The sequence below is a fragment of the Embiotoca jacksoni genome, unplaced genomic scaffold, assembly GCF_022577435.1.
Source record: "Embiotoca jacksoni isolate LCO1_2020_lvr unplaced genomic scaffold, fEmbJac1.0.p SCAF_14, whole genome shotgun sequence".
Classification (NCBI taxonomy): domain Eukaryota; kingdom Metazoa; phylum Chordata; class Actinopteri; family Embiotocidae; genus Embiotoca; species Embiotoca jacksoni.
Genome location: NW_027185274.1, coordinates 16,410,059 through 16,545,265, shown reverse-complemented (window position 1 = coordinate 16,545,265; position 135,207 = coordinate 16,410,059). Strand labels below are relative to the sequence as shown.

The window sequence follows — 135,207 nt, the reverse complement described above, 5'->3', positions numbered from 1 at the left end:
ATATAAATGAAACTCAGTTGAATATGAAAAACTGTGATTTTAAATGTAACTTGTAACTAAAGCTGTCAGGCAAATGCAGTGGAGTAAAAAGAACGATATTTACCTGAGGTGTGGTCAAGTATAGGTATGTAGTAGTAGTTGCACAAAATGGCAATAACCACGTACAAGTACCTTAAATTTGTACTTAAAGATTAAAGTATTCATATAAAATATGACATGACCAGTCCTGTACTTAAAATTTACTTAAGTAAAATTAAATTAGCTTATAGTTAAGAAAAAAAGGAAAATTCCTCCACCACCTCCTTTCTGTACTAAATTCACTATGAACCAATATTATAGTTAACTTTATTCTCTGAAATTTACAGGTAGTTTGGATTTGTTTGATTGAGATAAGCTAATTTGTTGGAGGCCTCCAAGTGCGGTAGGGGGCGGTATGTTCAGCTTTCATTGTGACTGGTTCTGATTATCCAACGAAGAAGAACAACTTCCGTCAAAATGCCCCGAATACAGGAAATAAACAAATCCAGAGAAGCCCAGAGGAGGGAAAAGAGAGCATTAACCCAGACCTGCTGCTCCAAGGGGCCCCAATATCTGTAAGACATTTTTTTTTTTTTTTTTACAAAACCTTTCAAGTGTTACAAAAACATTTAAAACTTCTCAGTTAAAGTGTCAAACGATTTCTCACGTTTGGAAAAAGAGTTCAAACCTGTCGCAGGTGCAGCGGGAGCTCGACTGTTAGCCGAAACGACAACTTTTGCATAAAGACTTTCTAAAACAAGAGATAATCTGCAGTCTGCTACTCACAGTATTCGTTAACTTGTAAGAAGACTGACATTTAAAAATAAATAAATAAATGCTTTCATGTTACTTTTATCTACAAAGCAGACAGCAGCCGACCTCGTTTTGAAGAGGAACTAACTCGGTGTCTCTCTTGATTGTGAGAAGGGAGCTCCCGGTTCAGTCTCTTTTGTTGAAAGGTTTTCCTCCCGTGTTGGTCAGGGACTGATATATCAGGCCTCCACCATGATGACGACGAAGAGACTGGACAACCTGGAGGTGGTGTGCGAGTGGGCTTCATGCGGCTTCAGGGGCCGCAGCATGGAGGAGCTGAGCGACCACATGTCGCTGCATCTGAAGGATTACCTGGGAGACAGAGACGCCCTGGAGGAGCTGGGTGAGTGAGGAGGACACCCGAGGACACGGTGTCCAAAAATGAAACGCACTCAACGGAGAGCTTATTTGGTAACTAAGACAACAAGCCAGTCATCCGGTGTTACATTATTGGTAAAAGGTGTATTCCGTGTGTATGACTTTGTGTGCACACATGTTTTTTTTGTTGTTGTTGGTGAAAAACTAAATGTAAAGTTAGTACAACTTCTGTAGATCTTATCAAACGTGAGAAAGAGCACCATTTCTCAGCCACGCCGACGGTGTGAAGCATGCTGGCTTCTTGACTTTCCTCTTTGAAAGAAGGCTCAGTTGTGTTTATGAGGCTGCACAGGCCGAGTTGCGTGATCATAATTGTGCAGGAGGTTTTAGCAGTGAAATATTTTTGCAATCTGTGAGATTGCAAATGGAATAGGAATAAAATACTGTGTCTGTTTCTCGTCTGCTCAGCACACAGCCGCAGCTTGTTTTTCTGTTCATTATAGGTCACCGAGTTTCAGCTTTTTAGTCGGTGAAAATCAGGGAAGTTGATGTTTGTCTTGGAGAGGAAACCCTGTGGTTTAAGTCCTCCCTGACTGATTTCATTTCTTACTCTTAGCTTTTGCTTCCATTTTCTATCAAGCCTTCATCTCCACTGTTGTTTCCTCGCTCCTGTTGCTGTGGATCTTCTCTCTATTTGTGACACGCAAACGTTGTCGTCAACCGCCAGCTCAGGATCAGGTTCTGGGTTCTCTGTGGTCAAGTAGGCCTGCTGTTACTCTTCTTTTGGACTGTCGTTGTTCTTTGTCTGTCAGAATTTCCATGATCTTTTTTCAGTGGTAGAGTGGGAGCGCTTGTTTCGATGCAGCTGACTTGTCGAGTGAAAATGCGGCAGAGTCGTAGGCAGAAATGAGATCGTTTGGGAGGCAGGAATTGAGATTCAGATTTTGTTACGAATAATTCAGTCTGAAGGCATTTACTGAACCGACATCCCTTTTTCATGAGGATGAATGAACATTCATGTCCATTTTTTAGCCATAAGCGGTCTGATATCAAAGTCCTCCGTGTACATTTAGTAATAACATGTCCTTATCTGCTGGTTCACTCTCTTTGTTCAGATGAATATGCTTGTCTCTGGAATGGATGTGAGTTTCTGTCCATGGGGATCCCTGCAGAGCTGGAGGTCCACGCTTACTTCCACAACTACCACGGGAAACTCAAGTTTGTCGGGTCCCAGCTGCTCAAGTCCCGTCCCGACCTGCCCAGCTGCAACCAAGGCGTGCACAGCAACAATCTGGTTCCGGAGGGATCCGATGGGTACAGCTGCCAGTGGGAGCAGTGCGATGTAGGTATTTTTTATTTTAAGTCATCCGTTGGGTCACTTAGAGCTCGATAACACCGCTACTAATATGATATTTATGCTTTTTTATATTCATACAGAGTACATTCAACAATCCTGAGTGGTTCTACCGACACGTGGACAATCACGTAGAAAGTGCCGAGCCACAGTCTCTGTCACAACAACAGCAGGCGCTCTTCTGCCACTGGGCAGGTACGACCGGGTCGGAGGAGGTTAGAGAGAAGTTCGTGTTCCTTCACCTGCTCTGTGTGATGTCTCACGTTTCTGTTACAGGCTGCGAAGCCTTCTTTAAGATCCGGTACCGTTTGAGGGAGCACATGCGGAGCCACACTCAGGAGAGACTGGTGGCCTGTCCGACATGCGGCAGCATGTTCTCCAGCAACACCAAGCTGTTCGACCACCTCCACCGGCAGGCCGAGCCCGTAGGTGAGACGGAAACCCAAGCCTGAAAAACATTCAGAAGATGGAGGTGGTTCTGCATGTTTTAATGTCTCGCTGTACTCATTCTGACAGAGTCGCTGGTTTGTGAACATTGTGGCAAAGCCTTTTCCAGCGAGAGGCTTCTGAGAGACCACATCCGTCAGCACGGTAACGACCGCCTTCAGTTTTAATACAGAAGAGATCGGATCAGGAATGATAAAGGGGCAGTTCCCTACTGTGTGTCAGTGGGATGATGAGGCAATTGGTTTTTGAAATGTTGTCTTATCCATGTGTTTCACCTCGGCCATTTGAACATTTAGCATGGTAACATCGATGGAAACCAGTGAAATGATCAGAATTTATGATTTCAGTTTTCATCAAATTGTTTTTGTTTTAATTTTTTTTTAAATTTTGAAGACGATTTAGTTTCAAAGTGCAAACAGCAGTTGACAAATCTTCTCGCCTCATTTTATATCACTTCACCTGACTTTCATCTGCAAATAGATTATCATTTATTATGGATTAGCACGCATTTTAATTGATTTATTTTTCAACAAACATCTTCAGAATCTTTCTAACATGCTAGTTCTTATGAGTCCCTCAATGAAAATGATGAGTGTAAGTGTCTGAAGTAAAAAAAAAAAAAAAAAAAAAAAAAAAAGGTTCATCACTGATGGACCAGATGGTTGACCAGTTGTCAGTCAACCATTCCTTCTTCTTCCCGTTTTACTCCCAGTGAATCAAGTCAAGTGTCCTTTCTGTGACATGACCTGCACCACTCTGGCAGCTCTGAAGATCCACATCAGGTTCCGTCACTGTGACGAGAGGCCGTTCCCGTGTGACTTCTGCGACAAAAGGTAAAGCTCGAAAGCAGCTGACCAGAGGGGTGAATTACGAAGAGAGATTAGTGGGTTAGCGAGGTATGTTGAGACTAAAGCCAGGGTTGTCAGTGTCACAGTGTCTTTTAAACTGGCTAGATCACCATGGTAACTGATGCTGCAAACCTAACCTGATCCGGAGCAGGTTATGTTGGCGATATCGGATCAAACGTAAGAAAGTACCGTTTACTGACCAATCAGATCTCTCGGAAAATTGTCATCACCGATCGGAGAAAATTCAGTGGAGCTCAGACAGTCCTCTGAGGAGTGAGATGGTCAGACAGACCTCTGAGGAGTGAGACGGTCAGACAGACCTCTGAGGAGTGAGACGGTCAGACAGTCCTCTGAGGAGTGAGACGGTCAGACAGTCCTCTGAGAGGAGTGAGACGGTCAGACAGACCTCTGAGGAGTGAGACAGTCAGACAGACCTCTGAGAGGAGTGAGACGGTCAGACAGACCTCTGAGGAGTGAGACAGTCAGAGCACTACACACACACACACACACACACACACACACACACACACACACACACACACACACACACACACACACACGGAGAAGACTCAGGTAAAGTGAGTGACTTGACAAAAACTTGTTACATTACTTCTTTTTCATTCATTCATTTGTTTATTTATGTATTTGTTTTTTATCTATCTATCTATCTATCTATCTATCTATCTATCTATCTATCTATCACAGATTTAAGAACGCGCGTGATCTCCAAAAGCACACCGAGGTGCACAACGAGGGGACGGTGTACCGCTGCACGGTGGAGGGCTGTGATTATTCCTGCCACACATTCCAGACCATGAGCGCCCACTTCAAGAGGCTGCACGAGGTCGGTCAGCAGCACGTCACCGCTTCAGATCAACATCAGCACCTGCTGTCATAACGAAGCTTCTTTAATTCACATCTTCTCATGATATTTACCAACAGGTTGGGGGGATGTCCAAATACAAGTGCCATATCTGTGATAAGGTCTTCTCTTGGTGTTACACTCTCACTCTTCACCTCCGTAACAAGCACGAGTTGAAGTGGCCGTCTGGACATTCCCGCTTCAGGTGAGTCGCTTGTTGAAGCTGCGAACAGGTTCTGTGCACGGCAGAGTCGGACGTGTCTCTCATACAAATCTCCGGTTGTTTATGAACTTCCTCGGATCGTGGTTTAGTGGGAAAGATGCTCATATTGTAGTTTTAAAAGAACGACCGTGAATTCACCCCCCAGGGTCAGACTGTGACCAGCGAGTTCTACTGGGACCTTCTGAAACACACACACACACACACACACACACACTGGTGTATGTTGACAGTTTCATCAAACCTTGTCTGAAGTTTGCTGTGGTGTGTTTCCGTGCACGTCCTAGTTGAATTCTGCTCATCGCCGGTCATTCATTTGAGCAGGTAAACAAACGTGTGACCTGGAAGAAGTTAAGAAGTAAACCTGGAAGTCTCTATGAAAAATAAACACGTTTTAGATCCACTCTGCTTCTCATCTCCTGGGGTGCACCAAATGTACTTCAAGTCAGTTTAAGATAAAGAGATGTTTATTGAGGCTGTCTGCCGTCTCTCCTCACAGGTACAGGAAGGACGTGGACGGCTTCCTCAAAGTGAACATGGTCCGGTTCGAGACCGTAGAAGTGACGAAGGAGATCATGAAGAACATGGCCAAGAAGCCGCAGAGCCTTCGGAAGAGTCAGAGAAGCAGCAGCCGGACGAAGGGGGCGGCCGTCGCGCCGGAGAGCGGCCGCAGCTCTCCGGCAGGATCCTCCTCGCCGTCCTCCAGCTCCTCCTCCTCGTTCTCCTCCGAGCTGTCCGGAGCCGAGGACGTGTCGCCTCAGGGCAGCCCCAGAGGCAGCGACTCCCCTGTCTACTGCGTGATGAGCACCATCCCTCACATCGAGGACGAGCCCGGAGGACTGCCGCAGGAGGACTGTGAAGGCAGCGGGACCTCTGGGGCGGTCCAGGCTCTGACGGAGGTTGCCAGGGGACTCGGCATGGACGTGGTTTGACCGTCCACTCCGCCCGGTGGTCAGGACATGGACATCCGGAGCAGGCGCTCACGTAGCTCTTATGCAATTTGTCTGTTTTAGTATATTGTGCTTTGAAGCTCTCGGTGGAGACTTCGTTGACTCTTCCTCCCGTGTTTGTACGTTACATCCAGATGTTGACCGTACACCGGTCGTAAAGACCCCAGCTCCTGTTGATGCCGCAGCGTAGCTTTCTAACGTCTGTGTCTATGACACTGCCTTTGAAACATAAATTAATATTTACAGCAGAGATTACATGAATGGAAGGATTTTAAAAGCACTAATTAACGGGTTCAAATGAAATGTTGTTCTCTGCACACCGTACGCAGTTTGACTGACTTGTTCAGCAGATGATTTCAGTGGACATTTGTTTTTGTTGGCGCCTTTGAATGTTGCTTAATGTTAACGTTTTAAATACATTTTTGATACAAAAGTAAGATTTTCAAGTTTTTTTTATGTCTTTTTCTTTTCATGTTGCAGCTCGACTGGAGGGTCCCAGTGTTTTTGGTCCATATTGAAATATCTAATCAATTAAAGGGCAGATTATTCTAATCTTTTATCTCGTGCCATTATCTGGTCAAGATTTGAACTTGTCCGGTACTTTATTTTATGACCTGTCGGCCTAAAATGGTGAACAGAGCGAACATTTTACCTGTTGAACATCAGCTTTGTTGTTGTTAGCATGTTAGCATTCAGCTTAAACTACAACCTCGCAGAGAGACGAGCATTAGCATGGCTGTAGACTAAAGGTCTTTCCAAAAGAAAATAAAGTGCCATTTTTCAGCCCGCAATCAAAGTACTCGTGACAAAAACAACAGTTTGAAAAAAATACACTGACATGAATTAATGAAAAAAAACACCTTCACAGTGTTAGCAAGGAAGGTAGCAATGACTTCATTAATTAATTTTAACTTGGCTGCATTTCATTGTAGGTGTGCAGATTACCACCTTTTTTTTTTTTTTTTTCTCACTCCAAACATGAGCTTTGGTACCAGCGGTGACGTTGCCCGTTGGTTTGTGAACGTTATGAAGCCTTAAGTTCGGATTTTGTTGGTCGCCATCTTGCTGGTTCGGAGCGGTTTGGTACCACCTGACCAGTTCGTATAACACACACACTGAACCCAACTTTAAAAAGGAGCACTGGTTCGACAGTGTTGGAGCGTCGCTGAGATGATGCAGAAACCACAATTTGATTGTTGTTGCAGACGTGTGAGAGCCTGGAGCCTCAGGGTGGGATGAGGTGGTAGGAGGCCGCCAGGAGGCCGGGACAGAGAGTGGACATCTGCAGAGGTGAGGACGCTTCTCTTAATGTGAGTGTTTCCCTCCGTCGGAGGTAAACACAGTCTTGCTGACTCACATCCACAGGGCAGTAAAGAGGGGGTGAATAGAAACCGTGAAAAGCATCTTTCTGCCTCTCTGCTATGACGGGTATCCTGACGGCTCTGCAGGTGTCCACTGAATAGTCTTTGAGGACATTCTGTCCAAAGTGAAGATCCGTTTTCTTCTGCGTGTCCCACATCGGCTCCCACAAAGCGGTTCGGTGGGGAAGCGCTTCATCACCCGGGCAAGAGACGGTACATCTGCTGCTGTCGGGATACAGAACGGATAAATCGCTCGTGTTCATGTGGTGCACTCGGACGTTGCGTGATGGATGCGCACGAGCTGAGACGAAGGGACCGAAGTGGCTGTCCACAACGTCCCGCTTCATCCTCTTCACTTCGACGAAGCTGTCGGACTCCAGCTGCCGTTTCCTGCCGAGGATCACCTTCGGGTACCGGGATTGGTCCGCAGCAGGTAAATCCTTCGTCGTGTCAGTTTGGTAGCTCCCGTGTTTCTCATCGAGTTTCTCTTCCCAGTGCCGGTCCGACGGCCGGTCCGGCTTCTCCCTCCTGGTGGCTCGCCGGTGGAAAGATGCCGGTGAAGGTGTGTGAAGGTAACTGCTGCTGTGGCTGATATCTGCAGGTATTTCCCCAGTTTCACTCCTGTCACCAGAGGTTCCATATACAGAGAGTCCGCGTGGAAAGTCTATGTAGAGAGAAGCAGATTGGCTTTATAATGTGACACGTGTGGTGCTGTTGTCTGAAGGAATTTCTTCTACCGATGGCCTCAAACTCACCTAAATATGGGTAAATGTAGGAGTGCTGGTGTTGTTCCTGATGTTGTACGGAGTCCGACAGACCGGCAGCAGGATGCTCGGGTGTCATCTCGCAATGAAGACCGTCGAGGTTCTGCTGCACTTTCTGTAAAATCAAGCATCAAATACAGATTTTAAAGCACAGCTTACTTTACACTTGGAACTCGGAGTAACATTACCATTACATTAGTTTTCTTCTGAATCAAGTAAATTACACTAAACTTTTATAGTGAAAATTCAAAGCAGTCCTATTCAGACATTACCTCACTGTATTAAATCATATGAATAAACTCTTCATTTAGTTTTTACCTTGAGTTGTTTGTGGTAGTAAATCTTCCATGCTATACAGACATGCATTGCCCCCCATCTTCCTCGAATCTGGGAACAAACGAGACAGTCGTTTTTCACCTTATTCTACACAGTTCTATCAATGATAGCTGCGATTTTACTTTTAAAAAGGTAGCAAAAGCAAAAGTAACCTTTATTATTTAAATCACCGTATTAACAAGTTGGTTTTGACTCACTGTTGATCTGAAGGACTTGGTTGTTGCTCTGTTAAAGGCAGTGACGGGAGTGAAAGAGGACCCCAGTGTTCCTCTGGCAAAGTGTGTGTTTAACTGTAGCAAGAGGTAAAAATGGGTGAAACATCTCAAAGGGTAAAATGACCAGGAAGAAATAACATTCAGCATCTGATGGGAATTAGTACGGGGCTTTACACAATGACCATTAAGTAAATGTTAACAATACAATGAAAACAAATCTCCTTACATCTCTGTCCTGAGCTCCCATCATGGTTGCAGGACGGCCGAGGACAGGTGCAGGACAGGAGTGGACTGCAGGCATACAAACAAGTGAGGTTTCAGGATGACAATGGACTTTAGAGCAGGAGATTTCAAAGTCCTTTCATCAAAATCCAGAAAACTATTTATTTACATTTTGGCAAATTGGCATCATTAAATGTTTGCTGAATTAGCTTTTAGCATTTCCTGTCTTCACTGTATTCAAAGACACTTTTCAGGTTAAAACGATCAAAGCAACACAAAAAAAGTATAAATCACGCAACAATCACCTTAAAATCTGCTAATAACAGTAAAAACAAAATGAGTTAAACATTAAAAACAGCTCTAAAACGGAGGGTTTTCATTTGTGATTTCAATGAATAAAAGTCAAATAGTTCCCAGCAAAAAGACCATCACATAATTTATGGCCATTTATTTTTTTCATTCATGAAACTCTTGTTGCATCTCTGCCTCACACTCTCCTCTTCAACTTTACCTGAAGTTTAAAAAACAGTTAAAAAATGTCTACTCTCAGGGAAACTAGTAATAGCAGGAACTTTACTAGACAATTTGTCTCACAAATCTCATGTAAATGACATCATCCTGTTAAATTGCATTACAGATGGTAATCCAATTTTCAGTGTGCCAATCCATTTAATTAACTTAGAACCCATCCGTTCCAAGGACACATGATTAGTAATGCTGTTTGTGATGCAAAGTGAAAAGTGATATGCAGCATATCTAAGAGAGAAGAGACGAAAACGCTCGAGGGTTATGAATTTACCATGTTGCAGTGTCATTTTGTGAGTCTAATGCAGAGAAAACAGGGATCTGTCTATCTGTCTATCTATCTATCTATCTATCTATCTATCTATCTATCTATCCATCTATCTATCCATCTATCTATCTATCTATCTATCTATCTATCTATCTATCTATCTATCTATCTATCTATCTATCTATCTATCTATCTATCTATCTATCTATCTGTCTATCTATCTGTCTGTCTGTCTGTCTATTGTGTACTTTTGCCTACAATCTGTTAACTGACATAATTAATCAGCAACTATTAATCAATTAGTAAAAGTTATTTCCAGCTTCTTATATGTGAATATATGCTGTTTTTCTTTCTTTCTTGTCACTGTAAATTTAATTCATTTGAGTTGGGGACCGTTTATTGGACAAAAACATTTTACGATGTCCCCCGCCCTGGACTTTTGTTTTAAACTATTTTCTGACATTAAAGGGAAATAATCAGCAGATGATCTACGGCCGGTTGCAGCTATAATCAATGTTTTTAAGCATAATTGACAGCTTGTGGCCGTACAGTATAAAACAACCCCTTAAAAATAAAACTCAGGGGAAACTTTTGTCAAAGAGTCGGAATTCTCTTAAAAATTAGTATTTAATGAAAATTTCTTGGCTTGTTTTTCATTGTACAGTGATGTCTTTGCTCCTGGAAATCACAGTGTCCTCGCCTGCGTTAAAACCTCTGAACATATAATTGTCGTACGATGAATGCCCGTTGAACCTCTCGGCTGCAGCGAGCCAACAGCCTTATCCCTCCTTTCTCACAAAGACAAGATTAGCTGGAGGTTACACAGCCTATGTTCTTTAAATTGTGTCCCTGTCAGCGGGCCGCAGAAATCTCTTAATCTCATTAAGGGAACTGTTTGGGAGCACAAACAGTGAATGAGGCATCAGCGACGGCTCGCGGTGTCACCCGAGGCCACGCGGAGCTGCGCTGCTCGTCTCCGGGATCAGAGGACTTTATTTATTATTTATTCAACCCATGTAAAGCCATATTTAATACATTTTAAATCTAAAATCAAATTTCAGAATAAACAAAACACTAGTTTTTAATCAGTTTAAGTGTAATTTTATTATTTTGGCGAAATTATTGTTACATATCCTTTTTTTTTTTTTTTTAATTTTATATATATATATTTTTGGGGAGAATAAGTTCTACCATGGCAGGCCAAAATAAAAAAAATAAAAAGTGAGGCATCTCTGGTGTCGAGTTAACTGATTCTGAAAATAATCGTTGCTTGCAGCCCTGAAACAACTGCACAACCCTAAATTAATAAATCATGATTAACTTAATGTCAGGAAGAAAAAGATCACATATGTTCTGCTTTTCTATAGTTTTTGTCAGAATTTAGTTGAATACAGATAAAACTTCTGTCATGGTTATTGTCCTGTATTTTCTCCACCGGCCAAAAACAAAATATGTTTGCTTTATAAAAATGTTTCTTACCTGTGGTGGGGGAAAAAATGAATTCGCTTAATATCCAGAGGGTTGAAGTTTTTTTTTTTTTTTTTTGTCCCGTCAGTTTATCAGCTAACAAAGACAATAAGAACATCCGTCGGCTCTTGAGTTCAGGGAAGTGAACTCCGCCCGGTGTCCTTCTGCTACTTCAGCGAGGCGGGGACCACCTGTCGCCGTGAGCCGGTGTCACCTGTCTGCAGCCCCTTCACTCAATTAGTCGGTGTTACTTTTCAACACCAGGAAAGAACATTAATTACTCGTAAAGGCTTAAAGTAATCCCCTCAGTCCCATAAACCTCTCTGAGTCAGTTTAGAGAAAGACAGCTTACGTACACAAAGACAGACTAGAAAACAGTCACTGGCTGCAGTCCATATATGTGGTATAATAAGTGGTAGTCCGCTGCAAATTGCTTCAAAACCAACGCGGCTCTGCCTCTCCAGGAAGCGTGTTGTTTTCTACACAATATATCTAACACACTGTATGTATAAACTGCAAACTAGAGGTGGAGTTCTTTGGACAACCTTTATTTATTTTGGTCCCATTGTCAATATCAGTACAGTTTTTACAGCTAATGCACGGTAAACATTTGTTGTGATTTGTGAGGTGAATGCATCATGAAGAGACCAATGTAGTATATGATCCTCAATCAGTGATCATTTTTGAAGGTGTGAGCAAACTTTAAAAGACATAATTAAAGTTTAAAAAAACATTCTTATTCTTTTATCTTGAAGGTCTGAAGAAACGGTAGATTATTCTTTCATCACATTTCTCTATAAAGTCCTGATAGTAATGTCAGATTTTAAAAAAATGCACACTGAGATCTTATTTCTCTACATTCAGTAAATATATGTACAATAGAAAGTCTTGAATTTAAAATGCCTTCATATAAGCTCTATGAAAGGCTCCAGTGTGTCTGACTGGAGAACTGATAAGAGAGTCCAGAGTGACCTGCACGGTTTGTTTCACCTTATTGAAATTCCCCAGAGAAAGTAATTAAATAAATACAGGATAATCTAGAATTAAACACCATGAGGTGTGGATTTCTTAGGTATAAAAAGGGGAGTGTTGGGTAATCTCATCAGAGACACTTTCCATGGAAACCAGCTCTCACGTTTAGCTGACTCGGTAAAAGTATTCTCTTCATCTCGTTTTGTCTTTGTTTGTCAGGAAACTTTTCTATCTGCTGAATGATCGACTTTTGAGGAATCTGAAGACACCAGGCCCAGTTGGACTTTCTTTGACACGACACCACTCTTCTGTGTTGAATATCTAAACACATGCATGCAGAAACCACAACAGTTTTTAATGGTAAATAACAAATGTTCCTCCAGTGAATTTCTCTGAACTAACAACGGCAACGATGCGAATGTCACCGCATCAAGACGAGTGCTCATGTCTTCTAACATGTGATGCATCAGTTGTCTTGTATGGATCCTATTGACTCTGGTTTCAACAACTGAAACAAGATTTCGTATGAATGTTATTGATAGTTTGGGGATTAATCCACCCACACTCTTTGCAAACCCTTTCTACCTTTAAAATAGATTGTTTTCAGCTTGTCTTTTCTATTTATGCTCATATAATCCTGTGTTATTGGGTGACCCTTCGTTCTTCATCAAACATTGATAGTTATTATTTAAAAGTGAATTGAACACCCTGATTTTCTTTTTATTAATATTTTCATTTTAAAGAATCTGAGATTACAGAATCAAAATTTTAAAAAATGAATATCCTTTGCGCATTTAAATTCTACCAATATATTATACTGGTATAATACAATAAGTACGAATGACAACGATAAAATAATAAGTAGAATATTACCTTTAATCAGACAGCAGCTCATTGCTGTCATTAATGGAACTTCATTTTCATCACTCAGCTCTTTTGGTTAAATTATTACAATAATTAATCAGTTGCACCGGTCGCTGGGTGCATGTAAGGTCACCGTGAGGCTCAAAGTGGAGACGCAGTTGGTGCTGGACATAATCAGTGCAAGAACATCTCCAAAATGTTTTCATCATCAGTATCGTCATCTTCATCGTCATCATCGTCAACTCACAAAATATCTTCATCGGTTTGGTTTTCCACATGAAACAAAAGCACTAAACACTGATTGTCTGATTGCTGCGATCTGGCTCTTTGTCTTGTCCTCAATTCTCCAAGCACACTTGGCCACCCTTCAATGGGATCTCATTACGCGGAACATAAGACGCTGATTGGATGAGACTTTAGGATGACATGTTCTCCTTGATTAGCTAATTCCTTTCCCACTACCCACCCAAATCCTGTTAGTGTTGGCACGGCGGTGTCTTCTCCGCCAGCTCTGTTGTTCATCTTCGGACCAAACACTCACCGTTTGTGACCCACAGCTCACCCGTGTGCCAAGACTCATCCCACGACTTAGAGCAGCTTCTTCAGAAATGAGCCACAAGGAAAATCTCTGCTTATTGTTACATTATTAAATCCAGTAAAGGCACTTTTGGACCAGGTGTTTTTGGATGTGTGTGATAACTGTGCAGGATTCTCTCTAGTTGCACTTGTCACAGCAGAATGATTCACACTTTTTTGTAACTTCCACCTGCCCCTTCGTATGTTTGGATTCAGTATAATTAGCAGCATTAGCCCACCCCAACGTCAGTCTGAACACCAATCAGTAAGGTTTATTAGAAACACCTCTGAGCGTCTTCGATGTCTACCACTGGCCGCCTTTCAGATTGGTTGAGTAAACCTTGATGCAAACAGGGTTTTCAGACTGTAATAACAGCAAAGCGATTGTTGGGCAGAGCCAAGCTGGTTGTAATTAACAACTTAGTAAATATAAACACCTTTAATAAGTGATTCTGGAGCATTGACTGGATGTAAAAGTGTTCGTAGCTTCCGGGTCTGAAAAATGAGGCAGATGCAGAAATGTCTTCAGCTGCGATACCAAAGAGTGCCACTAGAGGTTGGCTCCAAAAATCCTCCAGCTCCATAGACTCCCATTCAACTAGTCTCATAAAGTTCTAAGTCTATACATTTTGTCCTCGAGTTATTTTGGTGTTGCTAACTAAAGTCACTCATTAATTAGAAAACTGCTCGCTCCCCACCAACTCGTCCAAATATGGTCACTTCCTGTTTCAAACCGTTGTCGCTGGTTCAGGACACATTAATTAACTTAATTTTATTAATTGTTTGTTAATGGTTATAACTGCATTTCGGACACCAATAGCGCCTTCTTAAACTAATAAATAATGTATTTAATAATTAAAAACATAGTTAACATGAACATAAATTATCATATACACAGTAGTTGAAGATATCATGTTCATGTCAGTGTGTCCAATTGCGGTCAGTGACCCTGACCTTTGACCTTTACTCCCCAAAATGTTGGTACCAAGTGAATCTTTTTGCCAAGTTTGAAGAAATTCCCGCGAGGTGTTCGCAAGAACGTTACGGACGGACAACCTGAAAGTTCAAAGCCTTCCGACTACCGCTGGTGCTGAGGATTGAAAACAGTGGACCTACTGTGAAGCTCAGGGTTTGGTTCTCCAGTCTGGCGCTGTTCACCCGAACTGAGCGGGTTAAACTACCTGCTGACAGGTGCAGAAGTCTCACTGAAAGCAGCAGAAATCACTTGTTTGCAGTGATGATCTGAAAAGGTTGTGCAAGAATTTTTTTTTTTTTTTGTCGATGCTATTTATCATTTAGTAATCTGACTTTTATTCATTATTAAATAAACAACCAATTACTTTTATTAGTTTCAAGTTATTTCAGAATTTTTTTGGGGTTCTTACTTTTGGTTGGCAGAGTACTAACCTGTGTGTCGGCCCTGAAAAAGGTCTGCTGTCTACTAACTGCTGTCAGGCAAACAACAGCCCTGCTCTCTGGAGAAAGGGTGGAGCGTGACCACGGTAACGAACACCAGCACCAGGTGGGCGTTGGACATCCTTTTTTGTAATTCGACACCTGTACAGCTGTAGCTCAGAAAATTGACGAGCTTCGTGCGGGGACAGCTTCTGGTCGTAGACCTGATTATTAACAACAAGTAAGATGGAAAACAGCCAACCGCCGGACCAAGAGGAGCCTAACAAAAGCAGGGAAGGGCAGGAGAACAGCCTGGATTGGCTGCTCAGGAAAGACAGCGCAGAGATAAGTCCTGTGCCGATGGACACCAACGTCTCAATATCGAGGTAACTTTTCCTCCTGGGGAGAAGCTGGTGTTTGATTTCCTTCTCGCAGGTTACAAACACGACCTTGTTATTATTTAATGATATACGTACCATAAGACGTAAGTCAGGGTGGATCTTTTTGGTTCACTAAAGGTGTTTTTTTTTAGCCTCCACTGGCTGCTGAGTGTCAGGTGACACGGTGGCACCCTTCAGGTAAACAGGTGTCAGCTTGTTTAAAGCCGCCATGCTTCTCAAGCTGCTCTGCACTGGTCTGGATCCACCTCACAATACCATAAACAAACACTGAGTGAACAAAGACATCTGTGTACGTTGCATAAACAGATTACTGATCTTGTGATGCTGAGAGTTTACATCTTTTTTTTTCTTTTTTTTTATAATTGAGCTGCATAGTTTGTTATGACTTGCATGTTTTTCTACATTTCAGTCAGAGTGGTGTGAGTGCCGACAACATCTGCAATAATGCGTTCACCAGGGAGAGAGTGTTTGCTGCAGCATCCCAGGGAGACACAACACAACTTGATGGGCTGCTTTCATACCTGAGAGTTAATGATAAGAGACTGACGAGCGCAGAATTCACAGGCAAGTAGGGAAGAGGCTGTTTTATTTATCTATTTCATAACCAGAAATGTCCTGCTAGTTTAAGAGCAAGATTGTTTGTTGATGGCTGAAAAAGTTTGCACTCCAGAAGAAGGGAGGTCTGAATCCGTGGATACCGAGAATTCAATTTAATGACATATGTTCACCAGCTTTAATTTTTAGAAAAAAAAATTGGAAACTAAAAGACCCCTTGAAACTTACTTTCATATCTGATAAAGAATAATTTGAGTGGTGAGACTTTATTAGAGTTATTCTAGCACTAATAGTCGTTTCATAATCAGAAAATATCTTTACAATTATGCAAATAATGTAATAAGATGCATGTACTTTGTGCTTGTAGATGACATGAACGGAAAAACGGCGCTCCTGAAGGCTTTGCTGAACCTGAAAGATGGCAGAAATGACACCATCAAAATCCTCCTTGACATCGCGGAGAAAACTGCAGATTTAGAAACTTTGATCAACGCATCTTACAGTGATCCTTGTTACAAAGGTGGGTCAAACAAAAGTCAGTCATGAGTAAAGCAAAGATTCTTCAGGATGGACGATGTGATGTCATATGTTGTCCCGTAAAACCCCTTCGAGGCAAATTGTGATTTTTCTTTGGGGGGGCTGTGTAAACTGACCTTACTTTGACTTGAAGCTCAAGTTTGTTGTGAGGAAACATTAACATCCTATTTCCCGTATCAACAAAACGACATGCCCTCAGGTCAGACAGCTTTGCATGTCGCCATCGAGAGAAGGAGCTTCGACCATGTGAAGCTGTTGGTGCAGAAAGGAGCGGATGTGCAAGCCAAAGCCAATGGGAGGTTTTTCCAGCGTAATGCAGGACTGGGCTTTTATTTTGGTGGGTAATTTTATACTAAAAAGAACCACACGCTTTATTTTCTGCCCAGATCTCATCTCAAAGCTCCTCTGTTTGTTTCCAACAGGGGAGCTCCCTCTGTCTCTGGCCGCCTGCACCAACCAGCCTGACATCGTGTCCTTTCTCATGGACAACCCTTACAGAAGGTCCGACCTGACGGACAGAGACTCGCAGGGAAACACTGTGTTGCACGCGCTGGTGGTCATAGCAGACAACACGACAGAGAACACAGACATGGTTGCAAAGATGTATGACGAAATCCTCGTTCGGCAGCACAAGCTTGAGAAAAAAGTCCAGTTGGAAGCGATTGAAAATAATCAAGGACTGACGCCTTTGAAATTAGCAGCTAAACTTGGCAAGATCGGGGTACGTTTGTTTTCAGATACACTTGGAGGAACAATTTTCTTCTTTTAATTAAGTCAAAGTTGGTGCAGTGCTTTATAACATTTACATCAAAGTTGTTGTGTCTGTCCTCCATAGATTAACACTACGTGACCTACCTGAGAAAAAGATGTGTTTCGTCCCTCAGATTAATTTTCTCCTTTCTCCCGTCTCATTGGCCAGCTGTTCAGACACATGTTACAGCGGGAATTTGCGGATGAGGAGACGAGGCCACTGTCCAGGAAGTTTACAGAGTGGGTCTACGGACCCGTTCACTCCTCCCTTTATGACATAAACTCGATCGACACCAACGAAGACAACTCTGCGTTGGAGATAATCATCTTCGGGAGTGAAATTCCGGTTAGAAATTTGTATTTTGACCTCATTGTAACTCGTAATGATCTGCAGAATTATAACCCCTGTGGTGCAGACGTCACCAAACGTTTCAGACCTCTATGTACCAAACCAAATGTCCCATGCTCCACTTCCCACTGCAAATGCCGTCCCATAAAGTTCATTGACTGAACCATGTAATCCAAAAATAACAACATAGGGCTGCGCTTTCAAAATCAAATTTAAAAAAAAAAAAAAAAGTGCCGTTAGAGGCTTGCTGTCATGTTGGAGATCCCTGTTGCCATGGCGCCACAGTTCATGTGGTCTGCAGCGAATGTTTTCCCTCAGACGCCTCAGAAGGTCCCAGTAGAACTCGGTGTTGACAGTCTGACTCTGAGGGGACGAATTCATGGTGCACAATGTCAAAGAAAACCCACCTGGTGTCTCCTGACCTGACGAACCTTCTTGGGTCTTGGACAGTGAAGCTCCGCCCCTCTTGAAACGTTGAACGTCACTCAGAACACCTCGCCCGGCTCATCGCTTCATCGCCGTAGACTTTCTAAAGCATTTCAAGGTTTTCTGTTGTCAACTTCCAGAGTTTGACACAAACTCCGAAACTCTGGCGAAACTGCTGTGCTCCGGGACCACCGCACACAAAACGAGCGTAACTCAGGTGCTGATGTTGATCTAGATACGCAACTTGGAATACTTACTCAGGAAAGTTACTGCTTCCTCCTGCTCTGTGCATGTCATGGTGCTACTTATCGTTCACGTGCAACAAGAGCAGTCTCAGAAATCTCGTAGTGTGGTGCAGGATTTGGTCAACAAGTATGAAATATATGATGCAAAAATACAGAATATTTGGAAATTACTCCAAACATATTCAGGATAAAGGAAGAATGTCGGCAGCAATACAGTTGGCATGAGTGATACTCTGCTGAATTCACAGCATACAATAACCAACTCTTCAAAAACACCAAAAAGGTCTCAACTTTTTGACGGCAGTTTACTAATTATTGTTCTAACCTTCACTGACTTCACCAGACCCGGATAAAAATCCTTTGTAGAGCCGCTGTGACCATTTAAACAGGGATTTAAATTGCTGTTTTTGTGGATACTGACTTGTGAACTTTGCCTCAGAATCGTCCTGAGATGCTCCAGGTCGAACCTCTTCGCAGCCTTCTTGAGGACAAGTGGAAGAGGTTTGCGTCCAAATTATTCTTGATGAATTTCATGGTTTATCTGATATACTTGGTCATCTTCACCACTGTGGCCTTTTACAGAAAGGAGGGACAGGTAAGACAGAAATCTTTAACTCAAACTATGTTTTACCACTTTTAAAAGCCTAAACAAAGACTGCCAACGTTTTGACCCACAGCCGCCGTTTCCCATCGAAAACGTCCCACTTGACTACCTCCGTTCCTTCGGTGAGCTCATCAGCGTCCTGGGAGCAGCCTGGTTTCTCTATAAATCGGTAAGAAAGTCGAATCTGGTCCAGTAATTCACATGAATCAAATTGAATTAATATATCTGACCTCCTGAATCTTCAGATAACTATTTTCCGGAGAAACCCCCCGACCTTCAAGGCTCTGTTCACGGATGGATTCAGTGACATTCTGTTGTAAGTATCCCCACGAGATTTTTCTGTGCCTAAACCATTTTTGAAAGACTCCTTTGATATCCCTGCTGTCTTACCTCTCCGCTCGGTTTGCAGTTTCCTGCAGGCAGCGTTCCTTCTGATCTGCACGGTTCTGTACGCCTGCGGACGGAGAGAATACGTGGGACTCCTGGTGCTCTCGCTGGCTCTCGCCTGGATGAACGTCCTTCACTACTCGAGAGGCTCGAAGCAAATGGGAATGTACAATGTCATGATGCAAAGGGTAAAAGTTTAATAAACCAAAAGTCTCAGGACAGGCTCTGGTAAGAAATGTATTGACTTGTTTCGGTCCGTGTCTCTTCAGATGATCCTGGGTGACCTGTTGCACTTTTTATGCGTCTATGGTGTCTTGCTGTTCGGATTTTCTGCTGGTACGTCTTTAATGGATTAAATATGTGTCTGTTTTGTGTTTTCCAAGGTTCAGACCTCTGATTTAAATTTTCTTAACATCCATAGCTATCGTCGCTCTCATAGATGACTCCACACCAGCTCTTAAAAAACTGACGAACGACACACGGGCGCAAGGACGGAGTTTCGGTCTGGAGCCGTTCAAGTGCCAGAAGCCGAGTTACAACGACATCCGATTCACGACGTTGGAGCTGTTCAAGTTCACAATCGGGATGGGAGATCTGGAGTTCACGGACCACGTTCAGTACAAGGAAGTCTTCTACATCTTGCTCATCTGCTACATCGTTCTCACGTACATCCTGCTGCTCAACATGCTCATCGCTCTGATGGGCAACACGGTCGAAAGAATCGCCACACAAAGTGAATCCATCTGGAAGCTGCAGGTGGGCAGCTGGTGCAGCCTACAAACATGCTCTCAATTCACTTGTATTCACAGGATTAGGTTGATCTCGCAAATCCAGAAAGTTCTGCTGGATATAAGTAGAGCCACCACAGGTTATATTTGCCAGATAACAACCTAATCCATGCCAAGAAACAGTGAATAATTCATATATTTACATTTCTGAAGGAGCGCTTCGAAATATGACTCCTTCAAATCACAGCAAGTATTTCTAGACTGACGAAATGAAACCTGTCCCACATCCCCAGAGGGCCGTTACCATTCTGGACATGGAGAGGACTCTGCCGCGGTGTCTGAGGAGTAAGCTGCACTCCAGAGTGCCCAAGATGGTGTGCTTCCGAAACGAGCAGGACGAGTGTCGACGATGTTTCCGGTAAACCGTCACTGGATGCGTTCAGGTGTAAATCTGCACTGGTTTGGAAAATAATTTTGGAAAGGTGTTCAATAGGTCCGAACTGCTCTGACACGGTGTGACTGCAGGCCTTTGTCGGTGACAATACAGATGTGGCCAAAGGCTGAGGTGCCCTTAAAAATCATTGAAGCAAAGCTTTTTGCGTCCTTAACGGCTCAGTTCATCCAAATGACAAAGAAACATTTTCTATGTATCCTTCAGTGTTTGTGTAACAATGCAGATGGTTTCAGTTTTACATGCTGCGGTGTTTAGAGTAGAGTTCACGCTCCTCTGCAGAAAGATTGCCCTGTTCAATCAAGACAATTCACAGATTTGTTGTGAGTAATTTTACATTTCGAGCATTCATTTGGAGGAAAGTATTTCCAGTTCAATAGTCCTTAAAATGACAAAGAAGTGAAAAGATTACGATTATTATTGTTCTAAACAGAAACTCTTCTGCTGTGTCACTGCCGTATTTACTCAAACAAAACTCCCCCTCCCAAATTATGTTGTGCGCACCGTGAACAACCAAAACCCGTCCGTAATTTAAATCTGGCCGCCGTATCCTTTAAAGTGGTCCGCTTGTGCAGCGATGTACCGCTCCCATAGCTGCTGCCACACTCCTGCTCTGCAAGTGTGCTGAGCACCATCTGTGACTGCAGCTGGATCTCTTCTGAACGGTCAAGTTCAAGCTGAAGGGTCAAACAAAGTTCTTCAGCAGCAGGGAGCCAAATCCAACATGGAGGGCTGGTGGGGGAGGGGGGGCAACGATGGTATTTGTTGCAGGTTAACGTTTTGATCCAACAACGATACCTCTCGTTAGTAATTGGGGGAAAATGTTCCGTGTATGACTTTTCTAACGAAACATAATCTTATGAGGATGTAGTCATGTCGTGATCACGGTGTGTTCTCCGGCTTCAGGGTGGAGGAAATTAACTGGAAACAGTGGAGGTCAGATCTCGGTGGAATCAGGGAGGAAGACCCTGGAGATCAGATGATGAAGATGCAGCCCGATGACAAGACCCCCGGTAGGAGAACAGACACACACACACACACACGACTTTTACTCAGTTTACTGCGGTGAGGTCGCTAATACAAGCTGTGGTTTGATCCTTCAGGGTCTCCGTGGAACCTAAATCTGCTCCGGCGCAGGATTTATTCCAGACAGCACCAACCACGGCAGTCCAACATCCCTTAGACTACCCGCAATCACAAAATCCCAAATATTTTAAATGCAATTTAAAATCTGAATTATTTTTTTTTGTTGATATGGCAGCAACTTTTTATATTGTTAATTCCAAAACAATATGTACTTTGTGTGATGTATGTATATCATTAAGTGGGGATGTTACAGTAATTATCAGTAAGATGTACTAGTTCTAGTAGTTAAGTTTATTGAAAGCAGTCTGCCCAGACAGGTAGCTGCACAAATTAGTGCACTTAAAGTTAAACAGATAAAAACAAGATAAACCGAAATAACAATACATCACATCCCAAAGAATAAAAGTGCAGTACATGCCGTGCAACGAACATCATCCGTCCAAACATCTACACCCCGGCGACTCCATCTCCTGGTCTTTGAAAGTAGATTTAAAAGCATCCAATGAAATATTTTAAATCCGTTATATTTGATTATAAGAACGTATTATTAAAATCATTAGTTTCCTTAACAAGCAACCTCATATCAATCTCAAATTCTTTAGATGAAGACAGCAGGACGTTTTGTACCTGAAAGAATTCCCACTCCGCTGTGTTGTGATCAAGATGACGGTCAATAAACTGAACGTTTGCAAGTTTGGGACTATAAAGACTTGTTTTGGATTCATTTTAAACCAGATTAAAAAAAAAAAAAAAATCCAGACTCTTAATGACTAACATTCCTGATTCCTTTTTAAAATGAAATATACCTTACTACGTGGAAAATGCCCTCGAAACACGTTGACGATCCGTGTATGAACAAAGACGAGGCACTCGTAACAGCTTTGTGTTTGCAAACTTTATTTTGGTTAGGGGGGAATGTTTGTGCAAGACATTTTTTTATTCCTGAAGGTTAGGCAAAACTGGATTATCACATTTTCACAAAGTAGAGAAAGTGATCCCCGCTCCACCACCGATCACAACACGACCGTCTCCGACCATCTAAAGACGGTCATATTGATCAGAGCAAAAAATAAATCTAGAGCGAGTCGTTCCACACCTGCGCCCCGATGAATATTGCCACCCGAGTCTGCTGACGTGACGAGCTACAATGTGCTAACGGTGCATGCCGACATGTACTGTGAGTGACCTACGCTTTAGAACAACACCGTGAAACGGAACCACGAAACAAAGTTCTCGGTAGAACCACAACATCAGGGTCTGACTGGGCCGGAACCGTGCAGACTGGAACCGCTCGCTCTAGATTCATTTTGACGCTCGCTTCACATCTTTACATTTTCACTTGGATAGCCGTCTGGATGAGGGCAGCAGCTCGGCTTTACGTCGCCCGGCGGTCAGTTCCTGATCCGAGCTCGCCCGAGCCGTTGGGTCGGGGTGGTGAGAGAGGGACGCTTGGCCACTTTGGTCAGTGAGTCAGCAGCAAACAGTTCACACTTCCCGACCGTGTCGAGGAATCGTGGCACACTTCAGGACTCCAGTCCATGACACAGTATCAGTAGTTACAGTAAGTAGCTTGGTCCCCCGTCAGAGATTAACTTCGTGCACGTTTGTCGGCGCGCACAACCTGTGTGCAAGTACCCAAGCTTAGCATACACACACACACACACACGCACACGCACACACACGTAAGCACCCATTCACACACTTCTCCATACTAAAGCCCAGTGGAGGCACTTCATATGAAACTGTAGAACCTGACAGCGTCGGGCCGTGGCGAGGCAGTTCAACATCAACAGGACATCCCCGTCGCGTCGTTCAGTGTTTTTCTATGCGGGGATTTGAACCGCGAGATCGCCGACGTGCTCGGAGGGCGTCGAGGCCGCAGACGTCCTAGAAAATCACCCACCCTGCCACGTCGAATACCGGTCTGTTGTTATGCATCTCCAACAATCTCCGAATACAGCTGCTAGGACAAACAAACAGCCAAATTTACCAGCATCTGACCGGTGGCGATCTGCGCCCTCCGTCCATCAAATAAATAGAAAGTCATTTCACTGACACAAGCCCATACATCATCACTATTTATACACACGCAAACACAAATCAGACCCGTGTGTGTCAAGATTAAAGTCAATAGCAGCTTCGAGGGGCAGGCACGTCAAAAATGAGAGCCAGGAAAGAAATAAAATTCAAAAAACTGCCATCAAGTATGAAGACCAAACTCCAGAAAGCTACGGCTCACATCTCAGCTGTGTCTCTCCGAACGTCCCGTCCTCGCCCTGCGGCTCTTCCTCCCTTTTCACCTGCGCTGCGTTCTTAAGGAAAACAGCTCGCCGTCGTCAGAGACGTCAGATTAAAGCGCGGATGCAAACCTCCTATTCGTGCAGATAATCCGGTCACGCGGTCTGCGCCCGTGTGTGTGTGTCACCTATGGCACCTAATGTGAAAAACACTTATGGCTTCAGGATGCAGTGGTCCAAAAAGAAAGAAAGAAAAAAAAAAAAAAAAAAACATAAATTAAGAAACTATATCAGGATATTTATTAAGTACAACAACTAGAACAGTTCAAATACCTTAAAATAACTGCTACAGCCCTGGTCTAAATACCTACTCATTCTGCTAAAAACTATTCATATTTAAATGTTTTAAATCATCGACAGACAGGCAACATTTGAGACCGTAGGATGTGCGACTTATTGACAGGCGTGAGTAGCGTTATTACCTTAACATAATTCCACGTAAGGCGTTAGCATCCATCCCCCTCTGCCCGCTACACCGCCCGAGGATCTGACAGTACAGTTTAAAACAGGTTTCAAACAAACCGAAGCTCAAGAAGAAGAAGAAAAAAAAAAAAGAAGAACTCTCTCACAATGAAGCCGTACTTAAGTTGGGATTCTGGGTAAAGTCAGTCTGAATTAGAATATTACTAGTGTGGTGTTTAAGGCTTGTTGCAGACGGCTTGAGGAGAGTAGAGCGACGACGACAACAATAACAACAATAACAACAACAACAACAACAACAAGAACAACAACAAAAAAGGAAATGCGTCTGGAGAGTCACGCTGAATAAATTCAGCTAAATATCACCTGCATGTCACGATCTTAGTTTATAGGTAGCAGAAATACAATGCGGGATAAGGCCAGCGATCAGTAGATGAACAGCCCACATCGCATCGGTTCACTTGCAGTACAGTAGTAAAGTGGTGATTCAATGTGTTCGAGGGGAAAACGAAGCATGTTCCCCGCTTGCATCATTTAAAGTACTCTGTTTCACATTAGCTGCAGACAAACGGGGTTGGGGGGGGGGCTAATGGAGTTTCTGCTCCTTCTGCTGAACGTTAAGCTTGACATTTAAAAAGTCTACAGTTCAAGTAGGACAATCTACAGAAACACAACAACAACAAAATAAAATAACTACTTAAAAAGCAACTCTTTAAATATTACACACAAAGAGGGCCGTTTAAAAACTACACGAATCTCAGAAACGGAGCCCGGTGCTGTTTTTGCAAGTGCTGGCTTTTCCTTATTTCCAACAAGAAATCTGCTCCGACGTTTAGAGAGCGACGCGCTCGGAGCGCCGACGGTGCAGCACAGACGCCATGTTTGTATTCCTGATAAGACGGTTCACACTTGGGCCCGTTTAACATGTGTACATCTGAAAGAGCTCCTGGGACGGACCCCGTATCAACAGTCTTATTAATTGCATATACATGTAACCTTCTCATTCAAATGGATTCAGAGGATAAATAATTGCAAACTAAAAACACGAGACGAGGACAATCCTAAGTGTTGCCTTTGGGCAGTTGTAAGGCCACAAATGCTGATAAATGTTGAGTTGCCCCATGTCAACCCGGGACAAGCACTGTGACGATCATAAGGCAAGCACACGCTCGGCTGCAAAGGAAAATCTGGAGAACACATGAACAAAGAGCAGCACATCCATGCCAGTGATGAAAAGAAGTGGACAACAATCTCAAAAACCCTTCATCTGCAACAAAGGTACGACATGGCTTAAGACCTGAGGAATACTTTGAAACATCACAACCTGGTGGGTCTCCGAAGCGGTAGAATCGAAATGCAAGATCGTAAAGAATGAAAACACGGATGCTCAAAGTAGCTGTGGAGAAAACTCAAAAATACACCGAGTGGGGGTCCGTGCTCGCTAGCGGTAGCCTGGGTGATGAGTGTGGACACCTCTGCTGCTGCTGCTGCTGCTGCTGCTGCTGCTGGGCTCCTGAACCTGACCCATGACGGACCTGTGCATCTTCTCCATCACATCCATGTTCTGCTCCTGAAAGCGAGGCATCTGGAAGTCCCCTCCTAAGAAATCCACGTTCTGCATCATCTTCGACTGGCCGGGAGGGCCCTCTTTCCCCGGCCGATACTTCGCCCCCGGGACGCGGTCTGTGGCGGCGGCAGCAGCAGCCTGCCCTCTGTGGAAAGCCACTGGGAGGTCCTGAGGGCCGGATCCGTTGTTGCCTGCTGTGGTTGGGATGCCGCTCCACGGCGGCTGCATGTAGTGGCCGTTCATGTAAGGGTTAGAAACTGCCGGGCAGTTGATGGGGGACGAAGGTCCTGGCTTTTCTGCAGGGTGTTTGAGAGGAAAGCTCTGTGCAGTGTTGGGCAGCTTGTGGGGGTAGTTGAGGTTTCGAGAGGGGAACGCACACTCAGCTGGAGGCTCCATTCTCGGGTTCTTGCAGGGATGGGCCCCCTCGGGCAGCTGCTGCATGTGGGCCAGTTGATGCTGAGCCCAGGAGCGCTGCTGATGCTGCTGATGCTGCAGCTGCTGCAGCTGTTGTAAATGCTGCTGCTGCTGCTGCTGCTGTAACTGCTGCTGTTTCTGCTGATGCAAACGGTGCTGAAGCTGCTGCTGCTGCTGCAGTTGTACCTTTTCAGGGTCTGTGTGAAAGGCAGATATACTATTAGTGGCAGCTAAACTGGGCTGTGAGTGGAGAGCAGCGTTGGGAGTCAGAGCCGGAGCTTTGTCTGGGGGTCCCACCATGAGGCAGCCGGGCACGTTGCCCATAGCTGGATGGTGAGAGGAGACCCGCGAGCTGGCGTTGATCAGCAGGTTGCGGCTGATGGGGCTAGGGTTTGCGATCTGACCCTCGCACACTGAGGTGGTGCCCATGCCGGCCCGAGCCTGGCACAGCTGGTTGATTTGGTGCACGATGCTGCTCAGGTCGCTGGGCCGGTTCTGATGCAGGCTGGCCGCCATGGACAGTGGGATGGTGGAGGTAGATACAGTTACATTTGGTGGGGCGTCTGCGTCGGGGAGCTTCCGCGGTCCGTATGGTCCCGGCGGGGGTTGCTGGAGGCTGTTGGGCATGCTGGGAGGTCCCGCAGCCACAGCCTGGGAGAGGGCCTGCGAGCCGACCAGCCCCTGGGTGTGCTGCAGGCTCGGAAGCGGAGCTCCATCGGATATGTGGCGCAGATCCTGAGTCACTCCTTGTTGTGTGAGTGAAGCTTGTGGAGGAGCCGTCTGATGCTTTAGTGTCTGCAGATGAGGAAGATGCTGCTGTGGGATGACCGGTGGACATGACTGGCCCTGCTGCTGCTGCTGCTGCTGCTGCTGCTGCTGCAGCACCTGGCTGTGAGGCAGACTCTGCTGCCTCTGTATTCCTTGTGGATGAGCCAATCTCTGCTGCTGTGAAGCCGGAACCTGGGTCAAGCTCTGCTGCCGCTGTAGTGCTTGTGAATGAGCCATGTTCCTCTGCTGTAAAGCCTGTGGGTGAGACTGCTGTAAAGCCATGGGGTGAGTCATAGTTTGCTGCTGCTGCTGCTGCTGCTGCTGCAGCGCCTGTGGGTGAACCATGCCCTGCTTCTGGGCTGCGGGCAGAGACGGGCCCTGTAGGTGAGGAGCGGGCTGAGGAAGATTTAAAGTGCTTTGAGTGGGGTACGGCCCACTGTGAGGGTTCATGACTGCCTTGTGTAGTTGTCGGGCGCGGCTACCGTCTGAATCTTTGATGACGCCTTTGGCGGGCGGCCGGAGGACAGCTAGCAAGCCCCTGCTGGTGCTGACCTGAGAAGGGTAGGGACTGTGGCGCTGGCTGGATGAGGATGTGTCGAGCCCGTTGACTGTGCGGCGGATGTGCTTCCTTTGAGGTACTTTGATACTGTTGGGGAAGATCTGGATGGTCAAAGGGTTGTTGGCAACTTTCTTAGCATAGGCATCCAACTCTGCTGGGGTTGGATAGCTGGCAGATCTCATCTTCTGTGTAGTTTCCCCTGCAACATGGACAAAGTCAACCAACCAGAACTTCCACATAGATGCACACTGACAGGGGTTTGACACCACAGCAAAATATACTGAAATGTGCTGTAACACGACACTGCATGACAATTAGCAACGTGGGAATAAATGCTCTGCAGTGTGAGCTAGATTATATTTTTGGGTGCTTCAGTTGCCTCCCGGCAACAAAACCTCACTTTGCCTCCATTGTGTAAAAGCCTCTAAAAGCAGGTTGCAACAAAATAATACTCAACTGAAGTGTTCATCTTATGGCTGCACGGTTCTGGATAAAATGAGAATCCTGATATCTTTGCTAAGAATTAAGGTCAGGATATCTTTTCAATATAAATGTTTATTACTTGCATGATGGTGCCTGATATAAAAGGATACAAGATATTCTAGTAAATATATTGATAATGATATAAAAAGATGAATCAAGGAAATCTTGTAAATTTCAGATCCATCATATCAATGAAATGCTGCTACTGAGTCCAACAAGGTGATCTGATGATTCAAAATGTTCAAAAACTACAGACTTCAGATTATTTCTCATCATTCATGAACCTGATAGAGGTTAGAATCATTTGTTTTGATGTTGCTAATGTCTCCAAAGAAAATGCGTCAGAATTGTTTCATTTAAAAACGAGATCATGAGAGGCTTGAATCGAGATCGGGACTTTATTACAATTAATTGCGCAGCCTTAGTTCAACTCCAAGTAGCATGATCACTGTTCAGCTCTAATTCAACCCATCTTCTAGATACAGTGGTGTGAAAAAGTGTTTGCCCCTTCCTGATTTCCAATTTTTTTTGCATGTCTGTCACACTTAAATGTTTCAGATCATCAAACAAATTTAAATATTAGTCAAAGATAACACAAGTAAACACAAAATGCAGTTTTTAAATGAAGGTTTTTATTATTAAGGGAGAAAAAAAAATCCAAACCCACATGGACCTGTGTGAAAAGGTGTTTCCCTCCTGTTAAAACTTAACTTAACTGTGGTTTATCACACCTGAGTTCAACTTCTCTAGCCACACCCAGACCTGATTACTGTCACACCTGTTCTCAATCAAGAAATCACTTAAATAGGACCTGCCTGACAAAGTGAAGTAGACCAAAAGATCCTCGAAAGCTAGACATCATGCCGAGATCCAAAGAAATTCAGGAACAAATGAGAAGGAAAGTAATTGAGATCTATCAGTCTGGAAAAGGTTCTAAAGCCATTTCTAAAGCTTTGGGACTCCAGAGAACCACAGTGTGAGAGCCATTATCCACAAATGGAGAAAACATGGAACAGTGGTGAACCTTCCCAGGAGTGGACGGCCGACCACAATTACCCCAAGAGCGCAGCGACGACTCATCCGAGAGGTCACAAAAGACCCCACAACAACATCCAAAGAACTGCAGGCCTCACTTGCCTCAGTTGAGGTCAGTGTTCATGACTCCACCATAAGAAAGAGACTGGGCAAAAATGACCTGCATGGCAGAGTTCCAAGACGAAATCCACCGCTGAGCAAAAAGAACATTAAGGCTCATCTCATTTTTGCCAGAAAACATCTTGATGATCCCCAAGACTTTTGGGAAAATACTCTGTGGACTGACGAGACAAAAGTTGAACTTTTTGGAAGGTGTGTGTCCCATTACATCTGGCGTAAAAGTAACACCGCATTTCAGAAAAAGAACATCATACCAACAGTAAAATATGGTGGTGGTAGTGTGATGGTCTGGGGCTGTTTTGCTGCTTCAGGACCTGGAAGACTTGCTGTGATAAATGGAACCATGAATTCTACTGTCTACCAAAAAATCCTGAAGGAGAATGTCCGGCCATCTGTTGGTGACCTCAAGCTGAAGCCAACTTGGGTTCTGCAGCAGGACAATGATCCAAAACACACCAGCAAGTCCACCTCTGAATGGCTGAAGAAAAACAAAATGAAGACTTTGGAGTGGCCTAGTCAAAGTCCTGACCTGAATCCTATTGAGATGCTGTGGCATGACCTTAAAAAGGAGGTTGGTGCTGGAAAACCCTCCAATGTGGCTGAATTATAACAACTCTGTAAAGATGAGTGAGCCAACATCCCTCCACAGCACTGTAAAAGACTCATTGCAAGTTATCGCAAACGCTTTATTGCAGTTGTTGCTGCTAAGGGTGGCCCAACCAGTTATTAGGTTTAGAGGGCAAACACCTTTTCACACCGGGCCATGTGGGTTTGGATTGTTTTCTCCCTTAATAATAAAAACCTTCATTTAAAAACTGCATTTTGTGTTTACTTGTTATCTTTGACTAATATTTAAATTTGTTTGATGATCTGAAACATTTAAGTGTGACAAACATGCAAAAAAATAAGAAATCAGGAAGGGGGCAAACACTTTTTCACACCACTGTATTTCTTCATCATAATTTATGTTGTCAACACTTACTGAAGATGTCTGTTCAGACAATCAGTCTCACGTTGTTCTTTATTGACATTTTGTTGCACAATCACACTTTTTGGTCGTCACAATCTTTGCAAATCACAGATAAATGATATTAATCCCTGAAGCTCCCCAATGAGGAAACCTATCAAAGGGAATACGACCACAACACGGTGGAAGAAACTTACATTTCTGAAGTCCAGTGTTCATCTGCGTGCGGGAAAGAAGTCTGATGGTATGGTCACCTGATGCCGGCAGACAGGCCAGCATATCACTCTTCCACTAATGCAGCATGGGACACCTTCTCCTCACCATACTGGGGGGCAAACAGAGCAGGTGCGAGTCAGTCACTGACACACACTTGCGTTGGTGTGAAATGACTTCGCCATCACACATTTTCACATCAAGTTCAGTTTGACCTTCTGCAAATGGCAGCTTGTAATAAAAGTGACATCATGGCTGTGTAAAAGCTCGCTGTATACACGACCAAGAGCTCAGATGGAGCCGAACAAAGTGGCACACAGACGTGCCGTGACGGCGGGCCAACCAGCTGTCTTCTTCAAACTCGAGGAGGCCGAGACAAAATGTTTCAGCAGGTCAAGAGAAGCTACATCCGTAATAAAACTGGACCAATGTGCACGGTCATGTAGAAACGCTTGTTGAATACCTGCTTACATTAATACACAATGACAAAAATAATATGTATAATAACAACAAATACGTTTAGTAAAACAAACTATATTATCATTACTATAAAGATTGTATCACTATAGCAACTCAGTGGTTCTGATTCACTGATGAATCATTCAGTCTGAAAATCTCGGACGAATCTTCGAAACAATGGGCGAGTAAGCCTTAACAACAGGTAATTAAAGCTCAGACTGGGTGTATGACGGGGACAATGCCACCGTCTGCGCTGAATGGATGTGTTTGTATTTTTCAAATGATCCATAAAATGTGATAAAATAGTGATAAGGACCTTTTTTTTGGTCCAACTAACAGGTAAAAACCCAAAGACATTCAACTTACTATAACGTAATGTTATCATAACTGAGAGGCTGAAATGAGGGAATGTTATTAAACAATTCTTAAAAATCCATTTTTATAATTAAGTAACTGACTGATTTATCTCTTGTGAAATGGCATCACCCTATGATGTAAACATGCACGTCTCCAGTGGACAATCCCGATGTGGATCCACATCGATGCACACTGTTTCAGTGGACTTATGGTAGCTTATATGAAAGTGCGCAATGAGTTATGTGCAGGAAAGTAAATCGATTTTTAAGTATATAAAACAATCAGTTTACAAAGTGAATAGTTGTCAGATTAATGGATGATGAAAACAATCATTGCTCTCAGCCCTAATGTACATTTTCTTCCACATTTCCTCCATTGAAGGAACTCTGGGAAGTGATCTGTTCAGTAATTGCAGATTCATCATCCATTTGCAGACGGTCTGTGATTCATCACCGGCTCACTTCCACTGGGCCAGACTCGTTATGGAGGAGGAACCTTCAAGGCACGAGGTCTTAAAGGGTTTTTGGGATGAAACCTATTGCTGATATTAAGTGTTTGTGGAAGCACAGAGCATGTTTAATAAGATTCCCAGCTTTTTACAAAGATGGATCGAGCCACTTTATCGATACCACGAGGGAAATGATTGTGTTGCAGCAGCATGACAGATCGAGAAGAAGAATATAAATCAAAAGCAGGATTGCAGGTCAGTGGAAGAAGAACATTTCCTAGTTGATCTTGATTAACATGCACTTGGCATCGAGACTCTGTTGCCTGGCTACGTGTCCATCCTCCGTATCCCACAAGAGAGCGCAGAGTGAAAGGAAAAAGGGGCTCCTCGTTAAAGCAAGACTCAATAACGGGACATGTCAAAAGCAGGCCTCGCTCACTGCGGCTTCGTCCTCCGCCAGAGCTCAGGTCAACATTTTAAACACGTTAAATCAGATTTTTTTTTTTTTTTTTTTTTTTTTAAATGCGGTCTCATAGCCAGCGAGGTTGAACTTCCAAGACAGCCCGGCTGGAGCTAAGTAACGTTAGCGTCCAGCCTCAAACCTGCTGGGAGGCCAGCGACAGGCAAGCGGTCAATTCCCGGCGGCCGAACACAACCGGAGCCGCCTGCGGGACAACGAGACATCAAACACGGTGTGATGACATCGTTCAGACGGGTTAGCTCGAGCCGAGCAGCTCAATAAATAGGAGCTTCTTTGTGCTTATTGTGACCAGGCCAGCTGGGGAGCAAACTTTAAGCTTTTCATTGATGGAAAAAAAAAAAAAAAAAAAAACGCCCAGGCGACGTGTATTAAAGGGGATGATACTTACCCCTCATGAATCTATGAGTAGGGAAGCTTCATTTTGTGGAGACGCGATATTGATATCGACAAAAAAAATGAAGCGACCATCCCCGGAGTGTCAAGTCTCCGTGCTGCTGTCGGCTACGGCAGCAACATTTATTGGGCATGCGCAAAAAAAAAAAAATTAAAAAAAATGGACCCCGGTTACGTAGTTGGGCATCGACGGTGAACGCCTGTCGAATAATTACCACAGATGGGAATTTATTAAGTCTCATGGACGTAATTTCCCCACGAGAACATACGTGTTAAAGCCAGAAACGCACATTAATTATTTACAAAACAAAATGTCCCTCTTAGTCTTCTTGTAGCCCTCCTTTCTGCACAGAGTTATTGATATGTCATAAAAATAATATATTATGCCATATTTCTGAAAAATATATGAATCCATCAGTGACTTCAGGAGTAATTCTGACACTTTTACGTTGAGTCAGTACCTGTTTCTATATTCAAGCTCCTTTCATATGTACTTTTTTTAATTATTATAAATCAATAATTTTTTATACATTTACTCTTACACAACAACCGAATTTCCTCGCTGGAGGTCAATGAAGGTTGATCTTATATTTACACTATAAAATTAACAACATTTCTTAAATTACTTTGCACCACCTGCAAGAAGTTGGATTTCAGAGATGGAAGCAACAATCAGGTCAGAGTTTTAGTATTTCTTAGAAGTAACCGCAATTTATTTACATTAGTTAATGCTGCAAATGACACATGCTCATGAAATTGGTATTTTCTGCCTTCCATAAAATGTGTAAAAATGAAAATTGCCTCAAAAACTGATAAAAAATAAATTAAAAAACGGACACTGGGATCTACTGAATGAAAACAAGAGCTGGGAGGTTATCTGTTAGGTTAAATCAGCTTCATGATCTCTAAGTCATGGTTGTCCATCCCTCCCTTGTGACATTTTTAACCCAGATTAAGAAGGAAAAATTCCGAGTTTAAAATGTGCACAATAGAGATTATATAAAATGAAACAACACATTATGGCAGATCAATTTATTAGAATGACAGTTAGTTCAAAGTGAGCAGAGTCTTCTGCATACAGATGGATGACATGCAGCAAGAGCATATAGGAGCTCATGGCCATTTGGGACATCGAGTGTTCGTAGGAATTGAGGATGATTTATCGACACACAAAAACATTAACAGCGATAATAACAGTCTTCTGTAAATTCTGTCGGCAAACGAGACCGACGTGTTTCATCAGCCGAACACAAAACTACCACAATGTTTGTTGTTTCATCTGCGTGAGCGATGACACACAAACTGGGCATCACTGACGGGTTAGTTCAGGTTTATGAGTGCAGCTCTGTACAGAGTCATTTCTTCTGGAAGCCTGAAGGTGGATGAAATATATTTGATGGGAGGAGTCAACTTGTTATTAATATTCGTTACCTGCCAACCTGCCCCTTGTCGTTTGCCACTATCAGACGATCCTGTGTACTGCATAACAAAGCATGGTGACAATAACAAACAGCAATATCGCTGTTTAAACAGAAAAAAGAAACATAGTTTGATAGGTTAAAGTACTCTGCTAAAACGTCAGTCTAAATGATGTCACAGTGAATAAAACGAACCAGTGCAGATTGGTACGAACGTGTGTTTCTCTAAAACGTGTAAAAGTTTGGTTTATTGACGCACTCTGTTGAACATGGCTTAGCATCTACAGATCAGTGGTGTAAGAACTGAAACATTGATGTCAGATATACTACGTGGTGTCCCATGTCCCTCCTTCTGATACAGTAAAAATTAACAGACCGTCTGCTCTATTTGGCATCGCTGGTTGGCCTTTCATTTTCAAAATCTATTAAATCTGTTCACATTAAGTTGTTTTTCCACAATATAAACATATTTCTTACAACTCTAAGCCTGTCAAGTTTTTTTTTTCTCTTTTTAAAGAACAACTTTTTTTTTTTCACTCTTAAGGCCAAAACTAGCAATATTTTACATGAAAACCCCACAGTAAATAGTAAAGGACCACATTACGATCTAACCACATCAGCACAAGATCAGAATATGCTACCCGTTTTCCTGTCAGTATATAAATAAATATAAACTGTATCATGCTTGATATCGACAGTTTGCAGAGAGGAAGAGACAAACTTTGCAGATGGGGGGAGGTTTTCACAATGAAAGGAGCTTCTTTTCAGCTTGAGAGCACCGTAGTTACATTAAAAATCAACTACTGACACATGAACCGTTTGATTGTTATAAATTACAACACATAAAACACAAAAAAGCTTCTAGTCAACACGAAAAGATTCAGATTATCTGGGGAATGCAGATGTGTCCAACAACACAGAGGTATGTAAAAAAAAAAAAAAAAAAAAAAAAAAAAAAAAAAGGCCTGCAACATACAGAGTGTAGAAAGTGACAACAGCGGCCCCGTTGTATGAGAAAGCAGGGCGCCAGTGTATAAATATCAAACATGTCTTGTCACGTTATTTAATAAAATAAATAGAACCTGGTTGACAGTCAGTAGGGAGTCAACATTTCATACAAACAGGCCACATAAAGACATTTAAAATGCAACAAAAAAATAATAAAACACAAAATATTCCCATGTAAAAAAAAAAAAAAAAAAATCAAAAATCAAAAACCTCTTTGAATGAGCAGCAGTGCATGCAGATTTTCTGGTCCTGTATAAAGTAAGGCACCAGAGGTTTCCAAGATTCACTTGGTATACAGAGTATACGTATAAAACAACAAAAATCTTCAAGTGTATTAAAGGCAGTCTATGAGAGTGCATACAGAGACTGGAGTCATGTTGAGTCTTCGGCTTTCACACTTAGGAACTGGTCATCTTCTGCAGCAAAGGGATCTGTCGGGAAAAAAAAGCACCGATTATTCAACCACCCATTCAAACTCTGAAGTTCTCATAGCTGCGATGGAACGCTTCCATGACCTACATTTGTTATTCACTGGGGGGGAAATCTCTCTCGAAGGCTAAACTGCTGGTTTCAGCTTCTTATAGGCTGCACGCCTGAAGTCCAGCACGGCACCAGCTCTCACCATTTAATGTGTTTAGATTACATTACATTTAAAGATCAGTTTACTAGTCATGAGGATTCATATGCTGGGATCAGAATACACAAAATATTTGTCTTTAATGATGGTAACGATGTCAGACTAGTCAGTCAAAGTGTCATAAATTCTTGCTGTTTCTGGCAATGCTACAAGTACGACCTGAACTAATCATTGCTTACGTTTCTGCGTGAGTTCCTGTGTTGTCTGTAGGAGGTTCAGGATGTTGTCAATCATAGCTATTATTCACCAGGTTGATAGAGTGCCTTCACTGTTTTCTCACTAACATTTATCTGTTTTTATTCAGTCATGTACTCTCTTGATGATGGCAGGGGTATTGTTGCCCACCTGCAGCGTCCCACTTTCACTTTCTCATGTTTTACAAATGCACAGCAGAGAGCACTCTGTCTTCCTGCAAGTCGACGTCGAGGAGCACGTCATAGGATGTGTCGACACCGGCAGGGAAAAATAAAAAGATTCTGACACGTTAGACTTTTTGCTGAAGCATCGTTGTTCTTCATTTATGTCACACTACGAGAACCGCTTGTTGTTTTTAACATTCATATTTGGGCCTGACACTGAAAATTTGTTGTCAATGACTAAACTGTCAAAATCAGGTTGAAGTCGTGGAGTCTGATCCCGACATTACTCACATTTTTGACAGAAAAGTCGGAGAGTTTCTACTCGAGACCAAAACCCACAATATCTCGGCCTGTGTTTCTTGTATTTTGTCTAAATACATTTCTCAACTTAATCGAAGTGCCTTTGATTTAGTACTAAACTGAAAATTGTTTACATTCCTGTACAAAAGTTTGTTTTATATTAACACACATCTAAAAATATCTGTCCAGTAATGGATCTAGTAATCGTGGACAAACAGTACATTTCCATTGTTATAAATTGACGTTATAAAGAAGCTTACCTTCGACAAATCCACTCCGGTGAGAGCGTTGACAGACACAGGAAGTTCGGCCAACAGGCGGTTCACCTCGCCTGTCAAACGGCTGTTCTCCCCGGTCAGGATCACAATCTCATTGGTCTTGGCTAACGGCGCTGCCACCTTGGAAGCAAGCTGCAAACAAATGACAAGTTGCAGCTGATCCAAAATGCTGCAGCAAGAGTACTGACGGGATTTAGCAAGAGGGATCATATTTCTCCAGTTTTAGCTTCTCTTCACTGGCTTCCTGTGAAATCAAGAATAGAATTTAAAATTCTCTTGATGACTTACAAAGCCCTACATGACCAGGCTCCATCATATCTTAGAGATCTTATAGAACCATATAATCCTAGCAGAGCACTTCGCTCTCAGTACGCTGGTATACTTGTGGTTCCTAGAGTTTACAGAAGTAGAACGGGAGGCAGAGCCTTCAGTTTTCAGGCTCCTCTCCTGTGGAACCAGCTCCCAGTTTGTGTTCAAGGGGCAGAAACCCTCTCTAGCTTTAAGATTAGACTCAAAACGTTCCTTTTTGATAAAGCCTATAGTTAGGGCTGGCTCAGGTAGACCTGAACCAACCCTTAGTTATGCTGTTATAGGCCGAGGCTGCTGGGGGACCTCGTTACACGCTGAGCTTCTTTTCTTTCCTTCTACTCTTTAACTGACTCATACCTCACCATCCTTTTCTCTCCCATAGTTTCTTCTTATTGTCTGTTGTCTCCATTCAGTTCCCTCGCTCGCGTAGTTTCTGTTCTTTCTTTTGCAGATGTCCCGCCATGGAGCTGCATGTCTCTGTCCTGCGCTTGTCGTCTCCACCAACAGTTCTTCTTTTCTATCTCTATGCTGTCCTTTTCTCTCTATGCTCTCCTCTCACCCCAACCGGTCGAGGCAGATGGCTCCGCCCACCCCTGAGCCTGGTTCTGTTGGAGGTTTCTTCCTGTTAAGAGGGAGTTTTTCCTTCCCTCTGTTGGAGGTTTTTCTCCCTTAAAAAGGAGTTTTTTTCCCCTCCTAGCTTATGTGGGAATTGTTGAATTGAACTCGGTGACCTTGACCTTTGACCTCGAAAATTTAAACAGTTCTTTGCTGAACCGAGGAAAACATTTTTAACAAATTTGAAGAAATTCCATCCAGGCGTTCTTTAAAAATTGCACTCACAGTCATGGGTTAATGTGAGGTGACAGTGACTTTGACCTTTGAACTGTGCCCCCCAAAATCTAATCAGTTCATCCTTGGTATCAAGTGAATGTTTTTGCCAAGTTTAACCCAATTCCCTCAAGGTGTTCTTGACATATGCATTCACAAGAACGGGGTGGCCAACCTGAAAACAGAATGCTTCCGGCTGTGGCTATCGTCTGTGCGGAGCGTTTTGCATGAACACAACAGTGAAGACAGCGAACTAGTGGTTTCAAGCTGGATACCGTGGGCAGGGCCTCCAGGACCAGGGCGATCTTGGCCGCCTCTCCGTAGTGCTGGTAGGCCTCAGCCTTCAGCCTCATCTTCTCAGCCTCCGCCTTTCCCACAGCTTCGATCGAGCACGCCTCCGCCTTGCCGATCGTCCTGATCTTCTCCGCCTCGGCCTGGGCGATCAGCACCGTCTTCGTCCTGACGCGGGGAAACACGCGGTCGTTCAGGTAACTGATCTCTCCCTGTCAACCAAGTGCAACTGTTTTCTAACAACATGCTACTACATCACATCAAATGAGGCAACATTTTAAATCGTGTTTCTGCGATGAATTTTCTGGTTAATTTACTTCATGTTTTACACAGAAATCTGTAAAACTCAAAACTGGGTGGTATGTCCCAAAGTGCAACAAAACATTGTGTTTAGCGGTGTTTAGAAGTGTGAGTGCTCTGTTGGAGTGTGAAAGCTGATGCATGCGTGAGTTTTCTCAGTGATCTTGAGATTTCCTCTGATGACTTGTTTGAAATAAATCTGATGAATGCGCCTTTAACCGACGGGTTCCTCACTCACTTGTGCCCCTCGGCCAGCTGCAGCATCTTGAAGGCCTCGGCCTCCGCGGGCCTCTTGACGGTGGCGATGAGCTCCTTCTCCATGCGGTCGATCTCCCGCTCCTCGATGGTGATCTCCTTCTTCCTCTGCACCACCTGGATCTCGATCTCCTCCAGCCGGATCTTCTGCTGCTCCTTGGCCGCCTGCAGCTCGTACGCCAGCTGGGCCTGTGCTTTCTGTAAGCATCCGCACACAGAAGGTCACCTCCCTGAAGCACACGCATCTGAGGTAACTCTCAGTTTCTGTTTGTTTTGTGCTCCCCTTGTGTTCTCTGTCTCTTTACAGGTGTTTCTGACCTCAGGGAGGTTGGAAATCTCTCTCTTCCCAATGAATCAGCCCGCGACACACTTGTTTCTGTTGTTCTGTAGAGGATGGAGGTCTGGCCGTTCTGTGTTTATTTTTTTGGTTTGTAAGTTTAGTTTCCCTGCCTCAGTTAGTTTCAGAGGAGAATCTCTGGGTTCTGTGGTCCGATGTGCGGCTGTCCCAGACTCTCCCTTCTTTTGGTTTATTTTTGGCGAGCCTCCAACTCAGCTTTATTCATAAAACCTTTCATACAAGCCTGCAGTCCAAAGTGCTTCACATCCGAGTAACATGCACACAAACAAAAGCAAAGAACCAAAAAGATCAGCGGGCATACAAACAGAACAATAAGATTAAAAATAAGGTAAAACTAGTAAAAATGTAGGTTAAATAAAATGAAGAATTTAAAATTGCGACAATAAAACAACGTTATAAGAATCAATAAATCAAATTCAGAAAAGTAAAGAAACAAAAGACTCTTTTAGTTAAGTTTTAGTTTTGTGTTAAAACAATTATTTTTGGTCTTTTTGAAACTCTATAAGTTGAGCCAAATATTTTTCTAATTTACCAGTTCGAGACAGAGTTTCAGCGTAGGTGAGCTAAAGTATTACGTAGTTTTGAGGTTCTTAAAATCATCTTTTCTGAGTCCTATCAGTTATTTTATATCTTTTGGTTTGAGCTCTTTATTGACTCCATTGACACCATGTGGTTTTGTAAAGGCTACACCGTACCATCAAATGAAAATACTTTAGAATCTTTAAGATTATATATTACATATTTCTCAGCATTCACATTAGGTGTGTCACGGTTAACAGGTATTTCAAATAACTGTGATATTTAGAAAGTTAAATATTGATATCATGTTAATATTACACATGATAACTACTCCAGCCCCAGTATCTAGCTGGTTCACCCTCCAACACAGTAGGTGGTAGTATTGCTCCTTAACGCTTGTGGGCAGCTGCCATAAAAACATAAAAGAAGAAAAAAAAAAATGCAGAAACTACAATCTATTAATGAAACAGGTTTAACTAAAAGAATCTAGTTGGTTTTTTTCCCCCCTGCCAATCGTTTGCTCCACACTCCAGTCCAGCAGGTGCACCTTTAAGTTGGTCTGCCAACCGCCAAAAATCCTTATAGAAGAAGAAGAGGAACAAGCAGCAGTAACTAGTTTGCTAGCAGCTACCACATAGTGTGCTGTGTGGCGACTACTGCTGCAAGAAGTCATGTCGGACGAGATGAGAGATGGACTAGAGAAAAGACGGAGTGTAATAGAGCCCAGTCTCCAGGAAATACTGATCAACAGAGGACAACACCACCAACCTGTTCACCCACCTTCACCGCCATCATCCTGCAGGTTTCATCCTCACAGACACAGGAAGTTGCAGCTAGTCTGCCGGGCCTGAGATGGTAAATGTTCCACTAATGTCTTCGTTGGACTTGTCAGTGTTTTCTCTCTGCTGATCTCTTGTTTTTTTAGTTCATCTGGTTGTCTTTTCACGATCCATTAAATTGTGTGACTGTGCTTTTTGGTTATGGTTGAAGACTCTCCACTCAATAAACTCATATCTGAGAGGAACTCATTTGCCAAAAAAAAAGATAGTAAACACAATAAACAAATGTAAAGAATTTGACTGATGCATTAATATTATTATGTTGTTCAAATGTTTGGCAGATATTGCAATCATATTTTTGTGATTAATTATTTTGGTCACAATAATCATGCAGTGTGACAGCCTTAAGATTCACATCACGTCTCTGGAAATGTTAAACAAAGTGCTGTGTGTCTGAACAATGTTTGTTTATAATGACTGGCCTATTGTTGAGCCTCTGCTCAGAAACGGTCAAAAACAAACTAACATCTAAATAACAGTTCTGCAAATAAGTGAAACTTCAAACCTTAGTGTTGATTTCTTGGTTGAAGGATGCTTTCTGCAGATCCAGCTCTCGTCTGGAGTTGGCCATCTTGGTGTCGGCCTGGAATTTGACGTCCATCATCTCCCTCTTACATTCTGCTTCCTAGGAGACGACAAACCAGAACCAGAAACAGAGCTGTGAGCAGACAGTCGCTGTACACAACAGAATCCACCTCAAACTTGCCAGAGTCTCCTTACCCGTATCCCAGCATCCCTCTCTGCCTCGGCCACGCCGATGTCCGCATCCCTCTGGACGGCTGCGATCTGGGTCTTCCCCAGGGAGCTCAGGTAATCCAGTTTGTCATAGACGTCCTGTGAACAGACAGACAGACGTCATGTCAACACTGAACCACAGACTGAGACTGAAGAGCAGCTGACAAAGTGTTTGTAAAATCATGTGAAACCATCTTTAGATTAAAACACATCAGTGCCCAAACCAGACACATTAAATTGTTTTTGTTCAAATCTAATGTAAATCTGCTGTAGGTCTTTCCCAGTTCATGAAGACAAAAATCTAAAACAATCTTATCAATAACTGTCTCTTTATAAAAGGCTGGACTGAAGAAAACTGCTGACTCATTAGTGACAAGGTCTCAGCTGCAATCTACATCTGTATCATAACAGAAAAACAAGAATTAGTATAGTTTTTACACATGATATCAAAATGAGAGACAAAAGATTTTGATGTTCGGAATCAGTAAGACGTCTGATGTCACCGCTAACAAGCTAACTGGAAACCATTTTGACTAATAGCTGTGACAGAAATGGACTGTGAGGCACCGTGGTCAGCCGCTGTATCTGCACCACATTTCAATTAGTCCTAATCAACAACAGTGAACTGTGCAGGGGGGACTCTCCTGCCAGGCACTTATCAGAACCATGAAACCCAGGAGAGATCGCTTCTATAATGATCAGCAGCACCAACAAAAACAGCCGTTGTTCTATGTGGTTTCTTACTTTGGTGTATGAACACTGCATGAATAGTGTTAATACAGAATCCTGTCAATTAGTGAGACGTTTGGCAGATAGTAAAATGAGTCAGTCGACCCTTGCAGTGTCATTTTGCATTATTTCGGAACTTTGTGGGTACTTAAAAATAAAACTTGATCATGCAGAATAATCACGTATACTTATTTTCTCTTTGATATAGACTGCAGATCAATTTCAATATATGTATTTTGTATTAAAGAGAAAGTCTCTCCATGCTGAGTGTATTATGAAGACCTTTCTTTGCTCAGTGGCCATATTAGCATGCTCCTCTTGTATTTTTATTTTACAGTTCCCAGCCGCTGGTACCGATGCCGTATCCTCTCCTTCAACCCACCTTAATGGTGAAGCTCAGGACCTCGATGCCCATCCGGCCCACGTCAGGAGCTGCTACGTCCCTCACCAGTTTAGCAAACTGGTCCCTGTCCCGGTAGATCTGCTCCACGGTCAAGGTACCTGCAAAACAGAGACCCCATCACTATCTCAATACCACTTTAGACTTTTCACAAACTGTCAGCAGCCTCATTTTCACCATCTGCGATGTCCACTTTTACTTTTGATCAAGGTTTCTTTGGCTTATGTAAAACAGAAGCAGGATTTTCTTAACCATTTGAATGAGTGAGTGATCATTTAACTAGTGACGTGAATGTGACAAGAGTCTTTTAATAACAATATGCATGTCAGAAAACAAACTAAACTACAGCGGAGGTGATTAGTTGTTTAGAACAATCTGCAATTAATTTCATTGTTATTTTTAAGTAATAATGCCACAGATTTCAGCCTCCACGTTGTCTTTTCTCTGTCTGTGAATAGAAAAATCGTTTGGTTTTGACCCGTCAGTCAGACACAAAAATAAATTTTAATAAGTTACCATGGACTCACAAACTTAAAGAGTAAACAATAAATCAAGAAAATAATTAGCAGACTGACTGAGAGTGAAAATAAGTGTCAGTTAGGGGTTGATGTGAGATGTCCGTACCTAGAATGGAGCGCAGATGTCCCTCCAAAGTTTGCAAGAGCACAGATTTGATTTCTATCACTGTTTTCCCAAGAAACTGCTCACAAGCTACAGGCATCAGGTCCTGGTCTGTCATGACTTTCACCTGCAGGAGACACGATGGCAGAGTGATGTTATCCGTAGGCAGACTGCCAACATGTGGCAGCAGATGGCAGCATGTGGCCTCTACTTTATTTTCAGATGACACATTTCAGTAACGGTAGAATACATCAGTAAAAGGGGCAGTTTGTGACATCTAATTATAGATAATGCAGACATATTTCCATGTGTAATATTCTGAATTTGAAGGTAAGAAAAAGCTCGAAGACTAAACAGATGTGAATTGTGTAGGAAGTCTTGCCACCAGCTTTCAGAAAATGTCCCTAATTGTTGTTAATTGCTGCCATATGTCAGTGGAAAACTAAGAAGCAGGTTTCTCATAAAACTGGGTTTTATTTTGTAAAAAAAAAAAAAAAAACTGTATATGAGCCTCATTTAATTATTAGGTTCCTTCTACAAAGTGACTTTTTTATTGAACAAAAATGTGAAAAGCTCTTAATTGTTAAACATGTTGACACAAGTATCCATTCTACATCTTTGAGTCTAAACATGGCGAGGTTTTATTTCAACGTGGTCTTACCTGAGCCACCCCGGTGACAGTGATGGCTACACCCTCTGCTGTCTCCACATCTTCACATTGAGGCTGCAGGGTCATGATCTCTAGGCTTAACCTACAGCAAGGAGCCAAAGCACATGTATCAGGCCACGAAGAGAGGAGCATGCAGTGATGAGAGGAAGCTGTGTAGATGTTAAAACTGTATATTGTGGTCAAAGTCTCATCATTATACATACTACTACTCCTGCTGTTGGTTGTTCATATAAGCGTTTTCATATTCTATTATCTCAAAACTCTAAATTTAAGTTGATTTAATTAGTATTTTATATACTTTATATATATATATATATATATATATATATATATTTCTATCAGTCTGAGGTTGGATGAGAAAACATGTTTTAGTCTGTCAAGGTTTAGAAATACCAAAAGCATACAACAAAATGTTAATAGTTTGGTTAAAGGAGATAAAAATCCTGCCATTATTTTATTAAGTGATTCTGTGAAAAAGAAAAAAAGAAAAAGCTTCAGAGAAGTTTTCAAACATAAGTGGCATCACAAAATGTGATTTTTATTCTATTATCAAATAATAACATGGCCCACTTCTTTAATATCAATACTGTTTATAGCTTTTTCTTGATAAAGGCAGCAATTAAAACTTAAAACTTAACTGCATTAATCAAAGACTGCTTCTGAAGATTTTTTAATTGCAACAAAATAATTTGCCAAAGATGAGATGTTTCTCTCTACTATTCTGTTATTCATGTGTGTTTAAACACAACACAGTTCATATTAATTACCAAAGAAAGAAACTCCTCTGGACTGATTTACATTAGAAATACGTGGTGTGTAACACGAGACAGATTATAGTTGGAACAGCTCTCATCCTCTGATTGCTCTCTGACTGCCTGCAGATAATAGGGCTGACTTCTCTGTGGAGACTCACCACAATAAAAGCCCATTTTAATTGTGGTCTGTTTAAAAACATCAGTCTCTTCTTCCAAATGCTATAATCCACTCATCTGTAATGAGTAGCACCTGCTGGTCATCAGTGCTTCTACTGTGTTGTCACCTTTGGGCGTCCGAGATGAGCCACCAAGCCCAGGACCAGCCTCCCACAATGTAGGTCTTCATATCAGAGCCACAGCAACCACCTGAGGAAAGACAGCAGCTACATTAATCAGAGAAGGCTTCATGCTCAGTATTTATTCTACTTTTGTTCTCTCCAAGGCTTGTTAAAAACCTGTCGGTTAAAAGCAGCTGTATAAATAAAAAACACAATGTGTGTAAAAGTACAGATTTAAAGAAATTCTCTGGAAGTGTTCCTGAGTTAATACGATCACGTGAATCGGACTAATGGAATGGCACAGTGACCGTTGACCACTAAAATTGAATCAGTTCATCCTTGGGACGAGCATCCATCAGAACGGGACAGACAGACCGAAAACCGTATCCCTCTGGGTGTGGCGATTGGCAGCACAGAGAAATAAGAAATCAGGGAATCACCCCAGTCATTTTGCTTAAGCAGCTGTGAACTATGAATCTATGTAAAAAATGTCATGGCGATCCATCCTGTACTTGTTTAAATATTTCAGTCTGGAACAAAGTCACCATCCACAGAGCCACACTGCTAACGTGGCTAAAAACCAAACCACTAGCCTCAATAATGAAAATGGTTTGGAGTTTGTAGCAAATGAATAAAAGCAGAAAGTGAAGGCCATCTGATGTAGAAAATGATTTTATAAGACAGCTGTCGGGGAAATATGAGAGGAAAGTTATCAAAAACCATTGAGGCTAATGTGTCCTCAAACACGGATAACGAAGATTTTTTTTTTTGCAGGTAAATGCGTGTGTGTGTGTGTCTGATAAGAAATCATGTGTTTATGTCTGAGATTGAGAGATAAGTATGTGCGTGTAAGGGTTTTTCTTTAAATATTAAATATGATCAAATCAGATATAAAGATTATGAATTAAACACGATTCTTGGAAACCAGCGTACAGAACATTTATACTTCTCTGAAATTGTTGATTAATAGTGACACAAGGGTTTCTCTGAAATGTTTTTAACTCTAAGAAATCAAACTACAGATTATCTTTGAAGAATTTTCTTTAATGAACACTCAACTTTACCCCCGGCAGTCCCTCCTCTCTACACTACTGCTGCACGTTACTGTCTGTTATACTTTTACTGTCCCCGTGAAAACAATGACAGGTAGGAGCCAAAATTACAATCAAATTATGAGGTTATAAATAACCAAATTAATTGTTGTACATATATAGAATAAATAAATAAATGCATACACTCGGCTGTAGGTACTGGGCAGGAATTCTTACAATCCTACTTCCCAAAAAGTCAGGACATTGTGTAAAATGTAAATAAAAACAAAATGCAATGATTTGCAAATTATGTAAACCGATATTTAATTGAAAATGGACTAAAGATAACAAATACAATTTTTAAACTGATCAATTTTCATTGTTTTATGAAAAATATATGCTCATTTTGAATTTGATGGCAGCAACACGTTTCAAAGAAGTTGGGACGCTGTGTAAAATGTAAATAAAAACAAAATGACATGATTTGCAAATAATGAACGATAAGAAACAGGGTTTGTCCTAAATTTGTGGAAAACTTAGTTGCGTGTATTTGGTGGCAGGTTTCGGGTGCTCCCCCCAATTTTTTTTTAAATGTTTTTGAATTAAAAATATGCAGTTTCACATACTATTTGGCCATTATGACACCCCTGAATGGATCAATATACTCACTGAAAATTCAGGCCCTCCGCAACAACAGTGAGTTAGTGTTGTTGTTGCATCCTGTGGTGTTTGTGTCTTCTGTGGGACTCATGTTTTTGTTTGGTGTAAACAGGAAATCGCTCGGTGTTTTCCCAGATCCATATTGTTCATGCATGTTTACATTGCATGAACTAAATATTGTCTCAATGTTTTAGTATGCAAATTTTAATATTTTTTTAGTGACTCTTCTGCAAAGATCCGATTAAAAAAAAATATATATATCTATTTAAAGGGGTCTTTTTTCCCATGGGACCTTTTCATTGTTGTTCAGTTTTTCACGTTACGTTTTTCTTCATCCAAATCCAGGCTGTGAATTTGTCAGGTACTGTATATATGGTATGCTGCTCAGGTTGTGAGGCCCTGTTGTAAAGTGCTCTTTTAAAAGTTGTATTTTTCATCTTTTAACCTTTTTTTTTTTTTTTTTTTTTCCCCCAATAAACTGAAGCTTACTATTCATATGACCATATTGACGCTTAAACGTACCGTCGCTGCTTTGCTTGGCCAACGACGTTGGCGTTGTTAAGTAAGCTGTAATTAAACGTTACTAACACCCATTTGGTAACTTTACACCGTAGCTATCGGATTATAAAACCCTGCACGGAAATCTTAAAGGTTAAAAATAGCAAGGTAAAACGCGTCCCGGTCGCTCGTTTGCCACGCAGCTACCGAGCATCGTCACGTCAGCCCCCCCCCCCCCCCCCCCGTCACCATGGCAGCTTAGCTGGCTCCGTTAGCACAGTAAGAAGAGGAACACCTACCGGAGACCACCAGCGCTTCGTTTGGCCCAACAGTTAAGCAGCTTCCCATGGTGACAGCTGAGGACAGAAGGAAAAGACGAGCAGACACTGGGGAGACACTCTCCCTCTACGGAGATGATGTATCGGCGTTATCCGACGTTTAATATCCAAGTGTGATAGGTTTGATTACAGAGTCCTCACGTCCAGCAGCACGGCAGCAATAACAAGAACCCCGGCCCGCCCCAGCGACGCCGCACTGACGTCACGCTGGCTTCGAGGGGAGGGGGAGGGAGGGAGGGAGGGGGGGGGGGGGAGATACAATATATAAATACAAATTAAGAAAACAAAACTATAATGCTGCAGGTTAAACAATAGAATAAAAATGGAAGTAAATATAAAATAAATACACACATTATAATACAACCTCAAGGATAAATTAAAATAAAAGATAAAACAAAAATAGAAAAAAAACAAATTGATTGAAAAATTATGTTACCTCTCAATAAATATATGACAATAAAATCGTCACGGTTAAGAAATAAAGGAGTAAGTAAATAACAAATAGAAAAAAAAAAACGTTTTACTAAAAATAGATTAAATCTTAAAATGTATTTTGGTCCTCTGTCATCAGTGAGAAAGCTGCAGTGAAAAAAAAAATGCTTTAAATCCTTCATTAGTAATTAATTTGACATAAAATCTATCTGTAAGAGAAGTTTTACAAAGATTTGTGCTGAAAAATAGGACAAATATTTTTCATCTGTTTTTTTGTGTTTGCAAATTCTAAATGTTATAAATAGAAAATTGAGTACTAAAGTGAGAAAGTATCTGACATTATGTTGTATCTTGTCATCAATTGGATGGAACATAATGTCAAGATAATATTCAGCTGTTATTGATTATTGATGGGTTTCACATCCACAAATCTAAATCTGTTTGTTTAAATACCTAACCTTACCCGAAGTCCCTCTGCCTTTAATCCTTCATCCTGCTGGATGTGCTCATCAGGATGACAGAATAAGGCGACCTGTAATGACCTTTTCACTCCAACCCTCCAGAGTTTGATTAACATTCCTTGGTTGTGTTGAATGTCTCTACTCATAGCAGGCTTTGGATCCCTTTGTTAATTACCTTTTAAGACAATCAAAACATCAAGATAGTGGATGCACTAATGAAGTGCGTCATGTAATGCCAACTCCTTAACTATAGTTTTATCACTGCTTTAATTCGTTTCTGTTACTGATTTCCTTTCATGTTGCATTGGTTTGTCACTATATTTTGAAAGGTTGTATCAGGAGTCGCAGTGTAATTTCCCGTCTACACGACGGCTCTCAAGTATAATGTTTTGCAGTTCCTCACTATGACCAGTAGAGGGGAGTAAACACCAAGACAGAAAGGCCGTCTCGGTTAGTTTGTCTGGAACATTCCTTTTGCTAAAATAAGAAAGCAAAACAATAGAATTAACTTTATTTTCCATCAGTTGTCACATTTATAGCCAATTAGAAATAATGTTTTTTAGGAAGCTGATTAAGAATGAGGCATAAAATCAGTTTGTTTTTAGATATTAAATGAAGCACTCCAACTCACTTGGAAGTCTAATACTACACATATAAACACACAAAAACATAGGAAAGAAAAAAACAAATGTTAACTAGCGTAAAATACGCAAATAAAAATAACTATAGTAAGGGGAGCATATCACAACTTTTTGCTTCTGTATCCTACAAATATTCATGTAGATATGTTTATTTAATCCTTCATTGCTCTCCAGGCAATAGACCCATCCAACCCCCTAGCTCTATTCAGAATATTCCATAAAATTGTAAGTGTTTGTTTCTCAAAGGGTGTCATTAGGGATCAGACATGTTTTGAATCTAATACACATAATAAAAAGGCTTTCATGAGCTGTCCATACTTGTTAAATACACTGAGAGCAAAATAAGACAATATTTGTAAAAGATGCATGTGTGTAAAGAAGTTATATATTTAAGTTTTTATCGGTTGAAATAAGTCATCTGTAAAAGTTTTTACAAGAAAATTAGGATTTTCAAATCTTAAACTGCTTTCACTAACAAGCGCTTCAATTTTGCAAGATAATCTAATTGCACAATGTTTATACCCTCATAGAACAATAGATAATAGTGGTAATATATATTTATATAAAGTCGTGAATTTACTGGCAAATAAAATCTTAATTGTAACATTTCATAACTCATAAAATATTCCTAAACCAGCAATATACTTTTAATTAAAGCTAATAAAAAAGTCTCAGCTGCTTTGAACTATTTCAAACACACATAACTCCTATTTTTGTCTTCTTTCACTGAATGCCAGTCAGATTTTAGGGCGGATTTTAAGATTGCAACAAGATCGGCTTATCTGTGCTACTTTAGCTCTACTTATCCTCTGCATCTCATTACAGTTAATTCATTACGTTCTTCAGGTGAATCAATCAGATTTTGCCACAACATTTGTCTCTGAGTCAATAATTGTTCATATTTGCTGCTGTCAAATTTCAAAACTTTTCCTTTCTCTGCTGCTGTCTGCTCTCATTTCAGTGTCTGATCGACGCAACCTTCCTCCACTTCCAACGTCAATGGGTCCTTCAACTGAGCTCATATCCTCTTCCAGATCTTTGATGTTGCTCTTCATCCTTGCACCACCACCACCACCTATGTCATTTGCTTCGTGCTGTATTTTTGAGACATAACAAGGTGAAAAAGAATGTGTTTTCACCAGCTTCACCCATTTATTAGTCTTTGTTATAGCTGCATTTCCTTTTCTCTGTGGTGGTTTCCTTCATATTCTGCTGAAATCTGCAGAGCTCATGACTTTGTGGTAACTTGCGATTTTCCCCTTTTGGACGTAACGCTGGCAGCGAATACAGTGGCAGATTAACCTGCACATGTCCTGCACAGTTTGTTCTGCACATCACACACAGCTCAATGATTAATGCCCTCACCGGGGTTCTTCACAACCTTTGGAAAAAAGGATAGATTTTAGAAAAGCATCTGTCCTGCAGGGACGACTTCTAAAAACTAAAGATAATTAAATCGTGGGACATGGTCTCATTATGTGGGATGCGGGACAAGGGATAAAAATGCTGCGCAGTCCCACATAAAGTGAGACACCTGGTCACCCTAACATCACAAGCACCAGAGTCATCAGGAAAATATTCCTTGAACCACCCCTTTTAAATGATTACTTTCTCATTTAAGTCCGTCTGAAATATTTTCCATGTCTACTTTAGTGCATACAATATTCTGGGTTGTTGTTGCATTGGCATGCATGTAGAATCTGCAGAGGAGTTTTTTTCTGCCTGCATGTGTCTGCTCTGTCTTGGACCTCTGTCAGCCCCCTTTGTGCATGTTATCTGTGTCTAATTACAGCCTCCTCTATACCAAACCACGTCACCCCCCTCAAACTCTCTCTCTCTCTGCAACAGGGATCAGTGGCAGTGAATGAGCAGCTTGCCGTGTCACTGTTAATACCAACAAGAAAGAGAGAAGGAGGGAGGGAGGCAGCAAAGGGAAGAGGATGAGGAGGAGGAGAGTGTCATTCACTCCTTGTACCTCTGTATAACTTCACATGAAGGAGGGCAAGAGAAAAAAGACAAGAACAGAAGGAAATGAGTCGTTTCTGAGAATTTAACACTAGAAGTAAAGGGAAAGAGGGTTTACTGTCAAGAAAGAGGGAAAAAGAAGAAAGAAGACAGGACAGAAAAAGTAGAAGGAGAGATTAACAAACAGGAGAAAAGGTCTGGAAAGGATGAAAATGAGGGTGCCACTCTGTGGGATTTACAGGTTTCGTTACAGCTCCTGAAGAAAGACCCCCACTGTGTTGCTCTCTTCTCCTGTTCCTTGTCCCTCTATCAGGACGTCTGAAGGCACGACCGACGCTGGAACGAAGGAGGGACGGCGAGTGAAGCAGAAGAACCGGCCGGCGAGAAGAGTTCAGATCAGGAAAAAAAGGGTGAGAACACACAGTCAGGCAGGAGGCATACAGAGGCATGTAGTCTTGAAACAATAATCTCCTTACTGTGTGTGAGTGTGTGTGTTTGTGTGCTTTAAAGGGTCATGTTGTGTTTTTTCACTGTGGTCCATGAATTTCCTAAAATAGGAACAGTAATAGTCAGAAATATGTCAACAAAAGATTAATTTTGAAGAGTAGATTTTGCATTGTAATCCTATTCTACAATAGTAATAATTCATGAGAACAACTCCAACCGTTATGACTAATAATAAGGTACACTAAAGTACAACCCAGTATCACCGTAAAGTGTGAAATAGACACGGCGGTCCACTATAGCGAAACGTGAGATAGCCACGCTTTGGGCTGTCTCGGTGTGCAAGTTACACGTTTTGAAAACTTGAAACTTACACGCACCTGAGGCGAGATCATGTGACTAAGGTCCCAAAACAGAGGTTTTGAGTACAAGTACAAATTCAATTTTTGGCCATATTAGGAGGCAGGAGAGGTGGCCTGGTGGCACCAGTCAGGCTGCCATGCGGGACGATAGAATCCAGGAGGTGAAAACGTGTTTCTTGAGTTATTTTTTTTTTTTTGTCACTATCCCAAAACATGTGTTTTTACACAAAGTTTATTTTCCTGTAAATCCCATGGCTCAAACCATACAGTATAGGTTTCATTTTCGTCCACTACAGGAAAACGTGTAACTTTCACACCCACACATCCCAAAGCGTTGATACAGGGATGAAAAGTATATAGAACATAGTCATTGTGAATTGGAAATCAGTTTGAATCAGTGGAAAGTTTCAACAACAAAATCACGTGACAGGTGGTTTCAGTGTAGAAATTTGCCAACTATTATTGTGTCACAAACATGATGGAAACCTGTGAGGCTGAATTTAACAAAACATGATGTTATAATAAGCATCAAAGAGCTGGAGACTGAAAATATTTACACCCGTAGTTGAGTGGTTTTACTAAAAGGAGATATACTGTGTAAAGATTTGAAATATATCTGCATTCGTTATAGAGGACAATTCATAATTTATTTTTCGATTGATGAAGTCCTTTGAATCGTGATAAAACACAACACAAGCATTTTTTTTATGTGATGCCACTGTAGACAGGACACAAATGGAATATTATTAAATAGATATTATTTTTCTGACGTGATTAAAGTTTGTCGAGGTTTCAGACTTGTTTGGGGTTCAGGAAACATCATGTTTGAATTCAAATGAGCACTTTAAGGTTGGTAAGCGGGTTCTGTCAGTGGATGCCTAATCCTCCTGGTTTTCTTAGAAGAACAGTCTTCATGAAAACTATTCTGTGTTTCTGTGCTTCATAATCTTTACCGTTTATTGTCCCTGTTCTCTTTTTGATGTTCTTCTCTTTGTGAATATCCAATGATTTTCCAACAGGCCACAAAACATTTCCCTCATCTTTAAAAAAAAATATGATTTGCTTCTCCAAAAGTTAAATTACAGAGCAGAAGATTGATTTTGACTCCCGGTTCCTCCCTGAGTACAAAGCCATTATACTCTTATCTTGATAGCATGTTAAAATATTTTCCTAACTGTGTGCCAAAAAGCTCATTCATATCTCAACGCAGTCCTGTGACATGAGTAAATTATGGCTGAGAGCAATTCAGGCTGAATTATTTGACTTTTTGTGGCCAATGGGTGACATTAGATTATGGATCCCCCGTGCACAATGTAGACAGGTTTCCCTTTGTTTTTTGGAGCTCATGGCTTTTGTGTGACTGTATCTTTCCAAGAACAAGCCTTTGCCTGGAGTATTCTTCTCTCGTGCTCTTTTGCACTGCTCGGGAATTTTAAAAAAACGACTGTTAGGAGCTCCCATCTTCATTTTTCATAAGATGATGTCTCTGCAGGTCCCAGCACAGCAGCAGTTCACCATGTTTATACACTGGAAGTGAATAAAGAGGGATATTTTGGAGTGATAAGCCCCGGATCGTTAAATCTCCACAGGGATAGCTGGTTTGTTTGTAGCGCCCCCCCCCCCAGACAGCCGTATGTGTAGGCCAACTCATTAGAGGCTGAAAACACATCTGACACTGTCACTTTAAGAAGGTGTGCACACAGCTGCCTGTTTATACATTCTAAAGGGATGGAAGAAGAATTAGTTTGGATTTGTGTCCAATTTAAGCTCTGTATTGATCTTCATTGATTAAAATAATTGGCTCTTCTGCCACTAATAACACAAAATCTCATGAGAAGAGACTAAAGGGAAGAAGCTAAGGTCACTCGTCATGCAGTCAGAAGAGAGTTTAGCATTGCACGTGTATAACATAATGTGTCATTTTAATTGAACTTTATTTTGTATGTATTGCATATATTTGTATACAAATGACTACGGCAAAATAGATTTTTAAATAAGCACCAATTCAAATTTAGTTTGTTCTTACATCACCCAGGATGCAGATGGACAGTTCAGCCCGGAGCCGAGAGCCTCAAGCAGAGACGAGGCTGCAGGCTGCAGAGGTCCGGCGAGTCTTAAGTTACATCACCTGAGACGTGTTTTCAGACTTTGCACGGCTCCATCTGGAGACACAGATGACTTTATAACCAGCAACATTTTATTCACATACACAGCCAAGACTTGTGAACACACTTTAATGTGTGATATTGACTGGTAGAAGTTCATTGTTCAAACTGAAATGAATGCCGTTGTGATTTCAGAAGCTTCTTTTTATTTTCCATTATTACAAAAAAAAAAAAGAGACAAATTTCATCTTTCAGTGGAAGTTTAATGTTTCCAAACCTCCTTTTCACTGTAAAATCTCTTCACCTCTCATGGTGCATTTGGGCCACCCCAGACAGTTCAAACTGATTGCCCTTTTGGATCGTTATGAGTCCACAGCTGTTTCATTAAAGGGTTTAACTCAGGCCAGTGTGCCTCGCTCAGCGGGGGGTTGGTGGCGTCTCCCTCAGGCCTATCAGTTGGCAGTGAAGCAGCTGACAGGAATTAGATTTAGGTTCACAGATTGCCCTTGGTTGCTCTGTTTGTTTAGGCTGCTCTCTCAGGAAACATCCTGGTATTTCTGCAGCTTTCTGAAGCCCCCAAAATCCAACTTTTACAATCCTTTCAGGAAGCTTTGTGGAGGAGAAGAGCACACATGTTTTAACTTCTCTCAGGATTTTCATTCAACTATTTCTGTCACCTAAGATGTGTACAACACCATTAAAAGCATAGTCTGAAGTTTGCTGCTCTTTTTGGCTTCATGTAGCATTATAGTTTGCGCCTTATTTTTTAGCTGTCCAGCTACAATTGTACTGGTTTGGTTCATTTCTATCACTCATAGAATTGTTATTGGCAGGTTGTTTTTTTTTCAGAATAAAAACTTTAAAACCTGCTGTATGCGACTTGCTCTGTGCCAAACAGCTAACACACCGTTAGTGACTAGTTGGTAAATATTTAGTAGAACATTTAGCCTGACATTTTCCTCTGTAGTGAGTTGGTTGAGACCAAAAACGGAGCCAAAGGCAGAAAGTCACCACAGTCTGTTGTGGTGGTAAAACTGTTAAAAACTAGCAGTGAAAAAAGCTGTCAAACTGAACAAGAACATCTCAAGACAGGAGTCAACACAAACAAATTATTTGTACAATCTTGTCAACAGGAAAAAGTGCTTGTAGCTCTACCAAACGGCCACATGTAAAGGTGGGCTGACAGAAAGGAGCAAGCCGTGAGGAAGCATGTAAATATGGAGATAGCCCTGTACCCTTTGAGACAGCCTTTCCTCTGAGCCATTCAGAGTGTTGCACCCAGCTGTTTACCAAAATACCTAAAGATTGTTTCACAAAAAATGACAACAGAAAGACTTGGTTAGATGTTCTTTGCGTCATTCCTGTCATTTTTTTTACACCCTTACTCTCCATGTTGTCCGTCTTCCTGTTTTAACTTTTTTAACCTCTTATTTCCTTCATTTCTCTTTTTTTCCCTCTCCTCAATATCCTTCTTGCTTTTCTTCTGTTTTCCATTTCCCCCTCTTTCCTCTCCTTTAATTTTTAATTCTCTAAATATCGAGCCTCTTCGGCAGGACTCCCACGCTCTTTTTTTTTTTTTTTTGCGAACGCGTCATAATCTGCAGGTATAAAATCTGATATGTAGGGCATGGCTGCACGCAACCTTTGTCCCAGAACTCTGCTGGGGTAATTAGATGCTAAAATATTGATGGGGAGTGTGTGTGTGTGTGTGTGTGTGTGTGTGTGTGTGTGTGTGTGTGTGTGTGTGTGTGTGTGTGTGTGTGTGTGTGTGTGTGTGAGAGAGAGAGAGAGAGGGGGGACATTTCATGTGTCTGCATCGTGTGTGTATTTGTGTGCCTGTGTGATGGTGATTATTTCGTTGCTGGAGGATTTTAATGACCTTTCCTTCATTGGAGAGTCAACAAAAGTCAGTCAGGTAGAGACAGAAACAGAGGTGAGGTCTGAAGCTGAAGTTAAATTCTCCTCTTGATTTACACTTTGTTTGTGGGCTGTGATCTATGATGGTGGTGGAAACAACTTAATGAAACGTTCCACTTTTACTCAGCTACATTTTCAACTTCTTTCATCACATTTATTTATTTTATTTTTATTTAAATCTGAGGAAATCAGACTGGGTTTATGAACATATGATTAGGTGATAGGATTTGGGGTTATTTGTGTGCATTTGTTATTTGAATTATAATTAAATCAAACTTTTAGATTTATTAAAATCTACTTTCAGCTCAGGAAGTGACAGGATGAAGCTTTTACAATGGTTTGCCACCAATATTCACAAAAAAGAAGTAAATGTTGCACCTCTGCTAGCTTTTCTTCAAATGTTTGAGAAATGCCCTTTTTTTCTTCTAAACTATCTTGTAAATAGGAAGTGAATCAATCACACTAAATCTTCCAGTCTCATTATCCAGCTTCATTTTGATCATTTGACCTTAGACACCTGGCAGCGGTGACAGCTGCCTTTTTAAAAAGGAGAACGGACACTTTGAAAGTAAAACTTGAAACAGCTAACACCCTCAGGAGGTTTCACCTCTCTGGAAGCCTTTTTAAAAGGCTTCTTATAAAGACAGCCATAATAACTTTCCCTCACAACACAACCACCAGCGGCAGCATTCATATTAAACTGTCAGGTGATATTAAAATGACCCCAAAAACTCTATTTTGCAACATAAGTTTTCCACAACCTGCGCAGCTGATGAAGCGAGGTACAAATGAACCAAATAATTGGACTCAGTCCTTGTAGAAATGTTAAATCTGGTAAATCTAGAACTAATCTTCTCCCTCAATTACTTCTCTCACTCACTGAACACCTGATGCGTTACAGAACATCACAGATGAAATATAAGAGGGAAGTTTTTATGTTTAAACCCGGACTCTGTTTTTGTACTTCAGGTGTAACTGAAGCCGATTCACTTTTCAAAGAGAAGCCAGAACAACATGTCTAATAAGGTCGAGGTGTCACAGCTGCCGTGCGTCAAAAAGTCAAAGGATCAAACTGGAGGTTCATTAACGGGGCTGAATAATTTACAAGGGCTAATGCGCACACACAGAGACAATTACCTCTTTTTACTATCGTAGTATATTGCAGTGCGTATGCGTGTGCGCGTGTGTATGTGTGTGTGTGTCACAGTGTTTTGCTCCCAGTATGCACCAGTGACACTGATCTACACTCACACTTGTTTTTAATGCCCTTATCATTGTCTGTGGGTTTGCAGGGTCTACAGGTGACTGCCGATGTCCAGTCACAAGGAGAGAAACCAGAACCATGGTCATTTTACAGCAGGTAGACACACACACACACACACACACACACACACACACACACACACACACACACACACTAGGGTGACCAGGTGTCTTACTTTATGTGGAACTGACCAGCATTTAATCTCTTGTCCTGTGTCCCATATTGAGTTGATGTCCCGCATTTTGATTGGCTCTAGTTTTTAAAAGTCAAACACTACGAGGCAGACACTTTTCCAGAAGTCTTTCCTGATGCATTACCTTGGAACTTCAGCTACCTTTGTGGGAATTCAAAAAAATGTGCATTCAAATAAAATACATTTGTTTAATTCTTCACATGCTAAAACCCTAACTAATGCTCTAAATTGTATAGAAATATAAACATTTTACACTACACTGTAAAAAACCTACTGTGAAATTCACAGTAATTAACTGGCAGCCATTGACAAGTAACTTACTGTAAAAAGTGATTTACATGTCAATTGCTGCCAATTAGTTACTGTAATAAAAATCACAATGTTAACTAACTTTAAAACAGAAATTTCTAAGGATACCTCTTAACATTGGTAGGTGTCCCACATTGCCCCACACAAACATAATCTGTTCCCTACACACACACACACACACACACACACACACACACACACACACACACACTCTTTGTGTGTGTGTGTGAGCATGCAATGGCCTCTCTGTCGGCCTCTCTGATTCTCAGTTAATGCGCTGCTGAACTCATCTGCCTTTCTGATCGACTAATGAACTCTGACAGCGTTCCCCCAACGTGGAGGCACAAACTAGGGCGAGCCAATAGGGCAAGCAAACACACACAGATCAGCCCTCACCAATCACTGCAGTAGATGTTTATTCATCAAACACACTCTAAACCTCCATCCAAACTGCGCAGGTGTGTTTGGACTGAACCGGACAGGAAGTGGGCGCAAGTTGAAACGCTGCTTCACCTCGATCATCGAGAAAAGAGACGACTGCGGATGATATCTGATCAATAGCAGAGCCTATCTACTGCCTGTGTCGACAAAAGTTGTGGATGTAACTGCTGAATGTGGAAGGAGGAATGAAGTTTTTGTTTTTACCTGAAAAACAAACATGATTTTTCTTCTTTTTTTTTGATGACAGATTTGTGTCTCATTTGGAATTTGGCTTGAAAAACATTTTTTACAACATGGAAGATTCTCTGTAAATGCTTTTAAACTCTGGATGCTGTGCAGATGTTAATGTGGTAACCATGACGATGAAAATGAACGGGAAGACTTCTGATTGGCCACCGGAAGACTCTGATGCAAATGTACAGTGCCTCACCTACAGGTGCACCACCCTCATCAAGGTAAACTCTGGCTTCAGTCAGGGACGGTTTGGATGGCTTCGGTCTGTAAACATAAAGTTTAATACTAGTTTAATATTTGCTGAAGTGTGGGAGAATAATTGGATGCATAGATGTAGTTTTTCAGCATTTAGTGGTGATTAAGGGTTAATGAGTCTGATGTCAGACCAGGAAAATTTAATGACAACATTTTACCATGTTTCTTAAAGGTCACATTAGGGTTGGCAGTTTAAGTTTACGGGGGCATTAAATCAATGGATCCCTTGTTACAAAGCAGCAGTCTCTAGTTGTGAGTCTTTGTTGTGTTTTAGATGTGTGTAGGTGCATGAATGGCTAAACCAGAGATATTTCCCCTCTAAGCTTTTCTTTTACAGTAGTTTCAGGCTTGAGATGATCCCATATAGTGTAAAACAAAATAAAGACGTGAGCAGCTATAAAAGTAAAATGCTCACATTTTGTTGATATGTACCTTTACATAAGTCCAATTTTGAATACAGACTTCAACTTGTAATGGAGGTTTTTTTACATTGTTGTTTTAGTATTGTTCTTCCACAACTGTCTGTTTCTGGAAGTGTCTCGTCCACAAAGTTACTGAAAGTCTGTTTGTTTCTTGTTTATCTTCCTCAGTGATGGAGCGCTGGCATTCATTCATTCAGCAGCTCTGACTCATTTACTGGTCGCCCACAATGGGAACAGGACAGGGGTTTTGTTGGTGTGTGTGTGTGTGTGTGTAGAACAAACACAGTTGCTTCTTTCACTGGTTCTGTTTGCAGAGAAGGACAGCAGCCAAATTGATATCAATAACTGAGTCGCTGTAGCGTCCAGCCTCAGTTCAGTGTTACATTCAAAACTGTGACCCGTCAGATTTTGTGACCGACAGCGTTGGTCTGGTTGGTTATGTCTGGACATGAGAAGTGGGGCGAAGAATATCAGGGCAGTTTCAAAGAATCTGTTGGGGGAAAGCCTTTGTTGTATTTGAAATTGTATTCATAGAGTAAAATCCTTAGAATTCCCTTCCTCTGATGTTTTCTGAGCTCAGAGTTTACACTACACTGACTCACTGTATTACAAGGCAAGCAGGGCTGCCGCTAGCTTGTTAGCATGCTTACTTTAGTAGATATCACTGCAACACAATTCTCAGACGTCTCAGTCGGCTATTTCTACACATACTGTAATGTTTAGTCCATTTTCCAAAGTTTTAAACCAAAAATCTTACAGATTACCTGTCTAAACACCTGTACTGTTTCTGTGTTTCCAACTGGTTATAAAAAGTGTCAGAAACACCAGCAGAGGGCAGAGCCTTTTATACCTGAAGCAGCCAGAAAGAACCTGTGCAGTCTGTAGTTGTGATCTGATACCTACAAACTCTTGACAGAGGTTGTGTAACTTGTAGTGAAGCTTTAAAGGAACAAGATACTTCACAGCTGCAGTTATAACTTGGATTGAACTTTTAAGACTGAGGAAAATGACAGAAACTTAACATGAATTTCTGTGGACATTAAATCAAACCAATCCTGAGAAATAATAATAATGTGCACACATAATATAATAACATATATATGTAGAGTCGCCTACTTGTATTTTGCTCAAGTATTTCTATTTTCTGCCTCTTTATACTTATAAATGTTGTAATACTAATTCAGTTACGTTTATATGACCCCTGTATTTACTTCAAAGATTCACATTTTACACGCAGAACATATCTGCTTTTATAATGTGTCAATTTGAACTCCACTTTAGTTGCCTCGGTAAACCAGTTTTCTTTGTGGAGGCAGACGGCGAATAACTGTTTATGTAAATTGTTCACTGAAATAGAAAGAAGAGCCGGTCTGTCTGTTTTTATGGTTGAGTTTGTTCATACCAGCACAATTAGCTCGTCGCTATATTTCTTACCCTGTGACCTTTGATTTGTCCATCTATTTAAATGCAAATGAGGTGAGATGGAGGTACGTATATTACTTATATGGCCCTTTTAATAGCTGTCATGTCCCAGCTTGCCTCAAGTATCAGGATTAATGTGAGTTTCAGGATCCTGTGATCGTCTAAATGTTCCTTCGGAGGCAGATTTAATTCTCAGAGACAAACGTTGCTTTAAAATGTAAAGTTTATCCAGAGAGAAGTGTTTTCTAACTGGTAATAAAAAGTTGTATAAAACACCAGCAGAGGGCAGAGCTTCACCTGAAGATGTCCTCTGAGCTTCAGACACACAGTGTGCAGTCTGTAGTGGTGATCTGATACCTGCAGACCCTGGACAGAGTGTAGTGAGGTGAACCTTTGAGGCCAACAAGACACTTCACAGCTGCAGCTTTTGCTTGGCCTGAGCCTTTAGATTGAAAATCTAACAACATGACAATTAACACATTCAAAAAATATGAAACAATATTATCCGTCTTTTAGTTGTGAGTTGTGTTATCGCTCCATTTAGCTGTGTTTTTGTCTCCACCAACTCCAAATGATGCAATGAAAGTGTGTTTTATGACATGGAGCTGAATCTCTGTTAAAATTATTATGGCATAAAGTCACCTTTCCAAACAAAATTCACTTTATTAACAAAAATAACTCCTCATTTACAATCAGCAAGGCTCTGCTCTCTCACACCATCAAAACAAACTACTGCTAGCCAACTGGGACAACAGGAAGTGACAGGGTTTGTGGGAAATGTGGTTTTATCATTGAAATGAGAAACCTGTTAAATTAGTTTTATACACACTTCCAGCTGGAAGAGACTGCACTTTGTTTCTGTTCATACAGTGTGTTGAATTATTATTATTATTTATAAAGCATTTAAAGCTCCTTTTTTGACAGCAGATGTCGCCTTTGTATTCTATATTACAGTCACAGACTCTCTATTCTGTAAAGCTGCATCACTTTTAGAAATTATTTGTAACTTTGTGTTAAAAAAAAGGGATAAAAAAAATATTGTAACTAAATCATTTCTGTGATGTGCACCATAATTATTATCACAGGAAGTAATTGCATGTTACTCTTTATTAGCTTGTTGTTTAAATTTTTTTACTTTTCCTCCCTTCAGCTTGTAATTTTTGATATTCTGCAGTTTTACCATAAAAAACTCACTTAAAACTTCACAAATTACATCACAGTTTTTGAGAAAAGTCACCACAAACAATCAAACATTTTTGATCACAACAATCACAAAATAAATGCTGGAGGGGCTGGTGATTTGACACTTTTTTTGTAAAATATTATCCGTTGCTGCTTTTTTACAGAATAAATTATGTCAGGCTTGTGTTCCTGCTGTTCCCAAGTGCTCAAACAAAAGTTTAAGAATGTTTTCAGAAGTGTCTGTGTTTATGACTCAATGTTGAGTTTCTACAGATTATTAAATACTCATTACACATTTCCATTCACTGTTCACGGGTCCCAACATTTATTTAGATGTAGGCTTAATGCTGCTTTAAACCAGGACTCTTTTCACGAAAAAGTAATCGGAGTATTTATGAAGAAGAGCCTGGACAAATAACTAAAACGCTAAACCATTAAAATAAGAACGAGAATGTTTTTTCACAGATGATCATTTTAAATACGAGTAACGTGAAGTAGTAACTGGGGATATCGTGGTTCATGATTCCTAGCCGTAAACCGAGGCTCTCTTTCTGCCCGTCCTCTGTGCTGTTTGTTACCTCTCCACATAGGAGTGACATTAACAGCTGCAAGTGAATACCTGGCTCATGTCAGGCCTGAATTATTTACCTGAAGAAAGAGATAATGAGAACACTCGCCCAGGCAGGCAGTGTGGACATTACATCACTGCTTAACTATACACCAACACTGTGGCTGGTCTCAGTCACATTTGTCCAAAGCGTAGTCTGTGTGATCTCAGTAGGAGCTGGTCGTTTTCCCTAAATGCACACCGTGATGTGTCCAGAGTTGGAGGAAGATACAATCCTGACGAGTAAGTGGTACAAATTTCGTCGCAAGCAGAAATCATCAAACCTGCATGCTGATAATAAAACACAGTTTGAGGTTCTGTGCTGATCCGTGGGTTATGGGTTTGTCTCCATCTGCTGCGGTGTCTGATTAGTTGACCCGAGGGCCTTCATTGATCTGTAAATGACTTCTATAAAAAGCCTCTACAGGGCTGTGAAATGCTGCGTTTGTCGATGAGAGTCTGATTGTAATGCTGTCATCAAAGACACGCAGCTAAATGTTTCAATCAAACTCAGGCCAGGCAGTTACTATCAGTTGTACAGTAACAGTGTCTAGTTAGCACTTTTGAAAAGTTAATTTGTCATTTGTAATAATATAGCAGATTTTATTTTTGTTTGGACTTCAAATTTGATTTCTGGTTAGGTAACCAACTCATCAACTGGAGAGCACATTGACTTCAGTGTTGTTATCATAATCTGATCAGTTACTGTGAACACCTGAATTATAGCCATCTACATATCAGTACTGTAAGAAACACGTGTCTGCAGAAATAAGAACACTAAGAGAGATGAATGAATGATGGAAGAACGAGATATAAAGAAGAAACAGAAAATAAATATAAAAGAGGAGACACAGAGAGACACCAAACAGAATCTCCGTGTTTAATAATTCAACAAGTGGTTTCTGATAGTTTGCCATTAGCCCTGCTCGCTCCTGTTTACTCTGTAAGTGTGTGTGTGTGTGTGTGTGTGTGTGAGAGAGAGAGAGAGAGAGAGAGAGAGAGACAGGTGCTTGGTGGTGTAATGTTCAGGTGGCTCAGTTTGCCAGACGGAGTATTTACTTAATTAAACTGACATATATGTAACACACACTCAAACAACTATTCATCACACACACACACACACACACACACACACACACACACACACACACACACACACACACACACACACACACACACACACACACACACAAAAACTCAGACTCACCAGCTCACATCTCTACACACAGCAGGCATGTTTCCCATCTTACTCTCTTCTTACAGAAGGACATCAGGAGGCAAAGAAACATATTGCGCCTCTGAATGGCTGTCGTCAGATTATAAATGCTAACATTAGTGTGCTAACGAAATTCCACCGCTGATGGTAGAGAGGGTGTTTTTATATGAAACCAAAATGTTTTTTCTGTACCAAAATTTGCGCAGATTCATTCAGTAGATATTGAGATATTTTGCAGTGAATGAGGGGTCAGGGGATCATCATGGCCTCCGGGATAAGTCTGGTCCTTTGGTCCAGACTAAAATATCTCAACAACTGTTGGATGGATTACCATGAAACTTTCTACTGATATTCTTCTTCTTTTTTTCTTTTTTTTGTGAGCACCACAGTCAAGTAAAGATTATCATTGTCCAGTACTTTTGGTCATCCTTCACCAACTCCTCTGTAATTTGTGTTGAGGAAGTAAATGTTCGCATGCTAATGCTCTAAAGGTGTAAACATTGCAGCATGTTATTATTATTATTATATCTTTAAATGTTATGGATAATTAATAGGCTATTAAAGCCTTGTCCACACATATAATAAATCATAATAATAATAATAATAATAATAAAAATAATAAACATATTTCATCATCCACACGCAAAGAACATTTTACGCAGACTTTTTACAAACTGTGTTTTGTGAACATGTTTAACGGAGCATTTGGGAAAAGATGATGTGAGGCCTCAAAGTGCTCATGTCCACTGTTGCTTTGTGGATTGTACATGTGTCTGAAAACAAAAACAACAACAATGTTGGATATATATACTGGTTTCTTTATGTTTGTTTGGCGTCAGCTAAGTTTGAAATGTATACATTTTACTATTAATGAATGAATAACTAGGTAGCCTATTACTAATGCTTTTTTCTTTAAGTTGCTGCCGCGAAATGCACTATGCCTACTCAGAATTTTCTTCTCTGGTATTTCACACATCGTTGATATGGACTTTAGGGCCACCTACTGGACCGGCATGCTTGTTTGAGCGCTTGTTTTTGCATCCCTGTTGGCATGGACATATCTTGTGAACAAATGTCGTTTGGACACAAAAAATGTTTTAAAACATTGAGGACATTTTAGAAAATATCCTCATTAGCGTGGAAAAAAATATAAGTAATGAATTATTGTGTCATTACCTGTTTGTGCCTCTCAGTAGACTGAGGAGTAACTCATGAACAAAATGTCGGTGATTATGATTCACAGATACATTTAAATGCACTATATTGTGAAGTTATTATCATTACTGATATTGTCCTTACTCAGGCAGGAAACACATTGTTTATCCTGCATTACTTGTAGAATTGACAACGCAATAAGAGCCTGTAGTGTATTTATCTATCCAGAAATCCAACACCATATGACACACCTGAGGAGGAAGTGACATCTTGTTGCCATGGGCAACAGGGGAGGTTGTTGGGGGGGGGGGGGGGGGGGGGGGCTGGGTGAACAAAGTGTGAGTGTGACAGAGAGAGAGATGGACAGAGAGCAGCAGGAGGACTGTCCCAAAATGTTCCTGCAGAGGAAACTTCAAAATGATCTGAAAATTAGCAGAATACTGGAGATATTTTCGAACTGCTTTCTTTAGAGACATTTTTAGAAAATTGAAGGTCACAAACCAGGATGTTCCTTTTGTTTGTGACCCTGTTAGACCACCGGATGTCGGATATTGGACCTTGTTTTCTTGATATATTTTTTTTCCATCACTTGAAGGGCATTTAATGAAGTGTCCTTTTTAAAGGAACTCAGCAAAGAGAAGCAGAGGTGACATGTGACTGTGATCTGCTGGAGTTTAACGTGGAATAATGAAACCATGGAGATTTTAAACATTTCAGAGTTCGTATGACAGCTTTAATCAGTCCAAACTGTCTATCTGTGTGTGTATTTACAAAGCACAGAGAAAACTGAAACTATACAAACCTCAGAACAGCTTACACACCTGTCCACCTGTATGTAAGTGTACGTAAGTGTGTACTGAGCACGTGAAGATGTACAAACGTCGGGACTACCTAGAGCTCTATGAGAAGGATCTGGCTAAATGGGCGCTGCTACGCAACGTCAACACTGTGATGAAACAAAGTACACTGATGCCGGTATGCTGTAACTCTGTGTGTGTGTGTGTGTGTGTGGGAAAGAGTCTTAAGTCTCATGAGTCATAATTGTGTGTCTCTTCTCTGTGGGATTTGCACTACGTAACATGTGAGTGTGTACTTGTTTCATGCATAATTGTGGCTTTTTTGTAACACCCATTAATGTGTGTGTGTGAAAGAGAGAGAGGAAAGTGTGTGCTAAAATAATTATACATTGGAGTCTGTTTTGAGTCATGAATCATAACTGCACATTTAAAAACTGTTTAAGTTTTTAATGTACATTTGTGTGTGTGTGTGTGTGTGTGTGTGTGTGTGTGTGTGTGTGTGTATTGCTCATGTCATGCTCATCAGTGGAGACCTGCCTCCTTTTTTTGGGACAAAATTCAAGTCTCCATAAGTATAAATTAAATATTAACATATGAGGACTTGGTTTAAGGTTACGGTTGGTTGGTTGGGTTTAGGCAAGTATAGGTTATAGTTACAGTTAACATAAGCGTCCATGAAATTAATGCAAGTCAATGTGATGTCCTCAAAAGCGATAAAAATGTGTCTGTGAGTAAAGAAAAAAATTATTTGATAGAGAACTTAGTAGCAGCGCTTTAACTTCAGTCTTCTGCATCATGAAACATTGATTGACTTTACCTTTTAAGAATGACTTGGACATTTTGACATGATTGACATCCTTCTCATATCTGTCTGTTAAACTGGAGGCTGTAACCTGTAGCTGCTTAGCTTAGCTTAGCACAAAGACAGGAAACAGAGGGAAAGAGCTAGCATGAGTCTTTGCAAAGGGAGCAAAAGTCTCTGAGATAAAGAACAGAAAAGTGCAAACAGACACGTAAAAAGAGAGGCCAAAGGTCCTTTCAGCCTTCATCTACTTCCTGTAAGTGTAAGCTTTGTCAAACAGATGTTTTAAACTTCAACCTGAAGCTAGACGGTGTCAGCCTCCTGAACCCTGCAGGCTGTGAGTTGCAACAAATTCCTGCTACACATTTTGTGTTTTCTCCTTTCCAGAAGCTTCCGGTCAAGGTCGGACTGTCTGACTGGATCAGGTTCACTTTACCCTTCTCAGACTGCACCATTTGTTTCAGTGCTTGACTTACTTGACTTGTATTGCTGATTCTCAAAGAAACGACTGCCATAAATGTAGTAATGTCGTGTTGATGAAGATGAGAGGAGGCCTGATTTAAGCCATAGTCTGACTTTAAAAGGTTCACACATCTCGAAAGCCTGAAAATGTAAAACTTTCCAGTCACATTCATGGAGAGGTGGTCGATGGTTCCCTTCTGCTTCCGACTCTGACTTCTCATCTGATCGTGCCTTTTGCAGTACTTCTGACCCTGATTTAAAACATTCATTCTTCCTTGCAGGGTGACTACGTCTGGCTGGACTTGAAGACCGGTCGGGAATTTGAGGTGCCGGTTGGCGCCGTAGTCAAACTCTGTGATTCGGGACAGATCCAGGTGTTGGATGATGAAGGAAATGTAAGAGTTGCAACACTTATTTAAATCGAAAAGACTTCCTTTATGTTGTGGGGAGCAAAATGAGGCAAAGTTACCAAAATCTCACCTTACTGTAGTAAAACAGGGTGCAATGATGTGATTTTAGACCCAGCAGTATACACTGCACATTGTTCGGTCATGATGTTATGTCGATGTTAAGATGTTATAAAAAGCTTTACATTTCTTTAACACAGTAAAAGTAATGAAGAAAAGCTCAATTGAAACGTTTTCTTGAGCTTTTGCAGCCTGTTACTGACAAAAAGAAAAGCAATATTAGTAAGTCATACATTTAAGCTGTGGTGGAGCTTAAAAGCCTTTTGAATGTTGGAATAATAAATATTTCATATGACTTTGGATCAGGAGCGTCCTGAAATTCCTTCTGTTTTCCTATACAAACCTCCATGATTTTCCCTCCCGCTCCAGGAGCACTGGATATCCCCCCAGAACGCCACCAACATCAAGCCGATGCATCCGACCTCCATCCACGGCGTGGAGGACATGATCCGCCTGGGAGACCTGAACGAAGCCGGCATCCTCCGCAACCTGCTCATCAGATACAGAGAGAAACTGATATACGTGAGTGTCGCTGTGACACTGTTTTTATTTTCCTCTTTGTTGGCTTGTTTATGTTCACTCAGCTCCGTTTTTTCTGTCATGATATGAAGGCAGCACAAGATGACGACATTCTTTTCATGATTATTTGGCTGATAAATATGATGAGTTACAGTTGAAAAACTGCTAGATGTCTTACTTTACTTCATTCATACTGACAACCAGACAGATGCTGCTGCTGCATTGTTCTTTTGCCTCTTTATGGAGCTTTTTTCACCTTTATCCAAAGCTTGAACGTTCTTTTCCGACTCTTTCTCACATATTCAACCTCAGACTTCTGCTGTTGGCTGTTTTTTTGCTCTCATCTCACTGTGTTGCTTCTTTATTCTCTCTTTTGTCCTGTTTGTTATCCTTCTTCCTCTTTCCTGTTTCCTGTGAAGACAAATTGTGGTGGCAGGGTAAGTCAGCTCCTAGAGGTCGAGCATGGCTGCAAAAGAGGAAGCAGAAACACGCACAAGTGCCTGCAATTAATGCATGTATAAATGCACACTTTTAGTGCAACACCTCCATGTCCTCAAAAACAGCAACGTGCAGTATATTTGTTATTCATATATATATAAACTGCATGTATATTGCATGTTCTGAATGCTACATGTTAGCATCTCAAACCTGACACTGAAGCAGTTGTGGGTTTGGTGGAGTAGCTTAAACATCGTATCTCCAGAGGTGTCATGTTCCTGCAGGAATGAGCCCTGCAGCCGGGATGCATGCTGATTTGTTTCCAACATGGCCGTCTGTTCTCCAGTGGCGAACACTGATACGTTCTCATTGTCATCCTTCAACATCTGAGCTACAAGACCTGCATCAGCTCCTCAAGTTTTCTGCCCACCAACAGAGTCTGATGTGTTTAACACACGTTTGATTTTTATATTTGATTCATAAAATCGTCTAAAAGCTGCACACAACATTGAAGGTGGCTGACTGATCGCACACGAATCTCAAGAAGAGTTTGATCTGCAATACGTCTATAATTTCCTGAATTATTTTACTTATTTTTTACTTTATATAGAAAGATGTAAAAAATTGCTATGGATGATGATTTTGAACCTATTTACTCAAGCAGGATTTTAAATTCAGGTCAAACCAACTGAAAACAAATGAATAAAGCAGATTCAGGCTAAAAACAATTAAGTAGAATAAATCCATCCGTCCACCAGACCATATCGTGTCACGTTTTCAGGTGACTCTTTGTGCTTCATCACATGACCTCCCTCTTCGACCCTGGTCATACATGCGTCTACTTTTCACGCTCTGCCGAGGCAAAACGTGACACTGACACGGTGTCTCTACTGTACTGACGGGTGGAGCGATGCCGAGCCCGGATGATGGCTAAGGACCAACTAAGAGTCAGTAAAGCAGGCTCTACACCGGAACATTTTGCTTAAGAGGAGCTGAGCCAGAAGGCGAAGGTTTCATGTTGCCCGTCAGTCTACGTTCGGACCCTGACCGATGGTCACGAGCTCTCAGTGGTGACTGAAAGAATGACATCGCGGACACAAGTGGCTGAAAGGAGTTTCCTCTGCAGGCTGGCCGGGCTGAGAAGAATTAATTCACAACCAATTTTGAACTTTTTCTTTAAACTGAAAACATGGTTAACCTGAAAACCGCATCAAACTGCTTACCTCCCTTGACTCCAACAGAAAACCTCCTCCTCCTTGAAGAATTTTAAAGTTACAAGGAAACTTTTATGGGAAAATTCAGCAAAGGATGTAACAATATAAAGAATCAAAAAACTTAAAAAAAAAAAAAAAACCTTCCCTTATCATTTTTCGCTCGACAACCAGCCCCTGAACACCTCCAGCATGTGGAACAGATTACTGGCATGAAACTGGCTCCAGATTTTCAGTCAGAACAATCAGCATCACGTCGGCCTCAGAAAACTACCGTCCATTGATTCTCTTCTTCTGTGCTCAGACGTATACAGGCTCCATCTTGGTGGCCGTCAACCCGTACCAGCTGCTGCCCATCTACACGGCCGACCAGATCCGCCTCTACACCAACAAGAAGATCGGTGAAATGCCGCCTCACATCTTTGCCATCGCGGACAACTGTTACTTCAACATGCAGAGGAACAACCGCGACCAGTGTTGCATCATCAGGTAGGAAGGAGTCCAGGGACCAGCCGGTACGTCGGCCCTAAGATGATCCCGACAAAAGTACGGGTACAAATTGATAATGAGCTCCTGTAAAATCTTTGCTCTCTCCTCTCCCTGCTTCATCACAAACTGTGTGACTTCACAGTGGGGAGTCTGGAGCAGGAAAAACCGAAAGCACCAAACTGATCCTTCAGTTCCTGGCGGCCATCAGCGGCCAACACTCGTGGATCGAACAGCAGGTCCTGGAGGCCAATCCCATACTGGAAGGTAGGAACACATAGAGTACATAGGCTTCAGTATATACACAAATAGGAATTTTTATTTCCATAATTATGCTGAAAAAAGACTTTACTTCTACATTTCTTGTCAAATATTTGGCTTTTTGTAATTAAAGTCACATTATTTACAAAAATTTCGATTGAGAAACGTAAATCCTTTGTTAGCAAGTGAGTCAGAAAACGGCTTAATCTGGTTTAATTCTGAATGAAACGTCGTCGACACTCCCTCGTGCATGCAGTTTATTTTCAGCAGGTGATAGCAGCATGCCATCTGTCATTAATTAATTAAGTACCATTTCAAATATCACATAAGTAACTTAACGTACGTTCATCCATCTGTTATCAATACCGATAATGAAGCATAATGAACACATTTACACACACAAGTCAGAAAGGATGGACAGCAGCTACACAAGAAGTCATCAATAAACTCCCGAGCAGGGTATTAAACCTCGACTGTGATGTGTTTTGTTTCAGTATTTTACTGTATTTAACATAAAGCCGGGTTCACGTGCACTTCATTCGTACGACGTCATTTTCTCCATCGTTTGTTTGTTTGTTTGTTTGTTTGTTTGTTTGTTTGTTTGTTTGTTTATCTCTCCTTCAGCCTTCGGCAACGCGAAAACAATCCGCAACGACAACTCGTCTCGTTTCGGGAAATACATCGACATCCACTTCAACAAGAGAGGAGCCATAGAGGGAGCCAAGATCGAGCAATACCTGCTGGAGAAGTCCCGGGTCTGTCGACAGGTAGAGCACACACTGATCACACCTGTCCACCTGTCAGAGCTCACGCTGACTCAGCTCTTCCCGCTTCTCTCCTCCTCTTCTCCATTTCTACCGACTTCTTCTTCCCACCCGTCCCTTCCTCCGGCACCTTTTTTAAATTCCTTTCCATCCTTTGAAGTCAAACTATTTTTTAACCTCTAGTCAGTGCTCGAAGTGGGAAAAATAAGTGACAGTTCTCCCTGTATTTATTTATTTTTATGTTTATTTATTATTTATTTATAGGAGTGTGTATTAGAAAATGAATAAGGATTACATGTGAAAAGAGGGCTTTTATTTTGAAAATAATTAGGGAAAAGCGTTATTAGCTGCTCTGACTTGTGAATTAACCCCCCGAGGATCAATCGTTTCTTACCTTAATGTTTTATATGATGTAATGATGCCACATTTATTTCTTCCTCTTCTCTGTTCAGGCCCACGACGAGAGAAACTACCACATCTTCTACTGCATGCTGAAGGGCATGACTCCGGATGAGAAGCAGAAACTGGGACTGAGCAAAGCCACCAACTTCACCTACCTGACCATGGTGAGGCCTGCTTCGCCCTCACGTATCAGACCGATCAGTCACGTCATGATCGATCAACAGGCTGATAACGATGCAGCAGCTTTGACTTCGAGCCTGTTTTCTGTCCAATCATTCAAAGACTCCCTGTCAGTCTTTCTAACAGCGTTCATTCGTTCTCTCCGTCGCTCCTCAACAGCTGCTGCAGAACCTCCTGCATCCACAAATTGTTCTCTTCCTTCGTATCGTGTCCCTTCATTCACATGTTGTGACTCTCAGGCTGTGCCGGGGTTGTGTGATCTCAGGAAGAAGATGCTTGATCAGATTGTTCCAGAGCATCACATGAGTACCATCAAACACAAGCTGTCTTTCTGTGAGAAGAGGTTCAGGGTCCTGACTGAGTTAGTTGTTGGACAGTCTCCTCTTCAGGACTTCCTTCCAGTCAGTCAACATGTAAATGTTTTACTGGAAACTTCACGTCAGAGGGTCATATGACAACAACTCTTTTTGACGATATTTCCAGAGTCACTAAAAAACGTTTCTCAGTCGGTATCCGTTGTAACGCTGCAGGACGGGTATGATGTGGTGTTGTCTCTTAGAGTTTGTCAGACATGTGACGACGGCAGCTTACCTTTAGCTGAGTCCTGAATACAGGCAATTATTAATAATCCAGACATGATGAGTTAAAAGCGTGGATCACTGAAATATAAAAGGACATAATTCTCCTGTGTTTTTTTAATTCTTTGAACTATTACTATATTTCCCATCTGTCAGGGTAACTGCACGGTGTGTGACGGCCGAGACGACTTGAAGGAGTACTCCAACATCCGCTCTGCAATGAAGGTACGGACGAGTGTGTCTCACTTTACAACTCATCAAGTAGTAAAAGTTTATCCTCTGTTATTCTCCATGTGGTCCTCTGTTCGGTTTGCTCAGGTGCTGATGTTCACTGACAAGGAGAACGGGGAGATTTCTAAACTTCTGGCTGCCATTTTACACATGGGGAATCTGAGATATGAAGGTGACAGCAAAAATATTCAGACGCTTTTAAATACATTTATTTATTTCATGATGTTCGTCGACACTCTGCTTCTTAGTTCAGAAATTAATTCCCTGCAGCCACGCTTGTCGAGTTAAGACTGATTTCATCAAAATGTTCCAACAAACTATCTTTTTTGGATTTTAGTTGTATTTTTATTTCTGTGTTTCAATTTTCTTCCTATTTGTGTCCAAAAAATAAAAACACGCCGTTGACCTTTGACCTTGCAGCTCGCACCTACGACAACCTGGACGCCTGCGAGGTTGTCCGCAGCGCTCATCTCGCTACTGCTGCTACTCTGCTGGAGGTGACACACACACGCACGCACGCACACACACACACACACACACACACGTTAATCCGTTTCACTAAAGGCAGGTTCATTTTGCTGGTGAGGTATCACTCTGTTGTCTAAAACTGAACCTAAACTTCGGTACCTTCTTCACGCTGGAAGTGATGTTTTTTAAATCCTGCTCACCCTAAAAACACAATATTCTCACTTTTCTCTGAGAACTTCTTCGCTTTCTAAGTCTGGTGTGTGTGTGTGTGTGTGTGTGTGTGTGTGTGTGTGTGTGTGTGTTCAGGTGGACGGTAAGGATCTGATGAACTGTCTGACCAGCCGAACGCTGATCACCAGAGGGGAGACGGTCTCCACTCCACTCAGCATGGAGCAGGCTCTCGATGTTCGTGACGCGTTCGTGAAGGTAAAACACCCAATCGATGAAAACCTTCTTATTTATCTTAATTCATCAACTCATGAGTGAAAAGTCTGGAGCGTCGTCTGTCAGAGAAACTCACCACATGATGGCGTGAGGCCTGAAAGAGGAGAGATATATACATTATCGGAGAATACAAGGAGATCCGTGATATTCTCCATCGTAGTCACTCATATCAGACTTTTAAATGGATTTCTTTCCTCACAAAACATTTGCAAAGCAACATTAAACATATTATTCCTGCTGTGTTTACGTCCATGGCTGTGTTCCTAAGTACAGAAACATGCAGTACACTACAAGTACCAGGATGATGCACTCAAAACAGTCCAAAAAAAAAAACATAGGACACTTTCCACCCTAAATGGTTGCCATCTTGGCTCCGTAGAGGAAGGGGCGGGGCCACAGACGTAAAGAATTTTCAAATTAAAAGCATCTGAGGAAGCTGCAGCTGTTCCTGAACACAAAGTGTTTCCCTTCCACTGCTGCTGCTGGACAGAAGAATACATGTGTTTATTGAGTGTTGAGCAGAGGACACAAAAGCACGTTGAATTCTGGTTAAAATAATTAAAGCTGCAGATATTTTGGAGGGTGATGTGGTCACATGATGAGGTCATTTCCTGTCAGTGCAGAACAGCAGTGTGCAGTTTGAAACAACACTACACAATAAAAGTCCTGACATGTAGGAGCACTAATTGTTAGTGTACTGAGAGAAGGATGTCATACAAAAAAAAAAAACACAATACAAGTCTTCACTCCTCTGTGTGTGTGTGTGTGTGTGTGTGTGTGTGTGTGTGTGTGTGTGTGTGTGTGTGTGTGTGTGTGTGTGTAGGGAATCTACGGGCGTTTGTTTGTGTGGATCGTGGAGAAGATCAATGCAGCGATTTACAAGCCTCCGTCGTCACAGCCCAAAGCTCTCAGACGCTCCATCGGACTGCTGGACATCTTCGGCTTCGAGAACTTCACCGTCAACAGGTACACACACACACACACACACACACACACACACACACACACACACACACACACACACACACACACGCTTACTCCTTGTTCCTTCCTATTTGCAGCTTTATCATATTCAAAAACTCATGAAAGTGGATACACGTTTCCCAGCGAAAAATTTAATATTCTAGTGGAGTTGCGAGTGGGCGTGGCCAAATGGCTCGAGTCATACTAAAGTATGTTTTTTTTCGGCAAAAAAAATTAAAAATACTTAAGACTTTAGTATGTCGTATAAAATATGAAGAATAAGTCATACCATAGTATGTCGTCCAAACCGTCATACTATTGTGTGACTTTTTCATGGACCCAAAAATAACCAAAAAGTCATACTGCATAGGTACATACGTCATGACGGGTTTTTTTTTTTCGGCCCAAAATTTTTTAAATACTTAATACTTTAGTATGTTGTCTAAAATATGAAGGAAAAAGTCAAGCCGTAGTGTTTCGTCCACAACGTCATAATATAGTATCACTTTTTCTTCGTCCCAAAAAAAAATCACAAAAAAGTTATACTAAAAAGTTATATTAAAAATTTTTTAAATACGTAAGACTTTAGTATGTCGTATAAAATATGAAGAATAAGTCATACCATCGTATGACTTTTTTTTCATATTTTAAACGACATGCTATAGTATGACTTTTAATGATAATTTGGACGACATGCAATATTAGTGACTTTTACGTAACATTACATTACATTACTTTGGATTTGTTTTTATCCAAAGCGACTTACAATAAGTGCATTTGAACCATGAGGGTACAAAACCCAGAACAACAGGAATCAAGAAAGTACAATTTCTTCAAGAAAGCCAAACTACAAAGTGCTATCATTAAGTGACATTTTAAGTGCTACTAAAGTGCTACCTATTCAAGGTATAGTCGGAAGAGGTGTGTTTTTAGTTTGCGGCGGAAGATGTTCAGAGTTTCCGCTGTCCTGATGTCGGTGAGGAGCTCATTCCACCATTTAGGAGCCAGTTACTTTAAGTAAGTACTTTAAGTAGTAATAGATGTTTTCTCAGCAAACAGATCAAATCAAATAGAAAACAGTTTGTCCTCCATTTTCCAAAGGATTAGTGTGTCACAGAAATATATTTACACAACTGCAACATTAATGAAACAATAAAAGGGGCAAATCAGGTACAAACATTGTTTTTCCAAATTAAGAGCACAGGACGTAAAGGAACACAGGAAGTCAGTTAAAATCCTTCCTGTAATGCTGCAGGTAGATTTTCAGGTGGATTATGGGTTAAATGATGACAGTCAGCACCAGAGGTCACAGTTCAAACTAAGGTGTATAAAACCAGGAGTGTGATGAGCTCTCAGTGTAGAAATATAAAACGTGATATTCAGCTTCAAAACACACCTGCACAGGTAACACAAAGGAACGTCCGAGGTTTTTTTTTATTTTTTTTATTTTTATTTTTTAAAGGCAGGAACTTTTGAGCGCCGTTGTCACGGCACTTTTCGTTACTTTTCGTTACTTTACTTTTCGTTACTCGTTACCTTTCGTTACTTTCCGTTACTCGTTACTCTTCGTTGCTTTGCGTTACGCGTTACTTTGCGTTACTTTGCGTTACGCGTTACTTTGCGTTACTTTGCGTTACTCACGAAACGTGTCACATACTTCCGGCGTAGTGAGACAATACATCTGATATGTGTTTTGCGAGTGGGCTCGGAGACAGGAAACGAGACAAAAATAGCAACTTTAAGCGGCGGCCCGTACATCACTGCTTGCAGTTTTAATTATGCAAATGTCTCTGTCCTCCGTCCTGCAGCTTCGAGCAGCTCTGCATCAACTTCGCCAACGAGAACCTGCAGCAGTTCTTCGTGCGTCACGTGTTCAAGCTGGAACAGGAGGAGTACAACCTGGAGCACATCAACTGGCAGCACATCGAGTTCACCGACAACCAGGACGCCCTGGACATGATCGCCATCAAACCCATGAACATCATCTCGCTCATCGACGAGGAGAGCAAGTTCCCCAAGGTACTCTGACTCCAGACCGCCTCCGCTGTGGACGCGCTCAAAGATACTGAAGTTAAAAAACAAACAAAACTAAAAAAAAAAACCTGTATTTGGTTTCAACACAAAATTGTTTATCTGTTCGATCGTTTAAAAAAACACTGACGATGACAGACTGGAACGTTTTTCTTAGTTTTATATAAGTTGTCTTCTTTTGTTTCTAAAGCTTAAAACGAACAGGATGGTTTATTTGCTTAGAATTATTTCAAATTGATGTTGCCACTGTTGTTCTGGTTTCTTTTTTTTTCCTGAAATAGTGATGTTTTATAAGGCTGCGTGGGCTGGAAATATTCTTTTGTGCATGACACAATAATAAAATCAATCATACATTCGACAGCTGGAAAGAAACACGACTGCAGATGAATGACAGTTTAACTCTTTAACTGCTGGAGGTCTCGATAAACAACAAGTTCAAGATATAAGGTGAAAAGTTGAAGGTCTGTCAGTGTTGTGTTCATGTTTAATATGTGAACTACTGTTTTCCCGGTGTGTGTGTGTGTGTGTGTGTGTGTGTGTGTGTGTGTGTGTGTGTGTGTGTGTGTGCGCGCGCGTCTCCTGTAGGGCACCGACACCACGATGCTCAACAAGCTGAACTTCCAGCACAAACTCAACACATACTACATCCCTCCAAAGAACAACTACGAAACTCAGTTCGGCATCCAACACTTCGCCGGAGGGGTTTACTACGAGACGAGAGGTCAGAGTCACGTCACACACTGAAGTGTGCAAATAAAGTTTACTACCTGCTGAAGACAATATATTCAAACCTAAATTTGACAAAGTAACAAGTAACTACAACTAAAAAATGAATACACAGTGAAAGTACAACATTTGTGACAAAAATACTCAACTAAATACAAGTAGCCTACTTTAAAGCTGTACTCTACTTGAGTAAATTTACTTGGTTACTTATAACAGTGTGTGTGTGTGTGTGTGTGTGTGTGTGTGTGTGTGTGTGTGTGTGTGTGTGTGTGTGTGTCCTGTAGGTTTCCTGGAGAAGAACAGGGACACTTTATACGGCGACATCATCCAGCTGGTTCACTCCTCCAAAAACAAATTCATCAAACAAATCTTCCAGGCTGATGTTGCTATGGTAACGGACACATGCAGACCATAGACTGTATGCACACACACACACACACACACACACACACACACACACACACACACTCACAGTATATGCACCATGCCCCCTAGTAGCGGTCAAACATGGACGTCTGAAAGAGAACTAAATCTGTCTTTCAAAACAGACACATCACATGAACAAATCTTGATGTGGTTTGACAAAACAAATTTTTACATCATATGTATATGTAATATATATGTTTTTTTTTAAAGTATGTCATTTATTCAACATTTACACGCTTTCTTCATTTATTATCATGTTTCTAAAAGGTAAAAATCCTATACTAAATAAAACTCTGATATGTAGTGCCCTCTAGTGGTCATTTGAAGAAACTACATCACAGTGACACATCAAGTTTTACACAGAAAGGCAAATTGATAATAGTGATTGTAACTGATCAAATCAGTTTGTTTGTTTTTACAAATTAATATAGTGTTTTTATAATTTTGTATGCGTTTTACCTCACATGGAGCTGACAATTAACTTAATACGGCACATACGGGTTTGATCGTACTTTTAACTTGAAAGCATCCACCGGAAGTGTCTTCGTTGTGATTATGTCTAACTTGATGAATCGCTGTAGTTCCTACAGTCGCCACTGGAGGGAAGCAAATACATAAGATCCAGTATCACATCCGCCAACTTTTTATAAATGTATCTTTTTATTTTTACTGGCGTTTTTTAAAAAAAATAATTACACTGATAACGACTCGTGCACTGTGATATCAGGACAGATTATTGTTACGCTGTTTAAAAGATCGTGTAAAGTAAAAATTTATTCATGTATTTATTATTTCGAATTTATTGGTGTTGCAATACCTAACTGTGACCACTGGAGGGCAGTACAGATATGCGTTTAGCGCATTGACCGTATATAATAGTGTAAAGCTCAAAGTTATTTCATTAACACTGTTCCGGTAAAAAACAACAACAACAAAAAAACTTCAACGTAAAACAACCAACAAAGCCACCGATAAGGTTCATTTCAGGAGTTTGTACCGTAAAAATATATCGGTTAACCGTCAGTTTAAATCAGTCAGCCGAAGCCTCACCTCGAGGTTCAGTTCTTGTGATGTGGTGGTTGGACAAATGTCTGGTTTTCTAACTGCTTTTCTAACGGGCCGGTCCCCGTCTAATTCCTGGTCAGATAAATACCTTTTCAGAAACGTAACTGCATGTCAGTAAAGTAATTAAAGTTTTATTATGTGATATAAATCCTAAACCTTCTTTGCATTACTGTGATGCGGACTGTTACTTTAATATAAAATGGATATCTCCAGAATCGGTATCGAGCCCATTTATTTTTGATGGATTAATCAATTATTTTGACCATAAAACGCCTGCAAACTGTAGCAGATCTTTTAAATGCACAGCTCAAGAAATTCCTTTAAATCTCCAATATTCAAGTTGCACTCTCAAGTCCAAAAATATATTTAGTTTATCATGACTTAAAGAAAAAACGTTTGTCTTCATTGCTCTAAAAACGTACTTTACTAATCGATCAATTAATTGATTTTTTTTTTTTTTTTTTTTTTTTTTTTTTTTTTTATCTCCAGCTGTTTCACGTAGCTGCTTTGATTGTTGACAAGTTTTAAGCTGACAAACACTTTTATATTTAGAGACAGAATAGGAGGCTAAAGGTCAGAGCTCAGGAAGAACAAACCCCTGACACTTTCATTGTGTGTGTGTATGTGTGTGTGTGTTTTGTGTTGTGTGTGTGTGTGTGTGTGTGTGTGTGTGTGTGTGTGTGTGTGTGTGTGTGTGTGTGTTCAGGGGGCAGAGACCAGGAAGCGTTCGCCCACTCTGAGCAGTCAGTTTAAGAGATCTCTGGAGCTGCTGATGAGGACTCTGAGCGTCTGTCAGCCGTTCTTCGTCCGCTGCATCAAACCCAACGAGTACAAGAAGCCGATGGTGAGTCTCCAAACTCTTGTCTGCTGCTACACATCTAGTCGAAGCGGTGCCATAGAGGGTGAAAACAAAACAGTTCTCCTCTTGAGTTTACTTCATAACTCCGTTCAAGTGAATTATGAGTCACGTGAACACATCTGAAAACGATCTAATTTTGAAGTAACTGAATGTCAACTCTGCCACAGAAAAGGATCTTATTAATTAGGAAGGAGTCAGATGTCTCGGATATTTTTTCATATGTGAAGACAACCAGCTGCAAAGTCAGGACAACACAAATGCAATCAATAAGAAGTCATTAATTGTCCCTAGCTTGCAGATACATTCACAGTATTTAAGTGTTGAAATAATATTCATGTTTTCTTTTTCATTCTCATGGTAAAGATGTTTTTCATTTGTTTTCCACATCCTGTACATCTTTGTTATTTTGTCCAATCCTGCAGATAAATGACAAAATGCTGATCTGTTTTGAATCCACAAAAAGGGATATATTTGATAGAAAGTGCAATTATTTTTGTAACATGTCAAAGTTTAATTAACCTGTAACAGAAATCATTTCAGTGGTCATCAGTGATTATAACTTTGTTGATTAACCAATATGAGTTTGTAGAAAAATAATAAATCCACATGCAGTTTAACATGATGTTTACTGTAACCGTTATCCTCCATGAAAAATAAAAGCGCTATTAGAATAAATAAATTACGTTTTCAATGTATTTTTCAGACTTTTCTGTTTGATTAATCAGATAAATGAAGACAGATGGACCACAAACAGGTTTTATTTTCAGTAATACAGAATAAGAATACAAATTCTACATGTCTTCATCAAAACAAGTGAATTTGTTCCAAGAAACAATAAAAAATAAATAAAAATAAAAGCAGTAGACGTGATGAATCAGATAAATAAAGAGAACTTTAAACCTCTAAGACCTGATGACCTTTAACAGCTGCTTCTGTGTCATTTAAAAAAAAAAAAAAAAAAAGTTTCTGAATCTTAAAATCCATCTTGAGATGATTTGAGGTTTTTATCCGGCGGTCGGTGACACTTTGACTCTCAGCCCTGGTGTTTGTCTGTGCAGCTGTTCGACCGCGAGCTGTGTGTGCGTCAGCTCAGGTACTCGGGTATGATGGAGACCATCCGGATCCGCCGCGCCGGTTACCCCATCCGCTACACCTTCGTGGAGTTTGTGGACCGCTACCGGGTGCTGATGCCGGGAGTCAAACCGGCGTACAAACAGGTAGGGTGTTTGTTTGGGAGCTGCTGAGGACTCCAGTTTTAACGTGTTTTACTGTCACATCTAAGTCACAGACGACGAAGACCTCACAGAGACAGAAACATGTTAACTGGCAGAGAAAATCATTCACGCGGCTTTCAAGAGCTTCTCAAACGTGAGATTCACCGTCGGCTTTAAGCAGGTTTTCATGTTTCATGAGAGAAAAGGCTTCAAGGACGACGACCGACTTCTCAGATTCACTTAAACTGTTGTCTAGACTCCCGCGTGTGTGCGTGTGTGTGTGTGTGTGTGTGTGTGTGTGTGTGTGTGTGTGTGTGTGTGTGTGTGTGTGTGTGTGTTGTCTGCCGATGACAATACACGTGTTTGGTCACCGTGCAGTGTTTTCCCACAGCAGTCTGTTTTCATTGGACTCCTACATGTGGTTTCCCTCTGCTGCCCTGAAGGTCACTCTGTGTGTGTGTGTGTGTGTGTGTGTGTGTGTGTGTGTGTGCGTGTGTGTGTGTGTGTGTGTGTGTGTGTGTGTGTTTTTAATAGTGTGTGTTTAGTTTTTGGTCACAAAGTTATTCACACAGAGACATTAGACTCACTTTATTGTTGGTTTAGGTATTGATAAGAAAACTATTGAATATCATTATTGTGTTGTCATGAACATTCAGCTCAACTCATTTCTGTGTGTAAGTTTGGACTCAGTCTGGTTTTCAATATGAGTGAGTAAGGTGACACAATGTCCCCCGTCTCTCATGTTGGTGTGTCCCTTCCTCATGTTGGTGTGTCCCTCTCTCATGTTGTTATGTCCCGCTCTCATGTTGTTATGTCCCTCTCTCATGTTGTTATGTCCCTCTCTCATGTTGTTGTGTCCCTCTCTCATGTTGGTGTGTCCCTCTCTCATGTTGTTGTGTCCCTCTCTCAGGAGGACCTAAGGGGAACCTGTCAGAGGATCGCGGAGGCCGTCCTCGGCAGAGACGACGACTGGCAGATGGGAAAGACCAAGATCTTCCTCAAGGTACTCGTCCATTAAAGTGCTGCTGCGCTGCGGCGTGGAGCTGGATGACGAGAGCGCAGCCTGGGGACAGTGCTTATAGTTTTAGTCATGTTTTTATGAACTTTTACTGTTTATTTATCTAAATTCAACCTCCATAAACTATCATTACCTACTTGATATATTATATTTGTCACATTACAGTTTGGAGGGAAGCAACTGAAAGAAATTAAGTTTAAAAAGAAGACTTACTTTGCCAGTTTGACCCATATTACACACCGAGGAGCAACAAGAAGTGTTTCTGATGCTCTTTAACTTCCAAATCTTTGAGGAAATACATCTCTGTTGTCGTGACGGCTTGTGTTCAATCATCACAGTGACTGGACAAACGACATCGTTCAGTTTCTGCTCTTTGTCTGTTAACATTCAGTCTGTAAATGTCAGCGGAAAACTGTGTGTTTTGGTTTCCTGCGTGTGTGCGTGAGAGTGATTTTTAAGTTCTATATGACTGTATACTACATGTGTAAATCTGTGTGTGTGTGTTTTGGTTTCCCGCCAAGTGAGGGCAGATGTCTCTGGTTATGGCATGTCCGTTTGCTGGTTGCCACGGTGACGCTGTCACTTTTTTCCTCAGAGATGAAATGAAAACATCAGGGGATGATAATTGGGGCTCAGCAGTTTGTTTTGTCGTGTGCAGTGTCTCCTGTCAAAGCATCGTGTTTCCACAGCTGCTGCTGTTGATCCTCTGATGAGACCAAACAGGAGGAGTTTTAGAGGCCTGGATTCTGTTCCTGTTTCTAAACTTTTACACCAAACTTTGTGTACTTGTTGTTGTTGTTGCCGCTCTGAAAATATCTTTATTTAGGCCTCGAGTTAGAATTTTGGCCGTCGCCATCTTGTTATTTTGGAGCCTGAAGTGACCATTTTTGGACGAGCTGGGGAGGACCGAGCGGGGGATCTGGGAACCAGGGAACACTAAGCCCCGCCCACCGTTAGCAGAAACCTGAGTGCACCACAGGCCTGTCAATCAGACAGACCGCAAACATACCGCTTTTTGAGGCCTAATATTTCATTATTGATGTGATTATTTTCAGATGGACCAACAGAAAACTAATAAGAAGGAGAGACTTTAGAGAACGACACCGTAATGACTTGTTGAAAAAAATGTCTTGACTTTGTATTTGATGAGAGGAGTTGAATGGAGCCGGAGCCTTTTTGGAGCTGACCTCTAGTGACCCTCAGTGGTATTACAGTTTAAGGCACTCCTGCATTGGTAAATTTTTCAGACCTGGAAGCTACGAACACTTTTACATCCAGTCTGTGGGCTGCACCCGTATATCATTCTGTTTATAGCGGAAAAAAGCACTCTGGTTTGTTTGTATTTCTTTAATCCAATCACAATAATCTTGGGGGGACCTCAGCCCAGGATGCAGAAACTGAGATGTCACAGTGGTGAATATACAGACGGAGAGCTGTGACTCTCACACGGTTTTAAATTGAGAAGATCTTTTGGCTGTTGTGTATTTAAGGCTGATATGTATCAAGCCTCGCCGGTCGGCTGGACAGGAAGCGCAGCAGGAAGGAGAAAGGCAGGAGGTGAAGACAGAGGAGCACCCACACTTCCCTGACAGGATGTGGTCGGATCAGCCGGAGGGCGGATGGACTGATCACAGGAGGAAGAGACGGAATTAAGTTTAAAGCTTGTCCTGACTTCAGAAAGATAAACTATCAGGTTCCCTTAAATATTTTGGGAAGGCAGATATTTATATTTTGATCTTTGTTAGCTGGAAGTATCTTTACTGAATAATCCCCTGACTTCTCCTGTAGCACCACCAGCAGTTTGACTTTTGTAGTTTTGAGTAAAATATCTTGAACATTATTGGATGCACTACTATGAAATCTGGTTGAAATAAATTTGGTGATCCTTTAAATATTTTTCTTCATATGTGGCACAATCATCTCGCAAACATTTTTCTATTTTTTTCTGCACCTGATTTTCCTGCTTCCTTATTATTGACTGAACGTTTGAACAGAGACGACCTGCAGATACTCAGACAATAAAAAAGTGACAGAGTTTGACAGCTGTTTTTTATGATATCAAACACAAATCTGTTGCTACAAACCACAGGAGAGTTTTCTGACCTGCTGCCTCTGTCGTTAAACTCTCGTTAGCTGTAATGCAGCTGAAACACTTTGATTTGAAGAAACCAACACTGAACGGTTCATCAGTGACGGTGAGATGTAAACCACGCTCTCCAAAAAAAAATTCCTGTGACGTATAGAAAGAACATCACATGACCTGCTGCACTAAGATTGAGGGTCATCTTCTGACCTTGAGATTAACTTTGAGCATCTGTGTGGTGTTTTGGTGCAGAGTTCAAATGAAGCAGCACAAATCCAGTTGTTTGTATTTAGTTGGTAAATTTGTCTTTGTACTGAATATAAGCGGCCCAAAACCACATCTGTTTATGATGCAGCATTCATTTGTGGCAGCTTTGGTGTTTTTATTGACAGAAAACTAAATTATTGAAGAAAATGAAGAGCAATGACAAAAACAAAAGCTGAAAATGTAAATTAATCATTTTAAATCAGTTATTCTCCAGGTATTAAATGTGTTTTTATCAGCGTAAATATGAACATTTCCTGTGATTATAGGAGGATTCAAATGAACTGCAATGATCCATAAATTGATATTATAAGGGATTTGTACCGTACTGGTTGTCCACAGCTGCTTTACAGAGAATGAAAAGCTTCTTCTTCTGTTCATTAAATGTCTGTAGCCTCCTGAAATTTTTCAATTTTAACAAATGAAATGAGCCACTGCTGTTAAGAAATAACACCAGTTTATACTACAAACACAAAACTGGCTTCTTGTGACTTCGTATTGTGTTGTTCATGTGGGAGATGTTGGATCTCAGCGGTCGTAAAATCCTCTGAGAACGTTTTGATGTGACCATGTTAGCGTGCAGATGTTAGCATGTAGCTCAAACCACAGCTGTGTGTCTCCGAGCTGCTGCTCGGCAGGAAACCTCTCACTATTGACAAAGTGAGCTGTGTTTGTTGTTCACTAGTTTTGTCTCCGGATGTGCAGGATCACCACGACATGCTGCTGGAGATCGAGAGAGACAAGGCCATCACGGACAAGGTCATCCTCATCCAGAAGGTGGTTCGAGGTTTCAAGGACAGGTAGACCTTAGAAAAAAAACATGTCTCCGTCTCTGTGACTCAATATGTCCGTGTGTCACTCTTTAAAACCATCGATCAGATTCTGATAAATCCTGGAGAACAACAGACTCTTGGAAAAGTGAAATGATCTCACACGCAAATAATCTCTGATTTTTCATGTCCTTTGATCAGATCTAACTTCCTGAAGATGAGGAAGTCGGCTGTGTACATCCAGAAGACGTGGAGAGGGTATCAGTGTAGGAAGGACTACGGCGCTGTGAGCATCATCTCTGTGTTTTACAGACGGAAAAACAGAAAGTTAGAGAAAGGTGTAAATAAAAGCACAAACTCTGAGCCTCTGACAGTAAATCTTCCTCCTCGTCTGTCCTTCTCTGTCCTCGTCCGTGTCCCTTCAGATGCGAGCGGGTTTCTCTCGCCTCCAGGCTCTGGTTCGCTCCAGGAAGCTGTGTGCTTCGTACCACGTGGCACGTCAGCGAATCACGGGCTTCCAGGGCCGCTGTCGGGGCTTCCTGGTGCGCCGGGCGTTCAGGCACCGGCTGTGGGGCGTCGTCACCATCCAGGCCTACACCAGAGGCATGATCGCCCGGCGGCTCTACAAGAGGCTGAAGGCGGAGGTAGACACACACACACACACACACACACACACACACACACACACACACAATAGAGGACGTACTGTGATAATGTACAATCATGAACTCCATGTAAAGTTTCTGCTCCACATTTCATAGTGAAATTTAGTTTTTTTTCTTACACCCATATATTTATTATTTATGTACTTTGGAGATGAACATGTTCCATTCCTGTAAAATATACTGTGACAGATTCAACTGCCCTAGAGTTTCCAAAGTTGTTCAAATTAGCTCAGCTTTAGCTCAGCAGCTGTGACATTTTAAATGTGTCTTTTACGTATTTACACCTCAGAAATAAAATCCCATCATATAATATTTAAATACCAAAGAATACTTTAAATTATTGCAACATAATTATGAATTTGTTGAATTTTAGCATTTATTTACTTGCTTTCCTTACTTGTTCAGTCATTCTTTCTCAAATTAATACTTCATCTCAAAGTAATAATTATTTTCATATATTCATTTTTCGAAATTGTTGAATTTTAAGTTTTATATGAGTAGGTTCAATCTCTAAAAGTATTATCTCTATTTTTCTGTTTGTGCTGTTAGTTTATTTCAGATTTTTAAACTGAGATGTTAACCAGACAAACTGTGGCTGTTTTCTATTATTTTTTATATATATTTATGATATTTCTTTTTTTGTATCCTCTCTGTTTGTCTTCAGTACCGCAGGAGGTTGGAGGCAGAGAAGATGCGTCTGGCTGAAGAAGCCAAACTGAGGAACCAGATGTCTGCGAAGAGAGCGAAGGCTGAGGCCGAGCGGAAACACCAGGTAGAAGAATTATGATGTTTAATGACATATTTAAAACCTCTGTTATTATACATAATATATCAATATTCTTCTGATCATTGTTTCAGCACTGGTGTGATGTTTTTGTTTCGTAGGAGCGTCTGGCCAAGCTGGCCAAAGAGGACGCCGAGCGGGAGAAAAAGGAGAAGGAGGAGGCTCGGAGGAAGAAGGAGATGGTTGAACAGATGGAGAAGGCCCGCCTGGAGCCCGTCAATGACTCCGACATGGTGGACAAGATGTTCGGCTTCCTGGGGACGACGAACTCGTTCCCGGGTAAGGAAGGACAAGCTCCCGCCGGCTTTGAGGTGAGCCAACAAACGGTTTCCTTAAGGTGCAAATTAAGAAACAATGAACCACTTTCTCTTGGATGTTAGAGACACAAAATACACAAGAGCTGTACAATCTGTAGAATTATGTCCCGGTGGGGTTGTGTGTGAATGATTGGGAAGAGAAAAAAAAAAAGTCCTTTACCTGACAGCAGAGAATGAAGCTCTGTCCCCTCTGCAGGACCTGGAGCGAACCCACCAGGAGTTGGAGGTGGAGGATCTGGACGAGGCTCTTCCTCTTCCCGAAGACGACGAAGAGGAGGATTTATCGGAGTACAAGTTCGCCAAGTTCGCCGCCACCTACTTCCAGGGCACCACCACGCACACCTACGTCCGCCGGCCTCTCAAACAGCCGCTGCTGTTCCACGACGACGAGGGGGACCAGCTGGTAGGTCACCTTTGACCTCTGACCTCTGACAGTCACACCAGTTTTATACGGCTGTGCGGGTTTTTGTTGTTCGTCAGAAAGATGCTGAGGTCTTGTTGTCAAGTCTGATTTAAATCCCAACCTCCAGTAGTGATGATGGAACAAACAACATGATGTATCTGCAGAGAACATTTCACCTGATAAACTCGCATCATTTAATGAATGGATGTTCCCTGTGCGGCTCAGGCTGCTCTGGCGGTGTGGATCACTGTGCTGAGGTTCATGGGAGATCTGCCGGAGCCCAAGTACCACACGGCCATCAGCGACGGCAGCGAGAAGATCCCCGTCATGACCAAAATCTACGAGACGCTGGGGAAGAAGACCTACAAGAGGGAGCTGCAGGCGCTGCAGGGGGAGGGGGAGGTGAGGAGGAGGAGGAGGAGGAAGAGGAGGAGGAGTGAAGGCTGGGAGATTTATATCGTTTGAGTTTGTGAATAATGAACTTGAGCTGCTTTTAATGATCTGATTTATCAACTGTGATGACACATTTTTGTCCTTCTGAATAATAAGTGAATAATTTGCGAGACATGCTGACTTTTTACTTGATCTTTTTATTTTTATATTGATAAAATAAACAAACGGAAAAGACAATTTATAACCTTATCCTTTTAAGCCCGAGAGGCCCCCAATTTGGGGCCATGGAGAAGACTTAGCAAAACTATTATTAAGATATGGACATATATACTGATATTTACACATCTGAACAAATCTCACAAGTCTTCCCTTTATTATTACACCAACATTATTCAAATAGACCTTGTGGTTGCAGAGATATACTCTTTTTATTATGGGTATGCAATTTTCGAGCAGAGGCCTAAAATATTGGTGTGTTTTTAAAAGGTTAAAGCAACCTCACAGATTACTTTGAATGAGAAGAAAATAAACAACACCAAGAAATACATACAGATATATTTTTTAACAAAAAAAAAACAGACTGTCATCCCATTTAAAAATCCTTAAAGACTTAATAACCTAATAAACATATTTAAACTTGCATATTAATGCGGGACCATGACCTCCCAGAAATCGCTGTAACGTCTTGACAGCTTAAGGTTACAAGTTCAACTCATAACAAACGTGTTGAGATAAAATACATCTCTAATTAGTGAAATTAGGAGGAAACTGAGGCTAATTTACCGGCAATTTATAGAAACTTCTTAACTGCTTTGCTGCATGACTGTACATATTATGAGATGCTTGTTAAACTGTTTGAATTCGTGACTTGACAAACTCTGAACATACATCTACCTGTTGTCAAGGTGATTATGGCACTTCATAAACCAGTCCAGCTGCCTCTGAATGAATTTCTGGCAAAAACAAATAAGTCTTATTTAAACATGGTTCTCACACCCTCCTCAAACTCTGCAGTCACTTGTCAGTTTTATTCTGCTTGTTTGAGTCATGATGACGTAGCATCTGTGTGTTTTCCATCTATTCTCTGTGTTCCTCCTTCAGACGCCTCCTTCTGACAGCCACAAGAAAAACAGTGTCCGACACAAACTGGTGTCCCTCACCCTGAAGAAGAAATCCAAGATCACCGAGGAGGTGAGAGACGGAGAGAGACAGAGAAGGGAGAGGTTATAACAGCTGACCTCGTTTCTCATTTTTCTTCTCTCCGTCGTTGCATACATTTAAAAGAAAGTTACAATACCTTGCGTTTCAGGTCACCAAGCGCCTTAACGATGGTGAGTACGGTCTCCACGGCAACAGCATGCTGGAGGATCGGCCGACATCCAACCTGGAGAAACTTCACTTCATCATCGGCAATGGGATCCTGAGACCAACATTGAGGTAAACAAACAAACAAACAAACAAATTCAGGTTAGTGATTTTTAGAGAAGAAACTGTACAGAAACGTATGAATGAATTGTGTGGTTAAATCATTCGTTTAATTTTATTTCTTGTGTGTGTGTGTGTGTGTGTGTGTGTGTGTGTGTGTGTGTGTGTGTGTGTGTGTGTGTTAGGGATGAGATCTACTGTCAGATCTGTAAGCAGCTGAGTCAGAACCCATCTAAGAGTTCTCACGCTCGCGGCTGGATCCTCATTTCTTTGTGTGTCGGCTGCTTCGCCCCGTCTGACAAGTTTGTGAAGGTCAGGACGTCTAAGATTGAGAACATTTTTTAGGATGACTGAGATCACAGGTGGTTCGATTATTTTCATCATAGCAGAATTAATTCTAGTGGATTTTCTGTTTTCCTATGAGAAAGTTTTGATATTTAAATTAGTAGTGATCTGTATACAGTCTGTATCAGTTATATTTTTCTCTATGAATTTTTTTGTATGTTATTTGTATATTTGGACCTGACACCTGTTGTGTTTTTCTTTGTTCTTGTAGTACCTGAGGAACTTCATCAGCAGCGGGCCGCCGGGTTACGCTCCGTACTGTGAAGAGAGGTTGAGACGAACGTTCGTTAACGGGACCAGAACGCAACCTCCATCCTGGCTGGAGCTGCAGGTACACACACACACACACACACACACACACACACACACACACACACACACACACACACACACACCCTGATCTGATGCAGCTGTCAAAATGCTGCACTGTCTTGTAAAAACTGAGTTAATGAGCAGTGTGGCGACAGTCTGAGAGGAAAGCTCATTAAATGTAATAATAGAGCAATATTTAAAACACATTTCATATAAAAAGCTGCAGTAAAATACTGAAAAAGACAGATGCATGAGAAACAACATCCAAAAACATGTAGAAAGGATTTTTCTTTTGAGAAAAAAAAAAAGGGATTTAAACCTGCAGCTGGGAACTTCTGTCTCCCCCTTCTGCCCGTGAGGGGAATTACAGAAACAATGTCGACGTGCTGACATCACTGGCTCTGCTCTAGCTCACTACATCTCTGCAGCCGCAGCTGCCCGTCATGAAGTTTCACTGTCAGAATTTTATCCATTTGGTCCCATTACAAAGTTTAGAAGAGTCGCACGATGGAATTACTTTATTTGGGTTTGAATGCAACACATGTTCATTTTAAATGTACAAGTCCTGCACACAGTTTAAAATGATCACAGATCTCCAGGTAGACTGTTCGGAGGCGTGTTATGAACCTAATATAGCATCACAGCCGCAGACGGAGGAACTGTTAATGTGACAGAGTGAGCAGAACAAAGTCCGAAACATTTACTGATGTAGTCCAGAGCGAGGCTCATTTAAACAGTTGTTTCGGCAGCTGAGAGATTTTTTTTAGTTGGACATGAAGTTGACAAAAGTTGTGAAATCTAAATTCAGGCCACCAAGTCGAAGAAGCCTGTCATGCTGCCGGTGACGTTCATGGACGGAACCACCAAAACCCTTCTGACGGACTCGGCCACTACGGCCAAGGAGCTCTGCAACGCCCTGTCTGACAAGATCAACCTGCGAGACCGCTTCGGCTTCTCCCTGTACATCGCACTGTTCGACAAGGTGGGCGCGCACACACACGCACGCACGCACGCACGCACGCACACACACACACACACACACACGCACACACACACACACACACACACACACACACACACACACAGTGCACCACACACACCTGAGGACCATCGTCATCATCACTGCCTGAACCTAGAAAGTGGTCCTCCTCCTGCAGGTGTCATCTTTAGGCAGCGGGAACGACCACGTGATGGACGCCGTGTCGCAGTGTGAGCAGTACGCCAAGGAGCAGGGAGCCCAGGAGAGGAACGCTCCCTGGAGGCTGTTCTTCAGGAAGGAGATCTTCACGCCGTGGCACAGCCCCACCGACGACCAGGTCGCCACCAACCTCATCTACCAGCAAACCGTCCGGGGCGTCAAGTTCGGAGAGTACCGCTGCGACAGGGTGACAGAGCTTTTCTTTGTTTTGTTACTCATTTTTTTACTCAGTAGATTGACGTTTTGGAAAATACATAATTTTTTTCTAAATGTTAGATGAGATGATACATTTTCATGAATCATTGTGTATTTCCTAAAAAAAAGTCGAAAGTAGAAACCATGAGAGCTATTTTTGTCAGTATACAAAGGAGACGCTCTATTTGGAATAAATATAATATAATAAATATAATTATAATATCTAACACATTATTTACAACATAACAAACACCATGCACAAGGTACAATACTCACTATGATTAATGCTCACTTCGTATTTGAGTACAATCCACAGTGAGCGATGACAAGTTGGAGACATGAAATATGTCAGAAGATGTGAGTTTTTATAATGACTCAAGTCCAAAGAAACTTACTCGTGTCTTCGTGTCTCCAGGACGACCTGGCCGAGCTGGCCTCTCAGCAGTACTACGTGGACTACGGCTCAGAGATCCTCCTGGAGCGCCTGCTGAGCCTCATCCCGTCCTACATCCCCGACAGAGAGATCAGCAGCTCCAGGACGGTGGAGAAGTGGGCTCATTTGATCATGGCGGCACATAAAAAGGTGCTGGTCGCTCCGTCAGCGTCCTCTCAGTGGCGAAGCTGCAGCTTGTAGGGATGGAAGGGCAAGAATAGCTGAATTAATATTACATAGGTTGCCATGAAATCCTGTGGAGATCATCATCATCATCATTATCAGGTTATTAAAATGTTATTTAAAATGTGCATTACTTTTATTTATAATGTGACAGCCAGCCTCAGCTCTACTTTGTTCTTAGCTTCAAATCCAAGCAGGTAAACCCGTTAAACTAAGATGTTGAGCATGGTAAACATTAGAAAAGAAATTACTAATCCAAAGACTATGTTAGCATTCGTATTCGAGGGCTGCCACAGAGACACCTCATATTTATTTCTCGGCCTTCCCACACATAATAAACCGTGTGCGTCGGTCTGCTCAGGGCATCTACACCCAGAAGAGGTTCGACTCTCAGAAGGTGAAGGAGGAAGTCGTGGATTTCGCTCGCCACAAGTGGCCTCTGCTCTTCTCTCGTTTCTATGAAGCCTTCAAGTTCTCAGGTGAGAATCTTTTCCACGTGATCAGAGACGCTGATGCATTTAAATATCCTGCTGAACGAGTTTTCTGAATTGAACTGTTGTCTACATTACGTATGTACAAATACAACGCACACACAAACATCATTCCTAATATAAAAGGTGGATATCTGGGTTAGTATGTCGAAATCAAACTATCTGACATTTGTACAAAGCATTAAAGTCTGTAAGCAGTTATTATGTCTTGGATACCTGTTGTTGACAAAGAATAAAGAAAAATTAAAAATAAACCAGTCTAACAAGGTTAATAATAAATAGAGATAAATAGAGATCTTCCTCTTAAAAATCTGTGATCATCCAAAATGGCATCTCTGTATAAAGAAAATCAGTTATATGTCAGTATTAATATGACTTTATAATTGCTTAAAACCAAATTTTACAGTTATTTTGTATCTTCAGCTGACCTGTGAACAGATTTAAAGATCAGTACTTTGGTAAAAGAAGCTTAAAGTATCAATAAATTGGACTTAATTAAAAGTACAAATTAATCACTGTCCTCATTGTTCTTGTAAAAATTACAGTCCAGAAAACTTCCTATGAAATTACACTCAGACATTCCCAATATTTAGGAATATTTAGGAAACACAAAATGAATGAAAATATGTTTAAGTTTTGCCTTCTTGGTTGTGATTTGTTTCTGTTTGGTTCTCCTTCTCAGGTCCCAGTCTTCCTAAAAACGACCTGATCGTGGCCGTCAACTGGACCGGGGTTTATTTTGTAGATGAGCAGGAGCAGGTCCTCTTGGAGCTCTCCTTCCCAGAAATCACTGCAGTTTCCAGCAGCAGGTGAGGCATTGTGGGAGCTGTAGTCACCTCAATAATGTTGACAGTCTCTCCCTGTGCTTTATTTCCTTCTTCTCTTGTGGTACACTCCCCCCCCCCCCCCCCCCCCCCCCCCCCCCCTCATTTCTTACTGTTTATTTTTTTAACCACAATGTAGAGTAAGTAATTTACCCTAAAAAAAAAAAAAAATGTGTCTCTCTCAAACCGAGTTGTACTTGTAACAGGGGTCTTTAATGGTTTTGGAGACTCTCACAAATGATGTTTCATCCAGTAACAGTCAACATGTCTTACTGTCCAATCAGCGGAGGGAAGTTGCAGGGTCAGAGTTTCACTTTGGCGACCATCAAAGGGGAGGAGTACACCTTTACCTCCAACAACGCAGAGGACATCCGCGACCTGGTGGTGACATTCCTGGAAGGCCTGAGGAAGAGGTCCAAGTTTGTGGTGGCGCTGCAGGACAACCCCAACCCCAGTAAGTCACTAACAGTGACACTCAATGAAAGGAGGTTTATAGGAGACTGACATAAATATTTTTCAAGTGGTTTTTTTTTTTTTTACTGCTTAAACAACCAACTGAGAAAATAAATGTCTTTAAGCTGCCACGATTAGAGATTCTCCTCCACCGGACTGCAGCATTCTTCTTATTGTTGGCATGGCAACGAAGGATTCGCTTACCCAGATTTTAATAGATCAATAGTTTTATAGACTTTATAGACACTTTTCTGTCACCTTCAGTTAACATGCAGTCTTTGAAGTCATCGTTTTTTAGCCAAAGCTCTTGAATTTACATTTTTCTGCATGTTTGCTTTAGTTAGCAGCTACTACAGGGGAAAAGGACATGTTGACTGAAGTGATTGTTGACGAGTGGATCGGAGATAAAAACGCTCAGGACACAAGTTGAATAAAATACTTCTTGGGAAATATTACAATTTGATAAATGTCAACTAAGATTTGAACATGCTACAAACAAAACGCCATGCTTTCCATGACTTGGGCCAAATAAGGTTCATATGCCCTGACTGTCCATGTCTGAAAAATACTTTATATTTCCATGATATTCCAGAAACTTCATGAGCAGTGGGAACCCTGAAAAACTTTTAACTCTCAACTCGGTGCAAACCGTGTTGTTTTCTACCCTCAGCTGGGGAGGAGTCAACGTTCCTGAGCTTCCTGAAGGGAGACCTGATCCTGTTGGACCAGGACACCGGCGAGCAGGTCCTCAATTCCGGTTGGGCACACGGTATTAACGAACGGACCAATCAGAGGGGAGATTTCCCAGCCGACTGCGTCTATGTCCTGCCCACCGTGACCCGACCTCAGCAGGACATAGTGGTGAGGGGAAAAAAAAATCACATCAAAGATCTTTATCAAGCTCTCGGACACAAATGCTTAAAGTTCCTGTCAGCATTTTTGAATTGATATTTATTTTTAGTTTATTTAAATTCAATGGGAAAAGATGTTCAAAGAGGATTTTTATCAATTTTTTAACTACTGCATCTTTATAGAGTTTGTACAGTTTGGACTTTATTAATATTTTCTATAAAATTATCCAGCACACAGTGGACTTTATTAAAATATATTTTTGTTCTGGTAACAGAAGGAAATTTGACTTCCTTTTCCATCTGGAATATATTTCCTGTCTAACAAAAAGGTGTAGACTTCTATCTCAGCTGCAGGGATACCAAAGACTTACAACATGGGCTCCAAATGTATTATTTATTTATTAGATTTATTTCAATTTAATGTGATAATATACTTATTGAAAAGAACTTCTAGTGTCGTTAGTTATAATGATAGTTTTTGTGATTTGAAACTTTGACATAAACATGTAATATTACATCATTCAATCTTTGTTCCTGTCGTTTAAACTTAATGTGAGACACTGTGATCAAAACTGTGAGTGTGTTGTAACGTAATATAACATAATGTGGACTGATGTGGCCGAACCATCAGGCGCTAGTCACCATGACGCCGGACCAGCGGCAGCAGTCGGTTCGTGTTTCGCAGATCGTCCTGCCGGAGACCGACAGCAGAATGAAACCGTACACACTGGAGGAGTTCTCCTACGACTACTTCAGGTACACAAGCATAAAGATTATTCACACCTCTGTTTGTATTCTTACAAACACAAGCACAATACATGTAGCCAGTTCCAGCCTCACAAACCAACACGGTAATGTCTCGGAGAAGACTTCCTGTGTGAACACAAGCGACTTTAAATCCTCCTCGAATCATTCCAGTTTAGGAGTACCTCAGGAATCCGTTCTCAGTCCTTTAGTGTTCTTCAATTATCTTTAAGTGAAGTCATCCACAGGCACAATATCAGCTGACTCGCATATTTTTTGATTTTTATCAATATTAGGCAGTACAGTCCTTCACCACAGGTTCAGACTCAGTCTCACTTTCTTACTTCATCTTTTCAGATTATTTTTGATTCCACTTGAAATTCTTCTCGACATTCATATCAACATGTGACTTTATTCATAAAGCACCTTTTATACAAGCCTACAGCCCAAAGGGCTTCACATCAGAGAAACATACACACATAAAAAAAGCAAAGAACTAAACAGCTTAACAAGCAGACAAACAGAACAGTAAGATTAAAAATAAAGTAAAACTAGTAAAAATGTAGGTTAAATAAAATGAAGAATTAGAATCAAAAAATAAAATTCAGAAAAGTAAAGAAAACACCAGGAATAAAAACAATAATTCCAATTTAAAATCAGGACGATAAACCGATAGTTTAAAGTTCAGTAGAAAGCCAGATTAAAAAGGTAGGTCTTTAGTTTTCTTTTAAAAAAAACTCAGAGAGCTTCACAGTCTGATGTCCAGAAGCAGTGATTTCAACAGTTTAGGGGCAGAAGAGAGAAAGTACTCTCACCAGACCTGTTGAGTGACACATGAGGAATATTTAAAAGAAAAGCAGAGGAGGATTTCAGCGATCTGGCAGGAACATGAAATGAGACCAGACTCATGTAAACTACTTCCAGGCCGCCTCCCAAACACACCCTGAGCAGGGTGATGGTCACAAAAAATCGTGGGAAGGACAAGTTGTGGACCTGCACCAGAGAACCGCTGAAGCAGCCGCTGCTGAAGAAGGTGGTGAACCACGAGGAGCTGGCTCAGGACGCCTGCATGTCCTTCATCGATATCCTTCAAACAGCTCAAGTGCAACTGTTACTGTAGTTTCTGCAGCCGGACTCTGCTTTCTCTGTTGGGTGTGATTCATAGTTTTTTCTTAATTTTCACTTTTTTATATATTCTATGAAAAGCAGCGAAAGGTTTTTAATTTTAATAAACCTGTTTCCTAGGTTAGATTAAATCCACACTCTCCGTCTCACATCCAGAAGTTCATGTACACTTTACATTTGTGTGATTCCTTGACATTGACTCTACCGATGATGAAGTACATGGGCGACTACCCGTCCAAACGGAGCCGCTCCGTCAACGAGCTGACAGACCAGATCTTTGAGGGGGCGCTGAAGGCCGAACCTCTGAAGGACGAGATCTACTGTCAGATCATCAAACAGCTCACCGACAACCACGTCAAGTGTGTAAACTGACGCCACTATTAGATAGAACTCAAGCTATTTTTATTTAGAGTTGTACCTTAAATCTACAGCTGAGGTATCATGTAACACATTTTATTCTCAAACTTTGTATAAAATTGCAGAACTCTGGAGATTTTCTCTCCCCAAATCTTTGCCAGTATTTATGGTGAACATGGCAAACAAATATATATAAATATTATGGAAAGAAAACTAAGAGGAGAAGGAGACTCAACTTTAAATTTCTTGTATAAAATCAGTGTTTCGTTCAGCAGAAGCAGACTCATCGTGAAGGTGTCAGTATTTGTTGGGTTCAGTGGACGTGGATCGCTCAGTCAGGTCTCACAGCAGCTCGTGCTCGTGTGCAGCGGCTGATCAGGAGTGTTGTGCTGCTGCAGGTACAGCGAGGAGAAAGGCTGGGAGCTGCTGTGGTTGTGTACCGGTCTGTATCCTCCCAGCAATGTGCTGCTGCCGCACATCCAGCGCTTCCTGCAGTCCAAGAAGCACCACCCGCTGTCAGGAGACTGCATGCAGAGGCTGCACAAAGCTTTACGGTAACGCCTCACACCTCACTTTGCTTTTACCTGGTGGTGATAACACGGGCTTTACTGGATTATAAAAAAAAAAAAAAAAATGATTTAAGGGAGTTTTAAGGGATTTTTTTTGGATTAAAACTAAAGTGACATATTTTAAATCCAACTAAAAACATCCCAAAACAAAATAAATTTGAAAATCACTTTGACCAAGTTCCCATCCACTGGAACATGTTTTGCTAATTGTATTTTTCACGTGGATGTTTGAGGAGGAGTTTCTTAAATCTCAGTTTAACACTCACACGTATGACATTAATTTGGACATGACAACATGTTTGTCAGCCAGTTGTGATCCAGTATGTGTGCGTGATGTGGGAACTTAAACTTTAACCTCTAGTACACATGAAGCAGAAGACACTGTGTGTCTGATTAAAGTTAAAGATGTGGAAAACAAAGGAGATTATGTTTATTTATTTGATCATTTTTAATTGATTCCTGCAAACTCTGTTTTTATTTGTTCACATTATTTATTTTAGAGAACATTTTACTTTTACACCACTTTTCTGCAGCAAGTCTTCGCCTGTCAATCAAAAAAAAAACAGAGCAGAGCCAGTTATGTGATTGGCTGCAGTGTTAATCTGAATGAGCCGTCAGCCAATCACATGACTGACTGAATTTATGATGAAAAGGGGCTTCATGAAATAAAAAAATTTAAAAAAAAGCAACAACAAAGAAAACTCTTTTACAGATTGTTTACTTCTGAAACACTTTGTTCATTAACAAAAACTGAAGTCTGTATCAGACAAATTCAGCTCTTAAATTTAACAAGTTATAAGATGCAAATTTGTGTAATTAGAAGTTTATAGGCACTACTCTTTTTATATAATTAATACCAGTATCTTTTAACTATTTTTATTACAACTGAGAGCATATCAGCCTCCACACTTGAGGAGATCAAGTGTCAGAACCAGGAAGTAATTCATCTGTTATTAATTGTGTATTCAGTGTCCTACATGTTAATGGAGATGACTTCATGAATGTGGTTCTTCAGTTTAAGCCGTTAACTGTGGTTCTGTGATGTTTACATGTGCAGTATTTAAGTGTTAAATAGAGGACTGTAACGTCATGTCGAAACGGATCAAACTCATCTTAAACTGCACTGACCTCCTCTCGCTGCGTTTTGTCCCTGTTGTCGTGGTAACAGTAACGGATCCAGGAAGTATCCCTCTCATCTGGTGGAAGTGGAGGCCATCCAGCACAAAACGACCCAGATCTTCCACAAAGTCTACTTCCCCGACGACACAGATGAGGTCAGACACACAAACGTAGACATTTAAACTTCAGCTCCACTTCTATATAACTCCATGAAGAAAGACGGTTTGTGTTGACTCTAACCTGCAGGCGTTCGAGGTGGAGTCCAGCACTAAAGCCAAGGATTTCTGCCAGAACATATCGACCCGACTGCTGCTCAAATCCCCCGAAGGCTTCAGCCTCTTTGTGAAGATCTCAGACAAGGTCAGAGGTCAAGAGTTGTTCCTCAGAAGTTCAGGAGCAGAATGAAATGTCAGTCACTGTTTTCTGAGCAGGTTCGTGCGTGTGTGTGTGTGTGTGTGTGTGTGTGTGTGTGTGTGTGTGTGTGTGTGTGTGTGTGTGTGTGTGTGTGTGTGTACACTCTGCAGGTGATCAGTGTGCCGGAGGGAGATTTCTTCTTTGACTTCGTCCGACATTTGACAGACTGGATCAAGAAATCTCGACCAGCTAAAGACGGTCAGTTCTGTTTAACTTCTGTGGGACTCAAAATAGTCTTGACCTCGTTTGACTTTTTTGACCCTGATTGGTTCGCAGCTCCATTAAATTCTTGTAATGTACAGTTCGACCTCCGACTTGTGACTCAGGCCTTCACTGTTCTGAATAAATCAGAGGATTAAACCGTAAGAGGTGCTAACTAGAGAGGAGGGAGACTGTTTTGGTCCAGTTATTGGTGTTAATGCAGCTACAAACTGGTTTAAGTATCAATATAAGGCCGAGAATTATTTACAGAGTCAATGAATTTAATTACATTTTTATCAGCAGAACACAAGAATAGTTCTTAGTAATACCATGAATTAATCATGAAAGCAGCAGAAACTGGATGAATGGAAAATAGATAGAAATCAAATTAATTTCAGGCTTACATGAGTTTTCCACAATATTCTGGACAGTTTGTACTAAAATCACACAAAAACAAACTTTATATAAATCCCTGCAGCATCCTAAAAAAAAAAAGATTTGAAGACCTTTGTGAATTTAATTGTTTTGACAACAATTAAGGCAGATCTTCTTCTGATTCTGATCACAAAGTAGGAACAATCAATAAGACAGAAATACCGACTTCACTCAGTGAACCACTGCTGTAAGTGTTTGTTACTGTCAGAATCTTTTAGTGTTTCCTCAGGCTTGCACTGGAAGTATAAAAAAAAAAAAAAAAAAAATAGTTTAACTGTTCTCGCTCCACCCGGCAGGAATCGTTCCCTCTCTGACTTATCAGGTGTTCTTCATGAAGAAACTCTGGACCAATACAGTTCCAGGGAAGGACTCCTTCGCCGACTCCATCTTCCACTACTACCAGGTCTGAGACTTCTACTGATAAACAGAAAAAAAACAAAATACATAATGATAAGGATTTTACTTAAAAGGTTTCAGGCAGAAACTCTTTTGAGCAGTTTCCTTCCAACAAATTTCAAATTATTATTTTTAATATTTGGATTTACCCTAGAAGTATCCCTTTGTGTAAATAGCAACACTTCTCTCTCGTTTTACTCCTTAAATTAGGAGCTACCTAAATACTTGCGAGGCTACCACAAGTGTTCACGAGAAGAGGTTTTCCAACTCGCAGCGCTCATCTACCGCGTCAAGTTTGAGGACGACAAATCCCACTTTCCTACAATTCCCAAGATGCTTCGGGAGCTCGTTCCCCAGGACCTCATCCGCCAGATGTCACCGGACGACTGGAAGAGGGTAAACGTGCAAAATACTGCTATTTTAAAGTACAGTAAAGTCAGTACTGAAAGTACATTTCAGATATTTAATATGCTTATTGTACAGTCTGGTCAAAATGTATTTCTGCTGAGATTGACTAAATCACTACTTTTTAGTAAACTACAACAAAATTAATGACTTTTCCCTTCAAGATACTGAAGCCAGTTGCTGTATTATTACTCTAAATGTATCAATATTTGATTACAGATTGAACTGAGATGAATATTTAATACAGGCTGTGTGTTGTTATAGTCGGTGGTCGCATACTTCAACAAGCAGGCCGGGAAATCAAGGGAAGAGGCCAAACTGATGTTCCTGAAGATCATCTACAAATGGCCGACCTTTGGCTCCGCCTTCTTTGAGGTCAAGGTAAAACACACCTGGGCCCATCACCTCTTTTCACAATTACTTTCCAGAGAGTAAATTAAGCAATAAATAAAAGTAATGCTGCTTTGTCTCTCCATCCTCCTCATGGCAGCCTCTTACACTGTTAGCAGCATCTCTGACGGTAGTTAGTCCCACTCACCTCAGAGACAGAGATGCAGAGAAAATATTCGCCGAAACGTCTGATTGGCCGTCTTTGACTCATTTGTATCATTTGAAGCAGAATTATGTAACGAACAACGCAGAGACACATTATAATTTTACATGTTTAAGATATGAGAAGTGATCAGGGGATATTTAAACCGCTTAACAACATCTTTTGTCTTTAGCAAACCACGGAGCCCAACTTCCCAGAGATCCTGCTGATCGCCATCAACAAGCACGGAGTCAGTCTCATCGACCCAAAGACCAAGGTTTGTGTTCGTCCTGATGTATTTATTCCTCCACACCTGCCGGGATACGTGGTACACGCACATTCATTAAGCCCCAAAGCAGGCAGCGTGGCCTCGAGGCCGAGAGGATAACGGACATTTCTCTCTGTGTGTTTACGTGCAGGACGTCCTGACCACTCACTCTTTCACCAAGATCTCCAACTGGAGCAGCGGAAACACCTACTTCCACATCACCATCGGCAACCTGGTCAGAGGGAGCAAACTGTTGTGTGAGACTTCACTGGTGGGTGGCAGCAACACACAAACACACACACACACACACACACACACACACACACACACACACACACACACACACACACACACACACACACGCACACACAAATAAAGGCGGGTTCTGAAAGATATTTGGAGGAGACACCTGCTGTCGGTCACATTATATATTTCCACAGCACTACTTCCATCACTTAAAACAACATCATGTCTTTCTCACCACTCTGCAGTTCACTTTCTCTTCAGAAACGATCATTTTATTCACCATTTAATTTCTCATGTTTCTATTTTGCAGTTTTTTCTTGATTGAAGTGCCGATAAAACAAGAAATTTAAAGATGTCCTTTTGGAAATGTTTCACTGCTTTCTAATGCTTTAAACTAAACTTATTGATAAAAAAAAAAAAAACACACCGCTGATTGATTATCAAAATTCACGTTAAGTGAAAGGAGTACAAATCTGAAACATAATCACGTCGGTGATACAAAAAAGATGATGTAAAATAATAACCCAAAAGAAAACATTACTTTGAATTTGTGTGTGTGCGTGTTTACGTTCACACCTGCAGGGCTACAAAATGGACGACCTGCTGACCTCCTACATCAGTCAGATGCTGACCAGTATGAACAAGCAGCGGGCGGGACGGGGCCACAGCAAGTGAACTTCTTACTGGCAGGAGGCCGCCGAGCTCATCCGCCTCTTGCGCCCGATTGGCCAGCACTGCAGCTGGGGGCGGACCTTTGCCCACCAGCTGTGGACGATGAGCCGCAGTCCTTCTGCTAGCTCCGAGGGGTCGAAGGTCACCGGGGAGAGTTCGGCTGTCAGCAGCGACGACCCGGGCGAAGGCCCCAGCAACCGTTACCACTACTTGTATGAGGATGAAGATGAGCCATCCAGTGAGGATGACTACCTGTAAAACCTCTTTTCACCGTCCGGCCTCCTCGGGTGGTCGTCCCGGTTTGATTCAACTGTCAGACCTGTTGTACACACGTACAGTGTTCAGTCAGTGCAGTCGTCACCTTCATGGCCCCGTCCAGAGCGACGTGAGGAGATCTGAGCCTTTACTGAACGCCGCAGTGACCCGAACACCCATCTAACGTCCGCATGTTACACTAACTTCATTTCTAATTTGAGTATTTTACCACGTTAGTACGCTAACAAAGCAGCATGTAAACTGCTGTACTGGGATGTTGTAATGTTAAAACATTAACAGGGTTTCTGTAGATACTGAAGCATCTTTAAAAACATTGCATTTAACCGCCACAAAAAGCCTTAAATTTAAATTAAATATTTTGTTTGCCCGTTGTAGACGGTAACATAATTAATGTGTTTGGTTGTGACGAGACGTTTTTATTCCTGAAACTACGAGTGAGTCGGGTGAACGTGGATCGAGCTGCAGGAGGCTGTTCAGTGTTTCAGTGTTTCAGTCCATCAGACCAGCAGGAAACACTTAAACTTCCTGAAGGAAGCTCATCAACACATTCTGGGAAAGTGTTGCTCGAAACAAAATATTATTTTATAAGTGGTCAATCAATCCATCCATTTGTTGCCTGTTATCTTCGTCTAAGTCCCATTATTTAACTAATTATATTATTAAGTGTTCATACTCTTCAGAGGCGGGAAGTTCACAAATATGTGATAATTGTCAATACATAAATATATTGAATAAATCATTTTTGGCCTTTTTGTTCACACTGATTTATGACATCGTTCTTTGAATGGTATGTTTGTGAACAACATTTTAAATTTTCTTCTCTATTTAAAAGGCCTTTAAATAGATGTTCTATCTTACATTAAGTGGTAATGTTACAGAAACTGTCCAGACCATTAACCCACCTTGAATTAATTGGCTAATTATTGTTTTCTGCTGCTCGTCCAGATGATTAAATAATATTAAGAATTCCTGTTGTTACTGCTGTGAAGTACAGTTCTGACAGTTATTTCAATGTTAGTAAATTCATAATTTAGTCCTCAATGATTGTCATTACCACCTTTCATATTTGTATGACATTAAAACAGGTATTAAATTGCATATTAAGTTCATAAAAAAAAAAGGTCTTACATTTCACACTGTGACCCTGAAAAATACTAGTTTAATAGTTTTTCATACAATCATTTTCTGTGGTTGTAAATTAAAAGCATTACAGGTGTGGAGCTAAGAATGTAGCTTAAGCTAAAAGTTTACATTTTCATGTATGAAATAATGTCTGTAATGTTCTTACAGAAAAATAAGGTGAAAAACATTGGTTTTTTTCTTCTTGACCGGTACCTGCCGCAGTTTTTAATGTTAACTATCTTCAACATTCTCACAATTTATTTTCTAGTTTGGGTTTAGACTACTTTTTTTTTTTTTTTTCTGAATTTAGATCCAAACTGAAGGGACCTGATGTTATTTATTTAAAACTACTGTTGTTTGTGTGATACTAGAAACAGCTGTAATGTGTTTTAAGTCTCAGCCTATAGGTTTCTTATTTATGGCCTATACTGTGCGTAACAGTTTAATATGGGGAGGGTTGTTTTTAAATACTTAATTCATGGTTTATGTTTACACTTGTTTTGTTCAATGCTGTTTCATGAATTTTTCATTTCATTCCTTAAATGTTCTCTATTTCTGTTTCGACTGTATTACCCAGCATGCCGTGGGGTACCGCTGCTGTTCTTGTGGGGCTTTTGTAACATTCCTGTAGTTTGACATAATGACATTAACTCAAGGTCCAGTTACTGTCACTGGTTGCATTTAACAGTCTTCATCAGTAATGTGAGTTTCCTCTTACAGTCAATAAGGAATTTTGCTCATAGATAACACATTTAACATCCTGTTGTTGTTTTTTTTACTGCTGTTACAAATTTAATTTGTCTTAATACATGTTGAAGTTTGAATTTATACCTTTAAAGTCTACATCTGTCAAAATTGTTAAAAGGAAAATTCCTACATTAAGACTTTATTTCTGCACAGTTGCTTAAACTGAAAGATGCCGAATTAGAAAATTAGATCTTAGAAGATTCTACTGCATCAAAGAAACCCTTCGTAAGGAACAAAAGCAAGCACATGCTTTTAAGAGTGATACAATTTTTGCTATTATTCCCAACACTTTAAAAACCAAGGTTCAGTATCATTTTAAACACAATTTTGTTGACAGTTTAAAACTTCTCGTAGGTCAACATGAACACCTTTAGTTCAATAGAACAAGTTAAAACACTCCTGAAAGACCATTTTTCTTGCTGTGAAAACAGAAAGTCATCCTGAATATTTGAAATGCATTCACTCAAATACCGCCACTAAGTTCACTTTTAAAACCAACGACCATTTGTTTATTTTATAGTGACACAGATCTGATTCTTGTTAAACGTGGCTGGTGAATGTTAGGAGGAGGTCATCTGTGTGTTCAGTAAATTTAACTCTTTAACCATTACTGATCAATACATGACTGTTTAATCCTTGGATCTTAATCCATGAACAGAAGAAGTGCTGTTTTTAGTTTGGAAAAGACCCCTTTTTAAGAATTTTAAATTACAAATATTGCATTAAGGTTTTAGAAAAAAAGAAAATCAACATGTTCCTGTGTGTTAATTGTTTAGAAATTCTCCTTTGGTTTGATTGTTTTGGTGAATCTCTGTCCTGTCACTCTGAAGTCTGCCTGCTCTGTTTTTAATTTTTTTCACTTATAGGTCTGTTGATGTGACGAACCCTTCATCCATTAACCTGCTCTAGGTTTTGTTGGTAAGGTATTTTAACGTGCCAATCCTTCCATTTGATACGTTTATGTGGTTCAGTTTGTAGTTTTCTTTGTGGACTAATATAAACTCGTTCTTCGGCCTGTTGAGTTTCTGTTTTCAGGGGATTAGTCTTTGTTTTGTTAATGACCGTGTAGTCCATTCTCTCGACTTCCTGCAGTGTTTTCATAGACTTTGAAATGTGTGCTCTCTCTTTTGTAACAAAACTTTAAATTTGTTTGGACTCAACTGATATAAATAAAGAACTTTCAAATGTATTTAATAGTTTCAACACTTATCTCATTGTTTTGTGTTATTTGTAGCTAAGTGTCTGATGATGGCATCATGTTTACCAGCATGTTTGTTTACTGTACTATATCCGCAACTTAAAATTGAATGAAACAAAATCCTTAATCGGTCCGATTAAGGATTTTGTTTTATTCATGTTTAAATGATGGACAATTAAATGTTTTACAAAATGTAAAAAGTGAAATTTGCCTTTAAACCCCTTGATATTACTCAGGGTCATAGTCCAGGTGATCCTGAACAGTAATCCAGTCAATGTCTTTCACCAGATATTAGGGATTATTTTTAATTCATATTTTAAATTTAGGAAATTTCAATGTCAAAATGTGAAAAAAGTGAACTTTGACTTCAATTTTCTCGGTAACTGTATGGTATAAACTCTTGATATAAAGTAGGGTCATAGTCAGGATGAACTTTAACAGGAATCCACTCAATGTTTAATGCCACCAAATTCAGGATTTTGTTTTATTCATGTTCAAATGACGGACAAATCAATTTTTGACAATCAAAAAATTGCCTTTAAATCCCTATCCACTATAGCATGTCGTCCAAAACATGGAAAAAAAAAAAAGGCATACTATGGCATGTCAAAAATATGAAAAAAAAGTCAAACTTTTGATATTACACAGGGTCATAGTCCAGGAGATCCTGAACGGGAATCCAGTACAAGTTTCTCGCCAGCTATTAAGGATTATTTTTAATTCATATTTTAAATTTAGGAAATTTCAATGTCAAAATGCGAAAAAAAAGTTAACTTTGCCTTCAATTTTTTCTTTCTTTTGTATGACTTTGCATTGTCGTCCAAAATATGAAAAAAAAAAGTCAGTTTCGCAAGTCGTCCAAAATATGAAAAGAACGTCATACTATAGCATGTCCTCAAAAGCACAAAAGAATGTCAGAGCCTCACAGGCACAGTGGTTAATGCTGATGCCTCACAGTCAGAAGGTCATTGGTTCGATTTCCCCATACGATATCATGTAGTTGAAAAAAGGAACTCCAACAATTTCAGATTTTTTTACTTTTTTAGAAATTTTGGACAACATGCGACTTTGCGACGTACGACTTTGTATTGTCGCCCAAATATGAAAAAAAAGTCACTTTCGCAAGTCATCCAAAATATGAAAAAAAGTCATACTATAGTAAGGTCATTGGTTCGATTCCAGCCGGAGCCACGCATGTCAGGACCAAAAAAGGTTCATGTTGTCTAAAGAAAAGAAAAATCTCATACAATAGTGTATAGTTGAAAACTGGGAAAAAAAAAAAAAAATTTACAATTTCAGATTTTTTACTTTCTTTTCATATTTCAGAGAACATGCTATAGTATGACTTTGCATTGTCGACTAAAATATGAAAAAAAATTCATACTTTAGCAAGTTGTCTTAGCACAGGCACAGTGGTACAGTGGTTAGTGCTGATGCCCCTCAGTCAGAAGGTCATTGGTTCAATTCCAATATTAGATATTTTGGACAACATGCTTTTGTATGACTTTGCTTATACTGTACAGTTACTGAGAAATTTGAAGGCAAAGTTCACTTTTTTCACATTTTAACATTGAAATTTAAAATACTAATTAAAAATAATCCTTAATAGCTGGCGTTAAACTTTGAGTGGATTCCAATTTAGGATCACCGTGACTATGACCCTACTTTATATCAAGGGATTATACTGTACAGTTACTGAAGTGTCCACAGCCGTGTGGTTCACTGGCAGTTAAATACGTTGAATCACTTATCCGCAATTTATTTTTATGCTGCAAATAAGCCAAACAATTATAATATAATTCACCACAACACACGAAGCTCAGAATTTCTGTACACTTGAGGCATGAAAATACCAACAAAAAAACAATCTTTTTTTTTTTTTTACCCTTGTTTTAATACCAGATGACAGTAGCATTTAAATCAGAAAAGTTACAGTAAAAAAGAAAAAAGAAAATTGGCTCTCTTAAATAAAATAAAATAGCCGTTCAGTACAGCACAGGATGTAAAATGCCACAGAGATTTCACCATTGGAAAGAATAATATATGGACTTATATTACTTTATTACACCAAAAGGTCATTTTTCTTCAGCAGCAAGTACCGAAGCTCATTATTCAAGGTCAATGTTGAGCGTTTACACAGCACCTCTGACGTGAGCCACAGATTTGAGAGATGATGACGCTTCCACTCATCATTTCAGTGATGAACTAACTCAGCAGAACTGATTTAAGAGACCCACAGTTTTCTGCTTTTCTGTTCATCCTGGCTTCACCAGGATCATAATACAAGTCACACCAAAACAACAAGTGAGACAACCGACGTCTCAGCGTAGGAGCCGATCACACGACCAGCATCCATTCAGTGCCCTTTTGGGATCAAACCATAAATTCTAAATCTGATGGAGCTGAATCCAAAACGACTGATACAGAGAGCTTTCATTCATAACGCCATTTACAAACATACCCCGGACAAAACTACTTTTTCATGTGCGTTCTCTCAGGCATCAAGACTGAAGCAGATATGTTTCTACTGATGATCACTAAAAATGAGAAAGTCTACACATCGCTCTTCAGCTTTACCGAGAAATAAGGAAATCTTTTCATGCTAAAAATAATTAAGCTCACCAGAAGTGAAGGTGGCTGAGATTCAGCAATGAGAAGCAGCTCGTTTAAGAAACAGCCTGGTTAACAATCTGGTGTTCCCAATGTCTCTCATCTTTTTTTCTTCTAGATCTTATTTATGTTTGAACGCATTAATTTAAGTTAGCTTGAATTATCTTAACTGAAATATCATGCAGAGCTTGATACAGAGGACGCCTGCACGTGAAAACGATGTAAAACAGCTATAATTCTACTGGATGTTTGCCTTAAATATAAAAACTAAACTGCAGAAACAGAGTCTGAGATCAAACCTCTGCTAGTTTACGAAACAACTTTTCTTTAGCGAGCAAACGTTTCTGTCAGCCAGCTGCCTTCTGACAGAGATAAAAAATAAATGATTTGTGCTGTCCGCTTCTCTGCTGTTCGTCTGTATGAAAGTGTGTCCACATCATCAATGTTATGTGGTTCATCTTAATCTACAATTTAGTCAAATTTATAGTGGTGAAGTTGGACTATCCTGCAGAGGTTGAAGACGTTTCTTCGAATTTATGAGCTGAAGCAACTTCACTGAACTTCAGTTGAGTGCTCTGCCTTAAAAAACAGTAATGTCTTTATTTCCCAAAACTGATGTCAGAATCAAATGCTGCACTTCCTTCATCAAAAATGTCTAAAGAATCAACTCATTTATAATTTTCAGTAGATTTTGTTTTCAATCAGTATAATAACCAATTTGCTGCGAAGCTTTCGTCGAGTTTTTGAGCTGTTTTGTGTGCTGCCTGCTCATGTTTTTGGAAAATGCAGAAGTTTCTCTGGATACCAGAATAATGTTTTCAACTAAAATCCTAACTATTAATATTATTATAACTAACAATTGGAAATTCCTTGACAGATTTAAGTCTCCATGAGCTGAGACTTGGAGACGAAAGTGATTGGTGGTTGGAGTAAATCTTTAATAAAGCATCTATTAAACAAAAGTTGGATAAATCCAAGACATGCAAGGCCCAAAATGCAAAGCATCTCCTAAAGAAACCCAAAGCAGGGCTGCACCGTCACCAGACCCGCTTGCTACAAAGGAACGGCCTCACGGTGGGGAAACATCATATTCAATAGAATAAATATGGCTGTGCAGCTAGTGATTGATAACTGTAGCGGAAAAAAGCTTAGCCTACGCGACAGATCAGCTACTATATTCTGAACAGGAACACAAATATAGTAAAACTAAGTTCTAACCACGTATTCAGAATACAATACTTTACATTAAGTTGCTTATTCGTATTTCCAGTCGTAGACAGTCGTGATTTCCTGACGGGACTAGATCGTAGTAAACATTTATCTGTCCTCACACATGTTTCAACACTGGAGACCACAGCTGGACCTTTGTGACTCCAACATGAAACTGAAGTGTGTTACAGACACACAAAAACAAAGCCAGGGCAACCTCAAGTGAGACCAACGGCCAAAATTACAACCAAATCCTCGACCTAAAAATTCTTCCCAGAGTCTCAGAATGACTCAGAGGGAGTTGAAATGCTCAATGAAAGGCCGGTCGGGTTCGTGTGCATTTGGACTCAGACTGCAGGTTCAGTGTAAAAAAAACAATGTTAAACTGACTGCTCGCAGCACGAATCTCTAGAATACTGTATGTGCACCCAAGGAGTTATGACAGAAACTATCGTTATATTTTCAAAATAAAGGGATTTTGATGCTAAACAATGAAAACAAAAATCCATAGTTGTTTTTTTTAATGGCACTTACTGCAGCTTGTCTCACTTCATCTCCAACACTGTGCAGCAAACACAGTCAGAAAATAAAGTCCTGACCTTGAGGACTTGAAACAAGACACTCTGGATTTAAAATCTAAAATCACTTCAAGGTAGAACAATGTAGGACATACTAGACTAGAGTATTTCTAGAAAGTACTGTGTGCGTATCTTTGAGGGAAAAACTTGTGATTTTTTTTTTTCACTGCCTTGTAAAGGTTTCTCAAAAACATCTTTTTTTTTTTTTAAATCCTTATTCCGAGCAGCTGATTTTACATTTGGCACAAATCTGTAGCCAAACTGAAATGACTCAGCAATCCTCTCTCTTAGAAACATGGCTCCTGCTTAATAATACATTCACTTTAGTACAAACATAAATACTAACTCACAAGTCTTTCTCAAGCCTCGAGTTTACATTCATTCTGTCAGTCCAACGGTGTCCAGCTCATACACCGCGTCCTACAACTCGCAGATTTAAATCTAAGACATGGTTTGTGGTTTGGTCTGATGCACCTGATACCTGTACAGCTGAAAATGAAAAAGTACAGATCAAACGTAACATATTCAGTCCATTTTGTCGTCCAGATGGCTCCCGCTCTGAAGTTCCAGGTTTTAAAAACGTGAGCCCTCAGAGCTTCACCTCTGACAAACAATCGGTCTTTAATCAACTAGAAACAAGAGATGGAAAGAGCGAAAGCGACTGACGTATGACTACAGCAGGACAGTATGTATTCAGGACTTTCTTCTTTCAAGTGTGAGGTTTAGTTTCTTGCGTTGTTGAGCTCAGCTGGTGGTGTTGAAAGACCAGAGATGAAAATGTCCTAAAGCGTGTCAGCCTCTGGTCTCGTGTTTAACCGTCCTGATGTCCCCCGGTGTTTAATGGCATCTATGAGATTACAGTATGGAGATGGACGCTGGTGCTGCTGCACGTGTCCAGAGTCCCTGACGGCAGATCCTGCAGGCACTCGGCCCACAAGACGACAAGAGGAGGGAGGAAGTGGAGAAAGAAAGGAGAGTTGGCTGCCTCTTAGATGTTTTGACAACATAAACACTTTTCTCTGACCTGTTCCTGCTCACTTTGTCCTCACTTCCAAAAAATATCTGCCCCTTTTCATTTCTTCATTCAGTCACCTTTTTCCTTTAGGTAATGGTTGGGGAAAAGCAGTGTTACAAATTTCTGTGTGCCAATCAGTTTGGTAACGGTGCTGGTTGTCGAACGTGATCAAACGACATCTAGTTTGTGGGTAATAAACTATAAAAACAACAGAGTGAGGTGATCTGACAGCTGAGCAGCATACCGATGACGTCAGCAGTGAGTCACCGCTTCAGTTCCTGGACGTGTCGTTCTCTGCTCTTTCTCACGATCCCTGTCTCCCTAAACTGCTCGTTCTGAATGAAGACAAAAAATAAAAACATACATATATATATATATATATATATATAAATATTAGACTGTAATTTAATTAACTGTTGCTTATTTGTTCTGGAATATTTCATGTAACAGACAGAAGATCTGAGAGTTTATTGGTAGGAGGCGTTAACACAGTCCCTCTCTCATTTCCACCTCTCGTTATCTGCACCTTCCTCTCTTTCTTTCTCCCTTCCTCCTCCTCTCCCTCCCCTCCCTCCCCAGTCACTCCTCTGTGATGGTGGGCAAGTGAGGCGTGCTGGGTGAACTGGGCGTGCTCCGTAAGTCCGGCCGGACGTTGACGCTGGAGATGGACCACACGTCGCTCAGCTCTGCAAAGGGAGGAAAACATTAGAGCAGTTGAGAGCTTTCACCTTCACACGTCAACGAGTATTGTGGGTAATACAGAGGTCATACTGCAGGACAGAGGAGAGGGAAAGAGTGCATGAGGCACAGAAATGAGGGGGAGAGGTGGTGAAGTACAAACCAGTGACCGAGCTCAGGTAATGTGAGCAGTGAGAGTTGGCAAGGATGAAACCAGGTGAAGTTGCATGCAAACTGCTGAGTGTGGTGCATAATGGAGGGACGCAGACGGAGAGGAATGGTTCAAGTAAAAATCCATCTGTTTGGTTCGCCAATCTAGAACCCGATTTCCCTCCATAGAGAATCGTTTGCTGACGTTCCTTCCTACTGTGCCGAGACCTCGGTTCGTTCTAACATACACCGCTGCAACTGCCGTGTCCACCAAAGTTGTTGTTTTTTGCTGAGCGAAGCGTGTTTTTTTTTTAATTTTCTGGGCTGCTGTATGAACACAGAGAGAGATTGTGAAAGAATTGTGTAACACAGACTTCATAGCTGTGACTACGGACGGATGGACGTCCAGGGATACTGAAAGTTACCTAACTGCCCACTGCATCACTTGGCGTGAGTTATGGAGTAACGTTGGTGACCTTTATGTCTTTAATGTGGACGTTTATATTAAAAAAAACAACAACACACTAATTAAAACAAATATATTCTTTTAACAGTTAAGATTGTTTTTGTTCTTAGCCAGAAATAGTGAAGGCAAACAGTTGAAATTAGCGCTGCCCTCCCCCCACACTTCACCACAAATATAACAAACTGAGCCAAAAACCGTGATATGAAGCCAACCGTTATTACTTATTTCCAGGTTTCATATAGTTGTCTTTCAGAGGCCATTTGTGATTGACAGTAGCCTACATGGAGTTTTTGACACTTCTTGCAGCACTTTCTGTACAATTAGGCTTGTAGAGCACTGAGATGAGGCGTTACTATGGCAACTAAACTTGAGAAGAAACCATCTTTGTCTGATTGCAGCTGTTAAATTACACAATTCTCTCAGTTTTCTATATGTTGTCAACACTTGAAGTTTAGCTACACTGACTGATTAACCGTATGTTTCATCCCGTGCTCTCTAGTTTCATATGGGCTCATATGGGTTTCATACATAACATTTTTTCAGAGGAAACATAGACACTTGTAGGGAGCAAACAGTGTTCATGGTTCATACAAGGTTCCTGAAGGGATGACATGCAGGGCAGGCATGCAGGGTGTCATGGGCTGAAGACCAAGGGGACAGAGACAAGGGCTCCGGCAGGGGGGTCAGAGTGGAGGGGGTTCCAGCGAACACAGATGACCTCTAAGGAGTCTGACACACACACACACACACACACACACACACACACACACACACACACACACACAGCAGGAGATCACTGCATGCAAAGATGTTGATCACAAAATAAGGACTTGTCTCTGCTGGTTAAGACACAGACACAAACAAAGTCGTTTCACATTCATCCACGATGAAGAAATACGAGCGAAGAGGAGAAGGTGTTCTTACCTGTCCTGAACTTGCTGTACGGTCCGTTCTCGTGAGTCTGACGGCTGCCGGACCAGAAGGGCAGGCCTCTCTCTCTCCACCTGTGACACACACACACACACACACACACACACACACACACACACACACACACACACACACACACACACACACACACACACACCAAACACAGAGATCAGAGCAGCAGAGACTAACCAGGTGTGTTTCTGTGTTCACCAAAGTGCTTTGAGATATAGTATTGTAGCAGCTTTGATGTGTGCATCGGATACACATGAAGAAACGTGTGTGTGTGTGTGTGTGTGTGTGTGTGTGTGTGTGTGTGTGTGTGTGTGTGTGTGTGTGTGTGTGTGTGTGTGTGTGTGTGTGTGTGTGTGTGTGTGAGAGGAGGTCTGGGTGAGTGTGGTCTAAAGCCTGCTTATGAAAGGGACAAGAGAGAGGTTGATGATGAAAGAGATGATGCTTAAACAACAGAAAAATTAAAACAAAACCTCAGAGGAGGCTTCCCTTTGTGGAGAAGAGCCACATCTGGCTGACAGTAAAGAAAAAAACCTTTTTATACCCTCAGTCAAAGGTTTCGCTCAAAGTTGACCATGCAGAAAGGCAGAAATCTGAAACCCGCTCTGAACGCTCACACGTGAAGGTGAAGCTGGCTGTCAGAAACATTTTCACACTACTGGAAGTCATTCATAGTGTTACAAAGCGTTGCTGTAAATAATAACATAGGCAGCTTTTTTGTTTCTGTCAAGTGGGTGTAAATGTCTGACCGAAAGTTATCCCAGTATCTCTGCAAATGATCTTCCAAGAAACATAATCTGGTATAAATGATGGATATTACTTCATAAATCAGCCCTCATGCCCCAGCGAGCATTCTCTGATGATGCCTTGTCACTCTGAAGTCGTCTTCCACTCCCGCACATTTCCACCTTCAGGTTATTCAAAAACACATTTGCATCCACTTTCATCACACTGCATGGCCACAGTGACATCTCAGATTACATATTAGTAATAAAACCTCATCAGCAGACAGAATGACTCGGCTTCAACACCCAAACACCAAACGTTCTCATTAACCGGGAAGGTAATTATGAGCGGCATCTGTGTGAATGCGGTCTTACCAGTGGAATACAAAAACTGCAATTATGAGGAACGTGGACACCACATCAGTAAGAATCCACATCAGACTGTATTCCTCTGGAGTCTGGAGAGACAGTAAGAAAAGGGTTGATTACGTTTGCTGGGACAAAGATTTCTGATGTGTGTGAACAAGAATATATTTATTCCACTTAGTGACCGTAAAGGACCTGAGCACTCGTACTAAAACTTTAATCAGACTGTGTGTGTGCAGCTGGTGGGCGAGAGTGTTCATGCAAATCAGAAGGTCACAGGTACAATCTTCAAACACCCACGACACCTGCTGGAGAGATTTTCGAGCTGATATAGAACATTCGAACGTCCCACTCTCTGTGGATAAGAGCACTAGTTGTTCTAGTTGTCTGAACAGTAAATGTTCACGTGTTTTCAACTGGAACATTTTGTGCCTTACATCGTGTTCAGAGCAGCAGTGTGTCTTCAACACAACTGAACACAGCAGGTGTGTTCAATGACAATAACAACTGACTTAGAGCTGCCAACTGTCACACCTCAACCATCACTACTCTTTGAGTCGGATGTCGGCTACTTCTATATATATTATATTACATTATATTATATTATACTATACTATACTATATTATATTATATTATATTATATTAGAATATTGTTACTACGGATTAATATATATACATATACCAATATATAACTCATACATTTTATTTCATACTATTTTATACTTTATACTATGTTCGTTTTTAATTTTAAAATGTCTTGTCAACTTTAAAAAAAATATAATATAAACACTTATTTAGGACAGCAACGACCCTAATATCTGATAACAGAGATGTAGATTTGCTCACCATGAGGAAGAGTGGCTTGTTGATGTTGGACAGGATGTGGATGGAGTTGGTGGTTACGGATTGGGCTCCAGCACACCAGGCCAGAGTGTAGAGCCACGGCTGGCTGATCACATACAGGTTAGTGCTGATGTTCACCGACTGGTATTTACTGCACAGAGAAAAGGAGGGTGGGGCGGCGTAGGAAGAAGACAAATGGATGTAAGATTACTTTACTTTTTTTGCTTTAAAAACCCAGGAGGAACAAAATAAAAGTCTGATTTGTTACCTAATCATAAAAACTTTATGTTGGCACTGAGTATCAAACCTAAAGGAAAACTCTGTCACCTCTTGGGCCAAAATGATCAAACCCCCACTTAATAAAAGCATCTATACAATAACCCCAAACAATATTAGCACTGTTACCTGAAAGCTGAAGGAAATATAAACCATTCACAGACCACAATCTGACCTTGTAAACAGGCAGCAGAGACAAACATGGCTTCCAAGTGACAACAGGCTGCACTCTCACTGTGATTTGCACTGAGACTTCACTTCATAAATATAAGCTGACCTACTAATCGCCTTCCTTCAGGCATCATAAGCTCACAATTTACCACAAAGACAGAAGAAAAGAACACAAGAGTGTGGCAGGGAGAAGTATAGAGACTATTAAGATCAATTAATGATTCTTTGGCAGATCATAAAACCTGAGGTTGGATAACGTTGTTATGATTTCTGACATCAAACCAGGGGTCAATTCAAAACAGTTTGCTTTCTCTTCCATCTCGTCTTATTAAAAAGAGTCCCATCTTCATGCTATATCATCACTGCAGATATATAATATGCTGCAGTTAATTCAGAGGAAGAAGAACTTTTCTTTAAACCAATAAATCCCTGTTCAACCGCATCCTTTTTTTCTTTACATAATTATAGGAATCACACATGCAAACTGTTTCCCACGCAGTCTAACAACATGATTCATGCAAACAGAAATCTCTACTAGGCGACAAATAAGGTGTCGTCGAAGCTAAAGTGTTTCGATGAGATACTCCAACGAAGAAGAATCAACAGTAATGAGGGAAATGTTGTTACAAAGTGTCACCGTGAGTCATTCAGCCATCTTTTTCATCCTTTTATAACCAGATTGTTCTCTCGCAGCTTCTGTTTTATTTAAAAGTCCGTCCCACTCGTTTCTCTTGTACAACTCGAGTGCCGCCCTCCTCCTCCTCTCTGTGCCTCCTCCACCGCTGCTACGAACATCTTTTCCTCCAACCATTTGTCTCTTCTACTGAGTAAGCAGTGCATCCTCTTTCTTTCCTGTCGCTCCTTTAATGAACATCTCTCACAGCTGCCCTTCACCTCCGTCTCCCTCCCTCCCCGTTCCCCGTTCTTCAAGCAACAAGACGGAGTCACTGAGGACGTGGTGGCCATTTGTGTCTTGTGTTACATCACAACACGCACAGGAGATCTTTTCAAAAGGTGTCGGTGGGTAGAAATAGGGTTGTTTGGAGGGGAGATGGATCTGAGTGCTTGAATGTACGCGTCATTACGTTTGGTTTTAATAGTTTAATCTGAATTTTCAGGCTTTGTTTTGGCCATAATTGCATAATTCGGTGCATAATTAGGGAATAAATCAGAACTGTCTTATTTCTTTTCTCAATTTATATTAGTCAAACTGTTTTTAAGTTTTAACTGCATGAGGATTTGGTTTGTTGTACCCTGTGCTGATTAGTGTCTTCTTTCAGAGGGAAAACATGTTGCTACTTTTCATTGTTTGCTGAAAACTGTGTACAAGATGTTATTAGAAATGTCACCAAATCTTTGTTGAAAACAGATTAAATTGGGTTGTTTACTTCACGATGTTTACTACTGAATGACTAAGTACCAGATCTGTTGTTGTGACATGGTGCTGTAGTGCAGGTTCAGTCTGGTGATGTGGTCGTCTCTCAGCTCCTGAATAGAAGCCTTTTCTCCCGAGGTCTGCTGCAGCTCTGGAGAAGCAGCCTGCACCAGCTCCCTGTCCTCAGAAGGCAGCCATAACACCTGCACACACACACACACACACACACACACACACACACACACACACACACACACACACACACACACACATGCAAAATGAAGAGGAAAGAAATACTCTTGAACATATATTTAAAAAAATGCAATAATTGTGTTTAAGCCACAACAAACAGAGCAACAAATATTTAAAACAACTCATTGTTAAGTTTGAATCACTGCTTCCATCCACATTGTGCAGTCACCTGTGAGGAGTTGATGTGGGACTGAACGACCTGCAGAGTGGTGTTGATGTACGACTGACTGTATGGATGTCCGTACGGTGGCCTGCGCAGATCAAACAGCACCAGTCTGCCGCTTTGGGCTGCTACCTCCAGGAATTGGGCCAGTGAGGGAACAGACTGGTTCTGGGCCTGGGAGCGGTCCGCCTCAGACAGGAATGACACGGTCCCAAACGGATCCCTCTGGAAGAGGAGCGAGTGTGTAGCAGAGTGATGTAGAGGGAAAACGTTACACTTCATAATTCAGAAAATTCATTGATAAGACAAATGCTGCTTTTTTTTGCTGTTTTTATTTTTACTTAGAGAGTTTACTAGTATCACTATTAGTAACTAATTCACTGTCAGTCTCAACAGGAGAAAAAACTAAATCTTTCTTCATTAGGGACCTCAAATTTGTGAATTACAAAAAAAAAAAATTGTCACTGAAATCTAATAGAAACAAACCCAAAACAGCAAAAACAATACTAATTTACAGGGCATGGTGCAATGGTGTGACCATTTCATAATCGTACATGAATAGATGGATTACTTTCTTCTGGTTGGTTTTTAAACTTATTTTAGTTTTAGTCTGGTTTTTAATTTGTTCTCAAATGTATTTAATTGCTATATAAATAAAGTAAATAAATAATTGATTGATTCTCTTTTGGTTGAATAAATATTTCAACCACCTCATCTTAAATATAATAAAATTAACATTTTCAGAGATGATTTTTTTTTTTTGTCCAACAACAATGCTCTATATTGTGTGTGTGTGTGTGTGTGTGTGTGTGTTCGTGGGTGCGTGCGTGTGTGTGCGTGTGTTGGTCGCACCGATAAGAACCAGTCACCAGCATTCAGCTGCTGCAGCTCAGCCCAAGTGAACATGGAGGCATCGAGGTGCGTTCGGTTTGGGAAAACCTCAGCAACATTAGTGGTCCTCTCCAGAGTGGAGTCATGCATCAGGAAGGGAACACCGTCATAACTACAGACAGGGACGGACATATTCAGTGAGTTGCGACATGAGGAATGAAGAAGCCGGAGGGCTAATGGGAAAGCTAACGCCTGCTGGATTAACACGGCAGCAATCACCTTAGAAAAGCCAGGAGCACACGAGGAGCTGATCTGTATCATTAGCATCACGGCACAGACTCAGCTCCAGGTCACCGCTGACCAACTGCTCTGATGATCATTTTAGCAGCAAAAAAACTGGGACCTCGTGTGAATGAACATTCAGCAAGTTGATCAATTTCACTCAAAAGGCCGTTTGGTCACCTTGAAACTATTGTAGGTCTTGTTCAGTTAGGCAGCAGCTAATCCTGGAGCATTCACTGTCAAAGGCTGCACCAGTTTTAGTGAAAGAGTTGTAAAACTAAAAAACTTATAAATGATCTGATTTTGGCTGCACTTGTGAAATCCTTTCCTGCCATCAAGAGTCTGGCTATTAAGTTACAAGCATGGGTTGCCAACTCTCACTTTTGGCATGAGACATCACTCTCTCATCCATCTCACCCCCTCCCCCGTTTCACACTGTCACATTGTGCAAACAAATCTCCCACCAAATCAGAGGAAGACTCAAAGCCGCTCCTTCAAGAAACACTGTAGTTAAATAGCTTCAACATACTTTTACACAAGACAAAGTGTGAACATCTGGGTTCCCCCCCCCCATTTTTATGCACTAATATTACTCCATCCATGAGAACACAGAGAAACACGAATATCATTCATTATTAATCATCCCGAAAACACAGACCAGTTAGAATACAGTGGAAAATGATGTGTAATTTTTTTACACACGAGACAAGTGAGCCGTCAAATATATTCTGTTTCCTGTCAAGTTTATCATCATGGGCATTGTGCGGTTTTGCAGCCTCAATTTTAAAGTCTCACAATATCTGCAGTTGTGACATTATTATTGCGAACAGATGTGTTTCCGCATACTCGACACTCACTGTAACCAGCACGGTAAATAACGACACATAGCAGGATGTACACACACGTGGGAGAAGTTGATACCTGATGGTGACGTCAGTCTCCAGTCCTTCTCCTCCAGCCTCCACCGCCTTCTCAAACGACATCACAGTGTTTTCTGGAGCAAGCTACACACACACACACACACACACACACTGCACATTAGAATTAAGTCGTTTTACCCTGTTTCTTGTTTTCCACAATTCTAGCACATTAATATTTCTTAGTGGAGATTGATATATTTCATGTTTTTTTTTTTTCACAATTTTAATAGTTTAATAAATACCAGGAAGTTATGTGATTGAATGAAAAACGGTCGCCAACAACCTGAGGTGTGCATTAGAGGGTTTCAACAGAACAAATCCAGATCCAGCTGTCAGGGTTCAGCTCAGTCTCACCATTGGAGCTCCTCTGTGTCCGATGAGTGTTGGGGCAGGTCCCAGAGTTCCTGCCTCTTTAATGCAGGGCGAGTACATTCCCAGAGGAACCAGGTAGAGCGAGAACAGCACGGACAGGTAGAGACCGAGGGCAGCCACTTGACGCACTACAATAACACGGAAGCACAAAGATATTGGTCTTTACACTGAAGAAATGAATAGCAAAAAAATACCAAAATCAGGGTAACAGGTCCATTAAAAATTCTTTTGAACTGAATTATTTTCATTGTTTAATTTAGGTTATATATTTATCTGTAAATGTACAAAGCACTTGTTGGCTCTTATTCTGAGAATTAAAAAATGGGCTTTATTATCTTACTTAATATTAATATAAGGTTCCAGGACACCAAACATTTTCATTAAAAAACAGTTCAAGAACCGTACTGTGGCATCTCATATGTTATGTGATCCTTCGAGCCAGTGTCATATTTAGAGGCCGCAACAGTCTGAACTGTATTTCTGCTGTTTCAGGTCAATAAAGATTTTTAGTTGTTGTTTTACCGTAATGCAGAAAGGCCTCATATAATAAATCTGTGCATGGCATAATAGCTGATAATGAACTCGTTATAACGCGCAACACAGCACACACACAAACACACCGACAAGACAATCTGTTGCACACTGTGTACTGTGTGCCATTCACACACAAACAAATCCAAAAAAACAACAAATACACTTTAAGGAATTTAAATATGTTGTAATTAATGGTTACAGGAATGTACTACAGTAGAAATCAGAACTTAATCAGGATAATATTCAGAAAATCTTTCCTGATAGGATTAAGATGGTTGTCTGGTGCTTAACAGCAGCCACATGGGCAGCAGAGAGAAAGACTCCATCACGTTATCTCTCACGGAGTCCCAGCAGGACTCAGCACAGACACGCATACTTCTGACATGTCTGACGCTGGAGTGAATAACAAAACTACCAAAAAAACATCACGTCACAATTTCTTTACTCGTGTACGTGAACCCAGTTGTCTCCCTGTGATTCAGTGTGTTTTCAAATCTAAAAAAAGACCTAAATGTTGGAGGAACTACGTCATTTCATGTAGCATGTGTTGTCTCTGTAGGTTTTAATAGTGGTAAAAGTGTGTTTCCAGCTTTAACTCAGTACCCCTCCCCTCTCGACTTCCAGGCTTGGGGGGCTGTTTATCTCAATACATGAAAGCAGGAGCAAGCTACATTACACTCTGCGCCTTGGCAAATCTGTTATCCCTTATCTCCTGCCAGGAGAGACCCCTGACATGACTCAGCATCACTACCTGCTGAATCACCATGGCAACAAGGAGCAAGTACCCATGGAGACAAAAGAGATAAGAGAGACACGGAGGCAGAGGTCAAAGCCATTCGGAGGAGATGAAAAGGAGAGTGACCCAATGACAAGTACAGAGAAACAGACAGCAGCAAAAGGGCAGGAGATCTCAGAAGGATCAACAGACCAAAACACATGAAAGCAAATGAAAGAAGACAGAAAGCAAGTGACTGAAAGCATTAAAAGAGAAGAGTGTAAAAATGAAGTGGAGGGAGAAAAAGAAGAGTACAGGGAGATCTACAGCTGTGTCTTCTTGCTAGAACAGTGTGCCGTGTTACTGAAGGGTCTGTTCCAGTTCAGAGAACCTTTATTCCTTTTGGGCAGAGCAGCTCAGTACGACTACAACTGAACCTTCCACCAATAGTCATTTCACCAATGTCCTTCAGCCATATATAAATACAATTTAATGGAATTGAATTAAACTAATCAGTTTAAAAATTCTTCACAGGGTCGAACTCTCTAAACAGGTTTTAGATAATACTTCACATTCATTGTTCATATTATAATGACTAAACATGGAAATTAAGATAGGTATAGTGTATAGATACAGATACATACTGTACAGAAGGTGTTCGTATTTGGAATTGTTTTTGGCTTGTAATTTTTTTAGGAAGAGCTACTTAAACATACTAGCTTTTCATGTAATGGCACCACCATTAGCTTTCTTACCTTTCTTGTTCATTCGGAAGAAGTGCAACGCTATTGGCCAGGAGAGAATGGCCATTAGTGAGACTGCAGCCACGTGGAGGAAAGGTGCTGTCACCTAAATATGAAAGTGTATGACAGAGAAAGAGACAGAGGGATCGGCCAACATGTCAGCACAGTCTTGAATATGTCACCCAGAACATAAAACACAAATTATAGTTTGTATAAATAAAGTACGAATAGCAATAGATTTAACTGCTCAATGTTAACTGCAATGTTTTGCAAATAATAATTTTTTTTTTAAATCCTGTAATTCTCGTCAGTGATTGGCAGGTGTGTCGGGATGGCTGACCTGCAGGGAGAGCAGGAGCGTCTTCCATTCTTTACTCCAGAGGTCAGACAGGATGGCGGTGGCCGTGACGGAGAACGCCAACGTCACCACGATGCCAGTCTGACATAAACATGGGAGGACAAGAAAACACATTTGAAGACAATTTAAATATAAAGAATTTATTCATATTATCTATAAATATATCTATTTTTATAACTCTGTGTATGTGTGTGTGTGTGTGTGTGTGTGTATACCTTGTGGCTCCAGTGAAGGTACAGTCTCTGACCCTCAGAAAGCAAACACACCGCCAGCACCTGAACAATTGTTGGGACATTTGTTAGAAATTGTTAGATAAAGCAGATTAAAGTAACACAAAGCATTAGCATCTTTTAAACTTTAACTTCATGAACCAACATGGTTTCTATTACCTTCAGCATTTCTTGAAACTAAATATAATTAAATAAAAATGTATTTTTTTAAGAAAACAGACAAATATCAAATATCAGTGTGGATATCTTGCTACTACTGACGATATGGTCAGACTTGTTATATGCCTCCTCTCTAAGGAGATGCAATGTCTCCCTCACTTCATCTGTGTCAATTTGTTCGCATTACATAATTAGTCTTTCATAATATTTCTTCAGTCCAGTGGACAAGCTCCTTGATGTCACACACAGTGCTGGGAGGGCCAAGAGGCAAATATGCACTTTTGCCTAGTGAAACATATTGATTCAACCACTTTGGAGAAAAAAAATACAAGATAGTGACACTCCAATCAAACAGTCTAGTTGCACCCGACCAGGTGCTGGTTGACAGGATTGCGCTATCTGTGGTAAAAAGGGGCAATGAGGTCGCTTAGGAACACATCTGCATCTGCAATGGGATGGCAAAGTGTTTTCCATCAACACAAAGGTTTTCTCAGCCCTCAAGAGTTTTTGAAAAGGCAAGATTCAAGCTGCAAAACATATAATCAGACCTCTGAGTATACTAGTTATTTCCTTTGCTCAGAAATGCTATCAGCGGGCGTACCAAAAGGAGGGCGATGTACGCGAAAAGAGCGGCAGCAAGGACCAGCAAGACCAGAGACCAGGGAAACCAGAAACCGAGAGTCCCAAAGTTAAACCTGAAGAGGAATAAGGAAAAAACAGTCAAATACGGCGCGCTTCATGAAGTTGAATAAGTTGATCCCCTCATACATTTATTCAAACATCCACAGGAAAAGCAACAAACGAGTAGCATATAAGGGCTACTGAAGCATTGGCTGTGTTCAATCCACACTGACTCTAACCTCCGTTTGACTGTCTGTCATCAGAAGCAGCTGTCTGTGTCAGCAGCTGCAACTTCTGAGGAGCTGAAGGGAAAGCAGCTGGCCAAGCTGTCATCAACAGACTGACTGATATCTCAAATGTACTCGATCGAATAGTTTTTAAGATTGAGGACAAGAGGACTCTGCCTTTAGTGAGCCTCGATCAATCATAACGGACACCATTGATGAGTTCAAAATATATAAACAGCAGGATATTTGTGTGTTTGAAAAATATGTCCATTGCATGTGTCCCACAGTCTGTGTGGATGATACACCGATACATATAAGACCTCTAGAAATACTGTCTACGTAGACCGGCCTTCATGACGTTCAGTTTACTCAATCCCTTGTGTTATATCATGTTTATACAAGACAACTAACCCTAACCCCATCATGACGACAAACAAACGCACTACAAATCACAACAACCACCGACTACCATGAGTGCCTCCGTCAGTATGTTCTGTGTGAGACCCACCAGTCAAAGTCGTTGTAGTCATTCTGGGCTTCACTCCAGAAATAGAGGAACAGAGAACTCAGGAAGAAGGTGAGGATCAGGAGGCCAAAACTGCCACATTCCACCTGTAACACACACACACATATAAAACGTATGTTTTGTCTTACCAAACAACCCATTTCTACCAAAAGAAAGTAGGTTTTTTTGTGGTTTATATAAAAGGATAAAGTCTCTCTTTAATAATATACTATGGTTTTTATATCGTTTTTACATTAAAGGTCTAAATAAAACTAAGTTTAAAAGGGAAATAACATTTCCTGTGGCTTTATTATCACAATTGGAGCAGAAACTCTGTAATACTACACCTCTGGCAGACACAGAGGAAGTCAATCATTACCGAGTGCATATGGAAGCAGTATATTTTGATACAAGCTGACAGAGTACATATACATGCTGATATTTTTTCATAGAAATAAGCTGTTACTGACTGTTGGAGTCAGCAGGCTCTACTGAGGAAAACCGGCTGGGGAATCAATACACTGTGCAGGATCAGCAACTTAAACAAACTCAACCCGCTACTTATAGATGCTGCTGTGTTTGTATGTTTACCTTGCTGCAGCAGCACTCTCCCGGTTGCGCCCGGGCTCTTTGGTATCGTCTCCATTGGCAACCGTAGAGGCCAGCCAGGCAGGAGACAAATGGCTGGTGCTCATATCTGGTCCATTCAATTAGAAAATAACCGATGAGTACAGCACTCTGCAACCTGAGGTCACAGTGACCTTCACCTTTAACCACCATAATGAAATTGTCCAAGTCCAATTTAACATGCGTGTGCCAAATCTGAAGACATTTTCTAAAGGTGTTCCCAAAATGTTGCATTAATGAGGACAAACAACCCGAAAACATAATGCCTCTGGCCACGGCTGTTGCTGCTGTCATAGCATAACAACTGGTGTATTTTAGAAGACACTGAGTAAAACATTAGCTGAGTAACAAAATCTTAACTTTTACTCTAAGTAGTGAACACTTGAGAGATTTTTAAGATAACTTATTCTGGTTAACATTAATTGCCTTAACTTTTTCTGTAGAAGCCTGTTATAAGAGCCGAGTATGTCAATAAACGTACCAGTGTCTCATAAAAATAATACCGTCATACCAGTCTGTCACAAACATAAATACATAGCCCACTGTAGATGATGCATTCAGGCTATCTTTTAAAAAGAAAGTTGTGTGACTCATGCTTCTGCACAGAGAGAGAAAGGAGGCTAAAAACAGTTCACAGCAAAGCTTGTAGATCATCCTGAGTAAGCAGGACATTGTTTGGAAATAGATCGAGTGTAGCTGCAGAGAGTTCAGGGAGTTGTAATGAAATTTTCCAATGCTATAAAACAAACGGCATAATATTTAGCTGCACTTTATTAAGATGGTGGCAGAAGTTCTCATAAGCTAACCAACTCAAATGTCAAATATTTACTAAAGAGGGAAACATGTTGATTTAATTTTAGGACAGATGAAAATTACTCATTCCACACACATTACTTCAAATTATTTCCCATTTTGAATAGATATACAAATACTGTATGAATGAAAACAACTGCTACCTAACTCCACTGCTACTGCAAGAGTTTTCACAATAAACAATAAGTTATTCACTGTGATAGTTATCAGAATGACTTTAAAGGGTATTATAAAGAAATCAGACTGTATGTCGGAGCGTGTTTTTTTTTTTTTTTTTTGCATGGAGGTGTGAGTGTCATCACTGTTTGTGATGTGTCTTGTTCTGTACCTTTGCAGCAGCTGCCGCCGCACCACCTTTAGCTTCCCCAGCTTCAGTCTGGTCACAGCAGACTCACCCACAGCCCGGCATCACAAAGACAGAAGGAGACAGAGAGACAGAGAGACGATGACAGCGAGACAGTGACAGCGAGAGGTGGAGAAAGAGAGAGAGGAAGAAGAGAGTGGAGGAATGAAGGACAGGAGATACAGAAAGGACTCTTGGCCACTAAACTGTCTTCACCTAGAGGGAGAGAAGAAAGTTTGAATCAATTTAAAATGTATTTACAGGAAAACTAAATTCAGCAGGTCTGAGTGTGTGTGTGTGTGTGTGTGTGTGTGTGTGTGTGTGTGTGTGTGTGTGTGTGTGTGTGTGTGTGTGTGTGTGTGTGTGTGTGTGTGTAGCCCTGGTTTTACTCCTCTGCCCTGCTTAAACTAACCCAGAAGATACAGATGCTCTCACGGAAATACACACTGACCTACATTTGATATCAATACTGTATGTTTAGGATGTATGATTCAACACACCATGCGTCTGCTCAAATGGTTTATGACACACACACACACACACAGAGCCACAGAGAAATCTGTTTTATAGGATCTGTTTATTCATGCAAATCTGTTGTAGCCATATGCAGAGCAGCCTGACCTTTGACTGACGTATAAACAAAGCAGTCAGTAATGCGACAGAACAGACCCTAAAACAAGTACTGAGCTCCACACTACAAGTAGAACATTTTTAAAAAGTAAATAAAATAAAAAAAATATATATATATATATTTATTTGGATCTTCTACAAGAGGTATTAACATTTCTCCGAAACAGGATTTAGGTTGTTTTCTTGAAGCTGTCTCACCTCAACATTAACAACAGCACTAGTTTAAAAATCAGAGTTATGCAACAGCTCTACATCCACTGCTCCACTGAACCAAATACCACAGAAATCAGTCAATTTGCCGACCAGTAAAGCTGGCCAATCAATCAGTCAGTCAACCTATAAGACGGACCCCTCTGGGTAACAGCCCACCTTCCATGTCACATTGAAGATCAACTATAAATTACACCGAATACATCCTGACAGCATCCAATCAAGTTCATCACACTTTAAATTTTGTAAAAAATTAAATTTTGTAAATACATGTGAAAAAAGTTTTGGCTCCAGGTAACTATGACGTCTTCACATTACTTGTTTTAGCCAACCACAAAACCTAAAGATAACCAATTTATAATGACACAACAGAGAAAAGCAGCAAATATCACATCTGAGATGTTGGAACAAGATCATTTGGGCAATTTTCCTTAGTAAGAGGTTTAAAACAATTAACCCACTATTAAAGTTATTACAAATTATATTGTTAGTTGACTAAATGATCATTTGAATTATTGTTTCAGTTCTGAAATAATAATTTTAGTTTATACCAGATCAGAGAGCAGACCCAAAAAACACCACAGGGCTTTTTCCTTAGATCCTGATGTGTTACAGACCCAGATAGGTGGCCTAAATCTGCTTTATGTAGGTCCAACAACAGCTTTTTACAGCCTGAGTTAAGAACAAAGAGGCTAGTTTACTACCTTAACACATACTTTCTTTTATAAATACCCTTTTGACCAGAGTCTGAATTGGTTTGGTTATAAGGTTCAGCAATCAGGATGTATAATTTCAATACAAAGAAGCAGATTAGTCGTTATGGTGCAACTGTTTTGCAACACTGGTATTATTTAACCCAAACTGAGCACATGTGCACTGTGTGTGTAAGAAGATATAGATGTTGAGGTGGCAGATGGTTAGTTCACTGTTAATGTAGACTAAATAATGGATACCATTGTTTGTAACTACATGTTTTTCTCCTCAATCAATTCAATTCCATTATGGTATATGATAATTGATTTAAATTCAACTTAAACTAAATGTATTATTATATCACATTTTACTGCATCCGCATACTCTGTACAGTTCATTTTTGCTCAGTTTAAATCTATTTCGTTCCTGTGACTGAAGTCGGCCACTAGACCACCAGGCAGATTCAACCAGCCAAGTCATCACGTAGCTGCCATGGCAACTGTGACATCAGATCTGTTATTATTACTGCTGTGAAAAGGATGAAGGGAGGTGGGGTGAACAAGCAAAGAACCAGATGGAGTGATAAAAGGGGGGAGACTATAGAAATGACAGGGTGAAAGCGTGAGAGAAAATCATGATCAGGCGTCATCAAAGCTGTTATTCATGAGACACAAAACCACACATATTCTGCAGGGTAAGACACAGTACTCAGTCCCACACACACTCAGTGAACAGGGCACATTAGTGGGCATGAAGTAGCTTTAAGTAATAGGAAACGTAAAATCCATAGAAAGAGAGAGAAATACAGAAAAAATATGGGGTGAGGGAGATCCGGACATTTAAGTGAAAAGCGATAACAGACTAGTGAGATGAAAAATCCTTGAGAAAAGCAATGTCAGCCTGCAGACAGACCTAATTAATGATTGTTAAATTGACTTGACAAAATGGGAGGAATGACAAGAGTAAAGAATGCAGGATAGAGATAAAAATGATAAAAGTAGACTAAGTGACATGCAAGAGGTGTGGCAATAATAATAAAAAAAAAAGATAAATATGAGGAGTTCCAGACAAAGTAAACCAAATCATCACAATTCAGCCACGGCCTCCAAACAAGTGCCTTTGTTCCCTGACAGGAAGTGACCAGCTAGGTTCAACCACTAACACCAAGGACCTACCACTGACCAATCAAATGCCAGTGCTTTAATTTCCAATTATAAGGTCAATTTTCCACATTTTACAAATATCCCAATAGCAGAGGTAGTAAAATGGCTGCACTGACAAAAGCAAAATGCAACAATTGAATGGAAACAGATTTTGTCAATAATTTCTTTGTAAATAATTGATGCAATAATTTTGATGCGATAGCTTTCTAACTTAAATGTCTACAGAAACAGGAAACTGGAGAGGAGTAAACAAGAGGCAGTTGAAAAACACCAGACATACGTGGACCAACGAGACCACTTCAACCTTCCTCAAAGTAGACAGACATAAACAGCTAAATGATGTTTTCTACATTATTTTTCAACATTCCAGGTTTAATTGGAGCCAATTATCTTCTTATCCTCAGAATCTTTTATTTATTTTATTTAATAGCGCCACCAGCTGTTTGGACGAACATGCGGCTAACATTCGCATAAAAGTTGTTGTTTGAAATAGAAATTAAAGCATTTGCCTTTCTCACAATTTGTTTAAAATGTTCTCTATATTTCAAGACAAAACCAGCTGAAATCACTTTCAACTGTTTAACTGTTTAACTGTTTCTCTCTTTTGTTTTTTTTTGTTTTAACCGTAAAGAAACATGTCAATTACTTATTAAGAAGCTACATATGGTACATAAAAGCTTCATTGACGAATTTGATTATCAACATATAACATCTGTAAAAGAGGAATAGATGGTATAACATTACCTACTTTCCCAGCATGTTTTAATGCTTACTAATCTGAGTTTTAATTTTGACAAGTGCCAATTACATATTTGTTTTGAGCTTTTACTCCAGTTAATGTTATAAAATACAAGTTGACTGATGGAGAATTGAACGAAAGGGGTGCTGGAATATGGGATTTATGCATTGCTGCTTTGAAGCCAAGTTCTTTTGCTCCTTTGTGTATGCTTATAATGGTGGTAGTTATTTTAAATGCCTGCTTTCACACAGCAGTCAGCTTAATTCTATAGACTTATAAAACCGAGCCAACTTGTGTTTTAGCACCAAACTCAAATGTCTCAAATCACCTCCTGCCAGACCGATTCTAACACCTAATAAAAGTGTTGGTTTTTTTTCCAGTCAAGACTAGTGAAGCTTTTACTTTCGCGGCTTTATAAAATATGGGTCTGGACCCAAATTGGGTCAGATGTATGGCAGGTGGTAACATGAAAAGACCAGTGACACACTTAAAGGACTGTCTGAGCTCCTGAGGTAGAAGTAGAGTGTTTTTCTTCCATTTAGGCTGAGAAAGTTGCTGTGCATGAAGTGAGGACACAGACAAAGATAGCACAGAGAACAGCATCAAAAGAGAGGTGCACATGATTTCAGAGCGTAATGTGTTACTATGCTATATTGTCGACCCTTGAATGTCTCAGTCCCTCTGTTTTCCCTGTTTCCCTTTGTCTCAGTTTTTCTTCCATCCTCTCTCCCCTTTCACCTTCCCATCTGTCAGTGTTCCTCTTCCTCTTTGTGTAGAGCCTTTGAATACTGGCCAGTACTTCAGCAGCTCGACATCCAACTACATGACTGGACAGCATTTTATTCAGCCAGAGACAAAGTCAGGAAAAGGTTAGCTATCCACACACTTTTCTATTTATATACCTGTATATTTATAGTACATAAAGTTGATTACAGCAACAATGACACTACAGAACTGTTCATTAAAATGTTCTACAGTCAACTCAAACAATTAACTTACTCCAGAGGTCAAACATAAGCCTGTGAACCTGTCAGCTATTCTGCTCATTGATGACCTATTTACACCTATTTACAGACGTTAACAAAGCACCACTAACAAAGCATTACAGGTGTCATGGTACATGTTTTTCTGGCTGTGCAGCCAGTGTCTCGTGGTAATACAAAAAAAAAAGGCAGCAGTGCAGTCTTAATGATCTGGAGAGAAAACATGACCATTAACTCGTCATAACCTCTGGACTTTGACCGTGTTTCTACCTCAGGAAACTGTGGAAAACCCTGCATAAAATAACTCAAACAGATTGAAAATGACACTCACATCTCTGTAGGTCTACAGTTTAACTAGTGGGGGAAACTCCCAACCATAGCAGGCAAACATACAGAGCACAAAAGACCATAATGCAGAGCCCCGGGTCCCCAAAGCTGTGAGCCGACAGCTGTAACCAGTGAACCACTGCAGCACCACAGGAGCGACATGACGCAGGTAAGAGTCGGTGTCTGACACAACGTCAGACAGGCAGCACTGCTCTGATCCCAGAGACAGAAGGAGAGGTGGGGACCTCGGCAGATGTGCCTCTTTCTGAGGAGCTCGGTTATTAAATACAGAACCTCCTCAAACACAAACGCAAAATCATTATTGTTGTCATGGTAAGGTTGTCATAATGCCTTAACTACATCCCTAGTGTCAAATAATGGCTGGTTGATCTGTAAAGCAGCATATTTCAGTTACTAGAAACTGCTACTGCCCTAAAAAAAAACAACTAAAAAAATATTGAATTTTGCGCAGCTCTTCCAGTTTCAAAAAGCCTTGTTCTACTTTTCCAACAGATTGTTGAGAAAGAGTTAAGTGAACAAAGTCTGCCCTTCTCCTTTGTTGAGAACGAGGACTTGACAATATTTAGGTCAGGGCTCCTAGCCTCACTACACCAACCAATCCAAATGTACTTATTTTGCTAGGTTAAGACAATAACAGGATTATATTTAAGAGACTTATAACTATTGATGCCAAATTATATCAAATGGTAAAATATTATACAAGGCATGATCACTGTCGAATTTATTCAGTGGATTTGATTTGAAAATTCCTCCAAACATTCATTTGATTCCAGAGACTAAATGAGTCGCCTGTGTCTTTAAACTCAACCAGGAATTAGTACCAAACGTTAATACTTTCGTAGCACAGACTGAATTGTTCGATACTTATACTTGTTCTTATTGCTTCTGTATGCTGCTGTAGCGAAAAAAATTATCCTCGGGGATTAATAAAGTAACTACCTAACCTAACCTAATACTTTCTAGTATCCAGGCTTGTCGTTCAGGACAAAATTTCGATACCTATGCTAAGTCCAAAGGAAAATGTTTCCGGTTTCAAATGCAAAACTTCTGTTACGTTTACGCAAATCTCATCTCCATCAGTGAGCCAATACAGAATTTCCCACACGTAGGCTTCACCTGGGCCGTCGACTCTGTTTCAACCTTGGTGTATTTAGTGCTGCAGTAATGGAGTGAGAGGCTTTTCGGATAGCTATGAATTCTAGTTTCTACTGAACACCTGCATGTGATGCATTTTTGGGGAAATCTGTAAATTATAACATTTACCCACAGACTGCATGTGAGGCATTTAGGGGACATCTGTTAATTGTAGCAGCAGAAAATAACCTGGGTTACCACAAACCCCTGAAAAGTCACTTGTTTGTGGTTTTATCAAATTCAAGAAAGGTTTTATAAATACCATGTTCCACTTTCATATTTCATCATTTGTGTGGCATTTAGAATACTTTCACACCGAAACAGCTCCACTATTGGCGGCCTGAATACAGCTTTATATCTTAATCTCTGGGTGATGTGGGGAACACAGGCAGCTGGGGAGAGAAAAGGTTAACAATCTGTCATGTTTCACTTGCCTGCTCGGCTCCATTACATCTGACAGCATCGCTGACTGCCCTGCATCCCCACCAACAATTCAATTATAACACAACGGAACTGAGTATAACTGGAAATATTTCACTTATCCAACGAGACGATTCTCTCCAGCATCCAGGGAGCCTGCAGGGCGAGCCTCACAGCGAAACCAGATAGGAGATATTTTACTGCTTAGAAAACTATCCAAAAAAAAATATGCACCTTATAACGTCAAATCGTGCCTCAATCATAATTTTTCAGTGTTAAAAGTAATTTCGAGATTGTACTAATACATCCTTGGTTACAGAACAGTTAGCAGGTCATTTAGCACGATGAATAATCTCAATATAGCACAGTCTAGTACAACATACTGTATAGCCTAACTGAATTTGCTAATTTTCAAAAAAATCACTTTGTAAACACATAATTTATGGCAGTAAATTACAGAGGTATTTAAGTACTTCACATTGGCAAAAAAAAACCACCAACAACACAATGTAAACTCATTAAATAAAGATGCACTGTGACGACCAAATTTCCCCATTGTGGGATTAATAAAATCAAATTTAATTTAATCTAATCCAAAGTAATGTGCGACATCCTCACTGACATGCATACAAATAACTTGAACAATATGAATTACCAGATTGCTGTACCATCTGGCGAGGTGCAATGTTACAAAAATCCAAACTTCAGTTAAATTTAAACAGACTAATTTCCATCTAAACTATTAAAAACAACAAGCCAATCAACATTCCTAAATCCTAGCGTAAGAAGAAAGGCTCCAGGCATTATAACTATGTATAGAAAATACAGATAGATCATAATTCATAAAAATATATTAAAAAATGTTGTTCTACTCCAGGCTCACCTTATTCAAGGCGCTTTCAACTGGCACAAACGCAAAACTGAGAGATGTTGTGCTTGAAAGCAGAAAAGTATGTGGGTGTATGGATAAATGAAATAACAATGCACACATCTTCAGTCATGTTTGTGTGCGTGCACCTGTGTGTTTGTAGTAGTGTTATAATTATGCACACAGCTAATGTGTTTGTCTCCCTCCCACTGCATTCATTAATTTCAGGACAAGGAGAGAATAACAACGTGGAAAAAAAACAAAAGGTAAATTGAGGAAACAAGGTTTAAGTTTCCGCTGGACTGATGGTGTTTTTTGGAATATGTCTATATTTGTGTTGTTTTTTTCACTTCTAACTACCAATTGGTGTTTCTTTGTTTGGATAATTGAGAGTTATATTCAAGGAAGTTGGGATTCATCAGCTTATCAGTGTTGCTGAGTTTTCAAGGGGCATACTGTTTTTCTATTGTGCTCAGCACTGTCTCAGTTTTGCATAACTATTTTGAGTTTTGTAGAATATTGTACTATTTTTAATGTACAGGTTACAGTGAAAACATGACAAAGATGAGCAAAGTGAGCGGAATCAGTATCCATAATAAATCTGAATTTGATCATGCACAAACCGGGCATATTACTTAAAAGTATTTTGTCACACCTAAAATTCTCAGGATAGCAGCACCACAGGAAAGCAAATATGCAAGATCACCAGCCAATTGACACTTTTCTGTTTAATCTGCAACTAGTGGCACCGGTTTGAATCCCCAGAGTTTGTGGAGTGCCCTTTAAACCAGGCAATTAATCCCTGCTACTCCTGTGGAGCTGCACAACTGTGGTTTCAAGATGTGAATATGCACAAGATTAGATTAAACTTTAATCGTCCCTTTGGGCAAATGGAGTATTGGATGTAGGACTTTGAAGCAGGTTGGTGCTCAGAACACGTTCAAGATCAAATGTTTCATGAAAAACAAAGAAGGGATTTTTTTTTATTTTTTATTTTTTTGGTGTTCATTGGCGTGTGACTACAGGCTAAATAAACACGAGTGCTTCTCAGCTTTATCGCTTCACATGTGAAATGACACGAGCTAAAAGTAACTAAACAGATGGGTTACTGCGGTCCCAACATGCAGCTCTTTTTTGCCGGAGATACCCAGCAGCAGATCCTGGAGCTGAATGCAATTGGTCCTACGAAAACTAAGAGAAGGGTGGTGGGGCCCATCACAAGGCTGCATACTGAATACACAGTGCTGGAGGCTGCCTGTGCAGTGCAAGTGTGTTTCAGTATGCGAGCTCATCTGCTTTTATAGTGTAAAATATAACGCAGCAACACACACAACAGAAGAGAAAAACATATCAAGGCTGAATGTGCAGAGGTTTGTCCGCGTGACCCTGATACAGACGTGTCCACATCTTTTTAGATTATAAATGTTTTGGGGCCTCAAATGCTTTCTGTGACAATATGTTGAGATGTAATGGACAGAATTCATGGAAGAATCCCCGATGCCAAATAAAAAGACTGATTTATCTCACTATAACACAGTTGTTGGCTCAGTACCTTCCTCATCAATAGAAATGATCTGTGAATCAATTCACTGTGTGACATATGATTCACTCAGTGAGTTCTTTGAGGAAATAAGGTTGACAAATCCTTTGCTTTTCTTCGTTTTGTTTTATTATGAATTCGATCTCTTTGGCTTTTACCTGTTGGTTGAACAAAACCAAGTCAAAATATATATATATCAAAAGATAAATCAATAATTATTATTCTATATATATTTGTTTGAAACCCTTGCATACCAACATGTCACACAAAATAAACAAACTAAAACATACTGTAAAGTCAAACAATAGGAAAATATATGCAATCTATCACTCTTTGGGGCAACTGTTTGTGTTTGTGTATGACATTTGTGAGCATATGTACACGTCACACACCAAAAGATTAACGACGCTGTAGTTGGACAGACAGAGAAAGGGACAGAGAGCCGAGGAGACTGTACCCACTAAAACAATGCAGCCCTTTGTATTCGACCAATCGTCTCTCTGCTCGTCACTCATTGTCCAAACACATCACACCACAGCAAACAACCAAACATCAACACCACCAACTACTACCAGGCATGTGCTGGTGTCAAAGTTTCAGAGTGGAGTCGTTCTTAAAACAAAAGGAAATCTCGATATTAATTAGAAAGCGCGAGAGAAAAAAAAAAGAAGCACATATTTCAAGAGTATTCCTGATTTTCCATCCAACTTTTCGGTTGGTTGGGCAACCAAAAGATGAGAAAAGTAAACAAAAACTCTTCTGTAAAATGAACGACTGACATTTATATTTTGAGAGTAAATGTAACACCTGCACAGACTTCAATTACTGTTTGGGAGCAAGTTAATAGAGGAACTACACGTTAACTCAATTAACCACTGTGTAAGAACATCTTGTCTTGGCATGTCTCAACAGACCAGACAGCCGAGTTTACACACGTTACAAAGACGCATGTATCAGCAGTGATGTTAAAGAGTGTTGGCAGATTATTGATAAGCGGACCAACATATTGATCTTTTCAGCCAACTGATCGTTATATATTGTCATCATCACAACCTCGAAACAGCCTCAATTAGTTTTAATAGCTTCAGCTGCTCGACTGATATCGGCCACCCAGTGGAAAAACCCACTAATAAAACCAATCAAATTAACTTGTACATTAAATCAAAATAATTCACTGTAGTAAGCGCCACATCAACATGGAAAAGCAATGCACAATGGGATTCATACAACTTTTAATTTTAACTGTATGACTCAAAATCTGCCCATTATTAATGTCGTATTAAAGCTTTGTTTGCTTATTTTATTGTATTACTGTTTTCCGGGAAAAGAAAACAGTGCCAAGCGATTCTACTAAATCTTTGCAGACATTTTTAGCTGAAAGGTCAGAGTCATTTGGCCAACAAGTAGGGATGGGAATTTCAAGCAAAACCACGATTAGAAATTTGCTCTGCACTATTAGATTTTTCTTCGAACATTCCTGTTGGTCTAATAGGGATCCAACTAAATGCATCAGCTGAGGAGTCCTTGATTAAAACCCTGTATCATCTGCCTTTTGTCACTGCGTCATTGTGCCCAAAAGTATCAGCCCACACTGGCAACTCATTAAACTGCTGGGCACAAATGACAGGTGCAAATAAATATAACAATGGAATAATGTCAGATGACTTATATTTCAAGTCACTTTGTAGTTTCTGTAAATTAAATGACAGATACTTAATATTCACATATGTGATTGATAGTTAAACTTATAGACACAATATCTGCTTTTCTGCTACAGTTTATCATTGAAAGGGTGAGCCTGTGTCTATTTTCATATCACTGATTTGTGCCTTCAAAGGAGGAAACTTTAGCATCCCTCGACACCATCTGCTGTGCCGTACTTTCAAATGATGAGACAGAACTAGAAACACAGGGAAGCTCAGAAGAAAACCGGCGTTCCTTTCACTTATGAGTTGCAAAGAGACTGAACGTCAGTCAAGACGCTGTGCTGCAGAGCGTCAGCAGAGACGTTGCATCATGACGCTCCCTGTACCTGTCTGAGATAGTGTTTACATGACGTCTGCTGCTGCTGCGTGTGTGTGTGTGTGTGTGTGTGTGTGTGTGTGTGTGTGTGTGTGTGTGTGTGTGCGTGTGTGTGTGTGTGTGTGTGTGTGTGTTTTTTTTTGAATGGTGCAGCTCTGTGTATGTGTGTGTACTTTCGGCTGATTTTTTTTTTTAGGCAACCTCAAAACACACAATAATCCTGTGCTCATTATCTCTCATTGTTAGTGGAACATGAACTGTATGGTTTGTGGACATTAATATGAATGGTTATGTAAAACTAAGCAATAATTACAAAAGAACCTTCAAATACAAAAAACTTTTGGGACCTAAGAGGGTTAAGAGCCAAAGTAGGCTGTAAATCCACAACTAATCACTTCAGAAATATTTCAGACATCTGAATCCTGGTTCCACTACAACTAAATTCTGGAATAGTCTTTCCGTCACTACTGTATGACACTTGTAAACAAAATTGCACTAACCTTGAATTTGACCTTTGACGAAACTCACCATTTAAACCAGCTTTTATGTCAAAATGTCGAAGAAGTGGTATGACATCATTGTAAATAGCATTAATGT

The 135,207-nt window shown here is 40.8% G+C and overlaps 6 protein-coding genes across 7 annotated transcripts; 3 read left to right on the top strand and 3 right to left on the bottom strand.

The window, feature by feature from the left end:
- The first annotated feature begins 525 nt into the window (after window positions 1-525).
- LOC138197467 (histone H4 transcription factor) lies at window positions 526-6,411 on the top strand. The gene is made up of 10 exons (XM_069148313.1): window positions 526-593; window positions 1,000-1,174; window positions 2,265-2,491; window positions 2,587-2,698; window positions 2,780-2,932; window positions 3,020-3,094; window positions 3,663-3,783; window positions 4,504-4,642; window positions 4,741-4,865; window positions 5,380-6,411. The coding sequence occupies exons 2-10, from the start codon at window positions 1,024-1,026 to the stop codon at window positions 5,810-5,812; spliced, it is 1,536 nt and encodes a 511-aa protein (XP_069004414.1). The 5' UTR covers window positions 526-593; window positions 1,000-1,023; the 3' UTR covers window positions 5,813-6,411.
- An 8,577-nt stretch (window positions 6,412-14,988) lies between these two features.
- LOC138197466 (transient receptor potential cation channel subfamily V member 1-like) lies at window positions 14,989-22,093 on the top strand. Of its 2 annotated transcripts, none has more exons than XM_069148312.1 (15): window positions 14,989-15,181; window positions 15,606-15,760; window positions 16,119-16,271; window positions 16,488-16,625; window positions 16,711-17,009; window positions 17,208-17,384; window positions 18,498-18,559; window positions 18,702-18,831; window positions 18,908-18,978; window positions 19,072-19,237; window positions 19,319-19,385; window positions 19,471-19,805; window positions 20,071-20,195; window positions 21,135-21,241; window positions 21,332-22,093. In XM_069148312.1, exons 1-15 carry the CDS (start codon window positions 15,042-15,044, stop codon window positions 21,409-21,411), a joined length of 2,205 nt encoding a protein of 734 aa, XP_069004413.1. In that variant the 5' UTR covers window positions 14,989-15,041; the 3' UTR covers window positions 21,412-22,093. The 2 variants fall into 2 exon arrangements, with proteins under 2 accessions (XP_069004413.1, XP_069004412.1); XM_069148311.1 differs by having other exon boundaries at window positions 18,498-18,653; window positions 18,736-18,831.
- Window positions 22,094-22,194: 101 nt separating this feature from the next.
- Window positions 22,195-32,393, bottom strand: LOC138197465 (protein FAM222B-like). Its single transcript, XM_069148310.1, has 3 exons — window positions 32,291-32,393; window positions 30,142-30,269; window positions 22,195-27,538 (listed from the first exon to the last, which is right to left on the bottom strand). Exons 2-3 carry the CDS (start codon window positions 30,221-30,223, stop codon window positions 25,473-25,475), a joined length of 2,148 nt encoding a protein of 715 aa, XP_069004411.1. The 5' UTR covers window positions 30,224-30,269; window positions 32,291-32,393; the 3' UTR covers window positions 22,195-25,472.
- Window positions 32,394-33,312: 919 nt separating this feature from the next.
- LOC138197464 (flotillin-2-like) lies at window positions 33,313-46,886 on the bottom strand. Its single transcript, XM_069148309.1, has 11 exons — window positions 46,671-46,886; window positions 44,189-44,270; window positions 43,141-43,231; window positions 42,483-42,606; window positions 41,841-41,959; window positions 40,715-40,828; window positions 40,500-40,619; window positions 38,262-38,476; window positions 37,708-37,891; window positions 36,278-36,427; window positions 33,313-35,152 (listed from the first exon to the last, which is right to left on the bottom strand). The coding sequence occupies exons 1-11, from the start codon at window positions 46,717-46,719 to the stop codon at window positions 35,120-35,122; spliced, it is 1,281 nt and encodes a 426-aa protein (XP_069004410.1). The 5' UTR covers window positions 46,720-46,886; the 3' UTR covers window positions 33,313-35,119.
- A 3,706-nt stretch (window positions 46,887-50,592) lies between these two features.
- Window positions 50,593-103,763, top strand: myo7aa (myosin VIIAa). The gene is made up of 51 exons (XM_069148308.1): window positions 50,593-50,618; window positions 56,329-56,396; window positions 66,079-66,192; window positions 66,634-66,786; window positions 67,203-67,220; window positions 68,737-68,921; window positions 69,064-69,185; window positions 69,804-69,946; window positions 70,396-70,509; window positions 71,260-71,328; window positions 71,422-71,506; window positions 71,755-71,831; window positions 72,109-72,228; window positions 73,070-73,212; window positions 75,018-75,228; window positions 75,826-75,961; window positions 76,251-76,357; window positions 78,164-78,301; window positions 79,375-79,533; window positions 80,441-80,533; window positions 83,601-83,695; window positions 83,867-83,951; window positions 84,091-84,309; window positions 84,995-85,102; window positions 85,216-85,425; window positions 85,628-85,834; window positions 86,060-86,236; window positions 87,329-87,418; window positions 87,537-87,664; window positions 87,838-87,964; window positions 88,209-88,328; window positions 89,118-89,291; window positions 89,467-89,694; window positions 90,118-90,285; window positions 90,680-90,797; window positions 91,492-91,618; window positions 91,918-92,087; window positions 92,757-92,947; window positions 93,569-93,693; window positions 94,606-94,763; window positions 95,012-95,165; window positions 95,562-95,717; window positions 96,901-97,006; window positions 97,098-97,211; window positions 97,376-97,463; window positions 98,198-98,304; window positions 98,508-98,693; window positions 98,967-99,083; window positions 99,428-99,511; window positions 99,654-99,773; window positions 100,331-103,763. Exons 2-51 carry the CDS (start codon window positions 56,379-56,381, stop codon window positions 100,421-100,423), a joined length of 6,555 nt encoding a protein of 2,184 aa, XP_069004409.1. The 5' UTR covers window positions 50,593-50,618; window positions 56,329-56,378; the 3' UTR covers window positions 100,424-103,763.
- A 430-nt stretch (window positions 103,764-104,193) lies between these two features.
- Window positions 104,194-123,925, bottom strand: gdpd4a (glycerophosphodiester phosphodiesterase domain containing 4a; the record flags this gene model as incomplete). The annotated part of the gene is made up of 16 exons (XM_069148401.1): window positions 104,194-109,861; window positions 111,394-111,473; window positions 112,509-112,591; window positions 113,347-113,494; window positions 115,211-115,368; window positions 115,587-115,805; window positions 116,433-116,583; window positions 117,615-117,697; window positions 117,968-118,113; window positions 119,990-120,083; window positions 120,318-120,416; window positions 120,551-120,610; window positions 121,326-121,419; window positions 122,081-122,184; window positions 122,669-122,774; window positions 123,846-123,925. Coding segments are annotated over 16 exons (1,812 nt in total), but the record flags the coding sequence as incomplete, so codon positions are not given.
- Window positions 123,926-135,207: the final 11,282 nt, after the last annotated feature.

What these genes read in the sequence shown, in the direction of transcription:
- LOC138197466 (XM_069148311.1), top strand. Translation starts at nt 15,042, where the DNA reads ATGGAAAACAGCCAACCGCCGGACCAAGAGGAGCCTAACAAAAGCAGG. An exon ending in TCTTCGGGAGTGAAATTCCG is followed by an intron (nt 17,385 to 18,497) that starts GTTAGAAATTTG and finishes ACTTTGCCTCAG; the next exon opens with AATCGTCCTGAGATGCTCCA. An exon ending in AATCCATCTGGAAGCTGCAG is followed by an intron (nt 19,806 to 20,070) that starts GTGGGCAGCTGG and finishes CCACATCCCCAG; the next exon opens with AGGGCCGTTACCATTCTGGA.
- LOC138197464 (XM_069148309.1), bottom strand. Translation starts at nt 46,719, where the DNA reads ATGGGAAGCTGCTTAACTGTTGGGCCAAACGAAGCGCTGGTGGTCTCC. An exon ending in ACATCTGCGCTCCATTCTAG is followed by an intron (nt 41,960 to 42,482) that starts GTACGGACATCT and finishes TCTGTTTTGCAG; the next exon opens with GTACCTTGACCGTGGAGCAG. An exon ending in ACCAAGAAATCAACACTAAG is followed by an intron (nt 38,477 to 40,499) that starts GTTTGAAGTTTC and finishes GGATGCTTACAG; the next exon opens with AAAGCACAGGCCCAGCTGGC.
- LOC138197465 (XM_069148310.1), bottom strand. Translation starts at nt 30,223, where the DNA reads ATGCTGGCCTGTCTGCCGGCATCAGGTGACCATACCATCAGACTTCTT. An exon ending in GAACACTGGACTTCAGAAAT is followed by an intron (nt 27,539 to 30,141) that starts GTAAGTTTCTTC and finishes TCCATGTTGCAG; the next exon opens with GGGAAACTACACAGAAGATG.
- LOC138197467 (XM_069148313.1), top strand. Translation starts at nt 1,024, where the DNA reads ATGATGACGACGAAGAGACTGGACAACCTGGAGGTGGTGTGCGAGTGG. An exon ending in TGTGACTTCTGCGACAAAAG is followed by an intron (nt 3,784 to 4,503) that starts GTAAAGCTCGAA and finishes TATCTATCACAG; the next exon opens with ATTTAAGAACGCGCGTGATC. An exon ending in ACTTCAAGAGGCTGCACGAG is followed by an intron (nt 4,643 to 4,740) that starts GTCGGTCAGCAG and finishes ATTTACCAACAG; the next exon opens with GTTGGGGGGATGTCCAAATA.
- myo7aa (XM_069148308.1), top strand. An exon ending in ACAAGAGGCTGAAGGCGGAG is followed by an intron (nt 84,310 to 84,994) that starts GTAGACACACAC and finishes GTTTGTCTTCAG; the next exon opens with TACCGCAGGAGGTTGGAGGC. An exon ending in TTCTCCTACGACTACTTCAG is followed by an intron (nt 93,694 to 94,605) that starts GTACACAAGCAT and finishes AACTACTTCCAG; the next exon opens with GCCGCCTCCCAAACACACCC.